We start from the raw sequence: 144,179 nt of genomic DNA, 5'->3' as shown, positions 1-144,179 counted from the left end.
CAGAGTGGATTCAGATGACTAATCTGCTTATTAAACATGCAAAACTGGCTACATTTTGCCTGTAGGGTTGTCACAGTAAGTAATCAAATGAGCAGATCACAACCACAAACGTGTCGACACCTAGCAGGAGACGGTTGAGTTTAATTTAGCCTCACGGAAGCTACAAAACCAGTGATGCAATGTAATCGTGCATATTATTATGCGTTAAATTATTCGGACAACACAACACACGAGCATGCCATTGATTAATTACTTGAAGTCAGCCAGACATGTGGCTGCAAGGGGGCAGAGATTATTTATTCATACAGTTCCAAGCCAAATTGAAATTTCTCATTCAGAGGACTGACATGAAGATTTTGTCTCCACGTCGTAGCGGCCTTTTTCTTTTTACGTGTCGCCCTGGCGAGTGAGGAGGTAGGCTTACGAGTAGTTAGATGCTTTATTTGGCCAGAAAATAAGAGTCGGGTGGCATTTGCAATAAGGGCAGAAACGTATTGAACCACAAGCAGGTGATGCCATATGTTTATGTTAATGACATTTTAGGCTAATACAAGTGTTGTTACTGTTATTAGTTCAACAAAAGAATGACCTGGAAAAGCCACGGTCCTCCTGCAAATAAATAGACAAACTATACATTTCACGTTTGTAAACAAATCTCGAGAATGGAATGTGTTTTTAGCAGCCGAACATACGGGAATAGGATACACAAAAACATATGGAGCTAATTTCGCTAATGAGGCTTCCAGACAAAGTCGACTGAGCGTCCAGACAAAACAAGAATAGACTGTAATTCATCCCCATCCTGTTGTGGTGACGCAAGCGATGAGCACACAGCTGAAGAAAAGGAACACGGCGACTGATCCTCGTCTCTCTCCGTGTCTCATTCCCTCACCCTGTTCTGTTTCTCCTGTGTTCCGTGTCTCCTATGTCTCCTCTGTGTCTCCTATGTCTCCTCTGTGTCTCCTCTCTTGATTGTTTAATTCCCTGCACCTGCCCTCAGCCACTCTTGTCTCGTTACTGTCTGATGTCGTACACCTGTGTTTCCCCCCCTATATATTGTGTCAGTCCTTCCCTTGTCTCCTGTCGGATTGTCGTCTATAGTTCCGTGTCCTTTTCCCGTCGTCCTGTCCGTGTTCCTGGTTCTGCCTGTTGACCCTGCCTGCCCCTTTTGGACCTTGTTTTTTGCGCCTGAGCCTCACCCCGTCACAAGAGCCTGACACACGCAGCACGCCGACGATCTTAAATCAACTTGCGAGACAAATATGACAAAATGACATCTGGTCTTTATGGCCTCTCACTGTTACAGATGAACCAGCTGTGAGTCACTGTGTAATAAAGTGAATTATACCTTTTCCCACTCGGTGACAAAGCATTGTGTGCTCATGCCGGTTTGACAGCGCGTCTTCTTCATACCCAGACGAGGACGCCATGACACACCAGCACAGAGACATGTGTCCATCATCGGGGCTTTACATCGACACCACGCCGTTGGGATGCTGCTCGGGGAGCGCCGCTGCTTATTGTTGGAAGAAGCTCGCAGCTAACTCGCTCAATAGTTGTCTGCTTTCTGGATTTCAGCTATTCAATCTCTTTTGAAAAAGCTGTTGGCAACAATACGCCGGTCCATATTTCAGGGAGTCAATCTGCTGAGCGTCTCTCATTGTAACAGAATGACAAACAGCGCGCACACAGTCGCTTTGGGAATACTCGTTGGTAAACTGGGACAAAGACATTTGAGTAACAATCACACTCCCAGACACAAGGGAAACTGCTCCATGTGCGTGGATTTTGCACTGTATGCAGAGGAGAACTTTGCAGTTGCAGGAGCAGCTGGAGCAGAGTGAGGAGCTACACCCTCAATTGGAACCCCGCTGGACACATTCACAACCTCAACTGGTGTAAATTGAAAAGAACCATAGAGGGAGCACTAACGGAAGAGAAACCTGAGTAGAGATGGGGGAACTATAACGAGCCACTGGGCAATTAAAAAGTCAGCTGCACGGCAGACAGAGGCCAGGAGAAGAGGACGTCTTTGAATTGCTGGGGACTCGAGGCTGATTCGGTCTCTATACAGTCGGGGCTTCTTCAGCACAGATAATGAGCCTCGAATTTGTCACATTTGTCACCACACGCATACGTTTTCCCTTTTGTCATTATAATAACTGTTGAAGCAGACAACCAATTAGGGACATCTTACCGCTGGTTATTTACAGCCCACTTGGCTTAATCCACATGGTTGACCATTCGTGTATACAGTCCTTCTCTCATGCAATATGTTAAGTCACAGGATCTGGATTTTTGCAATTACCGATTGCCTGCTCATTCTGTTTATTATTGATTATAATATGGAAGAATGATATATATAGGTTGAACATTAATAAGAAACGCCAATGTAGCGCTAGGTGTTGTCATGTTGACCTGCAAGCTGAACCTTTGATGATTTTAGTTAGATTTTGTTATTTATTTTCTCTTATGTATGCAAACCCTTCTACCTCAGCTTTTGGGCCACGATTAGACAAAAAGTCCTTGGAGTGTCCCGATAAAATTAACATCTACATTCCATGACAATGGAGCAAAGTCCATGACGATAATGAGATACAATCAAAAGCTCCAGAACGGCTACGAGACGGTGCTTGTGGAGTCACAATTTGTTCTCATCGGCTGTAAACAATGAACTTTGAATCTCAAATGACCTACAATTACATTATTTGACTCCCTAATTAAAGCTTGTGGTATGGAAAGTAAAAGTACATTGCCAGTCCGCTGGGTTAAGGCATACTTTCGCATGCTTCACCTCTTATATTAAAGTATGCAATTACTAACATGCTGACATGAATGTCTCCCTCCAGTGTGGACCTTTCACTTTGTTGCAAAGGAGAACATGTTGCGTCGTCTAATTGCGTGCAGTGCTATTTCAGCAGTGTTCAGAGATAACTAAGTGAGGGCTATTTGCTTTGAATGAGTTATTCTGCAATAACACATCATATGAAAGAGAAATGAAGAACAAAGTCAATGATTTATTGATTGATTATTATTGAATTTCAACGACAGAAAAAGCCTATATAAGTAAAAAGGCTGTAATCTCAGTTTTTTCTCTTTTAGAATACGTTTCTACATTCAAGCCCGTTTGAGCGCCATCATCAAATCACAGTTTACACAAACAAAATAATTTACAGAAATGGAAATTCTCAAGAACGCAAAAGGTATTTTTTTAGATTGAGGTTTGATATTATGAGGCTGATATTTTTAAGCAAGCTCAAACTCTCAGTGAGGTGATTAAACCGCCACCGCCAAGAGTGTGTAGCCATCTGGAAACAGCTAAGAATAGATAATTAGTGCTGGAGGAAAAATGGTATCTTTGCGGCTGCAGCCGAAGAACATGTAGAATATATTTAGCTTCTCTCTGAGGACCAATCAATTGCTCAATACTAGTGAATGAAGAAAGGTTTTACTTTGTGACAGTAATGGATTTCTTCAATTTTGCCTAAAATAAATATGCAGCCGTGTTGTTTTAAAATAAAATCATAACGTGTTAAATTAAATAAAAACTCGGACTCTCCTCGCCAAATAGGGCCTCCAATTAGATATTGATTTATGAGAGGAAGGCACACAAAGTCAATAGGTTGCATTACCCTTCCCTAACAGCACAGTCCAGATGGAAGCACATTGGACTGCAGCATGGGGAGACATTTGAGTGGAAGTCCACAGGTGCCACGGTCTCCAGGAGACTGAGAATTCATGTAATTTCCTTCTCAAAAGAAACTCAAAGCAGTTCTTACTTATAAATAAACCCTTCGGTACGTCATCTGCAAGCCAGAATCCATTCTTGATATCAAATACATTTGGTCCACTGAGACCAGCCGTATGCAATTATGTTAGAAATGAGTCCTGCCAGTCTAATTGCTTTTGAAATTTAGCAGAACAGAGAGAAAAAGAAATAAAAAGATGAACAATTTTGAATGATTCATTTGAATGTACCTTTGTTACATGTGATAATATAATTGGCATTGGAACAATGCAGGTGAATTACTGTATGAAACAAAACAGCTGGAACTAGGAAACTAAATGGGAGGTTTTGACTGGAGCAAATTCTGTTTTACAAAGAGCTACATGAATTGCTGTCAACACGTTATTTAACTTCAAAAAAACCCCGGTGGAAATGAAATCAAAAAATAAAACCCAACATTTACCTCATACGTGCTGAAATGTGTCATTTTTTCTGCAGTGTTTAACCCTTGTGTTGCCTTAGGGTCATTTTGACCCGAATCAGCCTTTGGGTCATTTCACCTCCTGTTACCTTTATATTTACTAACATATTTTACCCTTTGGGTTCAATTTCAATTAAAACCTCCAGAAAATTATTAGAATTAATATTGTTTTCCAAGTTTAAGTGTGAGGCACTTTATGTTTGTTTGTTGACTACCGAAAGAACACCGACATTAAACATTGAATGGGGTCAAATTAATCCTAAAGAGGGGGGAGGGTGTAATATTGATTCGGGTCAAAGGGTAACTAAGAGACACTCGACTAAAGATCTGTGTTTGAAATAGAAAAATAATACCCATCTCTAATGGCACCTGTCAAAAGGCTCATTGTTTACTCATTTGTGGGAACCAAGGTGGAGTAATTGCAGTTATAATGCACATCAATAGTGACAAGCTTTTCACATCAAAAGTATTAAAACTGCAGCTGAAAACTAAAATTGATAAGAATACAACGTTTATTTTTGTATTGGATCAGAAGCCCCCCCCCCCCACCCCCCTGCTCTTCAAAATAAAATATGACAAAAATATGATAAAGTGTGACTGCACTTAAGAAACACACAAAGCCTACTCGCTTTTCTGTTTTCTGTGCAGTTATTATTTATGTAGAAATAAAATAATAAATGAAGGAATCAACAGCTACATATGGCTCAGCTTTAGTCTCTTTGATAAACACGATTTAAAAAAAGACAACCGTTCTTTCAAACCACTAACAGAGGTCTTCTCCTTCAATCTTTTTCCCCCTAGAAAAATTAAAAAGGGAAATCCATCCACTCAACAAATTCACAGTCAGCATAATAAATGCTCCTCAAGTCAGAAGGAACATTAAATTTGCCGCTTCACTTTGATCTCCGAGTGGAAAATGCATTCTTTTGCAAAGTTAGTTTGAAGATATGAACCTATCCGGAGGGCATATTCAGGGGTTTCTCTGAGTTTTATGAGGTCAGGAGCTAAACCTTCCTACATGACAAAACAATGAATCTACTAATTGATCTAGAAGAGATAAAGCGATATTTCTTGATCGCATATAGCATGCATATCTTGCGGATCACTTTGGGAAGTCTGCATTACATTGTGGTCAATTAAAACAGGTACCCATTATCTGGACACATAATACATGAAGCCAAAGCCTGTTCAGGTCCATTGTTGGATAGACATGTTGAACAGTTAACTCTCATCGATGGTTGAGGGCAAATGAGGACAGAGAGGATTCGGAGTGCATATCTTTTTTTCCACAGTGAGTCTTCTGGTGTCGTCACTTAAAAAGCTCTCCAGCGGCCTGCCAACACTTTCTGCCAGAAAACAATCAACTGCTAAAGGGCCGGCCAGTGGTCTAAAAGCCGCGAGAGCCTGACAGGCGTGCAGACACAGCGCCGCACGCCGCACCGATGGACCGACCGAGCTGGTTTGGGCTGCGAGAGGAAGTTATCCAGCTCAACTCCCTCAGTCTCTCTGCGTCCACGCACACAATTAAATGATTACCATTTCATGAGAGCTCCATTGTTTCCTCGGTCAAAAACGATCCAGGGCCAGACAAATAACATTCCCGGGTAAATCCCCGGAAGCCCAACGCTGAGGACGGCACGCGACATGTGGAAACATCCCAAAGCAGAGGGACTGCCCACAACCTGAGACTCCTCATGTTCTGACTGAGGTTATGTTGTAGTTTAGTATCACACAATCAAAATATACATTGTTACAACATTGTACACTACTGAAGGGTATGAGGAAAGCCTTCTTTAGCACATATCTTTATTCATTTTATTTATTTGATGTTTTGTGTTGCTTGCATTTCGATGATAATTTTTGAGAGCAGACCAACATCAAACACATGTATCGGCATTATAATACAGAACTGTGACCAATACGTAAGGTTAAAGTACACTTATTGTCTTGGCAAAAGCACAATAGTAATGTCATATTCAAGCTTAGAGGCCATTTGTTTACTTTTTTTTACTGTTAATTCTATTACATTTGAGAAGAAAAAATGCATTAACTCAAATTTAAAACTAAACTGCGGCTCTGCTTTCTAACCCAAAGTGTTGTTTTTAACCGGATGGTATTTGTGTTTGGGACGAGGTCAGAGGACAAACAGTGAGGAGGGAGCACACGATATGCTTCAAGATTCATTTACACATCTCTGTTGGAGCCAGTGTGCGCCAAAGAAGAATGATTTTGAATGTCATAACTCCACGTGACTAAACAATGCAATTCTGTGGCCTATTTAATTTAATCTGTGACACACGTGTGTGTGTGTGCCAGCCGTGGGCCTGCATCACTGTGTTGCTTGTAGCCTTTGACTGTCTTGCAGGTAACTAGTGGACAGTGGGAAGTGGGGGAGGGCTTGAGTTTCTGAGTTTCATTTCTGCTCTCAAATGTTCTCACAGATTCTTCTCACATCCTCTCACCTGCGTGTGACTTCACAGTCATCCACACCTCCAGTGCTTTTATGCATTCCGGTTTATTTTGGTGCACATCATTTCCTAAAAGCACGAGTTGAGATCTGCAACACGGTATCATAGCTCTCATGACGCAGATCCAGATTAGTTCGCGGTGAAACAAACAGTTCAGGTTTACAGTGACTGCAATTTTAGAATCAATGGTTTTGACACCGTTTACTGTAAAAGGTTAACAAATATAAAAAAGGAAGGGCAAGGAACAGGTGATAAGTGGAACACGTCAACAAACGGGCTCTTTGAATTCATCATTACGCCTGTGTTCGACAGCCAAATCAAACGTTTAAAAAATGAGGGCGTAACACAGTTATTGAACCGACAACATTAATTCAAACGGAGAATCAGCCGGAGATAATCAATACAGTTAGCGGTCTTGCGGGTCGTCACAGATCCGCCAACTCAAAGAAGAAAGTTGAAGGCTCTTCCGGCCGAATCAATCAATGAAGAAGAAGAAAGACGGAGACAGGTCGGTCAAACGAGACGAAGAACAAACAAAAAGTAAATCACAAGGTTCTAGGAGAGATGGGAACTGCAGAGGGATTTCGGTGCTGAGGCGGTGAGCGCACACAGATAGGAGTCCTGGCAGCTGCGCCTCCTGTAGATAGATAGATAGATATATACTTTATTAATCCCCAAGGGGAAATTTGTCGTCACAGTAGCAGCACCAATAAACTAAACACACAAGAATAAAAAATAAAATATAAAAAACAGGGATGAAAGATATAGGAGTATACAAAGTAAAATATAAAATAAAATATGTATGTATATGTATAACATATATGCATACACAATACACAATACTAATGACAAATTAAATATAAAAATATTAAATATAGACAGTGTGCAAAAAGCAAAGTGTGTGTATGTGTGTAGTGTAAATGAAATGTGTGTAGTTATTGCACTATGATCTGGCAAGAGGTGATCTGTTGTAGAGCCTCATAGCCGTCGGCAGGAATGTTCTCCTGTATCTGTCCTTGTGGCAGCGGAGCGTGAGGAGACGTCTGGAGAAAGTCCTCCTCTGTCCCTGTAGGAGGTGGTGGAGAGGGTGGTCCGGGTTGTCCAATATGGACACAAGTTTCTTCAACGTCCTCCTCTCCACCACCTGTTCCAGGTGCTCCAGCTGGCAGCCGATGATGGAGCCAGCCTTCCTAACCAGTTTGTTAAGACGGGTGTGTCACCTCCGATGCTGCTCCCCCAGCAGACAATGGCAAAGTGCAGCACACTGGTGACAACCGACTGGTAGAATAACTCCAGCATCTTGCACACGTTGAATGATCAAGCTTTCTCAGGAAACTCCTCCCTCCCTTCTTGTACACAGCGTTGATGTTGGCCTTCCAGTTCAGTCGGCTGTCGATCCACCATGTCCAGGTCCACTCCCTCCCAGGACACTCAGAGGTGTAGCAGTCGCCTCCCTGAAGTCCACCACCATCTCTCTGGTCTTGGCCACGTTCAGCCGCAGGTGGTTCTCATCGGCCCACTTTACAAAGTCACTCACTGCCTGCCTGTACACCTCCTCCCGTCCATCACCAAGTCACCAGACCGCGAGAGAATCATCAGAGTACTTCGGCAGATGGCATGGCTCCGTGTTGTACTGGAAGTCACTGGTGTACAGGGTGAAGAGGAATTGAGACAGAACAGTTCCCTGTGGGGCTCCAACATCACTGACCACCGTTCCAGACAGCACACGGCCCATTCTGACAAACTGTGGTCTGCCTGTGAGGTAGTCAGTGATCAGGAGATGGTGGACGTCAGACCACGACCACCACCGACCACGCAGCTTCTCAGCAGCACAGCAGCAGTGGCTGGATGGTGTTAAATGCACTGGAGTCACAGTGACACCACGGTTCCATCCAGGTGCGACTGAGCTCATTGCAGCAGGTAGATGATGGCGTCGTCCACTCCCATGAGGCTAAGCAAATTTGCAGAGGGTCCAGCGACGATTTCACCTGCGGCGGAGGTGGCCAAGACCAGCCTCTCCAGCACCTTCATCACATGGGAGGTGAGGGCGACCGGTCGGTAGTCGTTGAGGCCAGATGGTGTTGACTTCTTTGGGACAGGGACCAGGCACGACGTCTTCCACAGCACGGGACTTCCCCAGCCTCAGGCTGGTGAAGAGGTGCTGCAGGACACCAGACAGCTGGGTGGCGCAGGTCTTTAGGACCCTGGGGCTGATGCCATCAGGATCTTCCGCCTTGCGCTGGTGTAGTTCCTCCAGCTGTCTTCTCACCTGGTCAGTCGTCACAGAGAGAGGGGGGAGGGTGGAGGAGCCCATTGATGTTGAGGGCTTGGTGAATGTGCAGCTCAACAGGGGGGACAGAGGGGGAGGTGTTTGGGAGGTGTGATGTGTGGAGGAGACGGGGGAGGGCTGTGAACTAAACCTGTTGAAACAGTTTAGCTCGTTGGCCCTCTCCAGGGAGTAAACGCTGCGTTTGTGGAACGAATGTACTGCACGTGCATCCAATCTGTCAACTGCCTTTCTACGCTTCTGGTACTTTTGAGTGATTTGAATTATTTGCCATTGATTTTGAGATTCCCTGTGATTGATTATGTGATTTTCTTTAGGACACACAATTTCCCTTTTGACACTTTCATTTAATGTTGCTTGGTGATGGGGCCGTGGGGTGAGTCCCACGTTGATCTCAGGAGCCTACATGTTTGTGTGATCAATCTTCCAAGTGTAAAGGATAAATGATTACACCGACGGAATTCCCAAAGTAAACGAGACACATTTTCAACGGGGTTAAAAACCGAGTCGACAGCGACAGCATCCCTGTGAGGCTGTTCTCAGACATGCTGACGCTTGACATATAATATTTACCATCTTAAGTTTGTGATGTTAGCCTGCTGACATCTGCTAATGCGCACGAAATACAACGTCCGGCCACATGACGATTGTACTTTATCTGGTCGCAGACAGTATTGTCATTTTGAATAAGTCGATGAAAAGTCAGTGACCACAATTCGCCATGAGGGGGACAGAACTTATTTAGGATAAACATGAATGTCTGAACATTTATCTATAAACTAACTTCTGGTTCACAGCTGTCAGACAATATCTGCTGCGCCTCCATCTTGCCTCTGGACCTCATCTCCCTCTCCTTACTCCTTCTGCACTCTCAATGACCCGTTTCTTGTTTCTGGCACTGTAAAGTGCGACCAGAAGCAGCCGTTATGTAACACTGGCCTGCCATTGGTAATGGTGATTCTAATTACAGGGCTGTAGGGGAAAGGATCCTCCAAACCTCGCCTGCCCACTCTGTTGTGTTGCCTGTAACGCTCCCCAGCCCGAGTGTGTCTCATATGCAAAGTGTTTTGTATCATGCTAAACACACACACACACACACACACACATCGACAGGCAGTGATTAGTGGGAAACGATTCTGCCACCAGGTGCAAACTGAATAAACACAGTGCTTCCGCATTACTGTTGTTAAAAGGAGACAGGACAGCTCTCAGAGGGAACCGCTCCTCGCCGCGAGCAAAATTATCGAAACATGTTTTTCTCTCATCCGAGCACCGTGGTGACAGCTGCTAATTATAGCGGGTGCCATGCCAACCTTCTTGTTTCTTTGTTTCCGTCTCACCCGCTCTCTTGTGCGACATGTAGGAAGTTAGTTGTGCTTGCTCGTCGCACGTTAATTTCCCAGAGGTAAAGTAAGCGATGTCCTTGCACAAGCTAAATAATCATCGGCTGTTTTGGTTTCTGTTCAACTCGACGAGAAACTCAAAAGTACAGAGCAAGAGAAGTGAACTAATACGTTTTATAATACCCGGAACACGGATAGCACTGGACACAAGCCTTTTTGGGATTAGTATCGGTCACATGAGGTCTCATTCTTTATTGAAGTTAATTCAAGTAACCTTTTGTCAAATTCTGTAGCTCGTACATACCAAGTGTGTGTTTTCAATTCCTACAACACAACTGATCCGAATTGTGGAAATAGGATTTTCTCTTAAAAAAAACAAAGAGGTTCCGTTCCGTTCTCATGCAGCTTCACTTCCTATCGCCGCACTCCACTGCCTTCAGTCCAGTGGAAGAAAAGATACTTCCTCAACAGGACACAAGAGTCTGCATCGCTGCGAAGCAGAGAACTTCCAGCCTCCGTTACTTCCGATTTCCATCTGGAGCGTTAACGTCTCACATAATATACTGACGTCAAAACTTAATTTCATACACTTTTAGTCATCAAATAGCGGAGTAAAGAGTGTAGGGAGAAGTGAGCCATTGAAGTAACTCATAATCATCTAAAGTCAAACCATAGGAATGGGTAAAGAGCTGGTCCTGGTTAAATAGTGGACTTAATAAAACTCTGCGTGTCTTCCCACAACTGCGTTCACTGTGGCTTATGGTAACGCCTGCAAATACCAGTCAAACATGTGACATACGCTAACACTCAACATGTTTGATTTTTTTATTAGGAAGGGAATGCTAATAAAGAGTGTTTATTAGCAGAGGGATTACAAAGGGGTAGAGTTTCAACACAGGCCACTCGGGTGGGATTTATCTAAATCACATCACACCACTTTGTGTGAAGGAAAAGGCTTTCCAGCTCAGCGCTTACAGAATGTAACACGTCTGACCTAAATGAACAGAAGTATTCTTACTGGAAAGTAACACACAGAGGGGTAAATGTTCGCTCTGCAGACGGCAGCTGTTGTCAGATAATGGAAATGCAGCCGCTCACAGCAAGGTGGTTAGGAGAGAGGCAATTTAGAGGCCAACATCTAATACACCTGTGAGATCAAAAAGAAACGGAACACGGGAGAAGCTCAGAGTCACAGAAGGTAAATGAATAATAGCATCGGGCCGTTTTATGAAAAGATAATGTGCAACAAAGAAGACATGGGCTTAATGTTGCACTTTATTTACTTACAGGGAGCAATGGAGAGCAATGGAATGCATATTTTGTATGTTTTGTTGCCTCCTTTAATTTTGAAAAAGAGCATGTGGAATAGGGTTGGGTACCGAAATCCGGTGCCTATATGGCAACGCACATTTCGTTGCTTCCTTTTGGTGCCTGCGCCGATTGAAATTGAAAAAATGTATAACAATGTAACTTCTCTGGTGACTCCGCCCTGTCAGCAGGTTACGACAGCAGCTAGCTAGAAAGGTAAACGGACACAAGTGTATCCGTTGTCTTTCAGTGCGACCATGAGCAGCTTTACAGGGAATATGGCCGAACAGGTTTTTAATGTCGTCATTGTCATCGTCGTTTTGTGCTTTTTTTTATTTTTTAAGTATCGGTTCAGACACCGTTACCGTTTTAAAAGTACCAGTTTAGCACCGGTATCGGGAAGAAAGAAAAAAAACGATATACATCCTAGTGAGGAATATGGTAATAATAAGAACATTTAAAACGTGAAATAAATAATGGAAACATCTGACAGTTTGCCACTCCGTGGAATCAATTGAGAATACAAAAAGAGAGAAAACAAATGAAAGAAAAGACCACGCACACCTGATCTCTCGCTGCTGCTCACCGTCCACCGTCAGGCTAACCTCACACCTCAGTACCTCCATCTTTCTCACAGATATCTCAATCGAGGCGGTGATTGGTTAAAGTGCGGCACTGGGGAGACCACAAATCACCTGCTTTGTCAATGTGTCCGGGAGACAGGAAGCCACAGCGTCCTTAATATATAGGTCATGGTGTGAGTTTCCATATGGGCCCCAGAGAGCCGGAGAGTGGCCCTGGGAACCCAACATCAATCTTTACGATGAGCCGGTTCAGCGGCTCAAAATAAACACAAACTGAACAAAACACCAGTTTGAACTGTGCACCTGCAGACACCTCCTGTACCAAAGGGGGAAGATATAGATTGATTATATATTGAGAAGATTGAATTAAGATGTGTTTATTCCAACGTGGACATTTAGAATATGCTGTTCAAAAATAATGGTGGAGATATTTACAAGCTAGAAACATACAAAAAACCACAAGGCCGTCATGATAAAATATCCCAATACGTGTCCGTCTATGCAGAAGGTTAAACTGAGCAGTCTCATCTGAGGTGGTTGAACAGTGGCCGACATCCTGGCTGCCATGTCTGCTAAATATTTAATGGACTCAAGGTATAGTCTTTCTGGTACACATGCATGCAGAGCGTCTCGGTGCTTTATGACTATTTGCTGGTGTATATCAGTAAAGTAGAGAAAACAGAAGTACGACCGTAGAACCCATGTGTGTTGTTGGCCCATTCATCTTCTTTTTACCAAACAAAGTCACTCTTTTGGAGGTCAGACATTTCAAAAATATGGTTCATAATTGGGTCCAGTTTTCATGGCTTGCACAACACTTCTCTGGCATACAGTCTGGAGTGGAGTCAGGAATTTGGAGACCGTGCCATTTTGGATTTGTTTATTTTCGATTAGTTTATTTTTGACGACGAATGCAACTGCAGTCATTTGTCCTTGATCTTGCCAAATAATCTGCGTGCTTTAAAATGCACAGCCCAAAAGAGCTGGTTTCTGTCTGTCATATGGCATTCCAGCGGAAAGGTGTTAGTACTTCTTATTTTGTGACTCCTCAATCCCGTGAGACAAACTAATAGCATTTATCGATCCCTTTTGGAATTTGATTTTCCACTTTATGCATTGAGAGTGGGCAGCTGGAGAATCGTTCTCTTGCGTGAGGACACGGCGCTGCGTCTGACACACAAAGTATAAAACTGAACGAGATTGAACCGTGGACTCGAGGGAAGTCTCGATGTGACCGTCTGCAGCCTCAAATGCAACACAAGTTTACTCCAACAACAGAAGCATTAATGTCTTCACTCCAGTAGTTCACCGTGTATGGTGGCTATATTTCAATAGTAGATTTGGGCTTTTATAAGATGTGGCTAGTCTTTTAAAGTGTCACACGTCATCTAATAAATGAAAAAAGGACAACAATCGATGTTCTAGTCTCGGAATTTGTCAGTATATCAAATTCACACTGAGAGCAGACATTAGAGGACATGAAACGTCTGTGTGTGTGTGTGTGTGTGTGTGTGTGAGCAAGACTGTGTGATTAAGGGGGCCGTTAAAAGGGAAGGCAAGGGAATTATTTCACAGAGACCCACCTTGGTGACTCAGCTGTTGTTCCTGATGCAAACTTCCCATCATTAACACGTCTCAGGTCTTCACAAGATGTTACAGAGACTGACATCGACTTTTCTCAGGAAATTAATCAATACATTTCCAATCGAGAAGCTTGCACATTGTGTTGAGAGCATGGGTCTTTAAAGAAAGGCCGTTAATGGCCAGCGAGTCATCTTATGTTTACTCCTGACTGATAAAGAGTACACAGGTGGAACTAAATCAAAATACCTTTAGTCTTTATCTCTGCAATACATAATTGTAATTCCATATTGTAGATATCTATACATCGTCTTACTCCAATGCACTTGTTTTCTCAATATATTCTTGTTTCCACACTTCAGCCTTGGTTTCTTGACAGCATTTTGCATGTTGAAAGCTTGAAGTGCTTCACAACACAATTTGTTAGGTACTGGTGCATTCCTGCAATCTAGAAGAAGACTCACCACCATTTGCTTTTCTTTCTACAACAAAGACCACATATCCTCTCCCAAGCGTCACACCAGAGAACGCCTGACCTGCAGCACTCCACATCACTCCCACGGTTAACTCCACCCACGGGGACAGAGTCTGTTATTTCCAACACAGCACCTGCTTATGTTGCAACTTGTGCCACCACGACACGCGCCAGTCGTGGAACAGAGGAGAGCAACACCGGTTCCATCGACGGGGTTACGAAAACAAAATAGTGGACTTAATAAAACTCTGCGTGTCTTCCCACAACTGCGTTCACTGTGGCTTATGGTAACGCCTGCAAATACCAGTCAAACATGTGACATACGCTAACACTCAACGTGTTTGATTTTTTTATTAGGAAGGGAATGCTAATAAAGAGTGTTTATTAGCAGAGGGATTACAAAGGGGTAGAGTTTCAACACAGGCCACTCGGGTGGGATTTATCTAAATCACATCACACCACTTTGTGTGAAGGAAAAGGCTTTCCAGCTCAGCGCTTACAGAATGTAACACGTCTGACCTAAATGAACAGAAGTATTCTTACTGGAAAGTAACACACAGAGGGGTAAATGTTCGCTCTGCAGACGGCAGCTGTTGTCAGATAATGGAAATGCAGCCGCTCACAGCAAGGTGGTTAGGAGAGAGGCAATTTAGAGGCCAACATCTAATACACCTGTGAGATCAAAAAGAAACGGAACACGGGAGAAGCTCAGAGTCACAGAAGGTAAATGAATAATAGCATCGGGCCGTTTTATGAAAAGATAATGTGCAACAAAGAAGACATGGGCTTAATGTTGCACTTTATTTACTTACAGGGAGCAATGGAGAGCAATGGAATGCATATTTTGTATGTTTTGTTGCCTCCTTTAATTTTGAAAAAAGAGCATGTGGAATAGGGTTGGGTACCGAAATCCGGTGCCTATATGGCAACGCACATTTCGTTGCTTCCTTTTGGTGCCTGCGCCGATTGAAATTGAAAAAATGTATAACAATGTAACTTCTCTGGTGACTCCGCCCTGTCAGCAGGTTACGACAGCAGCTAGCTAGAAAGGTAAACGGACACAAGTGTATCCGTTGTCTTTCAGTGCGGCCATGAGAACGGCTTTTACAGGGAATATGGCCGAACAGGTTTTTAATGTCGTCATTGTCATCGTCGTTTTGTGCTTTTTTTTATTTTTTAAGTATCGGTTCAGACACCGTTACCGTTTTAAAAGTACCAGTTTAGCACCGGTATCGGGAAGAAAGAAAAAAAACGATATACATCCCTAGTGAGGAATATGGTAATAATAAGAACATTTAAAACGTGAAATAAATAATGGAAACATCTGACAGTTTGCCACTCCGTGGAATCAATTGAGAATACAAAAAGAGAGAAAACAAATGAAAGAAAAGACCACGCACACCTGATCTCTCGCTGCTGCTCACCGTCCACCGTCAGGCTAACCTCACACCTCAGTACCTCCATCTTTCTCACAGATATCTCAATCGAGGCGGTGATTGGTTAAAGTGCGGCACTGGGGAGACCACAAATCACCTGCTTTGTCAATGTGTCCGGGAGACAGGAAGCCACAGCGTCCTTAATATATAGGTCATGGTGTGAGTTTCCATATGGGCCCCAGAGAGCCGGAGAGTGGCCCTGGGAACCCAACATCAATCTTTACGATGAGCCGGTTCAACGGCGGCTCAAAATAAACACAAACTGAACAAAACACCAGTTTGAACTGTGCACCTGCAGACACCTCCTGTACCAAAGGGGGAAGATATAGATTGATTATATATTGAGAAGATTGAATTAAGATGTGTTTATTCCAACGTGGACATTTAGAATATGCTGTTCAAAAATAATGGTGGAGATATTTACAAGCTAGAAACATACAAAAAACCACAAGGCCGTCATGATAAAATATCCCAATACGTGTCCGTCTATGCAGAAGGTTAAACTGAGCAGTCTCATCTGAGGTGGTTGAACAGTGGCCGACATCCTGGCTGCCATGTCTGCTAAATATTTAATGGACTCAAGGTATAGTCTTTCTGGTACACATGCATGCAGAGCGTCTCGGTGCTTTATGACTATTTGCTGGTGTATATCAGTAAAGTAGAGAAAACAGAAGTACGACCGTAGAACCCATGTGTGTTGTTGGCCCATTCATCTTCTTTTTACCAAACAAAGTCACTCTTTTGGAGGTCAGACATTTCAAAAATATGGTTCATAATTGGGTCCAGTTTTCAAGTGGCTTGCACAACACTTCTCTGGCATACAGTCTGGAGTGGAGTCAGGAATTTGGAGACCGTGCCATTTTGGATTTGTTTATTTTCGATTAGTTTATTTTTGACGACGAATGCAACTGCAGTCATTTGTCCTTGATCTTGCCAAATAATCTGCGTGCTTTAAAAATGCACAGCCCAAAAGAGCTGGTTTCTGTCTGTCATATGGCATTCCAGCGGAAAGGTGTTAGTACTTCTTATTTTGTGACTCCTCAATCCCGTGAGACAAACTAATAGCATTTATCGATCCCTTTTGGAATTTGATTTTCCACTTTATGCATTGAGAGTGGGCAGCTGGAGAATCGTTCTCTTGCGTGAGGACACGGCGCGCGTCTGACACACAAAGTATAAAACTGAACGAGATTGAACCGGTGGACTCGAGGGAAGTCTCGATGTGACCGTCTGCAGCCTCAAATGCAACACAAGTTTACTCCAACAACAGAAGCATTAATGTCTTCACTCCAGTAGTTCACCGTGTATGGTGGCTATATTTCAATAGTAGATTTGGGCTTTTATAAGATGTGGCTAGTCTTTTAAAGTGTCACACGTCATCTAATAAATGAAAAAAGGACAACAATCGATGTTCTAGTCTCGGAATTTGTCAGTATATCAAATTCACACTGAGAGCAGACATTAGAGGACATGAAACGTCTGTGTGTGTGTGTGTGTGTGTGTGTGTGAGCAAGACTGTGTGATTAAGGGGGCCGTTAAAAGGGAAGGCAAGGGAATTATTTCACAGAGACCCACCTTGGTGACTCAGCTGTTGTTCCTGATGCAAACTTCCCATCATTAACACGTCTCAGGTCTTCACAAGATGTTACAGAGACTGACATCGACTTTTCTCAGGAAATTAATCAATACATTTCCAATCGAGAAGCTTGCACATTGTGTTGAGAGCATGGGTCTTTAAAAGAAAGGCCGGCGAATGGCCAGCGAGTCATCTTATGTTTACTCCTGACTGATAAAGAGTACACAGGTGGAACTAAATCAAAATACCTTTAGTCTTTATCTCTGCAATACATAATTGTAATTCCATATTGTAGATATCTATACATCGTCTTACTCCAATGCACTTGTTTTCTCAATATATTCTTGTTTCCACACTTCAGCCTTGGTTTCTTGACAGCATTTTGCATGTTGAAAGCTTGAAGTGCTTCACAACACAATTTGTTAGGTACTGGTGCATTCCTGCAATCTAGAAGAAGACTCACCACCATTTGCTTTTCTTTCTACAACAAAGACCACACATATCCTCTCCCAAGCGTCACACCAGAGAACGCCTGACCTGCAGCACTCCACATCACTCCCACGGTTAACTCCACCCACGGGGGACAGAGTCTGTTATTTCCAACACAGCACCTGCTTATGTTGCAACTTGTGCCACCACGACACGCGCCAGTCGTGGAACAGAGGAGAGCAACACCGGTTCCATCGACGGGGTTACGAAAACAAAAATGGGCAGGTGGGTGCAGACACAGGCGAGAGGGGAGCACTGGCAGCAGGGAGCTGCCCTTCAGCTCGCCATGAAAAACCTTTATTCTGGACTTCAGGTTACCGTGGTAGACAACACATGCAGGTCAGTCGTTGTACGCTCATATCACGAGAAAAGAAAAAGATCCCCCTGATAAACGCAGTTGACAAACAGTTCCACCAACTAAGTCATGTTGAGTAACTCTGCCTGGGTGCCGATGAGGTGGTGATCGAGCCACGGCGCTCCCTGTCCTCTCGCCAGCGTTACTGTGCCGAGGACGACATATGTCCATCGTACTTTTGCCACATTCCATTTTTCACACATTCATTCAAACACATTCGAGCCAAAGCAGCGCTACAGAATGAATGTATGAATGTACGGGCATGCAGCTTTATTTTGGAGAGGGGGGGGGGGGGTGAAAGCTGGGGAGAGGAGCTGGCATACGTTACCTCAGTGAGTGGAGGGAGGAGGACCGGTCAAAGATCATCCTGCCAGCGCCATCTGTCAAGCAGGTCGGGTGAGAGCAAGTGTCCCTCTCCCTCCTTCCGGTGCGCCTCTCTTTTGCTTCAGAACTAAGTCCCGAGCTGCATTAGAGCAGCGAGCGGAACTCCACCAGCAGGCGGGGAGGAGGGGGAATCCTCCGTCAGACTCGAGCCACTTTAAATCCCCCCTGAGACGATGGGAGAATGCACCTTCCTTTTCCTGGGCAATCGCGACTTGCTCCTGCCGCTGCACACAAAACCCTCCCTCTCCGTTTCTGCCTCCTTCTCTGCTCTCCTTCTCGCTCGCCCGCTCAGGCATGCACTCTTATCCACGGCAGCTCAGGCAATCACACACACACACACACACACACACACTCAAACACACACAAGCTGCAAATCCCGCACACAAACGTCTGCTTCTTCAGAGAGTATTTCTGTTACTTCCTGTTTCACAATGAAACGTGTGTTTCTGTGTTCGGTTCCCTGGCGTCCAGATGGTCTGAAAATGTGTCATGATGAGAGGGTGAGATAGAACCTCATTTGGCTCTGAAAAATACTTTCCGCTTAAACTAAAACTGGATTGTATTCATCCTTAAAAAAAAAGACTCACATTCAACCCGGAGCGCTGTGTGCGTGTGTGTGTGTGTGTGTGTGTGTGTGTGTGTGTGTGTGTGTAGGGAGTCAGACAGAACGGACGATGCCTCTGCTGTGATGTAAAATTAGACATAATGAATAAAGTAAAAACCAGTACAATACAGTATCCCAAGCTAATCCCGTTCCCAGTGATCACTTAAATGGGCTTCACTGTACGTCTGTGTGCACGTGCCCTTATGCATGAAGCTACCATACGCACCACTGTCAGCTCTCTAGAGATGTTCTATTTCGAGCCGTGAGTTGTAAGACACAACAGAAGCAAGGCGATATTACGAGAATCTCCCCATAAACCACAACACCCTTCCGACCACCGCCTCCCCGTCTCGGTCCGTTTGTTGGAAATCTCCACGCTTTAAGGGAATCGTATAGCTGGAGGGAGGCAGGGGCCGAGTTGTCTATGGGATGTAAATAATGCAGGTGAGGGCGGGTGGGAGGGGTCCAGCGTCGAGCAGAATGAAACGTAGCCACAACAGCAGGCTTGGGGACTGGGGACTTATTTTTCTTCTCTGAAATGAGCTTTTAAAAAGACACAGACACACATGCGCATTTATGTCCACATGTGCTTGGAATACACACACATATCTGCCCGTGTCCAATGAAATGAAAAGGCCACCAATCAAACATTAAACCATATGCAGATAGCATCCAACTCATTCAGCAAGCGCAGTTGCACTAATGACACAAAAATATAATCCGAGAATTAAAACCAAAAACAATTAATTGTGACTAAAAAGTAAAAGCATGGCTGCTCTAAACTTTAGATTACCTCAGGGTTTAAAAATGCTACATGCAGGGATGAAAGTCACATGCCTGCAAAAAGACCATAATTGGAAAATCCAACAATCCGTACTGACTGGCGATTAGACGTGCAACCGCTGCACCGAACCCACAGGGCAGGAGCAACTTAGTTGCTAAGGAATCTCTCTGAAAGTGCAAACAAAGATGTTTTCCCTCCCACCTTTGTTGTTTATAATAAATTCATGTTATTAAAGTGAGCTGAGTGCAGATTGTTCACACACATATAATCAGAGACGAGGCCAAGGAGCAAAGTGCGATGTTAGTACTTACTGAAATTAATTACACGTTACTGTACATGCTTCATTCAGAGTAACGGCTATATTTATTAATAATTCAGAGTTAGTAAGGTGACCCTTAACATTGGAACCATGGTGACGGGGCACAGGATAATGCACCGCTTCACTTGAATGCCGAGAGCGAAGCGTAAAATGATGGAGAAAGACGCATAACATTGTATTCTTTTTTTATAATTCCACCGTTGAACGTAAAACTGTGTGGCTGTTGCGAGACTGATCAAAAGAGTATTCACAAAACATGTGGATCGTTTACAATCATTAGATTGTATTCTGTAAATCTCTGAACTGAGTAGCCGTGGCCCGATGCCGCCTGCTTACAGCTCCAGAAAACCCCTGACAGCAAATTAGACTGTCGAGATGTTTGGTGAAGGTGGATGGGGCGTCTCGTCTCTTGAAAAAAAAAAATCAATTAGCAGCAGTAACCCAACAATCAATCAATATTTTCCCTCGTCTCTACACTGTCAGACCCAGCGTCTCAATAGTTACACGTTAAATTTTAGTTTTAAGCGTTTGAAGTGTTGTCTCTGATAAATTATCTTTCAGCCGTGAGGTCGGTGTGACCGGTACGTGCCGATCTTTTATTGATGCAGGGCCACAGGTTAGATCGGCCCACTCTGTCCCGACAATAATGAGCCTGCTCTCCCCGTCGAATATATAGTTTTCCAGGGTGACACTCAAGTAGCCTTCTTCTTTAATTTGGAAGGACCTATTTGCGACGGAACCCAGCCATGCTGACCACCATGCAAAATGTCAGTTTGACCCAATGTGAGAAGGCTGCTTCACGATGGAGGTACACAAGCACATGTCTCAATGTCTCAACGTCTCTGCTTGATGAGAGTACAAGAAGACTTCAAAGCTTTAATGCATTTACCCTAAAATATCTATCTACTATTGTGCTTTTCTGACACAAAGTTGAAATCACCCAAATTAGAAATTGCAGTGATGATTAGTGTTAGTGCAGTACATCTGTGAAAAGGTCTCCCTGTGGGGACCCCCCTCCCCCCTCCCCCTCTCTAATCGTTCATTCTCACTCTGCCTTTAGCTTTTCGGAATGTCCTTGCACAGGCCGACATTTTTTAGCTGGCAATCAGGCCCAATGTGTGAAAGATTTCAGTAAAGAAAAAAAGGAGACTTAAGAAAAGAAGAAAAAAAGACTGCTGAGCCACAGAACCCGAGTTAAAGCAAAATGAATACAAACATTAAAAAAGTTCTCTCAGTTGCCACTGACAACTCGACGCACGTTGCTTCCTGGAATTTGCCGTTTTGAGATCTGAAATGAGCCGTGGCCATCCTATGGACCCGTACTGGTTCAAGCCGGTTTCATGGTTCAACAGCAGCCTGATAGGAGACCGACTCAACAGACGTCACGCGTCGGGAACGAAGATGGCCGTTCTGCGTAACACTTGGTCGTGTTATCCCGTGCAGTGCATCACGGTGCCCAAACAGTGTTTGATAATGTGTTGCGTTTTCCCAGCCTATTACGACAGAGTCCACAGCAAGTCCAGTGACGTTGACCAATAGGAGCTCAGAAGGCTCTTCTGTAAAGATGGCATTTGTCACAGCAGTTCATTTTGTTCTTCTTTTTTTATTTTAGACTTATTTCTAAACTCTGCATTTAACGCTAAAAATGGTGTTAACGTGAACAAGTATGAGCAGATGGCTCCTCTTCTGGCTTTCCTACTGTATAATGACACCAGCTCTTTGAGAAAAGGTATTTCATTTTATAATCCACATCTAAAACTTAAGCTAACTTCTCTTTATCCCTATGAACTGCACTGGATGTGGATTCTTCACGCAAGAGCTCCATCTTTTCTCATTTGGCTCTAATTACAAATAAAAAGGCATGAAATAGTCATCGCCAATCAAGCCAGAAGTCATCTCATTTGTACTCCTGTGTTACTTGTTGGTCCACAAGAGACAAAGGCTGATATCATATTATCATTTGATAAGTGCATTGGTCTTCTGGGATGATGGCGTGATGTTTCAAAATTATATTGTAAAAAAAAAGATTCAGAACATGATATCTAAAACTAAATGTTTTTAAAGCAGCAACAATGTTTAACAGTAAAGTCACAATATAAACTCAGTAAAAATAAATAGTTTATGTCATTAAATAATATGAATATAATATTCCTGAGTGAAGGTCATTTGTAATAGTAAGAACACAGACAACCAACAGTATTAGTTTTCTTCCCCATCAGAATAAATTGCATCATGGCAGAGTAAATCAGAAAAAATAATCTAGAGATAGCATACATTAAAACGGATGATGATTTTTTGTTTATATTTTTCGCGGCAACTCAAATACATTGAGTGACGTGCTCGTGCGCAGCAAGACATTGCTTTTCTCGTGGAGTCAGCTGCTCGCGGCGGTGGCGGTGACATTAAATTCTGTACACATAATGTCATTGTAAATGTCATTGTGGCTTGTTTTTATAAGAGCTGTTTATTAAGACTGATAAAAATAAGACCTTAAAATGAATAGTTTGACATTTTGGGAAATACGCCTGTCAGCTTTTGTTTAGTTCGATGAAAAGATCAGTATCATTCTCATCCCGTCTGTTAAATGTGAGGTTTTCTACAGCCAGTTTCCTAAATTAATCAACTGTTTAACATTATACTTAAAGGTTGGATGAAAGTGGTATCTATGTCAGCACATCGGATGCTATGCACACAAGTTGTACTTTAGTAACTCATTCTGTATGTCAAATCCATGATATGATAATGCCAATTGCTTCGTTAATTATTTACACACATATCATAGGATGAATCAAATAACGGAACAAATATCTAGGAAACAAAAGCATTGTTACATTAGAGCTCCAGTGCGATAACCCATCCTGTCTTTAATATGGTAATGTTACATGTGCGAACAGATTCTAAACCAGATCAGTAACCGACTGCAGCGTTAATTGAGTATTACTTTTTGCACCATAATAGCCGGAGAAATGTGAACAAGAAACAAGACAGGTCAATCGGTTCGTCAATATTTCATATGCTTTTGGGGAGTATTGATTTATCCGGAGAAACGTGATTATGACTTGAGAGTGCATCGGACTGATGTTCTCACAGCGCTAAGCTGAAAGGATGGGCTCATTAATTGTGAACATATTTCCCGCCGCCCACTCCACACACACAGCTGCTGAAAACAAGGCTGGAGTTGCAATTTTGGCCAGCTAAACACAATTCCCTTCCTTTCATGTCCTCGAGTCGCCATTAATATTCCAAAACGACGAAGAGGCAGACAGAGAGCATCTCTTCACGCATAGTACAGTTCAAAAAGCTTAACCTTGGGGGCGTATGTGTGTGCCACTCATTATTAAAGATGCTGGGGATTTGTTTGGCATTTCCGTTTCCGATGCGGCTGCAACACCATTTCACTTTTCTGAGGTGATAACCTGAAGGGCACCCGGCTCTCTCCCGGAAAAAACTTTTGTATTTATCTTCAGAACTTTCTGAGGCCGCTCATCTATGCATGAAGGATCTCTTAACAAGTAAGAGTGATACTATTGTGCCACCATGTGGACAGTGATCTACACCACATTGAGTGGTGTGGGAACTAACAGTTAATGGTGAAAATAGAATATAATTGCTCTCAGATTATCAGATGCAGGTGAGGTTTTAATCATTTTAAATGGGATGGTGGTTGATTACTGTGGTTAAAAATATTGCACAGTAATGATGAGTAGCATATTAACCTTTTTTTAAGAATAGATTCAGCATTTAAACCACGTGTGTAGTCAAATTACTGTCGAAGATAACAGGTGTAATTTAACCTGAAAAATAACCATAAAATCGACATAATTAAATGTATAGCAGCATTGCCTAAATGGAGGCAATGAGAAATTAAATGTACGTGAAACTCTGTGTGGGAGGAGGAGGTCTTTGGGATTTTACTGCTTTTATTTCTTTGACATAATGTCTTGTGCTTTGAAATATTGTGTCTACCGAAAGGATTGTTATACAAATATTCCTCCGATGGATAATGAAGACTTGACTGTATTAAAAAACCTGAAGTGAAGATTAGCAGCATGACTAAGTCCACACCGTATACAGCGTACAGTATAACTTTGCATGTTGAAATTTTTTTTATTGTCTTATAAAATAAGTAAATTACAGTGGCCTGAAGGGGAAAAAAAACTACTATATTACTTTGGAGCACATGTGCATCTTTACAACCATTAAATACCTGCTAACAGAGCAGGGTTGTGTATATTCATTTCGGTTACTAATTAGACCTGATCCTAGTTTTTATTGGTCTATAATTAATCTGTTTTTTCCGTTAGAGGAAAGGAAATTAATTTTGGAGGGCTCTATTGAGCCGCAACCCGGGGGACTCGCCCTGTTTTATCTTTGGACTGCACGGGTACGGAGATAGGAAGGTGGAGACTAAATCAATTTCCCTGCGTCGGCTCATTAGCCGGGGCCCTTGGGGCAGCCGGGCTCCGTGGCAGTGATGCCTTTGGAGGAACAAAGCCAAGTCACTTGCAGAGGGCCTCGTGGAGACGGCAAGTGAGAAGCTGCAAAATGCATACACATGGTATTAAGACACACATTAATGACATGAGGCTTTGATGACATAATAACATTTAAAAATAATCATTTGTTTATTGTTTGTCATGAAGGGCATTTGTATAGATCCCCTTTAAATGAATGACAATACAGGAGAAATGCTGTCAATTTGTTTTCCATCACTGCCAAGTTATGCGCAAATAGGGAAGTATATGATTTGTCACAAACTGTTCGTGCATACACCATATGGTGAATGCAAAAACATCATTATCAATTGTTCACATCTTTAAACAATTATCCAACCAGAGACACTAAACAGGGAACGACACAGAGTGAAACAGGACCAATGTATCCCTGACGGCAACACATCCATCCATTCTCACTGACATATGGCAGAACATTAATGTGGGTAAACTTGTGATCCAATAAACAGCTCGGTTGTATAATGTCTCTGGCTGCAGTTTGTTAACAGGCCTGCCACTTCAACACCATCAGAAGGCAGTCAATACGAGCAGGACTACGGCTTTTGTTGTTTGGCTTTTCTGAAGCTAATTACCGTGCAGAGCAGCCGAACCGACTGCAGCCTCAGATACTGAACGCCGGGGAAACTGATCATTTATGGACCAAACTCAGCAAAACAATTATTATCTCACTGAAATGAACTTCTTATAGTCAGACGAGTGAGGGTTCACTGCTGTGGAACTACAGCACACATCAGTTTGAGCGATAGAATAATTCTTAATATTATGATGAGCGCTAGAATTAATACAATTTGAGCAATATTATCCATTTTTGAAAATGGCTGCCAATTGACAGGTTCAAATGTACTTTATATACATTGTGTATATATCTTTTCCACTCCAGCTTTTTTCAAACAGCCTAGTTTAATAAGATCTAGAAAGTGCATTTGAGTATTGGCTGTGCACCGGAGGGACGCAGCATAACCTGATAACTTCTGTATGAATATGAGCAAACAGACTCCTTTGAACACCAAGGACCTGCTTTGGCGCGATCCCAGGCAGCAACATATATATGGCATTGCTCCATCAGGCTTACCAGATGGACTAATTGCTGTAACTGGGAAACTAAATCTCCCATGTCAATATTTCATGGTAGCTATAGTAAAAAGAGCCCAAGGTCAAGGAACCGGCTGCTCACTGAAATGATGAGTTCAAAGGGCATTTTATTATTAGTCCAGAATGTTCTCACTGCAAGTGGAGTTTGGTATAAAATTAAATTAAATCGTTTGCTAAGCTTCCCAGCAGATTTCACCGAGCGGAGACTTGAGGCCCAGCACTGTGGCATGCAAATGAGTACCAGTAAAATGAGAAGCACAGAAGTCTTCCACGATACACACAAACCCAAATATGCTAAGAAAACCGGCATTGCCTGATACACATTTAAGTAAAACATATTAATGAGAATGTAGGCTGGACAACAGCTTTCGTCCCGTTATCTCTATGTTCAACAAAAACCCATTTAATAGTTTCCCTTGCCAAAATAGACCACGGTGGAGGAGCCCGTTTCTTAATCCCAGATTAAAAAAGCACTCCATCGCGCCTTTGATATCAGCCTTGTTTGTGGATTATCAGAGGGAGCTGCTGCACATTATTTCACTGGGGATGGAAAAAAAGAGAAGATCAATTCGTCACAACAGAGGCTTGATCTACCCCATTTATCAGTTACAGCTTTGACACACACACACACACACACACACACACACACACACACACACACACACACATAATTGAAACCACATATCACACACAGGCTAATTAGAAATGTTTCCATATCTCCCTACCGTACATGACATATATGAAAGCATTTGAGAGGGATAGTCAGAGCAACGCCTCAGCCATGAGTCGGGATGGGTATCGTTTGGGTTTTTTCCGATACCGGTACTTTTAAAACGATACCGGTGCCGAAACGGTGCCTGAACCGATACTTTAAAAAAAAGAAGCACAATGAGGACATTAAAAACCTCTTCGGCCATATTCCCTGTAAAAGCCGTTATCATGGAGCACTGACAAAAAACGGATATCAGAGTGTCACGCTCGGAGCTGGCAGCTAGCGCTAGCTACGAGCGAGCTTAAACATGGTTATAATGGCTAAGTTATTATCTGTTGGCCTACTTTTATGAATACAAGACTTGCAATCAACGTTCCGGTACTAATCTGAGTTAAGGCTGCTCTTGTCATCATCGGTCTCCACATTGTCAGGGGGACCGGTGACGGTCTCCCCATCGCGCCCGGCCTGACCGCTGATGTGATCGGCACGAGCTCACGCAGTCACACACGGCGCACGCCTCCGCTTTCAAAGTTAAATATGAGGCTATCGTAACCTGCTGACAGGGTCGAGTCACCAGGGAAGTTCAAAATAATTCTTTTTTTAAAATTTAAATCGGCTCAGGCACCGAAAGGAAGCACCGGAATGTGCGTTGCGTTTCGGTCCGGGTGGCACAGTTTTTCGGTCCCCAACCCTAGCCATGAGGGGCAGACACATTCACAGTTAAATGTTGGTCATTGATCTACAGGACCTGCTGGCAGCTCCATTTCCTCCCAATTACAGTGACGGATATTTCCTACGACACCAACTTTTGTTCAAATGTTAATGGGTAACATTCAGGTTAAATCCACACATTCTCAAAGTTTGCTTTGACTCATGTCAGAATCTATTTCTGGGCCAGGTCTCAGCAGATCTAAGCCCTTTTCCGCCTCACTGTGCAAGTTTAAAAAAGGAGCCATCAAATCCCTGAGAGTGTCGGGCTCCCCTGAGTCTGCCGGATGCAGGATGTGCATCACCTCGCCTCAGCCAGATCCGGTGCCATCAGCACGGGGCCACGCGATACCTGTGAGCGGACTGAGTTTCATGGTAACAAAAGAATGACACGCTCTGAACGAGGCGTGACGAGCTCTGCAAGAGAAGCGCCGACAGCGAAGACGACAGGAAGATTTCCAACTGTGGCGCAATCGTCGCACGCTGTGACACCAGCTCCTTGGATATTTTTGGGAAGAAAATCTATAAAAACAACCTCGCGGCCAGATTGACAGGCCAGGGTTTGATTCCAACACATAATTCTCCATCTCTTCACTTACAGAGGCCAATTAAAACAACCAGAAATGCTACAATCTGGACTAAAATTCCACTTGAACACTTTCACAACAGTTCTTTTATCTCAATACATTGTTGAACGGGGAGAGAGAAAGTCGTCATACGATAAGATATTGTACAGAACCCCCATCAGCTGTTTCATTTGCCCTCTCTTACCACACCTCTGTCATCCAAGTCAGGTAAAGCATGACATCACAGTTGGCAGCAGTGGCTGTTAATCGTGTTGATTGGAAATGAGTAGGCGACAAAGCGAAAACATCCATTCTCATTTATTTGGGGCGATGCTAGCCCAGGAGAAGTGCTATGGGCTGGGTGGACCCGATGAATTCTTTATTAGTGCTTCCCCAAGAGCAATTTAATCAACTGGCAGTAAAATTCCCGCTGACTGGGCCACAGTATGCACTAAAAGAGCAGAAGTTATGGTTTTTCTAAACGAAACCCACGCAAGAAGTCGAATCGGCACAAAATGACATAACACCAGTCTTGTTCGCTGTCACAGTATCATTTGATATTTGAATCCCATCATTTGGTCAATGACAGCAGACATATTTGCAGGCAAAGAGAAAAACATCACTCTGTGATGAATAATGTAATAGATTTATAAATAGCCCACAGCGGAAAACAGAAGCAATGTAGCCCAAAACAATGTCATTGCAGCGGGGACATTTTTAAACTGCTATACTGAAACGGAGAGTGCCAGAGGGGCTGGCACCGCAATTATATGAAAGCTAAATTTATATTCACATGAGACAAGCTTTGGCACCTGACAAGTGACAACTATTCAGCGGAGCTGCCGGTGTCCATCAGCTCACAATTTCACAGGCAATTGATCGTCCATTGTTTTCCAGGAAGGGAGGATGATAAACTTGCAATTTGCTCCATCAAATTGTCCCCCGAATGCCCCAAAATTGCAAGTATGAAGACATTCTTTGGACAGCGTTCAGCAGGCCGACACTGACCGCACTGCTTCTGGCAATCGTCAAAGTGAAGACGCAGACGAAAAAACTCTTTGGATTTCTTTCCCTGGTAACAAGGTTCCTAATGTGTGAATGAAGCAACAGCACGGAAGCAGCTCCAAATGCTAGAAAGTACCCTTGAGATTTGAAGCCCAATGAATTTCCCTTTTGATTTAATCTGATCACAATGCAGTAGACACAGAAGCTGTCCTTACAAGCCACATCATTACACGGATGCCCCTTAGTGCTCTAACACCGTCACTGACCTGTGTAATCTCACTCCGACAAAGTTGGCGTGCATACTTTCTACCAAGAGAATCACAAGATGGATTCATGACATCGGAGGGGCTGATAACAGTTCAACAGAGGGAGGGATGGAGACCTAATCACTGCACCACCGTGGCTGCTAACAGGCCGCTTTCATTTTAGACAAAGCCCTAAATAGATCCCAACTGTCTCAGGTGACAGTTCCCCCAGGCAGGACGTCTCATACCTGTCATGTTGTAGCATCCTGTATTAGTTTCTTAAAACTATAATCCCATTTCCATCTGCCTTTTTCTGGAGGTACAATAAAATAATTACAATAACACACAGCTGACTGTGGCAGACATAGTATATATAATGCACTATTTTGATGTGTAATACACATTAAAGTACACATTTAGTAGATACAATAACAGGAACATTGACTGTGTCTGTTTACAATTGTTTTTTTACACTATACTATGTCAGACGGACCGCGGTCCGGACCCAGATGCCGTTGTCTCTAATAACCACAGATAAAGTCCATAACACACATTTCTTCTTTTAGATGACCAGAATACAATATCTTGGCTCTTTTGATTGACATTGCTTCATGCCCGAATGAATTGAATTTCAAGCTGCAGGACAATTCTGTTAAGTCCATTATTTTAAAAAAGCTTTCCGTTTTAAATCCAGCCTTTATTTTACTTTAAATAAGAGAAGATTATATATTTATTATTATTATAGTATGTTTTATGTATTATTAATCCAGTTATATTTTAAATCTTGAATAATACATATTGTTTAGATGTTATTCACTTGAAGTTTATTTATTTCATTTGACAGTCAGTTGTTGACTATATACAGATGTTAATACAACTGTTATCCACTTTAATACATATGGCACAAAATCATAGAGCACACAACTTTACATTATTGTGATGTTTTTGACTTTTGGATGAGTAAATTCTCTCGAAGTGGATCTCGCTGAATTTTACTTGAATACCCCTGATTTAAATGCTGGCATTTTACATGGCTTTTGTTGTGGTTATGTTCCCAGTGTTAACACTGCACATACCGAAATTACAGAGTAGGTAGGCGTATGACAAAATGACTGGTTTTATCAAAATTACAGTGTACTGCATCACTACCAAAGTTTATGTTTATGTCTCGGCAGCCTTCCATGTTTCTGTTGTAGCTTCTCCAGTAATGCTGCACCGGCATGAAACATAATGTGAAAAAGGAAAAGCATATTGCATAGTGTTAGCGTATAGTTAGACTGCTTGTTAAAAGCCCTCACACAATACCTTTAGCTCACAGGCACAATGGAGGCTGGGACCAGCTCAGCTAAATGGAAAGCAGTTCTCCTCCATGTTATCAATTACACCAGAGTTTCTCCTGCTATGATTTGCAACAATTAGTTTTGCTATTTTTAATTAAAACGCAAAGAAAGGTACTGCATTTGTCAACAGTGATGACAATATCAGCTCATTGGTGCATGGGTAAAAGATACATTTAACGTTCAACATACGTTTCTGCTTTAGTAATGCTATGTTTACAAGGTTTTTTATATAAATAATAATAAAATAAACTCACTTTATACTCTCTCAACGGTTTTGTATACAAGTGTTTCTTTATACGTCTTCAAAGGTTGAAAATGGAAGTTAAACTTGGCTTAACTTATAATTAATGTGTTCCTACATAGCCTACTTGCCTCGCTTGATGCACAACCAACACACCAGAGCCTCATTAGCACTAATTTAAGGAGCAATGGTCATTCTCCTTTCTAGCTCCATGTTGTGCTGCACAGTGACAGATAACCTACCTTTCTGCAAGACAATTCCTCAGGTTTAGGAAACACACACACTTGGTTAACTTATAGGTTTGGAACATATCACGGTCTCTGCTACTCCTGAAAAAATATACTGTATATCTTCTTGGTCTTAACTTTCCAAATGCTTCTACGGTCATTGACTTTGAGCTAAGCTAGCTGCTGAGCTGGGAGAAGAGTTGTTTTATGATCAGACATTTGTTGCTACTTTGTTACCCTTCTTTCTCCATGTTACCCTTCTTTATTCAAAGCCCTGAACAAAGAAAAAGAAGAAGAAAGAGAAAATCTTACTTGTGTCGTCTTCTTTCTCCGCAGGCAGAACTTGTCTTCCCGCGTTGGTGGTGTCCATGCTGGAAGGGCCGCAGGGCGATGCTCCTGAACGACCCGTCCTCGGCGGGCTCCTCCAGCCTGAGCGGAGGGATGAGATGCCCAAAGGCCATGCCCTCTCGTTGCGGGTGCGCGCGCTGCTCACGAGGTACAGCTCACTTGCTGACTGGCAGTCCTCGGAGCTGGAGGAGAAAGGGAGAGGGAGCCACTCTGCAGTTGAAGTACCTCGTGTCCTGACTGAGTGGAGTCTGGGGAACGCGCAGGTGTCCTGGAGAGGGTTGTCAATGTGTATCACGAGTCAGAAACACACTGTTCATAAATATACAGTCTAAATAATGTTTCACCCACTTTGTTTTGTATTGGTGTTGTAATTTCAGACTCGAATGTACATAGATTTAACTGTTCATCATGTTCATTCTTTGAAGCTGCTGGGAAAAGTACAAATGAAGATTGTCTTGAGTATTTGTTTGCCATGGTTGTAATAAGTATTATCCCACGTGTCAAGCATCAGAGATGTGTTAAGTTCACCCTCAGCATTCAGATGATCAAACAACGATTAGTCCTCATACATACACTACCGTTCAAAAGTTTGGGATCACCCAGACAATTTCGTGTCTTCCATGAAAAATCACACTTTTATTTATCAAATGAATATAAAATATAGTCAAGACATTGACAAGGTTAGAAATAATGATTAATATTTGAAATATTAATTTTGTTCTACAAACTTCAAGCTCAAAGGAAGGCCAGTTGTATAGCTTATATCACCAGCATAACTGTTTTCAGCTGTGCTAACATAATTGCATGGGTTTTCTAATCAGACATTAGTCTTCTAAGGTGATTAGCAAACACAATGTACCATTAGAACACTGGAGTGATAGTTGATGTAAAAGGGACTCTATACACCTATGGAGATATTTCATTAGAAACCAGACACTTCCACCTAGAATAGTCATTTACCACATTAACAATGTAGAGAGTGTATTTTTGATTAATTTAATGTTATCTTTATTGAAAAAACAGTGCTTTTCTTTGAAAAATAAAGTCATTTCTAAGTGATCCCAAACTTTTGAACGGTAGTGTATGTCAAAGTAATTGTTGTCCTATAGGTTCTGAAATAAATTCATGAACAAATATATATGCAGATGTAAAGATGACATTTAACCTATAGACTACTTGCTGGAGTAATAGTAGAAACACAAGTTGTACACAGCTCAGAGTCTGAAGGTGAACTCCTCAGCTGAGTGGTTGTCCTCTGCAGAGCATAGAATTATGAATCTCCTTTATCTAATTTAGCCCGCAGTTAATTTTACTTGCTTGCTCCATTAAAAGATATGGTATCATTAATTGCCTCATTTTTCAATTAGATGGACTAATAGCTTTCAGAATTAAGATTCTCGTTTACTAAATTGATATTGATGCGTCTTGCTGTCCGTGTTTAACAAAGAATTAATTATTCGACACTGAGAAACCTGGTTGCTTCACATCTGTATCTCGTGAAGCTAGCCTGCAGACATTTTTTGACAGACCACCTAATATCATTCATAATCCACCGGCAGCTCGTCATAAAACACATCACAATTGTTCTTGTTAAGCAGCACTAAGCTTTGAAGGTCAGATGATCAGCATTTTTAATTAACGCTCACATTTATTGGAGGTGTCAATGGGTGCATTAATCATAAATGGACTTTTCGGACAGAACAGTATCAGGTATTTAGTTACAATTGAGTCTCTACATATGAATCGTCTCTCCACAGTCCATCTATTCGCTTAACTCAAGTTTTTTTAAAGTGGAAAAGCAGTGTCAAAAATAGCATGCTATTAACCTCCCTATCTAACTTCACAGCAGCTCTATAATTAGTGTAGTTGTCAGAGAGGGAACATGCTGCAAATGTGGGTCACAGGGCAATTTTCATTACCCCGAGATAATCAGTCCAGAGACACACAAAGCACTGGTAAAAGCTCCACAGGGCTGTTCAAGCACACTTCATTGCCAACAGTAATGTGCTGAAATGGCTTTTTCCACCGTCCTTATTAAAGCTGATTGTTAATCATAATCGGTGATTATCTCTAAGATGATTGAAACACATGGGTAAAAGTTTATTTTTCATTTTTATAAAAATGGAAAGCAAAAGTACACTTGTTGCTGCTATACTCCTATTCATGCACTCCACCAGAGGGAGCTATAAGGAAAGCCACTCGTTTACAGTACCCACTGGCAATATTACTGTTGTGCTCCTCCATTGAGCCATGGGACAACTGTTCACCGCGGCTACATAAATGAACAACTCCTCTTTAACCGACCACGTTCACGGTTGAATCAGGTTAGAGTTTCCTTGCGGGGATCCAGGATATGAGATCAGGTGATGAGAGATAAGGTTAATGTCCGAGAGAGAGGAAAGAGGCCTCACAAAATGAGATTATGAAAAGGATGACACGAACATATAGCTCAACTCCTGGATAGTCATGTTCCAAAACCTGCTCTCCATTTAATTTGTATGGTCACACATGAGATTTCTGGTGAACTAATCTCAACTGATGATGTATGATGTGGGACTTATGATTTCTCTCGACTCATTTAGAGCCTATCAGCGTCACAGAACCAGAGCTATCCGCCATCAACACCAGGGGGTGCAATTATATAAGTGACTTGAATTATGAAGGTCTTGTGTGGCAATCTCCAAGTATTTACTTTGCAGATTACAGAGGGAGACCAAGAGCAAAATACGATTTGGTATTAATTCGGCTACAACGCTTGCTCAGAGCGGAAAAAATGTCTTATCTGTGCGATGCCACATTCTGTCGCTTTTTCGTTTGGGCCAATTAGAGAGTAACTGTCCGTGTTAATCCATAATTGTGATACATCATGCCATTACATGATTCGCAACACCACACAAAGTGTCCCAAAAAAGCACAATAAATTGTGTACATAGCACGTATATATGATCGAGAAGACTGGAAGTCACTTTCTTGAGTTTTCCGAGGGTCCGAGCTGTAAACAAACAAGGTCGACGTGTGTGTGTGTGTGAAAATGTGTGCGTGGGCATGGCCAGTGAGATGGGTTTATGACAGTGCCAGCACACATGGCTAATCATGTGGAACGATGTGCAAAGAGGCGTAGAACAGAGTCGGGGAGAAATGTGATCTGGCAACAAACGAATGGGGATCTTGCTAAATATGGATGCTGTGTTCTGAAAATATGTAAATTTAGCCGAGCAGTCGTCAACAAACAGATGTCAAAGAACGCCCTGGTAATTGCGCTCTTCCCCGTGGCTCTTCCTCGTGTTTTCTTCCACTCGTTCAACCCACTTTACTCCTTGAAGCAAAAGATAAAGTTGCGCTCCTGTCTCTTTAAACCAGGGTTGACACTGACACTCCATCTTGGCAGTTCAATACATTGTCAACATGAGGAGAACTTTTCAGAGGGAGGAGGTAAATGTCAGTCGATGAGCGGCTGACAGGTCAATAGATATCGCTGACCTTGTTGCAGCCGGCTCGCGTGTCACGTTGAAAAGGCCGGAGATCGAGGGAGACCGTTGAGGAGGGAGGAGAAGCAGGAGCCCCGTGAGCCTGCATCCTCATCCTCGATAAGACCACTGGTCTTACTGGGATTAGTTATATGGCTGTATATGTCTGTAACAGAACATATTGAACGCCCATACCAGTGTTGTTGAATCTTGAAAACATGGATAATAAGTAAGGTAAGAGAACTGGATGGTGCCCCATTCGTTGTAAATTAAAGTGCAAATGCAGGAAACATTCTTCAGGTTTCAGTTTTTCATTTATTTGACAAATAAAAATGTCACCCTGATCCGCTGAAGTTAATCCAGTTCATCCTGAAGGGGACATGAATGATGTGTCATTTCATGGTCATATTTCTAATATTTAGATGATGTCAACCCCATGGTGCAGCTGTCAATGTTGGGATATTCTCAGGATGAAATGAAATATTTGACGTGTGGTGGCACGACCGGAAACAATCAGGTGATCACCAAAGTTACGATAGGATTCATCCTCTGGGGATCCTGAAAGTCCGAACAAAATGTCACGTTGCCTTATGGTTATTATGTGAATATGTATGTACCTTTCAGAGTAAAGAGTATGAAAATAGGCCCTTGTCAACGGGGAGTGACAATAACTATTATATATAATTACATGTATCTCACTTGAGTTAAATATATGATGCTGTTCATGTTCGACATTTACTCTTTTCAGAGAGGCCAATCTCCCAAATCACGATGCCACAAGACCAATTAAGTTGTCATTGAATATTTTATTTGCAAATGAAAGAGTAATAACTCAGAAGTCGTAAAAATATACATTTTTTTACTTGTGATATTTACATGGATTGTTTTGATCAAACGAACGAACCAAAGAAATCGGTATTGTTTTTTTTTATAAAACCAAAGAGAAGCCACGGCAGAAAAAACAGATGAGAGAAAGGAAAACAAAAGTCTCTTACATTTCCCTTGAGTGACTGAGCGTGTCTCCCCCTGACATCGAAACAATGCAGCCAGGAGGAGCAGACAACCACACAGATCCTCGCACAGGCTGGTGATGAGCATAGCACACAACAAAAAAGTGCAAAGTACATGGATGATGAGTTCAAAAAAGAAGAAGAAGACAAAAAGAAAGCTTCATAAAATCATCTGTGAATATATTTACAATTGTAGTTTTTTTATTATTTTTTTGTTTTTTTTAACCGTTTTTTTTTTCTTCCTTATTTTTAGCCGAATACAGTTATGTTACATCAAAGCAAAGCATTCCCGTTCGTCTGCTCAATCTCCTATAGGACATGCAGGTACCTTTGCTTTCTTTTTCTTGAGGATGAGTACAGCCCCTCCATCTCCTCTCTCAAAAGTAACAATACGTCACATTCCACGATACTGACACACAAGGCCAAGCCACACAGTCTGAGCATCGCTCGGCCCTGCTCAATAGCTTCAATCAGAAATAAAACTGCTTAATAGAACATAAAACATCGTGGCTACATGAGATTCACACTCCTATCATATAACGCAGGATAACCATGTAATGATTTCATGTTTACTGCACCTCTGAGTGTTGATAATAAGACAATATATAGTGCGGATGGTTACTGTTTTAAAGAATGATACTGGACACTCTGAGGTGCTTCAAGACTTCGCTCCTCCACGCTCTGCTGAACTGACAAAAGCTCCTTAAACTTCATTTGTTGGAAGGAGCGCACATTTGTCAGGCCACAAAGCTGCGCGCATGAGAGGAGAGATGCTCATAAACTGGGGGAATCTTCCACCTGAGACTTGCCGTTGCCGGAAAGCAAATCAAAAAGCTGGGAAGAATTTAACAGCTGGAAGACTTGAGTCCCATCCTCCACCTCCACCGCTACTTTCATTGGGTGGTGGAAATTCCCTCTACCACCGATGAAAGTAGCGGTGGTGGAGGGAATTTCAATGGCAACAGCCTATACAACCCTGGCATATCATCAATCCTGCTATACCTCTCCTGATTCCCAGTACCACTCTCGCACATTCCCAATGAAGAAAAAGTCCGTAAGCATATGCTATCCAGATAGTTACGATGCATAGCAGAGTTTGTATTTCTGAGTCCATGTGCACGCACATGTGTGTGTGTGTTTGTGTGTGTGTGTGTGTGTGTGTGTGTGTGTGTAGGCGCACATGTCCCCTGGGTGAAGTAGAGTGTCCCCTTTCTGTGCTGCATTCAGTATCCGGTCAGTCATAATACCTCCAGACATTCGATCCATCAAATTGATTCTGAGGGAGCAGAAATAACAAGGGCCGCTGTTTGGGCTTTTGTTTGTGCAAACCGTGTTTGTGTGTGTGTGTGTGTGGCTGTGTGAGTGAGCGCATGCATGCATGTGCAAACTGTGAATGTGCATGAAGCACACACACCTGTGTTTCCGTGCGGACCTGAATGTGCCATGTGTACCTGTTTATGTGTATATATACATATATATATATACATACAACTTTGACCTGTTTTGTATCGTGTGTGTGCGTGTGTGTGTGTGTGTGTGTGTGAGTGCCTTGAGATGCCATCAGTACACCCGGGGCCAAGTTGCATTCTATGTTGAGAGACAGCAAGAGCAAGGAGGGAGCGTACAAGTGGCCTCCAGAGCTGACAATATTATGAATTATGGACGTGCTTCGTCTTGGGACGCCACCCCCACAAGCAGAAACATGACTGCTGCCCGTGAAGCCGAGTTCAATGGACCCAGAAGTCAGTGAATACTAAAATAAACACTGCCAGTCTGCAGTCACATCAATTTGGATAGAGGTTACTTTGCCTGACTGGATCCTTCTCACTCGTTGAATGGCTAACATGAGGATGTGTGGGTGTGGCCCAAGGGCTTATACTGAATTTACATGCACACACCCACACAGGCGCACTCACACACATTCACAAACATGCATACATGCACGCGAGCACGCACACACAGACACACGCGCACACAGTATAGCTTCCCTGCTCAAATATGAACCGCTGTCTCTGGTTGAATATAAAAGGCATTGTTCTCTCATCTTCCCCTTACAGTTTACAGGTCACATGTGAAATCCCGCGTGTGAAAGTCAAACCGCGCGTGCTCTTAAGTCAGATGTTGTTGTTTTTTAATTACTTTTGAGGTTGGATACCTTCCTCGTTTAATTTAGAGTGAAAACTTTGTTTCAGAAGTGAAATAAGATCGAAGCGCCGGCCCAGAAAGAATAGCAACATACATTGCAAGCTAAAATGTTACAGGTGTCTTCAATTGTTTAGTTTAGTAAACACTGCTTATTTTCTTTGACAGTATTTAACTGGCTCACAACATTTTTATTTGATATATCTTATGCAAATGTGGACATTTTAGCCGGATGGTGTACCAGACTAAAGGTCACGGTTCACCAAAGTAATACATATTGGCTGACCAGAAATACTGACAGCAGATTTTATGATAATCTGGCAGCTACTATTCAAGATCAATGCCCAAATGCTGACCCAGTGGTAGTGTCTGAGGAAAGGTTATGGGTTCACCAACAATCTGTATAAACTAAACTCGGGGGGAGGAGTGGGGGGGGGCACAATATCTCATCAGAATCTGGCCACTGGTTGTAAAGAGGTCTTGATTTGGTCCACTTTTACTTTCTGTTACATTTTCAGCAATATTTGTATCACATGAGCACTGGGTTCAAATGTAAAAAAAATAAACGGTCTAATGTCACATTAGAATTAGGGGGCTTCAGTTGTTTGCACTACATTTGTAAAAAAAAAAACACGGTTTAAATTCACCTTTGGGGTTTCCTATCTGACCCGTAAGGGGTATATCTACCCTCAGACGCCCGTATTTATTACATTAAATGACATCATGTGTGTAAATCCATCTGTATGTACAATATAAAACAAGACTGATGACAGAATGCACAGGACAATGTCCCATGGCATGGGATTGCGTTCTCACCATGGCTCATTCACTCTGCTTGGTGCTCCCTTTAGTTCGGCATCTGTTATCGCCAGGGAAAGGTTTGTGAAGTTGAACCTCTCAGCATTTGCTCAAAGCGTGGCGAGGTGAACACGGACTGAACCACTGGTGCGCTGACGATAAGGACAAAGAAAGAAACCAGAAGAGAAGAGGGATTGCAAAGGCACACTATAAAGGCTAATTGCCCCTTTTTTTAAACTTTCAATCAAACTGCACTGGGTCCGTCTGAGAGGGAAGTGGCTGATAGCGCAGCTCGACCAATAACCAAGCAGGACCCGGTGATTCAGCGGGACAGCAATCGAGTGCCGGTCCATTGTGATGGATCCAGGGAGAGTACTGACAATGATACCATACACACCCTATAGCCTACAATTGAAGTCTCCAGAATCATACTCCTCGCTTCCCTGCATTCAGACATATTAATTGTAAAATTGAACGTCACGGTCAATTCTTTGTGCCTTCGCTCGGATATTGATTCGGTACCTTCCAGGGAGCTGAAGAGAATGGCATCCACCATCGTCGTACATCACACATTCATGGTGATATATTTTGGTTTCAGTTCACACATGTAGCAGGTAAACAAAACAATAAAAAAAATTAAAAGCAACAATAATGACCCGTCCTAGGGATTGGTGGCACGTCTTAATATGGATGAATGGACATATAGCTGTCTGTCACCCTTTACAACCGGTTCAGAGAGAAGAAACACATGAGAACAGAAAGAAAAGAAAAGAAAAACAAGTCCAGCTGGTCTAATAGATGCTTATCCCCTATATTTAAAGTACTGACACACTATAGGCCTAATGCATACTATTTAATTATTCAGGAAAGATATTCCATTCCAGAAAAGGACGTCCGTAGAGACGTAGACAGTATGGGGTCGGGGGTATCAATTCCACTGATTGGCTCCACTGTCAATGCTGATTGGTAGAGCAGATGAGCTGTTTGAGAGCCAGCTGAGTCAGTCTCGAGACCGCTGTGGTTTCTCACGGGTTCGTTATGAGAGCGCGGAAGACCGAGAGCACCGAGGCAGATGATGTACACACGACACACGCGCTGTGTCCGTCCACACGCACGGGCACCATCGGCCCGGCCCTCGGGAGGCAAAAAGGGGGTTTGTGGTTTCAGAGCAGGTGCAGCGAGGAGGCAGCGAGTCAGAGGTGCAGGGTGGCATGAATCAAAGAATCACCCCACGCCCACTCTCCTCCTCCCAGAGAGAGAAAGAGAAAATAAAACAGCAGCTGTCTTACGCTCTTGCACTCTCTTCCTCCTTGTTTCCGTCAGGCTTGTATCCATCTTGTATTTGTCGGAAACCATAAAGCTCAACAAGCTGCATGACTCTATCTGTATCTGAGTTTTTGGATCTACTTTATCATCCAGCTTTTACTGTATCTGTCTCTCCCCCCACTGCATGCCTAAACCTTTGATTTGATGAATGAATAAAAGCGCTACTACTGTAGGGGGCTCCTTCCTTCCCCGTGCCTTCGAAAGCCAAGAGACGGAACTCAGAAAAAAAAGCTCTGCCTTTAGCGATGAGACACAAACAGCGTTGCATCGCAGGTCATGTCTTTTTCTTTTCTTTTGATGTTTTACGTAATTCAGAAAGGGGTCAAGCATGTCTTATTTTCCCTTTTTAAGTATGCATTCATTTAAAGTACTTTTTGGACTTAATGTACTGATTCTTTTAATTACATCCTTTTAACTAGTTGCATTTCTTTGTTTATGGAAGAGTCTTAGTCTTTGGGAGGGGGATGGTGGTGGGGGGGGGGGGGCTGGGAGTCTCACATGGCTGCAGGAAGTGGTTGGCTTTCAGTCCTACACAGTCTGAAAGGCCTTGGTCTGGGCAGGGACCATGAGGGTTGGGGGTGTGGGCCCAGACATGTTCCTGGAGTTGTATTTGGGAGTGGCAGGGGGCTCGGGGTTCTTGGGCACCACTGAATTGTAGGCTGGAGGGGACTGGGGGAAGCCTGGAGGCTGTCCATTTTCCTTGAGAGCTGCGACAGCAGGTGGGCGGGGGCGGTGACCACGCTGGGCAGCACTGTTGTGCACCATGGACTGGGTGGAGGAGGCGCCGGAGCGTGAGCTGCCGGATCGGGACGAGGAGAGGGAGTTGGGCTTCACCAGCTTGGCTTTTGGAGCCTCGGCATCCTCCCTGTGGCGAGAAATTACACACAGAAACACACAGCAAACAATGACGACTAAACTCCATTTATTTTGACTGCACTCCTAAAAAGACACAAACACACACACACACACACACACACACACACACACACATAACCATTCCCTCACACGATTCTTAGACTCACATGCGACCAGTATTATATTATAGCCTCTGAGTTTTGTGAAAAACATTTCCATGGAATAATGAAATCTGCTGAAATCACTAGTTCCCCAGATACAATATTTGAATGGAGGAAAATAAAGTTTTTGCTGAGAGCACAATGAAAAATGTCCATTATAATTCTACTTTCATGACACAAGGAGAATAAAAAAAGCTGTACAAAATAAAGAAACAGCACAGAAAAAAACCATCTTATAATTTCCAGCAACATTAATGACCAAACATACAGTAATTTGTTACTTGGATGGTGTTGAAATTACAGCGAATCTTTGCAGTTAATCTAAATTACTGCCATCAAGTCACCAGGGTATCAGCAGGTAATATCATCCCATTGGAATAAGGCTTAAATTCTCTAAAGAAAGTCATCTGTGCACTGTTGGCTGCACTGTGACCTCTCAGACCACCACAGATGGTTTGAATTTCTTTTTTAAAATTTCTAATTCCGAAGCTGTACCCAAGAGAAATGCGACACCAGCCTTGTGGTTCAGCACATTAGTGAAGAGGTTTAGACTCATAACATGGTATAAAAACTGAAAACGCTTCACAACATCTACATTATTTACTTAAAGCTGTCCCTCAACCGTTCTGCATTATGAATTGTTACATCAGTGAATATGCACACTCTGAATTAAAAAAAAAAAACTGTTTCCGGTGCACATGGTCCTCCACTGCAGAGTGAGGAGGGAACTACACACACGTGCCCACACACATGCACACTCAGACACATACACACACACTCACTCACTCACTCACTCTCTCAAGAGGGGTGTGGAAAGAAGGCCACTTTAAAGGTAATCGATGAACACTTGACCTTGTAGTTGTTCTTATTTTTAGACACACACACACACACACACGCAGGCAAGCAGGCAGACGAGCAAACACATTCAAGCAAACAACTTTAACTTTGCCACACACACACACATACACACACACACACACTAAGATTGGTGCTATTGCTCAACAATAAGCTTGCGTTCAGCTGAGCTGCAGCTGAAGGTGTTCCAGAGGCTCTACGCGTATGATACTCGTGTGTGCTGCATATTATATTCTACTGTGTGATTCCCTGCGGTCGTTTGACTTACTTTTCCAATCTTGTGTTTTTCATTACGTTTTAAAGCAATTGCAAAGCCATCAAAGCCACAGTCAGAAAGCGCTGTTGCATAGACCAACATGGATTTACAGTTACAGTACCTATAGGCTTGTAACATATAATACTTTGGTATATCAATTATTAATGACTGACAGTATATCCCTTTTTCCCTCTACAGATTTGTACTCAGACTGAGTTCCAATGCACACTCAGACATAAAGATGTTTTCCTCTCACACTTTAGGGAAATATTTGAGTCTAGTCTGGGGGAATGACCTGCATGAAATGGCCAGAGAAATTTCGACCTAAATGTTTAATTGTAACATTAACTTTTCATGGCTCACCTGCCAACGTTGCATACAAGTATGTATATCATAGGGTCTACTAAGCTTCAGATACTTCTCGTCTCCTGGTGCACCGCCCCCGGCCCCAGTAGCCTATAATTGTATTGTAAGATATCTCTTTTCGGTCTCGTTACACCGCACATGCCTCCTCCGTCTCCCTCACCTGCGATTCCTTGTTTGTGCATGAGATATTGCATCACCTAATACATGGTTGTTGTAAACGTTCCTACTCAGACTGCCAGATAATCAAAGAATGTAACTGACCGTAAACGATTGAGGCGGATGAAGTAACACATATAGAAATACATGTGTGAGGATCTGCACTCTTAATCCCCACATATGCGTTTTAACTCAAACTACTAGTATTTTTAACCTTTTCTTTGCGTACACAATAGCAAAGCAAAGGGAACCAGTCACGTAAGAAAAGAGGATGCTTGAACCTGATTTCATTTGGAGTCTCCTCCTCCTCGTACTTCTTCTTCTCTTTCTTGCGGAAGACGAGCCAGATGATTAATATGACAATCAGGACACCGAGGGATATTCCCACCACTGCACCCGCCACCATTCCGACATCCTTCACATCTGTGAACGGAGAAGAGGAAGTGATGAGTGATGAGAGATGGAGTCACTTACTGTCCCATATTATTCATCTTACACAAATATTTGTGGTCCATTCTCGTTCCCTGGAAATAGCCCGACACTCCCTGCATCGGTACCACAAGCGCACACATTCAATTTAACACCATGGCCATGAAACGGTTTCTGCTGAGCTACAAAATGTGTCACTTTCTCCACACCTGACCCCCAACCGTCCCAGGCCTCTCAGGAAATGTGTTCGTGTGACAGGGAAACCTAACGGTTGGGGCATAGGTGATAACCAGTAGCCACCAGTTTCAGTTAAAGTGAAGTCCCGATAGCGTTAGAGCACTGGAGGGGAGAATGGGGAGGGGTCGGAGTGTGAGGATGGAAAAGGCACGGAGGGGAATACATGTACTTACAGCTGCAGTATTTGAAACAATAACCATCAATCAGTGTGGCAGGTTGGTGCGAGGCGGACGCATTCCGGGTCGACACACACCCTTCTCTCCCCCAAAAAAACTCACGTTGCATCGTGACCTCGACGGTGCAGTTTTCCTCGCCCACGTCATTGCTCGCCGTGCACCTGTAGACTCCTGTGCTGTCCATGGTGAGATTCCTCAGGGTCACAAGCTCCGGGTTCTTGAGATCTGGGAGGAATCCAAAGAAATAACCAATTTGTGTCGGCTGTATATTGTTTGCGCATTCCCGCATGTTTACCCACAACGTCGGTTACATTTGCAGGACTTGAGAGACAGACTGAAATGTATTTCATGTTTTACGGTCGTAGAAAGAGAGATGGCAGGGAGAAGCGCGAGAGAGAGAGAAATGTTGATGGAGTGTTTATTTAAGAACGAGGCCCGGCACACTGAGGAGGACTTGAGGAGAGTAGCAGGCGCGTGTCTGAGAGAGCGATGGAGCCCCACAGCCCCATGGGATATGTAGTCATCCACGCCCAATGACAACCATGTGATATTACCTTTCACCAGACCCATAAATAATGGCTGCTGACGCTGTGTGTTATCGTCCAATGAAAACTAATTAGACTGAACAGGTGTTGTTTGGTGGAGGTCATTAATTTGAGTTTTTTTTTGTCTGGGCACGTGCCGTCACAGATGCCAATTGAACTCTGGAGGGAAAACTGAGACGGAGAGAGGTCGGCACCGCGGGGGTGTTAATGCCGGTTTATAGAATACACAGTAGGGAGAGTTGGCCTGACATTAGCTTTTCTGTTATCAACTGTCTCTGTTGCTATTTAGGGGCAGATATGTCTGGTGATGATCCAAGAAGAATGCCAGAATCCCCACCATGTGAATAAAGTGTGCCTCAGGGCTACAACCGAGCCAATGTTTTTTTTTTTGGATGCAGAATGCAGTGGGAGGTGTCAGAGCAGTTCTGTGTTTTCAACATTTGATTTTCTCCACTTTACACCCAATCCAAGTAAACACTGTGTTACGGACATCTTCAGTGTCGGCTGTGATCCTTGTGTTTAAATCACTCATCCCAACAGAGTACAACCAACAAGAGGCAGGGCTGTTTTCTGTTTGATTTCCTGGAGAAAAGAAAAACTCTGTTGTGTGCATACTGTGGTCTGATGGATGAACTAGCACTGGTTTTCAAGATAATAAAGGCGCGCAAGATCAGTGTTCTAACTGGGACTCTGGTGATCTGGTGAATGAGTTCAGAGAGACACCAGCAGGATGTAGTTCCACTGGGAGGACACGGGTGTCAGTGTTTGCAAATGTATGAACGAGAAGTTGGGAGGAGGCGAAGGGAAGGCAGCAGCGTGCTCAGCAAAAGACTTCCTCGGATGAATGCAGCCTATAAAAATCACTAATATGAACATGAATCTTCGTAGGATTACTCTGCAGAGGGCTTAAATGATGAATCAGCACATCAGTGTAGTGGCAATTATTTCCCTTACCTATCAGTGCCAGGTTTGGCAACTTGCCCAGACTCTTGCCTTTGTCCAGCACTCGCTCCCACTTGTAGTTGATGGGGTCAGAGCCATCGCTGGACTTGCAGCTCAGTTTGACGTCACTGCCCTCCAGGAGTTTGCCATCCATCCAGCATGTCGGCTTGGAGGGTTTGACTGTGAGAACGCACGTGCATCAGAAACATTGTAATGAAACAAGCCAATGTTCCATTATTTGTCACATTGCTACAGATGCACTGATCATTTTGAGTTTCGCATTAAATTTCAACCATCTAGAAGCTTTTTACTATGGTGATGTAACAGAGCAAACAAAGTGAAGAAAAATAAATAGTTCATTTTCACATGTACTGTATCAGTGTAGGTGCATTTTGAAAGAACACAAATAATAATTAAGAAAATACAGCAAATAAATAAAGATACATTTACGTACTATCCATTTAATTTGTGGATCTGTAATAATTTAATTAACCAGGGATACAAGACAAACGATTAATTTTGTAGCACCATCAAAACATTTGTTGCGGAAACTAATGAGACACAAAGGACCTAATTTGGAACAGTTATTGCGATCATAAAATAAAGCTTAAAAGTTAAAATATTCTTTGAGTTTACAATATACATCTTCCATTCATTGTCAATTAGTGAGGGTTATCTATTTAAATAATATATACAAAAATAAATTATTCCACAATTTAAAGTCTCACATTATAATAACAGATACAAATGAAGTGACCCAATAAAAAAAATAAAAAAATGTTAACATACATTGTAAACTTTAATGGCATATGTCTGCCTTTATTGTAGCACTGCAGTCATTTTTCCGCGCTGTTGACACAAGCAGAAAAACAACGGCCCCATAGGGAATGGATCAATGTGACCCCAAAGCTGGCTGTGGACGCTGGTGGTAATATGTTCTCCACAGGTCAAAGGGTTTTTGGTCATTGTCCAGTTGCTGGAGGCACACAACAGCATAGCTGGTGCCTGCTGAGTGAGGCCTTTGCAGCTGCTCTGTTTAGAAACACGCTGAGAGGCACCGCACAGCCAGGAAAGCAGGGAAACAGCACACAGTTTTCTTCCCTCCCTACTGATGTATTTTTAGATCAGTGGTGAGCCATATTTAAACAACTATTGTGTGTTATTGTTATGCTGTCATATTAGAGACGTCGACTTTTCTGGATTTATTGTTGCAGTATAAGTCTGTAATAACTCTTTAATACTAAAATGTAGAACGCTGGGAGTAAACGGTACATACGGCCTGATAGCTTATGTGCCTTTGTCTGTCTAACCCTCTTTTTTCAATCCATCCTCCCGCCCTCATCCCTGTGTGTGTGTGTGTGTGTGTATCTCGCAACTTTGTCAGGGTCAGTTAGACCCAACTGCAGTCGGAGCAGTTGGCGCCACAGACACACACACAAATATAAACACACACACACACACACACATGCACATGCGCACACACACACATGCACACACACACACACACACACACACACAAAAGACAACATGTGCCCCTCAAAAACACTGAGTCTAAACATTTGCACATGCAACCGGACACACTCTGGGACAAGAAGTGCGGAGGCGTTACCGCGTAAACGCAGCCGACTGGAGGACCGCATAAACCCTGGGCGTGCAGCCGTGCACACAAATACACTCCCACACCGGCTCACGCCAAGCCGGCTACCAGCTCGGCTGCCAAGCTATTATCTTAGCGTGGGGAGCCGTGGAAAAATGCAAATGTTTGTCTCTCTCAAAATGGAAAGTGTCAACGCGAAGCTGAGGGCAATTTGTAAAAATCGAGGCACTAACTCCCTGAAATGTCTTCATGGAAGAGAGAGGAGAGTGAGCGCAAGAGGATTAACAGACTGTTCCATTAGAAAACCAATGACCCCGGGTTGAACTAATCTCCCATGATGTTTGAATAAATCTGCTTTTCTGACATTGAGAACGCTCTGGTTCCTATCGCTGGACTTTGTGGCTGGCTTTTGTGCTGCGGCCGCTCCCCTCTTGATGTCTGCTCTTCAGAGTTGTTTAACTATTTGAGACACTCGGGGAGAGACACATATCAGCACTGAGCTAGTTGTAAAGCTAAGCCTAAGCCATTTAGATCCACCTGTGTATTGGGCGGAAGAGGCAAAGAAAAAGCTAAAAAAGGGGACACAATATAGATCCAAAAACAGGCTTTTCTGTAGTTGTAAGGGACACAACTTTGTTTATCAGTGGTTAGATTGATGACTTTTTACAATGTTATTTTGAACAACTAAACTTCATTTCAGAAAGTACCCTCAAACTTAGAGCAGGGTCTGTTTTCTCATAGAGCTCTCAGAGGACTTGTGCCTGTGCTACACAGGCACATAAAGCATTTTTCTTGATGCTCGTCCATGTATATCAGACCCGAACACAATCAATCATGCTCTTCCAGACCCGGTCGCATGTCTCTGGTCTCACCTCATCAACAAAACAATCCAAACGAACCCAAACAGCATGAGCGAAAATCAAATCACAATGTCTGAATCAAATTGAATCATTAGGACAGTCAGCATGACGGAGGAAATGTGCCAGGCTAATGATCCAATGACTAGGTCTTCTCTGTGTATGTGTGTGTGTGTGTGTGTGTGTGTGTATAAATGGGTTTGGGTCTCTTCATAACCTGTGTGTCTATTACAATGTGTCTGACAACACTCACCCAGCACAATGAGGTTGACCTGGCTCCAGTGGTACTTTCCCCCGGTCTTGACTTTACAATAGTATTCCCCGGAGTCGGTCAACAACAGGTCACTGATCAGCAGGGAGGCGTCTCCGCCCAGGTACTCCCCAGCGAAGGACAGGCGGCTGGACTCGCTGCTCGTCGCCTCATTGGTGTACACCTGGCCCCCGAAGAAGGTAATGATCTAGGTACACCAAAGAGAAGAAAATGAGAGAGAAAAATGTGAAACGTTGTTCTGCGTTCACCGTACGAAACTCTCTTGTGTGACAAGCTGCCAGCGCCTCCTTCCGCATTAGTGACGATAAACTAGCATTTAGTTGTTGGTGATGTCAGTATTCATCTAATTAATGCAACCGATCCCCTAAATAATGCTTTCGTATTACTTCACAACACGGTTGATTAATGTACTGTAATGTTTATATGTCCCACCAGTAATACCCTTGATATATTTGACGAGTAGCCTGCCAGCGACATTTAAAATGACATAACTCCAATAATGGTGCACACACGGCTCAAACATATCCACCTCGTCCCTCGCGGGTTGAACCGCGTTGAGAAAATCATGGGTAACGTTGCTAACAATCCCTTTTTAATGAACACTTGGGAAATAATATTTGACACATGAACACGTTTGCTGAAGCCAGTATGCTGCCAGTGTTCCTTCAGCTGATTATCTGTGAGCGCTGTTATCTCCCGATGCTCTTTCTACGAGTTGGAGCTGTCAAATCGACCAAGTACAAATCTATTCTGGTACTGAGATACAAGAATAGTCACAGTGGCACTGATGTGGTGTTAGCGCTGTGGCTAAAATAAAAGGATTGAAAATTAAACAAATGTCTCACATAACCTGCCGTAAAAAAACTACATTGTGTATTTTAACAAGGGAAATAAAAAAGCAAAAATACCTCGAAGAATTATCTCAATGAAAATAGATAAACAATAGGCCATGTGTCATGTCATGTGTCGTGTTTGGTCAGATTTGGATCTTATTGTCGCCTTTTTATTGAACAATGAGGTTATGCAAACCAGTGGAGGTGTTCAGTTGTTTCATTTGTTCTGCTACTTTTCCTTAAAAAATGGTTTTAGTCTGCTGCAAATAAAGAAAAGTTATTCTTTTGTTTTAAAGTGTGATACTGTTATCTTACAATCGGTTTCCAAAGTTATGCAGCGTGGCATAAACCATTAATCTTGAGTGCATTGAGCTGCTTAAGCGCATGTTGCATCAATACGTTAGCATACATTAGCATGTTGGCTTGTGTCATGACCCTTGTGTGTGTGTGTGTATAGGTGTGTGTGTGTGTGTATATTTAGATTCAGATGCATATAATGTCTATAAGTCTTCCATGCAATATGTTTTTCTTTTATGTAGGATTTGCTTATCAGATAACTGTTGCATTTTGTCTGAATCACATCTCAAAAGAAACAACGATCAGATGACGTGCGTCTTTTTTAGAACTTTAAAACAAACTATAAAGTTAGGCAGTAAAAGTTTGGGATTTTTCATTTTCCCTCTCTTGTGTATTTTTTAGCACAAGGTTCATTGATTTGGAAAGACTTGTTCTTCAAAAACAAAATCTGATGATTCGAAGCGTCACTGTAAACATCTAACATCTGTAAAACCTGAACTGGAAAGCTCTCTCTCTCTCTCTCTCTCTCTCTCTCTCTCTCTCTCCCTCTTTCTCTCCATCCACATCCAGAAACACAAACAAACACAGCTGTCACAGTGGCCTACTACTCGGGGCGAGTGAGAGCCTGCAGATGGGGACCGCTAAATGCCGGTGCCACAGTGCATCAGCGCCTACGAAACAAGGGTACCTGCTGTGATCACAGGTGACGACTGGCCATTTACACAAGCGCGCAAGCGCCCCCCCCCACCCCCACACACAGACACACACACACGCACACGTACACACAAACACCCATACACCCACACACACACACACTTTTGAGCAGATGTGGAGAAGAAACACTCTGTGACTGCAAACAGACATTAGTGTGCCACAGCTACAGGGGCACAGGGCGACACGACACTAAACACCTAAACAAAGTGGGGCATATTTTTTTTAAAGCACCTGCCCACGGGCACATTTCAGGTGCCTTCATGAACTAATTTATTACTCACATACAAGTGAGTATAAACCGCACTACACATGTTTGTGTGTTCATGCTCCTAGTTGTGTCTGAGTGTACTCTGAACATATACTTATGACAGTACTAGAGAGATAGGGAAAGTGCCGGTGAGTGTGAGAAATTTATAAAATGGCCACAGGCTGTTGGCATAGTTTGCAATTAAAATGAGGCGGTGTGTTTATTTGATGAAACTTGAAAACAATTTAAGGAGACAGCGTTTCTACATACCCTAGTATTTTTAGAAAAAGTAGAAGAAATATAGAAGAAAAGGAAATACAGAAAAATACATATTCTGCATATTGCTCTGGTTGGAGACACTCTCTACTCTTAACTTCTATTTTATAAAAAAAGTATCAGCTAAGTGGGCCACATTTGTCCTGGGAATGAACTGCCAAAAAAGTTGACCGATGTTCAACACCGTTTACTGGATGGGCAGAAATTTGAGAATTTCAGTAGCTCACTTTCATTCTTTTACTTTTGTATTTAATTTGTCCAGGTCTGTGCCACTGCTGTCGCTATGGTAATATCGGATATTGCGAGTGACTATAGTTCCGGGTCAGCACAGAGGAGATCTGAGTGGCCAGTCTACTAGAAGCATGCAGATGAACATTGTGGCGATGTCTCTCGCCCCTGCGTATCTTTAACACTTGTAGCCTGATTTGTTAACAGAGACTAAATGTTGACTAGATGCTCTTTCTCTCTCAACACGACCCTACAGCAGAACAAAAGTATGATTTATTCATTCCGCCACAGGCGCAGTCTCTTCCCTAATCAAATTCTCAGATGTTTGATTTTAATTAATGGCGCCTTCAATGTTATCATCGTGTGAAATATTCATCGCATTGTGGCAGCCCCCCTCTGAACCATCAGAGCATAAGACACTTGTTTCCCCCTTTCTTTTTTTCCTAGCCCCTCGGTTTCCCCCTCCACACACCCTTCTCCTTTTTTATTTCTCACATTTCTCTTTGCTAACCAACACATCAGCGCACGAGCGAACGACTTCGAAAGAGAAAGGAAATCTCTTTCCCCCCACAGGAAGATTTTACGGTCTGCCGATCATCAAATACCACCCTGGATTTTGGTGAGGAAAAGGCAACGGTTCTAAATGGCTGAAACTACACCAAAGATGTCTCAAGAGGCTGTGAGAAACAACACCAAGTTAAGGCACTTTCAGCAGGGGGATGCTTTACTTCGAACGCAATAATTGCACTGTCATTATGATGAAGTCGAGAATCAGCTGCCGCCTACTGATTTCATGTTTGCTGTTTCTTTCTAGCGTTCAGGCGGACACGCAGCAAAGGAAAACCAACGAAATATCACTTTAAGTTGTGAAATGCAATAACATAAATCATGTGTTTGAAATTCATTGTTTTGTTTGACTTTTCAGCAAACAATGTAAAAGACAGAGAGCATATAACAGATGCTTAATATGCTCAGAGGTACTTCAAAGTCATGATGTGAAGCCTTGAAAATCACTGGGTAAAAACAAGTGGGCCTCTGATAACTTGCAAAGAAAACAGGAGTAGCCTACTTCCGAGTGACACATGCAGCGCAGACTGTCTTTCTTCCAAGAGCTGACGTGTCGGAAACAACAACATTTCCTTGGAGCTTTAGGGAGTGTGAGAGCAGTCTGCGTCTGTGAGGCAGGGTATAAGGAAAGCTCCAGAGAACCTGGAGTCGCCGCTGAAGCAGTTTTAAGGGGAAGAACTGCAGAGACGCAGCTCCATCTGTTAGCTAACTTTAGTTTACGTTAGCGGTTTCTGGCTAGCTTGCGGCATTCCAGTTCTTCCGGTTGCTGAGCTAACAGCGATATGTCGAAGGGAAAGAGATCTAAACATAGTTAGGAATGTTTCTGTGTTATAGGTGTAACATTGTGGTCACATTTGTGAGGAAAAAAAAACTAATTGAAAATCGTGTCCAAGTTGCTGTCACTTTTGTGTCTTTAATGCTGTAGAAAAACATTTAACTTTCTGGACATGATTGTTCCTTTGTGAAAGGTAGTCAAACATGCCACAGTAACTTTTGAGTGAGGGATTGAGTTAATGTGCAACTATGATGGCTTTTGGAAATCAATCAACATGACTCAAAAGGATGAAAGACAGAAGCTAGATTTAAAAAAAGAGGATGTATGCAATTATAGAGAGGCGGAGGAAAAGAATCAGTAGGAGAAGATATATGTCATATAAACTGAATTGAATTGAATTGAATGTTCGGCCAGTAAAACACTTTTTTTACACACAGGCCTGACACAATTCAGGCTGCTTCTGTTGGCAATGCACATTTAAAGAATTTCTTAGTACTTTGCAGTACTTCCAAGGGACTTTCAAGGGACCCCCCTACCTCCCTCAAAAAACAGCAAATAAAAAAGGAATTTTATCTCACCACTTTCTGTTTGGAGTTTGGTTTCTGCAGTAGCCACTCAATGTCGAGAGAGCCGGATGATGGGAACTGGTGGTGGCAGGGTAAGGTGGCATTGTCCCCAACGACCTTCTTCATCTCAGTCTGGGCACCCACTGACAGCAGGCTGAATAGAACTGAGGAGGAGAGAGGTAAGGAGTGTGAAGGAGAGGGAGAGAGGGGAGGGGAGGGAGGGTGTAGAGAGATGTCAGATGGGGACACATGCTCGATCCAAACTTGAGACAAGAGGCAGATGCTTCAGATAGGAAGCAAAACCATGCCGATAGAGGAAATTGAGACGGAACGGCGCAGCAAGAGATATGACCCAGAATCACTATCTGACAGATCCTGAGATACGTCACACCCGGATGCTAAAGAGAGGGGATTCTTTTTACAGGAAATTGAGTTTAGCATAGGAGGTTAGAGAGAAGTATTATAATGATCCTTTTTTGGTAAACACTTTGACAAAGGCAGTCAAAGAACACTTTCCTCTCCACAGCAACAGCTCTGTGAAATTGTGGCCCAGGAAGAAAAGGTACACAACCTCAAACTGATGGGATACAGTTATGGAGTCCCTTTGAATACCCCAAAAAATCCGACCTTGTCCTGGCTACTTTCCTATTATCAAAATGGAATTGAGTTTGGATACATATCCACAAACGGAACATGCAATCTTACGTAACACACTTTCACTCAGTGAAGGTCTTGGGTTGCAATGAAAAGTTGCAATAATTAGGATTGAGTGCACAAGCGAGTGACTCGGGCACCGGGCAGACGGTCAGGGCCTGTGTCTAAGTGGGGGAGCAGCGAGGCTAATGTATTGGAGAATGCGGGACCGACTGCCCTGCGGGCTTGAGTGGAATTAGCCAAAGGCGTCAGAGGGGTTTGCTGGAAGCCAAATCTATGGTTGGTGTTGGTGTTTTTTGTTGTTTTTGTGTGTGTCCAGAGGGGCTGGGGCTCTGCTGAGATATTTGACTCCCTCCACCTGGTAGAAAGACTTTACTATACCGCAGAGCGCCACTGAGCTTACACACTCAAATGTGACAGATATTTTTGGCTCAACATCATATAACTTAACAACAACCGGTCTATAATGTGATTGCCGAACGAGCCAATAGCCCCTGGGGATTCTGAGCGTGTAAATACAGTTACAACTCCTTTTCATTATCAGGCTTCTTAGTAGCACAGAGGTTCAATATTCCCCCTCCCCCCGTCTGCTCAGACTAAATAAACATCATGGTCTGGAACACAAATTTAAAGAAGAAGAGCAACAAAAACTGTACTGTACATTCACAGGTGGTGTGTTTGTGGTAGAGTGATTCTACGCAGAGACACTTTTTAAAAGAATCCCTTTGTGCTCAACAGACACAGCCACATGCTGTCAAATGTTCCACGGGAGGCCAAATGTGCTTCAGCCTTCACTGGGCTCTTGTCCACTTGTTCACTTGTCCACCCTCGCAGGAGCCAACACCCTGTCCCAGAAGTGATCTCTGGGCCAATTAAAATGTCAGCTCTGTGCTGTGAAACCAATGAGTCCGTGCTGACGCAGGACATAGAGGAGTAGCCTCACACAAACCACTTCTTCCACGGGAGTTTCAGTCATACGGACGACACTGTGTGGATTTCCGCAGTTATTCAAGTTTTGTTTAAGCTCCGTCTCTACTTTGTGAGGCTTTCGCTATTAGCCCGAGCTCCTCACTGTCAATCAAGTTTGAGGTTTCCAATTTCCATTCACGATTTGGACAGAAAGAGGTCATTTCATGGTTGAGTGTATGTGTGTCCATTTGGCAGCACGAGAGTGACAGTGCACTTTGCTGAGGTCCTTCTGCTTTGTTGGACCACCTGTTCAGTTCGAGTCATTAGTCAGTAGACAAATAAGTGCCACCTCTCCTCACAGCGGAACTCCAGGACCCTGAAGGTATCCTTTTTTATGCCTTTTTAATGCAGCATTTGCAGGGTCATTCATCATGTGGGCTCCCCACTGATATTAGTTTCTCTCAGAAAAGAGAGAGGTATGCAGTGAAAAGATACCTCAAGAGGGATAATGATTATAGTGTGTGTGTGCACATTTGGTTGGACCTTATGGTGGGAGTTAATGCTTGATGGTTTTATAGAGGTCTGCTGGGAGACTTGTGCCGTGCACTGTCTCCCCTTAACTCCTCAGGCTAACCTCTATAATCAGTGCTCTCACACCCATCAGCAGCCCACTGCTGAACCCAGCACTGGGTAGCCGGCCTGATAAGAGCTGCCTGGCTCTTCTCTCACCTTCCACCTTCCACTTAACTTCCCACCGCTTTAACTGTAGGCTCTGTAAATGGAAGAGTTTGCCTGAAGGATAGATAGGGCCAGGGTGACCGCTGAAAGTGGGGAATGACAATCTTTTTACACACAAAGTACTCGACTTCCCACAGGCTGACGTTAGCTTGACCTTCAAACAACGACTGGGGCCAGTTCGCAAACTTTGTAATTGCTGGTGTCAAAAATGTGCTTCATTGCCATAACAATGACCATTTGAATGTCAGAAATTGTACGTATTGTATTTAACGGTATGTATTTCACAAAAAAGAAGAAAAAAAACAGCAAATGTGCCGTTCCCTATGACAGGAAGTACATTTGGTATTGGTTTGATAGAGTTGCTGCTCCCCACTTGCCCCACTTCCAGTCTCAATGGTCTTGGAGAGGGGCTTTTCGGCTGTGGAGTGGATGAAACAGTGGTCCCAAAATAAGCCCACTTGATTGGCTTTGCATTTGGATTGGCCCATTTACACAGCCCGTTTGCACAGCTGGGACAATTGGACTGCAAGACCCCATCATTTGTGTCAACATTAACTATGAGACAAAACAGAATTCATTGCATGTGGCAGCTATGCACACACAGTAGGAAAAACTGTTTGGTCAGTCAAGTTTGGGTTTGTGACCTTGGTTTTCAATTTATAGTGAGGTGACCTAGAAAGAATAAAACCTGTGAGACGTATTCGCTTAAACCGACATAAACCTCCCAGTCACGGTGCTGTTCATGCGTTCGCGTGTCTTTATGAGATTCCATAAGGACACGGGAAAGGCCATCGAAATAAGCGGCCATCTTCAGGGAAGGATAAATGTGGAGAGGACTTGTGATACGATAGCTTGCCCGTTATTCCAGGCCATGTCCTCCATCCCTCTTTCTCCTCTTTCATTGTGTCTGCTTTGCTCAGCCCTGTTTGGCTTCATGCTTTCATTTCTGGTCGAGGTTCAATCTTTACCCAAAGAAAGAAAGGAAAGAAGCATATCGTAATTAACAAAAGCAAGCAAGTGGAGGCTGAACACCAGAGGTTTAGAGAGAAAGAAAGAGAGAGACAGACACACATAGACACATTTGATAAAGCGAGAGAGTGAGAGGCTGTCGTGAAATATGGAGGAACCCATTTCTATGAAAAAGCCCTAGGGGGAGATGTGCTCCAGTAAATCCGCCTTACAGAGCCCTGCAATCTTGTTATAGTGTGGCCAGTGAGACGGACAGACAGACAAACAAGGCAGGCCTGGATCTTTCACGCTCCCCAAAGTCAAGCCCCATATCCCTTCAGTCAGCACATTGGCCTGGCTGGGTACTTTGCTATGTCCAAAGCGTGTGCCCTCTGGTACTCAAACACAGCAGATCAGAGGAAGGAGGGGAGGGGAGTGAAAGGACAGAGAAAAATGGTTTGAGGGAGGGGTGGCGGGATGGTGGAATGCCTTATTTCGAGCACTTACTGTAAGTCACTGGTGTGGAGGATGGTTCATACCATCACAAAGGTGGTTTTAGACACAGGTTAGCAGATGCACATAAGGGGGAAAAGACTGGAGGTATTGCTGTTTTACTACTCCTGACAATTTCCTATTGTGTGCATTCACGCTGCTTTTCGTATGCAGAATCCGTGTGTGCACACATCTACATTTTATGTGCATGCGTGACAGCTTGTGTGTATGATATATGCTTTATGTGAACACATGCAGCCTATCTACACAGAAGAGATGAGAGGGACTATCTTCTGCCGACAGTAAATATTGCCTCAGCACACGCACACCTTCAAGTCACATTTGAGTATAACGTGTACTCACTGCAGCAGGCAGAGGTAACATTCATATCCCTGCCAATATGTAAAAGGACTGCTTATCTTCTGCCAAATACAGTTTTATCAGGGTCAAGGAACAGGATTAATGGAGAGAGAGAATGAGAGAAAGAGAGAGAGAGCTGTTTGGGATATGACCTCCGTATACATTCTCTTAAATATAGGGCTTTTTGTATGTAACTATCAAAATCCTACAAGGCAACTATGAATACAATTCTTCCATTCTTATTGCTGACATGAAGCTAGTTTTTAGCTGAATAGGGGACATGCTGAGAGGAGCATGGGGCTGATGAGACAACAGTGAAATACTCACAGCTCAGCGTGCCGCCTCAAAAGCGGCGTCCGCTGCCACCAATAGTACAGCAATCCTGACCTGAATCGGCTCTTCAAAATGCCAAACATATATGCCACCAATGAAGCATGGAGATTCACAGATTGCACATGGAGGTTACATCTCGCCCTCTCCTCTTTCCCGATATCTCTGGGGATTTCGGGACAGACTTGCTCAAAGAAGAAAAAAAGAGAGAATATTCTGATGTCTCAAACGACAAGAGGCCGCCTCTGGTTGAGTGCTTGCAAACACAACCCCCGATGCGCAGTCTACGAGACAGTCCTTTACTCATACAGCCACAGCTCGCTTTTTATTTAAGTGGTAAGTCTCTTTAAATGTACCACGTTATTATGCCCTATTAAAACACATATTTTGCATATGGCACACTACACCAGTCTCCTTGTAGTTTCAAGGTCCAACTCATGAATATATTGCTCCTGTGAAAATCAAAGGGGCTGTTTTTTTCCCCCTGACTGGAGGCTGACTCTTTGAAGGGATAAAAAAAACAAAAAACATAATCCTCCACGCCTCACACCCGGCGACCGACGCTCCTTTCTGCTGACACAGAGCTGTTGTTGGTAACACTTTACAAAAGGCTACATAGAGTCATTAACAAGAAACGAGTAATAAACAAATACGCCATTGATTGATGAATGACACCGCCCAGAGATAGGTACCATTCTAGTAAACATTATCATGTAGAGTAATTATGAAGTAATGATACAAACTAAGATCGAGGCACTAACTTTTCTTAGCCGGATTAAAAACAGTAGAGTCACCCTCTTCTATCCATTACGTGTAGCACCACGTAGAGTCATATGGAGCTTGAAAACATCTTAAAGTGAAAGGTTTATGTTTTTCTTCGACGAGGGGCTTCAAATTAGTCTGACTGGAGCAGTAATGGATGGATTTCAGGTAGAAAAGAAGGTACGGAATCATTCCCCCGATAATCCCTTGATTTTGGAGGAAGGGGGAAAGAAGAGGTGGATGGTAAAGGAGAGGGAGGACCAATGGCTACAGGGAAAAGTGAGATGAAATACCACTGTGGTCTGAATAATGTAAGGCCTTGTGGTAAATGTTCACCTTGTGCTGCTCGTATTTCCTTCATTAGCATCCATTTCACGGCCCCGTCCATGCTGTCACGTCGGGGCGGTGGGGTCGGCGCCCCGCTGACAGATCCCCAAAATAGATCCAAAATGAGTTTGGCGACAAACACTTTTAATTCCATCGACGTATTTTGCATTTTTCTTCCAGCAAAATAGGGAAGCAGGGAGGAGATTGGCAGAAAAGATAATTACACCTTTTCCCAAGGGAGGGAGTCAGTGAAACCTGCTCATGCATCTTATCAACGGCGCATCTGGCGGCTCCACCCACACTCAAGGGTGTACCTGTCCAAGATGCTCCAGTTACTCCATAAATCTTCTGGTCCAAAGACCACAGAGCTTCTCGTTAAGGGTTACACTCAAATGTCTTTCTTTCCCATGGCAGACGTTCACCAAGCGCCGCTTGCTTTCACCGACTTTGTACGGAAGTTTACTGAACTGGGTTTGGATTGGTCTCCGAAAACATTCTCCGAAAATAACACACGCTAAAATCAAAAGAGTCGCATTATTGTGAGCAGCTTGACTTCATCCACCGTATGCAGTCTTGATAGTGGAAAGAGTGACAAGCAAGATACTTAAAACTTCTTTCCAGCAACTAGAAAACAGTCATTTCCATTGGCTGTATATTTGTTTTCTTTCTTTTTTTAAATGAACAAAGAATCCATCATTTTGGAATAGAATGGTCCCCGATTAAAATGTGAATTACAGCAATGTATTTTGGAGACTTTAGCCCGACTTGCAGAATAATCTGCAGGAGCTTGTGTGGCGTTAAACCGTTTACAGGGTTACATTTGGCTTACAAAAAACAACACCATTCCAGACATTTTTCCTCCGTTTAATGTGTTCGGACTGAACAAGGTCCAAATGTCAAACGGTCTGTTTTGCACCAGATAACACGCTTAAGTTAAATGGGGCTTGGACAATGACCTCTCCATTTAGCTGCAGAAACAGTTCCTCCCAACTTCTAAGCAGAGCACATTCACTTTGTTTTGCATGGGCATCTCCAAACCTGAGACCAGAGAGGGGAGCGTAAATTCATCACCAAGGTTACCAAAGCTGTGTGTGTGTGTGTGTAAAGGGCACGTACGCCCGGCAGGACGTGCACACGATCTTGAATAAACTTGTTGTCTCGCCACTGAGAAAACACATTTTAATAGGGGACAGATGAGAGTGAATCCTTTGGCATCTTTAGACATGACATCTAAAAAGTGCGTCGTTCTTTTTCTGCTGTTGCCAATAATGTTCACGAGAAAACAACTGCCCGTTTTTTAGAGTGGAGAGTCAGCAATTTGGGCTATCAAAAAGGAAACGACTACAAATACGCCTCGAGAAATTCTATTAGCTTGGACAGAAATCAAATTTGGTCTCCCTCACAGGGAGAACTTTCTTTGCATTTCTGCAAAACAAATGCTCCCGTCCCCCTTTATTCATGAAAGCATCGTCTCGGAGCTGAGCTTATTCCTTGGTCTGTGTGGCGTTACGGTATTTCTGTTGGCAGGGCTTTGTGAATAAGATCTCTCGCTTCGACCCTGCATGCCTGACAGATGGTGCAGAGAGAAACAAGATGAGCTGTATTCATTAAAACAATGTAGACGACAGGTCTGCCTGCTGCTGCTGCTGCTGCTGCTGCTCAACCTAAAGCTTTCCTGTTGGGCATTGGTATGGTTTGATATCATATCTCACTACTGCTGGAGTTTGGACGGATGGGCGAGCTTTGATACAAACAGCCGTGTTGCCCACAGTGCACATATAAACAACCATCTTCTCTTTCCCTCTTTCCTTGGCATCATTCCCCCGGGAGACAAAACGCTCCTCAATTTCCCCAGTTATTTCTGTGGACTAATCTCAATTAGTGGCTGGCATGCGCGTGGACAAACTCCTCTCTCATTGTTGGAGAGCGACTGGACATGGGCACTGACCTCAGCGGATCAATACTTAATACGCTTTTGTGCTGCCAAGTCCATTTTTTGCTGCAATCTGCAATTTTTTTTAATGTCCATTAGTTTGAAAATAGAGCTGACTAGGTGTATGACCACGGGAAGCGGAATGTATCGCCCAGGCTTTCTCTGATGATGGATGCTTCGCAGTAGTGCGAAACCGATGTAAAACTTAACAAATACTATCTATCTCATGCACTATAAAGTACGACACCCATGAATTCTATTAAATGCAAGTCAATACCCCAGTGGTGTTTCAAAGAAGCCTTTCACAAACTTGTGGAAAGACAATAAAAGCGGGCTCTCTGGTTAAGTTTGGCTGCACGTGACGAAGAAATGGGAATGGAAAAACAAGCCCAGAGCTTGAGCTATATTTATTTGGACCACCTCCTCCTCCTCCTCCTCCTCCTCCTCCGCCTCTCTGCACACGCAGATTAAATGTCATTATTGAGGTCACTGCGATTATTTGTTACCGTCTAAAAGTCTGAGTTCACCTGGGGTTAGCCTCTCTAAGCAAAGATGCTAATTTACTGCACTGGGTCCGCACGAGAAAATAAGAGCTGAACACAACAGAGCAGCTCCCGTGTTGTACATTTAACGGGCTAATTGAAAACAGACGGGACGCTAACTCCCTCCCTCCATCCGCCCGGGCTCTAGCGCGCTGCGTCACGGACATATTAGCGCTGCCCCCGGTCCTGTGGTATGCATTTGACATATCACTTTACCCGATCGGTTAAGCAGAGAATAACAAACCAGAGGACGGTATTGCTCCAGCCTGTTCCAGTTCTGGCTGCAGCTGCAAAGGACACAGAGGTAACCTATCCATCCGAGCCCGTGACTAGGACACGTCAATGGCTGCCATTTCCCCAGAGGTGAGCAGATGCCACGTCTGTTTTGGCAGCTGTCCACTGAGAGGTGTTGACGGGTGGGGCGGCGGACAGAGGCAGAGTGGTGGCTGCAAGACGGCCAGGCGGGTCAACAGGGGGATGAGAGGCTTCCAGGAAAGGCCTCACTTAGGCTCATTTAGAAGAGTTAATGGACCAACATACCATCTGTCCTTATGATTAGCTCAGCCAATTAAGGCGGGACACTAACCTTGTTCACCGGCAACACGTACATAAGAAACACCTCGTGGAACATGTGCCTTTAATTGGGCTAAGCTTTTAAGTGGTAGATTGCATACGTATATGTGGAATGCATGTACCTTGACTTCATAAATAATAAAGGAAAGGACATATTGTGGAAAGAACAATGTGTGGATTGAGGTGCTTTGTAAATATTGTATAGACGCTCAATCCATGGAGAAATTCACACAGCCCTTATTCAGGAACTGTGTTTCTTTTAAATGAGCCGTGAGTTTTTTATCAGGTTACTATGAAGATAAACTATAAAATCTCTAGTGGAAGTGCTGATAAACTCACACACAGAGTGAGTGCCCTACTGCAGTGACGCTGTGTGAGGGTGTCATCAGCGCAGATGTGGAGGAACAGAATGCGCTGACCTATCAGAGCAGACTGGGCCTTGTCAGGATGGTAACTTCAAGAGACAGTCACTAAAACGGAGCGTTGCAGACAGGTCAGGTTATGTTGAGGCACACAGAATGAGTAAAAAGGTACATTGGAGCATATTTTATTCTTATATAAACCCAAGATAAAAGGCAACCTGAAAATTAGCATAATTTATCTCCTTAAAGGGCAGTTAAGAAAAGTTTGAATGACTTATAGGTGGTTTTTATCCTTTTTTCCATTTCAGAGGAACACACAAAAAGCATTAGCACTTTTCTTTTTAAGTAACTCAGTAATTTCCTGTCTCTTAACAGTGATACAAAAACACACGCGCACACTCCTCAAAACAAATACGCTTGCCCTTTGTGCAGCTCGGCATCACTTCTTCCCGCCCCCCCGATGTCTAGAAAAGGAATGCCCACGCGGCCACATCCGAGGGCGCAGAGAAGATTGAAACCAGATGTATGGAGCTCGGGTGCAGCCTGCTCGCCAGGCCCATATTTCACTCCCCAAAGCCTGATTAAAACGAGGTGCGGCACTAGCTGGGCCAAGGCAGCTTATTCTGACTCGCAGAAGGACATTTGCTTGCAGTGATACTCTGGGCGAGAAGGAAACGGGGCGAAGGTCACAACTAAAGTCTGTGCAATTTGCTCACACTGTCCCTGTAGAGGTTTCTTCAGTAGGGCGTAGACGATTCCTACATTTATACAGACACAATTAATGTAATGAAATGAGAGTCTGCCTGAAAACAAGGGGGGGATCTGTCACCGTGGATTGTTTTTTGTTGTTGTTCTTTTTTTTGTGGCTGAGGAGGTATAAAGTAGGCCGTTGGCGTGGAAACTGTTAAATGATGTGCCAACGGAAAAGAGGGCAAACTGCGTTAATATTTTTGCATCATACAGTGGTTAAATAAAGAATGTGGTAGGGATCACAGCCAAAACTAAAGCCTTATAATTGTATCGACATTGGATTTTTCCAATCCACGTCTTCGCGATGCCTTTTTTGGATTTTTAGCAGAAGTTGTTTTGGTGCCAAAAACTACTTTTTAGAATTATTTAAAAACGCCCCGTTGTGAATGTATGGAGTTTGTAAGTGTAATAGGCGTCTTGGAGAATTTCACGTGGCCTATGAAGGGTTTCGTGTGTTGTGGCGTGCACATGTCATGAATAAATCCAGAATTCTTAGAGGATTTAAAAATTCTCTGAGGCATACTTTTGAAGTTTGTGTCCACAGACATTACAGTCAGTGTTGAGCAATGTTGCACACTTTCAACAATAATTCACTGGGACTAAGAGGAGAGAAAAAATGCCATGCGTTGTTTCCTCCTATATCGACTCGTTAGAGTGCTCACCCATCGGGTGTGTCTTTACGCTGAAGGTCACGCCACTGACGCTCTTAGAGTGACGTCCACGTCCCCTAAAGCGGAGACGTTTGAAATCGCTGACCCCTTTTTCAGTTCTAAAAAACTCCCGCATCGCATCTTATTCTGGAAGGGCAGAAAAAGGGACGTTTGAATAGGATGACCTTTCTGGAAGAAATTAAAAAAAGAAGAAGCGACAAACGACATCAGCCTCGATTACTAGTGGTTAATTCAACGTCGATGACGAATGACAACTTGCTGTCCACGCTAGCAGCTGTTGTGCAGTTAAATCCCGCATTCTGTAATGCCACGCGAGACGCGAGCCATAAGCCGGCGGACAGAGAGCGAGTCTGGGTGGCGTAGGTGTGTGACTGACTGATTAGCGGCTGCTTTCATCGGCTGTCTGCAGTCGCCTCTCCCCAGATAGCCGGGCGGTGTGGAAGAATAACGCACTGTTTTTCCGAAACTGTCTGCGCCCTCCTTCCTTTCTAGCGCAGCTGGTTGGCCGCGCTCGCCACTTGATGCCAAACACACTCCCCATTATCCCCTTGACGTTTCAGCTATGTTACCGCTGAGCGAGTTGCGGCTCGCCTGCCTGTACACATGAGTAAACTAGAATGGGCACTCGGTAGAGCGCATACCTTCGCATATCACAAGATTGGGCATTGAATTATGAACATGTTGGCATTAGTTGCATGCCAATTGGATAGAAATTGACCGTGCTATGGTAAAAAGAAGATTTTGACCTTTTCATGACCTTGACCTTTGACCCGATCGATCCCACAATCTAATCAAATGGTCCCCGGATAATAACCAATCATCCCACCAAATTTCATGCGATTCGGTTTAATACTTTTTGAGTTATGCGAGTAACACGCATACAAATAAATAAATAAATACACGGCGATCAAAACATAACCTTCCGCATTTTCAATGCGAAGGTAATAAGGCCCGGCTCATTTCATCGGGCCATAATGTTTAATCTACATTTGCTTGGTCAACGAGAGGTTAATCTCATTACCTTTTTGCTAAGTGGCATACCCGGGCATCCTCTGACAAGACGAAGGCTAAACACGAGTTAATTAAGAGAGCAATTAAAAGAAGACAGTAAGTCCCACTCAGTGCGTTTACATGATGGTATAATTCGAATCTTGCTTTAGTCGGACTATGCTATCTTTTGGGGGATCTGCTGTTATCCCAATATACATGGCAGTGAGTAATTCGAATCATTGGCCGAAAGCATGTCATATCCGATACGATAGGCGGCGCTGTTTTCATTACAACTCGTGGTGATACAGCCATTTCCGCTTGACCTCTTCACCACCACCAACAACAACATTTCGAGAAAGATGGCGAACAGAGAGCAAGGCGAAGCTACATCCCTCTACTATTTTCCATGGTGTTAATAGGAGTACAGCGAATGCAAATGGCGCTATTGGCTGAGTTGATAACGGAGAGAAGACGCCGTCGCGAAGGTACACGGAGAATTTAATTTATCGTCTCTTTCGACTTCCGGGTCACGACATGGGAGGGAGGAGGGCGGAGGGATCTCGAGCATGCGCAAAGACGCAAAGTCCAGTTGCGAATCGAATTCAGAGTTACATGCCGCGAGAGTCGAATTATCAACTGGATCGGACCGAGCTATCCAGGGGTGTTAATCGGACCGAAGTCGGACCGCACATAGTCCGACTAAGGTGTTTACATGAAACGGATAATTCGATTTCAGTCCGACTAAGCCAATAATTCGATTGCATGTAACCGCACTCACTGAACAGCGGTAATATGTTTCCTTGACACCAGCGCAGCGATGTTGAGTAATACAGTTCTACGGTAGTTTGTCACTAATAACATTTTCGTTTACGAACAAAGGAGACTAGTTATATTGGAACAATAGAACGGCCACGAGATGAGCTTGATTTGTGGTTGAGCATGTGCTTCCAACTAAGCTTTAACGCTGTTTGGGGTTTACCTGCTGTGAGTGGCCTTATTAAAAGCAAGCTTTACCACAATACACACACACACACATACACCCACACACACTATTAATGAAGTTCATCAACTCGTACAGGTTGTTAAAAATCTGAGATGCAATTAGTTGAGACTGGATTGGACTTTTATGTCAAACTGCATATTGGAATCGACCTTGGGTGTGGCAAGAAAATTGAAATTGAGAAATAATAAGAGTAACAACAACAACAAATATTCTAACAATGTTGTTGTTGTTGCTTTAAAAAAAACACAACATGATGGTAAGATTTATAATCTGTTCTTTTTCCTGTGAAAGGGTTTTTGACAGGGATGTCTATGTGTACAGATTGTAAAGCCCTCTGAGGCAAATTTGTGATATTGGGCAAAGGGACTTACATTTTTTTCCTTCATAGAAGTAAGAGTCACTTGATCTCAGGCTCTACCTATTGAGCGCCCCTTCTTTTCCTCTCCGTGTGTATGATGCTAATTCATGTCCCAGAGTTCCTTCATTTAAATGTGGCCTCACAGCTCATTTTGGGGCAGTCTACAGAATGTGGCAGCTACAGCTATAATCAACATCATGCTCCTTTTAGGCATGAGAACGTATACCCGGGAGGGAGAAATAAATGGATTTATTTTAGGAACCTGAATGTAGAATCTTAGTTTGGGCCAGACGCGCATGCTTTGTCCCTTATGCGTTAGCCCTTGGGCAGTACTTCCTCTCTAATAAAAAAAAAAGAAAAGAACAAGGTGCAGGCGCAAAACAGCGTAGGCAGTGTGTTGTAACCGAGGTGGGAGCAGCCCGGCCCGGCGGTGTGTATGATTTCTTTCTCTCTTAAAGTTATGATTCTCACTTTGCAGCCACTCTGCAGGCTGTGCTGATGCAAGGAGCTTTTGTCTTGAGATTAATGAAAGACGTTTGGCTCTTTGGCATTTTGAATCCCACACAAAGGTTAAAAACAACCCGTGACCAGTGAAAGGTTTATGGGGCGCGCCACTCAGAAGGTTCTGCTCGCTCAGCGAAGCAATTCTTTCATCCTACACTTTCGCTACCGTTTCTTACCGACACGTCAAATAAAGGAAAAAAAACTTTCTTTCCAAGTATCTCCGCTGAAAAAATTATATTTCAGTCAGCAGAATGAAAAAGCCATGAACATGTTTTTTTCTCTCGCCTTTTCCATCAGGTGTGGAGTTTACGTGTCCGTGTGTCGTGTATTCCAGCATGCAGACGCGAATAACAACAATCTGGTGAACCTACGCCTGTGTCGGAAGGTCCGGAGTATCATAACTCCCTGAATCTTCCATGGACTTGCTGGCATTGCTATTATTATCTGATGGAGTGATTTAGGCAGCCAGGTGTAGATTACGGGTGCCATCTGTCTTTCTGGCTAACCTCGGGTATTTAAAAAAACACTCTGATGTATTCTGAAGTCACTTTGATTTTTTTTTCCTTCGTTAAATAAACGTTGGGCAACATGTTTGAACAGGTCTCGGTGACTCTGGGTGGTAACGTTCTTTAAAGCTTCCCGAGATAACCACTAATGCATCGTGGTGGGACTGCGTACAGGTTACTCCAGGTTCTCTCTTATGATGGGGCCATAAAGAGGCAGGTGTGGACGTCAAATATTACCTGACAATAATCCAGATTACTACAGAACCTTCATGCATGATTAAATAAAATGAAAAGAGCAAATCCCTCTAGCTAACCTGAGAGCCTTTGAGGAAGAACGATCGAAAGAAAAGACCCACTGTCTGAGATTCCCTGCTCCAGAGGAAATGTGCCACGCGGCATCCCCTCTCTTCTGTGAATTCCACCGCTTATGGCTCTCAAAACATTCTTCCCCATCCCTTTTGCTCTCACATTGGTATTGGAAGAGGCCGAGAGGGAGAGGTTACTGTCGCCACCGGCTCCTCTGCCCCGCCCCCACCACCGTCATCTCTCCTACATGTCTCTTATCACTCTGGCCTTGCTGTACATCAGTTTTAATAGAGAACACATGCACAAACAGCAAATGCTGTGAAAGCACACTTTTCTTTGCCCCTGCATGGCGCCTGCTCAGCAGAGAGTACGTAATGCCTGTGCCATGCATGGCTGGAGCGATGCCAAGGAGATGACAATGTTCTCCCCTGAGTCCAGAAGAAGAAACTGTTGAGACATCTCAGCTTTCCTCCTCCTCGCCACATGCTGGCCCGGTACATCGCAAACCACTCATTCCAGATGAAGAGCCATCAGGGTTTGAGCAAAAATACCACAGCTGACTTCAAGGTGAAGATGTTAAAACCAAGGCCACAAAGAAGCTTCTCATACCAAGAGAAACGTCAAAGACAGAGAACAGCCAGAGCAGTGAACACATGAATGTGAAAAGCATCATGTTGTAACTGGAAGAAAAGCTATTTGATTGACATTCTGTAAAAATACATTCCTGAAAAGTGAGCGTTTCATGAAGAACTCACTTTTTCAGAGCTTAAGCATATACCATTGGGTATCTGAAGTGGAGGTGTTTGAATAAAGGTATATTGAGACAGTCAGTATTAGAAACAAAATTTTTTTTTAAACATTAAAGCATTGAACATGTTCCAGTAGACAGCCACAATGCAAGTATGATCCTGAACATGAGCGCGCTTTTAAGGCTTGGAGATTGATCTTGAGATGCATTGTAGAAACTCCTGAACCCAAATACTGCATTTGATTATAAAACAAGGAGAGTTATGTCACTGGCACAATTCAATTTTCTCAGAAAGTACTATCTATGAGAAAATATGACTTGATAAAAATTGCCTTCTGCAGTGTAGAGTGATTTGCAACAGACATGTGTTTATTTGTCCCAATGCAGCCAATCAGGGACAATTTATCTCCCCTGGTCCTTAATGGATTAGGCACTAATCTGTTTGCTGAGGGGAAAAAGACAGAGAAAACGGCTTTTCTCTTTCATCCTCCACATATTCATATTTCTATTAGAGTTGGCTCCGAATGATGTGATATGTGATGTGACACTTGTGGCTCCGTTTGAGAAGCCGGGCTATTAGGAGGGAGGGGGGAGAGGATAGAAGAGGAGGTCAGCCGGAGAGACAAGAGGATTTCTCTCCACCTGAGATCTGGCACCACCGCCAGCATACGAGTGTGTGTGTGTGCGCGCGTGTGTGTGTGTGCAGTGTGTGTCTGCGTAATCATATGGTTGCGCGCGTGTGCGCATTAAAGTGGGATCTGCTGGACTCGTAAATGCCGATGTTCATTCGCTGTGTGAGCGGGGCGATCAGGGTGCCGCGTCACATGCTGATCGAGGCGCTCTGCGCGGCCAGAGTGACGGGGAAGAAGACGACTCCTGAGCGCTTTAATGAGCGGGAGGGTTTTGGAGCGAAGTCCAAGGGAGCAAGCGCACATCCAGCGTGGGGCCCCCTTCTCTTCCCATACACTCGCTATCCATACCTAATTAATTGGTGCGCTCACATAAACACCACTTCGATTGTGCATACATAGCAGATTTGTAAACACACGCACACTTGAGTGAGAGGGTGATGCTGCCCGAAGCACCGGCTCCATGGTGTACGACCTTCACGCCCCAGCGTCCTCCGTCCCTGAGATGTCCTTTATTACAGCTAATGCGAAGGGAGGAGGGGCGGGGTTAACATCTGCATGAGCACGAGAGCAAGGATATGACAAGAGAATGGGGGTGGGGGGGGGGGGGCCTCCCCTTCAATCCTCCAGCTACCCTGTACATTAGACTTAGATCATCTCAACCGCTAAAAACACAACGAGAAGATGCCTAATGACATCTGAAGGGCTGCTCGTTGCCGTCGAGCTACCGTCGGCAATTTCTGCACCGCATTCTTCACGAAAGAACGCAATCGATTAAAGATGGTCAGTGAACGTCTGCGCTCTAGTTGGCCGACAGTTGCTGTAATGTCACTGGGTTTGAGCAGGAATTAGTTTTAATGTCACTCTGTCTCCCACACCTGAATGTCACTGGCTTTTAATTGGCCTGCTTGTGAAATGCTGCTGTTACTTGTGGCTGAGAGCTATGGATGGGTGCATGGATTGATGGATGGAAGGGGGTTTAAATATAGTGGCCTTTAAATATACATGGCTTTGTATTCGAGCTAGTTCCAGCTCTGGGACCGAGCTATGGTCCAGTGCACCAGACCCTGCGCCAAATAGTTTAAAGCACTTTAACATGTTCCATTGCAAACGGGCCGTAAACGGACTGTTCCACTGCTGCATTGTTTCATTGGTGCCAGGAAAAAAAGAAAGAAAGTGCTTGGAAGGTAAAAGTTTAGTTTGGCTATGCCAAAAAAAGGTTGCTTGCATTATTATCAGCATCCAATAAAGATCCTTCTGCAGGGCCACTGATGCACTGCAAAGCTTTATATTAAAAGTCCCCCACGCACTTTAGTGGTGCAGTACACATAATAATATATAGGACATAATAGATCCTACTGCTTATTATACACTAGAGTCAAGTCAAAAAATACCAGTCTGCAGAAGCAAATGCACAGTACCCTGGGATGTACCCTGGGAGTAAAAGATTCAGAGGTTAGAGATCACACCAGTCACAGCTGCTTTAAAGTCCATAGCCGATGGGCTCTGGGGACACAAGGAGACTAATCAGACACACACATATACACATTCCCGCTCTTGCCTCCTCTCTCTCATACACACACATTCGCATACATACATAGCCCAACGAAGCTGGAAAGGTCCTCAGTGAAAATACATTCCGCTGAAATAACCTGATGAGACCTTCAGTGTCCAGCATCACATCCATTATGTTTACGAAGAACCGGGGAGGACGGAATTTATCTCGACATGGATTTAAAACATTATTATTATTATTATTATTCTGTCGCTGTTGTTATGTCGCCATTCTCTCCTTTCAATGATGTGGCTCCAAACCCCCATTGTGTGCATACACAAGCACACACAAACAGTCCATAACAACACTGACCATCCCTTACCAAACCTTTTAACCTCTTTCTCCCATTTGACCACAGCGACACTAATGCAGGATGGGTGTCTCCACTAGTGGCCTCACAATGACCTCTTGACCTTAGCGGTGCTTCAAGCACACTGCGGTAAAGGGAGCTCTGAGTTCCTACTGTTAACTCACACGCACGACAGATTTCTTCACCTGAACTGTTCATTTGTATGCTAGGGGTATGCATTCAAATCCCTATTTATAAAGTGAAATACAAGGGAGCAGTGTGCTGGGGCGTTTTGAATGATCTTCAGAGTAAATTGGCCGTAGGTGAAATCCCCATGTGTGTTCATTGGGCTCCATTAGCTCACTGGAAAACCCATGACATACAATAGCCCCGTTGATGACAAGCGGCTAATGATCCCTCTGGCTCAAGCAAACCGTCAAGTTTCCAAAACATCGACTGTATTTCACCCTGAGGAAACTGCAGATCCACTCTCAGTGGTTCGAGTTTTATTGAAATGGAACAGGAATCCCAGGAAAGAGCCAAATGAGAAAGTGTTGCGCAAATGTTACTGGAATGGAAAAAGGAAAAAAAGTATACGAGGTTTCTACTTTCAGGAAATAATATGAGTTGTTTTTGTATCTACCCTAATGTCTCAGAGCAAGCGCTTAGATTCAGATGAGCACACGAAGAAGACGGATAAACACAGGAAGAAAAAGTCACATTGGATATTGAGAGTAATAATACTCCCTCGTGTATGATTCTGGTGCAGACGGCATTCGTTCCGGCAAGATGGAATTTCTCATCTCTCTGTGACTATAGATGGCAATTAAGGTAAGTCTGGGGATAAGAATAGCCTGCCCACCAAGAGGCTCCTTCAAGTTAACACAGCTCATCCCCTCAAACTGCACGGTGAGAATACTGAGCTGCAGGCAAACACACACACACATGCACACACACACACACACTAAAACCCCCCGCCACACTCTTGAGGAAAAGGTTGACCCTCTCCGTCTACGACCAACAGTGCCGACATTCCTCTTTCTGGCTCAGCCTGAGCTTTGTTTGGATTAGCTGAGCCGGAGCTCAGAACCCCTTTCGGTCCCTGTGGCTGCACGGCACACGTCAGCCTGCTGCTAGGCTGCGGTCACACAAAGATACACAAAGACACACAAACGCACATGCACTGACATGACATATACTCTAGGGCAGCGGTCGGGAACCTATGGCTCGCGAGCCATATATGGCTCTTCCGGTGACAATTTTGAGTTGAACAAAAAAAATCTCCGCCCGCCACCCTGTAACTTTTTCTATCGCGCCAGATTACAGCAGAAGTAATTTAAGGTCCTTTTCCTAAAGACGTCTTTGTTCTTTTATTAAACTAAACGTCTGTTATTGATCGTTGATTGTCTCTACACAGCAGCATGTCACTCTGTCTCTAGTGTCGCGTTAATACTTCTCGGCTCGCCGGCGAGTGCGCGCACATTGGTGCGGAGCAAAGAAAAAGTCACCTGCACCCCCCCCCCCCCATAGCATCATGCAGCACCAGAAGTCGCATTAAAAGCAAGACATATTTAATTTATTATACGTTAAAAAATACTATATGGCTCTCAGTGAAATATATTTAGAAATATTTGGCTTTTGTGGCTCTCCCAGTCAAAAAGGTTCCTGACCCCTGCTCTAGGGAGTGCAGGCGTCAAACCCAAAAAACTCCTGCGCGCCCCTCCAGAGTGCACCGCGGTAAGTGAATTAACGCCCATAGATAAACACAAACATGTGCACGCACTGACCAGTCATCTGGCCTTATACAGGCATGGTGGCGACCCATTGCCTTTCATGGCAGCTGACTTCCTGTCATCCTGTCCTCGGGCCCCATGTTCTCTGCAGCCCAACTAGTTCACAGCGGGAGAGGAGGGAGGTGGAGGGAGGGCCGGGGAGAGAGGTAGATGGAGAAGGACAGATACAAAAGCAGGCCTGGTTTGAAAATGGATAGGATGGTGGAGGGGGTGAGAAAGGAGGGGAAACCGGAATGTGACAGGGGAGGGGATGGGGGGGGGGGGGGGGGAGAGATGAAAGAATGGAGGAGCACACGGCAGGAGACACAGGGGATGAAGTGTGCTCTCACAGTGTTTAGGTTTTAGACATTTGGCACCAGCCTCTTCCCCTCACAAAGCCTCTGTTCCCAGACTCCAAAACACCCGAGAGGCTCTCACAAGATCCAAGTCGAGTGGAGATGGCTGGACTGTGACAGCAGTGTGCGCCGTCGGCTTCTCAACAGCTCCACAGTTAATTCACACTCAGTCCCGTCTCTATTAGAAATATGGAGTCATCCGTGTGCAGATGAGTACCGTCGACTGACATGTAACGTGAAATGGGTTGGCACTTGTTTTTTTTGTGTGCAGAGCTAAGTGGATAAGTCACATGGATAATGTAATTTAATAAAGTGGAATTTGACATAAATTGGTTATGGCACAGGGATGAACAGGAGCGGCACGCTGACACAATGTTAGAGTAAATACCTAGAAGCTAATCAAATAACAACAATCCTAACAAGCTCATCCAAAACAGATGAAACATGCGACCGACAAAAACACGCTAAAAGTGGAAATCACAAAAGACGTCAAATTAAGGTACCGAGGCGAATAAAAGAAAATTAAGGATCTTGAAACTTAACTTACCCCTCACCAGGCACAGAATTAAGTTCCTGGCTACTTACATGTGTGTCAAGCATAATACACAGCAAAGCTGCGTAATTAAAAGAATCCTTTTTGTAGTAATTGGGCTTCGATGCTATTTAGTCTGATTCGACTGGTTCAGGAGTGCCGACCTTTTCTTCTGTGGACCATGCAGAGGGATCGTTTTTTTCTTCCATACTAATACCACTGGGTTTCTTATGACAGTTATTATGCATACAATTGTGACTATTATACTGTCCCTTGTGGAAAGGCGTGTATTAAAAGTCTGATTTCTTATTTCCTTGACTTTCTGGTCAACAGCTCTTAGGTCTCCTTAGAGATCATTTTAAAAGAGCAAAGGAAAGAAGAATGAGTATACAGGACTGTCTCAGAAAATTAGAATATTGTGATGAAGTTCTTTATTTTCTGTAATGCAATTAAAAAAACAAAAATGTCATGCATTCTGGATTCATTACAAATCAACTGAAATATTGCAAGCCTTTTATTCTGATTTATTGCTGATTATGGCTTACAGCTTAAGAAAACTCAAATATCCTATCTCTAAATATTAGAATATCATGAAAAAGTATACTAGTAGGGTATTAAACAAATCACTTGAATTGTCTAATTAACTCAAACACCTGCAAGGGTTTCCTGAGCCTTGACAAACACTCAGCTGTTATAATTTTTTTTACTTGGTCTGAGGAAATATTAAAATTTTATGAGATAGGATTTTAGAGTTTTCTTAAGCTGTAAGCCATAATCAGCAATATTAAAAGAATAAAAGGCTTGCAATATTTCAGTTGATTTGTCATGAATCCAGAATGCATGACATTTTTGTTTTTTATTACAGAAAATAAAGAACTTTATCACAATATTCTAATTTTCTGAGACAGTCCTGTATATCACTGATGGAAAAGCCTGTGAGCGGGCACAGAAGTCATCAATAAATACTCACAGCTAATTGCTTTGCATGTGCATTACATGAATCAAGCAGCACACATTTAACTGTTGAATTCCAAACGTGTAGTAAATATAATTTTCATGAAGAGATTCTGCTCATTGCCTCTGGAAGTGTGGGGCAAGGGGCTTGTGGGCTTCCTTCAGTGCCTAATATTCATTTTGAATTAATACCTTAATGACCTGAACAGGAAGCTAAGAAGCTATGAAAGAGTATGCAATCTTATGAATGCAAAAGCTCTTTGTTGGAATAGTGTAAATCAATCATCCATCTAAGGATTAAGGTGATGCTATTATGTAATGTATGGGTATGTTTAAACACAAGTTCACTTCAAAAACTAAAGAGCTTCATACCATGTACAAAGATAAGCAATATTCTAATATTACTTCTCTTTTCTTGTCTCCTGCTCATTTTTAACTGATCTTAGATAGATACTTGTTCCTCATTGACAGCCATGGCTTTTTCTTCTGTGGGTTTTCAAAATCCTACTTCATGAAATTCATTTAAATAGATAGATAGATAGATATATACTTTATTAATCCCCAAGGGGAAATTTGTCGTAACAGTAGCAGCACCAATAAACTAAACACACAAGAATAAAAAATAAAATATAAAATATAAAAAACAGGGATGAAAGATATAGATGTATACAAAGTAAAATATAAAATAAAATATATATGTATATATACAACATATATGCAAACACAATACAAAATACTAATGACAAATAAAATTAAATATAAAAATCTTAAATATAGACAGTGTGCAAAATGCAAAGTGTGTGTATGTGTGTAGTGTAAATGAAAATGAAATGTGTGTGTATGTGTGGAGTGTAAATAAATGGGTCGTATTAAGCTTCAGTCCAAATAAACACCACAGCTGGAGTTTTGTTCTTTCCTGCTCTGTGATGATAAATGTGCAATTATAACCAAATGTGTTTTGTGCTAAATAGAACTGTAATTGTCAGCCTTCTTAAGCTCTAGATGCTTCTATCAGCTCCTAAACTCTGTGTGTGGCACATCTCTGCCTGCCTGCTCCAACAGGAGGTTCGGGTTGACCGAATCGTACGATTCTGGTCTCCAGCGTGACTCGGGGGAGTCATCACCCACTCGTTATAAATGAATGAGTCGGGCCGAGGCTACAGTATATATGCACAGCACGACAGGCACAGTGCATTGGAAGGGGCAGTTACAGACGTTTTTGTTGTTGTTTACCAAGTCCCAGGAAATTTGCAGGCCCAGAATATTGATTTTAAGTTAAACCGTTATGACCTGTCTTACTAGCATCCCAGGAGGAGCAGCTGGGTGGATGTTTATGGCCAATTTTCAAATGACTCCACCGTGTCATTCGGGAGAGAAGGAAAAATAAAACAGGGAGATTCTAAGGAAGGTGGTGGCCGAAGCAATGCAGATGTATGATGTATGACAGGGAGGCCAGTGGGTGTGGGATGACGTGCCATGGGTGGAGGTGAGTCACCGGGTAGTGTCTCAGAGAAAACAGACACACTAACTGCTCTGAAGTCTGTCGTGGAGAACCAATGTTGTTGGGCAAACCATCAAGGAGCCAATGTTAACATTTGCCAATATCTGTCGCTGCCGCTGGCTAATGCACACGACTCAGGTTTACAGAATGGCCATTAAAAAAAGTGTCCCTTTCACTTTTTTTAGCAGGTGCCGGCGGTACACCACCTTCTGGCCCTCCGGGATAAATGAACGCATCGGTTACGCTCCACCGCACGGTGCTCTGCAACCCCCTCCGCTTCCATTGCACCCCCCGACTCAATCCATCACTTCTGCAGTACTGTGGCCTCAGGGCACGGTCTGGGAGCTCTCTCCAAAGGAATGGGTGTGTCAGGGGGGGGGGGGGGGGGTGACACGGAGGGGATGTGAAGGAGACGTGGCAGGACGAAGGTTGCGGTGCGTCGCAGACTTGCATGAGGCCACTCCCACCAAACTCCCTGTGGAACTACATTTTACGGCTTGAAAACGTAGTTTTGTTTTCAAATGTCATCAAGCCTTTCATTGCTTAACCCCCCCCCCCCCCCCCGTGTCCACAATGTCTGCTGCTTCCCCATGAGCTCACCTCTGCCTCTCTTTGACGTCCCCTTTCCTTCGCAGCTGTATTTCATTTCGTGCCTTGTTGTCTCTTTCCCTCTCTGTTTGCTCATTTCTCGCACATTTAGTTGTGTCCAACTCCCCATTGTTTACTTTTGTCCCTCTGATTTTCTTCCCCCATTTACTTTCTGTTCCCCCCTTTTTCCTCCCCGCTGTCCTCTCATTAACACGGCATCTCCCTCTCTCGCTCTCTCTCTCAGCTCTCTCTCTCAGCTCTTTTATCTGTCCTCTGGTTCCCTTGCTCCCTTCCGCTGTCTCATTAGCCGACAGCGACAGCGGTCCTCCTATGAGAGCGCCAGATGAAACCCAGAGAGTGCTGTGACCTTCGCTTCACGGCGGGGCCACTATCAGTGACAAGCCATCAGCTGCGATGCCGTCCAAGGTGCACACACACACGCATGCAAACAAACTCGACACACCGTGTCCTATCATGGTCTGATTGTATGTCAGCAGCCTTCCACCTTCAACCAGCTATTCGCCGAGGCTAAAGAGGTGACACACACAGCAGAACCAAATGACAGCCATCTTGGCTCTCCTTCCCCTTTCTCATTCCCTCACATGATGCATTGCACGGCTGGGAGGAGGGGGTTGTGAGGCCAGGAGCCTCCCTGGGCCAGAGTCCTTGAGACGCATGCACACATACACAAAACACACGGCAAACACACACACACACACACACACACACACACACACACAAGGGACGTGCTGTAAATAACGGCCATCGACCTGTGTTTTAATCAGCTTCAGGGACGCATGGCTGCTCCCTGCGATGCCAACAGGCCGACCTTCATCTATACGGCGGGCGGTCGGGTGGACGAAGCATGGCCGCGCAGACCTGAAAGGTCAGCGATCGAGCCCTCTGCTTGACCCTTTCGGCATGATAGTGACAAGTTTGCAAATCGCTGCTGCATAAAGCCGCGTTGAAATAGCAGCAGGGCCCGAGAGGATGTAACAACCTCGAGAGCAGACGTATTTGAAAGGAGAATGCGGGCCGTGGACGTAGGCCTGCAGTCAATCTATCCGTCTTTGCGCCGCTATCGGTTGAACCTCAAACTACCTGCAATACAGTTGATCCTGCACTTGGAGAGGGAAGAGACAATCAGTATTATGTCGGAGCTTCTGCTGAGATGATTGCAAAGAACCACCGGATGCCAATTCAGCATTACAGTTTTTGCCTATTGCTTACACACGTTTTGCTAAATTTGGCTCATTGTGTCAAAACTCTACACACAAGCAAAGAAGACACCACACAGGGAAATAAACCATTCACATCTATGTCAAATTGAAACTCTGCTATCAAAACCTAACAATCCTTTGTCAAAATGTCACTCTGATGACAAAATGATGCCCACTTGCATCATATGAATACACTTTCAGATCAGCAGCAACACACTAGTCTACTTTATATAAAAAACTGCAGTCTTTTGTTTTCAATGTTTTATTCAGTTCCATAGAGAGCATATTTTCACAACAACCAAAAAAATGAAATACTGAATTCAAAATCATTACATTCGTATATTTTACAGTACAGTACATTTAGTTAAATCAAAAATAAAACAAACAATACACTACTGTAAACACAGAAAACACAATTGTGCAAGTGGGCTTATGGATCCTGCCGTCTGTTGGGGTCTGGCCACAGGATCTCATCAACATCACAAGCAATGTCTTCTCTCGCTAAGCATCGGGAAAATATCCTTGTGTGGCGAATCCATCCCTGGATTGACCTCACCTCCATGTCTCCATGAGCCTGTTCCATTGCCTGCAGAAGAGGCATACGGGCATGTGGTTGGCGGTCATATCGCGCCATCTCCAAACGGAAAATAATTCCTCTATAGGATTTAGAAATGGCGAGTAAGGGGCAAGTACAGAACTTCAAATTGATCATGGTTGGTGAACCAGTTCTGGACCAGAGCAGCCCGATGGAAACTAACATTATCCCAGACAACAACAAACCTGGGCTGCTCTGGTCCATCCTGTACAACTGCATCATGAAGTGCATCTATAAATGTGATGATGTGTTGCGCATTGTAGGGACCCAGTTTGGCATGATGGTGCAGTAGCCCTCGAAGACTCATGGCAGCACACAATGTGATGTTTCCCCCGCGCTGCCCCGGGACGTGCAAAATTGCCCTTTGGCCAATTATATTACGTCCCCGTTGTCTGTTTTTGCTAAGGTTGAATCCAGCCTTGTCAATGTAAATACATTCATGCGGCTGGGCAGCTCCATCCATGTCCAAGATTCTCTGTAACAAAATGTTTTGTAGCTGGCTGATTGGTGTTCAGTTTTGTAAGTAAGTGTTTTCAGGTGTGTGTCTATGTCTTTTCAATTAACCAATGTGTTGTATTTTGAATAGAGGTGTTTTCCCAATGGTACCCTGAGATTTCATTTTTGAACTAAGTGTCTCATGTATGAAATAGTGTGTAGTGTCTAGGAGCAAGTGTGTTGCAGAAAGGAGCAAGTGTGTTACAGAATTGCAACTAAAGTGCAAAGCAGCGCTTTTGTTTAAGGTATGGTTACACTTTGTTTAAGGTATAGTAACAACAACTTCAAGTTATGTTACTTTGGTTTAAGCATGTGTCTATAGTGTTCAAGCAACGGACAAAAACTGTAAGCGGGAGGAGCTGCACTCAAGACAGTGATTGGTAATTGCCTTGATTAGCTCCCCTCTTTCCATCCCCTGAATCAAGACAGGGTTGTTTATTTCATAAGCGCACATTAGAGCAACATCATACCCTTCTAATAAACAGGGTACCTTTGGGTAGAGAGAAAACGCGTTCTCTGACGGTCTCTAATAAAGCGCTTCATCAGTAAAGTAAAAGAATAAGGGGAAGAAACAGCAAGAGAAAAATAGTTTAATGTAATGACATCATGGGAATGTTTAATGAGGTCGGGGCTGACGCCGGAGGGTATAGAAGGAGCTACGGCGACGTTGCACACCAGCTCACTGTGCTGCATCGCCTGTCCCGAGCTTTTCCACATCTGGCAGCACGCTTTGTCCACAAACATCTGGCACCCAACACGTCCCGGCCCATCAGTGACTCAGACAACAGGATTCCTCCGGGCCCCCCTGGCCCCTCATTTAGCAAATCCAAGCAGGATTTCACAAGCTTCTCTCAAGGTAACACCCTCATCTTCATTCTTATCCTCCATGTCAACACACCAGCTGTGTGTCGTCCTGAACTTTTCTCCCCGAACAAAATGGATTCCGCATGAAAGACTTTACTTCGAAAAACCAACTGTGTGAAGAATGACGTCATTATACGCCTGATTGTTTTTATTCCCAACTTAAAAGACGGAGCTGAATTATAACGTGCTCTCGTGGAAGAGGAGATGATTCAACAGCTCCAGTTTAAAAAAACAAAAGGAGGATTTACCCTCACCAACATCGAGCGCTGCTCATTTCCACTTGCCTTGCTGAATTGTTAGCATTATTGTGATTAGCAAATGAGCAGCTATGCAGATGAAGTGGAGCCGTGGTGTCAGAGAACCGAAAACTAACTATGCAGAGCTTGATCTGGTGCACCCCCCCCCCCAGGGCCTCGTGTGGCTTCCTCGCTATCACTGCTTCCATATGTTTCAGAAATTAAATTTCTGCAACCCAACGCAGCATAAAAGATGCTGCTCACAAAACAATAGACAGAGGCGGAAAGAGGGAGACAAAAGAATGAGTTATTACATAAAACGGTGTTTTATTGACCGGGTCGCTGCCGCCCTCTCAATAATAAACGGCACACACCTTGAAGAGACTGCTTGCTTTTCCTCAGAGATGGGCAGGGCTGAAACAATAAACCAAACTCTGTTACCCTCTGTGGCTTGTCTTCAGTGGTCACACTCGGCCAGTCAAAACTGCCTTTCTCTCACTAAATCATCTGATAACCAGCCATGCCTGAGTCGCAGGCTTTGTTGTCCATGTGTATTTGTATGCCGAGCTAATTTTTCCACGACTTGTCGGTGATGCAATCGCTTTTGTAAACGGAGCTGTTGTTAATGGAGCTTTTTTAAATAGTGTCCTAACTGATTAGGACGCATGTGCAGCTGCTAAAATGTACCAGATGTGTCCGTTTCGAGCAGATCGATGTGCTTAACCCTCCTGTCGCCTTCGGGTCAATTTGACCCGATTCAATGTTTAATGTCGGTGTTCTTTCGGGAGTCAACAAACAAACATAAAGTACCTCACACTTAAACTTGGAAAACAATATTAATTCTAATAATTTTCTGGAGATTTTAATAGCTGGGGTCATATTGACCTCAAGGGTAAAATATGTTAGTAAATATAAAGGTAACAGGAGGGTGAAACATTGAATCGGGTCAAATTGACCCGAAGGCAACACAAGGGTTAAACACCCTTTCTTCCTCACAAACCGGTTCCACTCGGCCCTCGCCTGTGACTTGTGTGATCCGAGAGAAAAATGGTTGATGGTGCCCATCCCAGAGTAATGGGGGAGGTGTCTCTCTTACTCATATGGAGCATTGCGCTCCAGCTCCCAGGGTGGGGCAAGAGATAATTTGTAGGGAGAGGCAGAGTCTCACAGACACTGTTGTAGTTGAATACACAGGATCCCAGACAGATGTACTTTAGCTCACACAAAGGAAAAGGGTGAGCAAATGCCATCGCACTAACCACCAAAAGGGGAGAAATCCTCAGGGTCTGGTATATCAGCTGAAAGCACTCCTAAAACACAAAAATGGCATACTTGTCCCTGACTAAAGTACCTGTGATCATTCGTCGGCAGCAGGATCCAATAAAGCACATATTGAACAGTGCCAAAGAGGTCAGCCGGGCTGTTAAACAAGCTAATTAACATAAACTCTAATCGCCCATCGTGTGTAGGGAGACAACGTTTACCACTTTAAAACCGTTAAGGCGCCCTATCATCAGTGGGTCGTACTTCCTCCTTCACCATGCTGGAGCTCAACAATTGCCAGCAAGAACGCCATCTGGCAAATGCCACAGGAACTGGAGTGATAAGGATCGGCTCCCACGCCGGCCACTACGAGCTTTGCTTCATCATCACGAACAGTCATCTGGAAAAAAAACTAAACCAAGAAAAGTGGCAGTGATTCATCCGCCCCCGAGCATACACTTTGTTTTTCTTCTGTAATGAAATTCCCTGTTATAATTAATTTCGGACTCAATCGCAGTGGATGCGGTCATTTCATCAAGGAACTGTAGTTCAGCGAAAGTTCCCTCTTGCCGTGCTTCAGGCTCATCCGTCATCCAGAATCAGAGGCGAGAAAATATTTAGATTTGTGCGCTACGTTTTTCGATTGATTATTCTCTCTGCTCGCTTGTCTAAATGAAACCCCAAAGTCAGCCGGAGTTCAAGAGGTTTGTTTAGCAGAGTTGCTCTGCCAAGTGAACCGGAGCAGCAGAAACCCTGGGTGGTGGTGGTGGTGGTGGGGCTGCAGAGGAGAAAGACGTCCAGTCACAAGGAAAAATGGAAGACTTCAAAGCTCTGCTGATTGCAGTTTCTCTGCCGCCAGAGGCCGGCTGCATAAACAAGCAGAATCTCAAGCGAGCGTGAATGTGGTCCTGGATACGACCTGGAGAACAACAGAGAGGATAATAGAGCTCTTTTAGTTTGTGAGCTTTTCACGATAAGCTTCTGGCCTTCCCCATATGAGTCCAAGGCAAACATACCTCATGCAACTTGATGCATAATACTCACAGTCCACAGGCCAGAGCCTGGAAGCATCACTCATTCCAACTTCATTTGTAGTTTATCATCAGAGATGAAACACGTGAGGTTCGGTTTCTCCCGGTCGTGCCACATTTCCCCCAGCAAAGTTTATCAATTGTGACTTTTTCCTCCATTTTCAGACACATCTTTGTATTGTTTATGGCTTTGAAATAAACACTAATATATTATTATTATTATAGCTATACTGCCAGTGCATTATCAAACTCTATCTGACGTTGAAACGGTTCTCTGTCAAAAGTGAAATGCAGCTCCTCTCAGGCGATCCGCTCCAATTCCTCTGAAAACAAATGTGTCATTCATGCACTTCCTCACCTAACGGCAATCCGTTTTATTCGTAACCATTATTTTTGGAGCGGAGGAGTAAGACGTGGACGCAAAGGGACAAGAACTTTCGAATTCAAATCTTCTCCCTTGAGAAATGGGTTTGAAAAGATCCTGAAAAACAAAACCGCGGCTTCTTTTAAAATGCAGCGTGCTCGTCACGGAGGAATAACTGTTGTCCTTCGTATGGCGTTTGTCCACGGCTTTGGAGAGATCTCATTCTGCCTCGGTCACACCATATTTAGCTAAGGTGTTGGATTGACAGACACACACACACACACACACACAGCTATTAGGTTTGCAGTGCAGTTGCCCCCTGATGATTATAAGCTTGACTTAATCAGTGATGGAGGGGCTCCAGGTGTTTTTAATCGTACATTAGGCCACTTTATTATGACTGACGGAGAGCTTCGCAACAGGACCCGCTAAACACTCTCAAACATGTGCACTTTTTTTTTATGTGTCCCTCATTTCTTCCTTTCAACTCGCTATCTGTTTATTTGTCTGCCCCACATTCGTTCGCTCTCCCTTTCATCCTTTCTTTGTGCTGATCTCTCTCTCTCTCTCTCTCTCTCTCTCAGCGTGAGAGGACGTGTGATTGCGGAGCAGAGGAGCATTGTTGGTTTAAAGGTGGTTTTTCCACGCTAAAGAGTGAATGGGTCTACAGGTATGTTTGTTGTGAGTGTATGTGGGTTCACCCGACTGTCTGTGTGAGTGTGTGAGTTCACAGAGGTTTTTGTTTGTGTGTCTGTGCGCGTTAGCGGCGTGCAGCTAACGGGGAGCTAGCGTCATGGAGGACATGAGCTTCCTCACGCGGGCACACGGCATTAGAGTGGCGCCGAGTTTCCCGTGCTCGGAGGAGGAGGTGGGGCTGGCAGTGGGCGACGTGGTCGGCGACGACTGCGTGAGGTCCGCTGCCCGTATGAACGGAGCGGTGGTGCTGTTCTTAGACAGCGTGACGAAGGTGAACGAGGTGGTGGTGTCGGGGGTGGTCATCAGGGGCATGTATGTGCCGGTGGCGCCGCTGGCCACACCGTCGGTCCGGGTCACCGTGGCCAACGTGCCTCCTTTTATAAAAGAGGAGGTGATTTTAAAGGAGCTGGTGAAGCACGGGAAGGTGGTGTCCCGGCTGAAGAAGATCCCCTCAGGGTGGAAGTCCTCCCGGATGAGGCACGTGTGGTCCCACCGGAGGCATCTCTCTATGATCCTGAACAACAGGGGAGAAGAGCTCCGCCTCCGGGTGTTCATCAGGGTGGCCGAGCACAACTACCCCATCTACATCTCCTCAGGGAACGGGAGGTGCTTCATCTGCGGGCGAGAGGGGCACATAGCCAGGGACTGCCACCGGTGGAGAGCTGCTGAGCAGAACACCAGCAGGGCGGCTCCTCGGGGGCAGAACCAGGGGGGTGCAGAGGGCACGGGGGGTGCACAGCAGGGGGGGGAGGGGGGACAACCAGGGACTGTAGGTACCCAGAGGGGGGAGGAGAGAGAGCAGGCAGGAACTGGGGGCTCCCAGCAGGATGAGGAGAGAGAGCAGGCAGAGATGGGGGGTGCCCAGCAGGGGGGCACTGGTCCAGTCCAGCAAGGTGAGGAGGGAGAGGGGGGGACGGTCACAGGCCAGCAGGGTGAGGGTGAGGAGGTAGAAGAGGAGGAGAGGAGAGAGGAGGGAGGGGCTGGCGCAGACCAGGAGGGTGAGGAGGAGAGGAGAGAAGAGGGTGGGGCTGGGGCTGAGGTGGCCCGACAAGTTGAAGAGGAGGACAAAGGAGAGTCAGAGGAAGAGAGGGGGGCAGGTGCCAGAGAGGTGGTGCTGTCGGACACTCAGTGAGGTGGACATGGAGGGGGAGGAGGAGAGCCTCAGAGTCCCCCGGCTAAAGAGGAAGAGTAGGGAGGAAGGAGAAAACCCACAGGCCAAGAAGGTGACGGCGGGCAGACGGAGGTCGAAGAGGAGAGGGGCGGAGCCAGAGTCCAGCTTGGAGGAGGAATCTACTCTTCCTCACTACAGTGTGGAGGAGTTGAAAGACTTCCTCCGCAAGACGAAGCAGATGTGGCATGTCCAGGTGAAAGAATACTTCTGCCACCTTCCTCACAATGAGGGACGAGAGAGGAGCCTTCACACAGCAGGAGTTCTTCAGGTTGAAGAAGATCCTGTGCGACCTCAGGAAGGTGCTGATGGTGGAGGACGCGGAGAAGAGGGCGAGAGGCGAGGTCGACTGAGGGCAGGACACCTCCTGGCCTCAGGGAGCAGCTTTTGTTTTTTTGTTATAAAAGAACTTGAGCACCATGAACAATTTTCTTTTTCAGGATTGGTGCTGCAGTTAGAGTTTTGTGTTGATTGCAATTTGGTTTATGTGGTGCACAGTTTGAAATAAAGTTTTTTCAAAAATCAAAAAAAATCTCTCTCTCTCTCGGCTCCTCGTTACCTTCGCATTGAAAATGCCGGAAGGTTATGTTTTGATCGCCGTGTATTTATTTATTTATTTATTTGTATGCGTGTTATTCGCAAATCTCAAAAAGTATTGAACCGAATCGCATGAAATTTGGTGGGATGATTGTTTATTATCCGGGGACCAGTTGATTAGATTTTGGGATCGATCGGGTCAAAGGTCAAAGGTCATGAACAGGTCAAAATCTTTCGCAGAACTCAAAAAGTATTGAACCGAATCGCATGAAATTTGGTGGGATCATTGTTTATTATCCGGGGACCAGTTGATTAGATTTTGGGATCGATCGGGTCAAAGGTCAAAGGTCATGAACAGGTCAAAATCTTTCGCAGAACTCAAAAAGTATTAAACCGAATCGCATGAAATTTGGTGGGATGATTGTTTATTATCCGGGACCAGTTGACTAGATTTTGGGATCGATCGGGTCAAAGGTCAAGGTCAAAGGTCATGAACAGGTCAAAATGTTCTTGAATCGCCTGAAATTTGGTGGGATGATTGGTTATTATCCGGGGACCATTTGATTAGATTTTGGGATCAATCGGGTCAAAGGTCAAGGTCAAGGTCATGGAAAGGTCAAACTCTTTTTTTACCATAGCACGATACATTTTTGTCCAATTGGCATGCAACTAATGCCAAAATGTTCATAATTCAATGCCCAATCTTGTGATATGCGAAGGTATGCGCTCTACCGAGTGCCCATTCTAGTTCTCTGTGTTATGACACACTTCACTGTACGCAGCCCCAAACTTCCAGTAGTTTTGTGGTTTCTATACTGCAGGTTCAGGTCGTATCGGGACAGGAAATGTTACGCTTTCATTTCATATAGATCCATATAATGTCCTCCAATCAGCTGGTGTTGCACTGTGCCACAGAATCGCTCTGAATTGTTGCTTGGGCCACTTTGTATTTTGGGCTTTGTGTTGGCACGGAGCAGAAAACGTGCACGCAGCAATGCAGAACTTTTAGCAGCAATGTGTCTTCTTACTTACATCAAACACAGAAGTGTTTTATTAGGCAGCTGTTTGTTGGTTCGTTTTATTTTATCACATTTTGTCTGCACATTTGAACTGCCTGGTTCATTTGTGAGAGGGAGGTTAAGAGCTAAAGCATTTTAACAGTGGCTCATTCAAGACATGTTTAAGCGTGCATTCTAAATATTTGCTCATATTTTTAGTCTGCTAAAGGTTTTAGAGTGTTGTTTGGATAAAACAAGCGATAAAGAAGGATTTTATTCCTTGCCCGTGGACTTTTTTTTACTACAAAAGCAAAGTTTGAAAGGGTTAAATATCACATTCTACACAACCGTCATACTCTGATTGTCCTTCAATCTCTGACTGCATCGTGAAATGCTTTCTCCATCTCATGATCTCATGACAATAAGCTCTCGCGCTACCGGAAATAACTCCCAACCTAAAAAAATAATAACGTACCCACCTTTTCCCTCGACGACTATTAGCTGCTCACGTGCACATGTGATGATAAGGCAGAAGGGAGTGATCGGATGGGACAGGGCGACGCTAATGGTTGGGCTAATGTACTGAAAGGCACACGCGCTAATAAATCTATGAACAAATATTCATGAATGCAGACTTGCGTGACAAACGGATGGCCACACACACATTCATAACGCATTAGCAGGGATGTGCATTAATGTGTGTGAGCCGACATGCAGAGTTACAGTTAAAAAAACCAATCCCACATACAGTATACGTACCCTCACTGACAATTGGACTTCGTTTCTATCACGATATTTTGCATCCGCTGAACTAAAATTCAAAATCAGGACATTTCATAATACAGCCGGATCTGCTGACACAAACAGCTTTGCCTCTGAAACACAGGCACACGTTCACCCCACTTACACACACACTTATTTGCAGTTGTGAAAATCACCACGGTGTAATATCTATGGAGCATCTGTCGCTGCCCGGTGCAGTAGTAAATAACCCATCCCCTTGAAGGGAGGGACCGGCTAATGAAGTCGATCGTATGCCACTGCACTGCGTAACTCACTGAGGCTGGCTGGCCGGCCGCAGCTCACCGGGGCACTGGTCCTCGCTTTGCTACCGCGGCTCGTACTGCAACGGCGCAGATCGATTCATGAATAAGAGACACCGTGCCATTTACATATATTTTTTACCTCCTCTCACTTTCACTCTCGCTCTCCACGAGGCAGAGATAGCTTTGAATGCAGTCATTAGAGAAATCCCGCTGATAGAGCTGGGATGCAGATGATGTCGACAGATAATAGAAGCCTCTCCAGCGTACGGGGGCCCTCCTTTCTTAATGTGTGCCGCGCTATCATCTTGATGTCTTTGTGCCACTACATTGTTCCCCAGTTTGGAAAATGAGGTAAATCGGATTCAGAAAACAAGTGGATTAATTGAATCACCCCTCGGCTTTGACAATGACCTTCGCTTCTGAGGCGTAATACGGATTAGTTGGAAGTGGAAGGACATATGCCATGCAGAAGAAAAAGATTAGAGTTCTCCCGTGACAGAATGATTGAAATATGCTATTCAACATTCCTTCCTGGTGCGAGGCTGTGATAAGAGTCCATGGAGCCATGCGTCATACTACTTGTCTGTGATCTTCAAAAGGAAAGTCCTATTTGTAAGCACGCACAGTAGAATGCCTTCAGTGCAGATAACTCAGAAACAAATCTGCTTTCAGTGTATAGAAATGTACATCAACAAACCACAATACAATCATGGAAACAGGAAGGGAGGGTTCACATTTACATTAGCGCGATTGATTCCAGGCTGGCTTGCATATATTCACCCCCCGAATCTTGTCATTATAGCGAAAATGGCGTAATATTCCTTATGGCCTATGCTACGTTATTGATCCCCTGCACAGGAAGGAAGTTATTCTCAGTGCTGGATGAAAGACAATACAGATACACCACTGACCGGTGGCTCAATAGGACTTCAAAGTTATCGAGGTCATGGAAATTAATAACAGGCTACGACCTGCGTCCTGACTTAGGGACAGGTGAGGTCAGGCGTGAATATGAGGTCGAAGGGCGGGCTGCTACAGGCAAAAGGAGGAAACTAGATCCCCGATAGAGGACGACGGATGGCAATTGATCAGCAGCGTCAGAACAGGCTGATCAATCTAATACCAACCCGGCATGCATGCCGCCCTTTGGAGAAGAGCCGCAGAGGGGACAATGTGCTGACGTGGGTTGAGGGAAGGACATGGCTGTCCATCGCTGCTGCTGCTGTTGTTGTTGTTGTTGTTGTTGTTGGGATCCAAATGTATGCTATTGATGCTATTGTCGACTAGGGAGGTTATCTACACTCAAAAAAACGATTCAAGCCCTTCTTAGAGGTGACACATTTAAATATTGTTTGATACATTTAAATAAATCAATTACAAAACGAAGATATTTATTTTGAATGGGTGTAACACAAAATGTATGAATACTTTCATTTATTAGATTTATTTAGGTTACACTCACAAAAACGATTCAAGCCCTTCTTCGAGGTGACACATTTAAATATAGTTTATACATTTAAATAAATCAATTACAAAAATAGATATTTATATTTAATGGGTGGAACACAAAATGTATGAATTCTTTCATTTATTAGATTTATTTAGGTTAGATGGTGTGCATATCAACTCAAAATAAATGTGTTTCATTGAGGACTACCCTTTGCGCATGCGCCAGCTGAAAATCAGTTGTTTACAAGGTGGAGACACTTTCAGGGCTGTACGGTGGTGTAGTGGCTCGCACCGTCGCCTCAAAGCCAAAGGTCTGTGGGTTCAATTCCCAGTCGGGGTGTTCCTTCTGTGTGGAGTTTGCATATTTTCTTAGTTAGTTTATATTTTGAGTTGGACAAACACAAATTAATTTAATTTAATGAATATCGTTATTTTATTTTAGATGTATTTGATACAAATGAGTTGGACTAACTTAATTACATTGTATTGCACTGATGTGCTAAATTTGAGTTGGAGTTGCATATAATTATTGGATGGAAAACCTGCCAACAATTTAATTGAGTTCATCCAATGAGTCATTTCTTTGAGTGTATGGCGATCTATAAGGATGCTTACTGAGGCAAAGCTGTGCGTGTGCGTCTGCGTGCGCCTCGGCTGGAGAATCAGTAGATGTGTGCGTGTATACAGTGAATGTGTGTGTGTGTGTGTGTGTGTCTTGTGTGTGTTTCTCTTTGTCTCTGTGTGTGAAGTTGCAGGACTGATGAGCAACTGTTTTAGTTGCAGACGCGGGAGGAAAGAGACGAGGAGGGCAAACATGCTGCAGTCCCTCGACCCCCTTTTCTCCCCCTCCGTATATTCCTCTCTGTCTCTCCTTGTCTCCCTCCGCTCTTTCCTTTTATGCCTCTCTCCCATCTCCCTCTTCTTCTCCTCCTTTTGTATCTCTCTCCCCCTCCCCCCCCCCCTTCCTCCGACAACAAGGTGCCGTTTCGGGAGGCATGACATTAAAATGTGTTGACTGCGGTTACATAATGGGAGCTGGTGGTCGAGCTATGTCTGCATGTGTTTATCAGTGCCTTCACAGTCTGCGTCTTTTGTGTGTGTGTGTGTGTTTGTTTGTGTACGACTATGGACTAATGTGATTGTTTAACATAGTTATTATTAGCCTTGTATAAGTTATCCTCAGAGGATCCCGGGCTTTGTGCAGTGCCTACCTGCAATGCAAAGCGTGCACTGCAGCCACACACACAGCATTGATTTGTACATTCATGCGCCACACACACTTCGTCTTTCTCACTCTTGATAAGAGAGAACGTGACACTGCGTGTTACTGGCAAGAAGTATTCAAGTGTCTCGATCGGGCTGCACGATGTCCGAGAGTCACGGTCTGTACTGAGCTTAAGGGAATTCCTTTTCATAAAACTATTGGCTGTTTTTAAAACTGTGTTTTACAAGCAGCATACTCACATAACTATGTGTGTAATAGGATGTGTGCAGTCCAGAGAGAGAGAGAGAGAGGCAGAGAGAGAGTAAAAGAGAGAGAGAGAGACCCAAGCCCAAAGGTCCCATGTCTTGCTTGCAACCTTTTGATTAAAGAGAAGTTAGCGACAACTTTGGCCCAGGCTCCCTTAAGGTGGACTGACCTTTTAAGGTGGATCCAGCTTTTCTCATTTTAGTGAGAAGCTGCTCCTCCGCAGTATCCGCAATAGTTTTGATCTCCGAGATCCCTTCTGGACACCAACCTTCCTTCATCAAGGTGAGCAACATGCATTATTAATACCATGACATGTTAGATCATTGACTTAAGCTTGGATTGGGAGGAGAGCATTATAAAAATGCAATAGTGTCAAGGTGAGTGAGACTATATTAGACCCTGCACACCCAGGAGGAGACACAGCGCTCACCTGCCGTAGTGTTTGGTGCATTGCAACCAAATGCATTACAATTAACAAAAAGGTCTTTTGCTTTAAAAAAAATGATTATTCTTTAAAATGTTCTGTACTGATGCACTCCCTCCCCCCTCTCCCGATATCCCCCATTATTCCTGGATTTGTTATTCCCCAAATTAAAAAAATCACAGAAAGAAAAATAATGCAACGTCAACTGCGTCCAATATTTATGCAGCATTGTGTATATTCTACTGTCCGCCACCTCTTTTTCATTCCCTCTCGTGTTACTAGATTGTTTAGGATGCTCCCACGTCCATCACACCTGGACTACTAGTGTGCCAGTGCTGAGAGTCGGAGGACCCGTGCACACACACAAACACACACACACACACACACACACACACACTGCGCACCGAGTCACGAAGCGTAAACAGATCGACCGGGCCGGGATACTGCAGCTGCTGATGCTGACTCACCACATGCATTACCAGCGAGGGGAGAGACGCAGGACGGCGGCGCAGAGAGAGCGTTCCCGCGGTCTACCTCCCCTTTCCTCCCCCAACTGCTTCCCCTCCACCACCCTTTTCCAAGGTTATCCAGCAGTGGGTGTGGGGAGTAGGCAGGGTCAGAGAAGGTGGACGACCCACCTGAAGCCGCCTCGCGAAACGACCCTGGACAAACAAGGGCCTCTCCGATAGAGCGCAGGCTCTGATTAGCACACTGCCCCGCTGGAGACGCAAAGCTGACGGCGGGGGGGGAAGCAGTCTGAGACGGGCGGAGGGATTGTTACTGCGGGTTGGCTGGAGGAGGTGTGTGTCTGTGGGGGGGCTGACGCGGGGAGCGGATGCATCATTTTTCTCGTCCAAAATGAGCCCAATGTCACCGTGACAGCGCCGCGCTCCTCTGAGGCCACCACGGGCCAGGGGGGGGGTGAGATGATGGATGAGTGGCCAAGCAGCCCCTCCTGTTTCATCACTGCTCACACAAACTCTTATATACACACACACACACTCACATGCACAGTATACTCACACGATGACAATGCAAACCCTGCAATATGTTCACACAAAGGTATCTGGGGATACTCACACATCCAGTATGCACACACTACAAATATGCTCACACAAGGCCATCTGGGGCAATGCAGACACACACACACTCACACAAACATGTGAATACACGCTTTGAGTGATTTATTTGTGTCCACATGAGTTCTAATTAATCACTGAGATATAAACACCCCAGACGCAGATATTTGCAGGGGTTGTCAGTTATATATACAAACACACATGCACACACATACACACTCACAAATAGAGCACAAAGCACTGACTTCATTATGACTGCAGCCAAGGCTAATGCCACAGGATCAATGACAGATTATCTCTCTCTCTCTCTCTCTCTCTCTCTCTCTCTCTCTCTCTCTCTCTCAGCAGTGCGCTGCCACGCGGAGCACCCTGCAGCGTTTATTCCTTCTATGACCGAGCAGCAGCCTGCAGTAAGGCCCTGGGGTCATCCTGATGCTATAATACTCTACCTCAACCAACGTGTCCATCCATCCTCCCCTCCCCCCCGCATATCACCACCATTCAACTGCAACACCAGTTATGAGGGTTAGGGAGATTACTGCACACGCAGAGGCAATTACCTAAAGTGCTGATTACCTGCAGAAAATGTGTAACCAGTAATGCTGCTTGAATAGTTAATTCACGTCGCAGTCCTGGAGAAGCATTCGGCTGAGAAGGGTTCACATTAATCGACAATTCTGCAAGTTGTGAGGAAGTTCCACAATTGAAATGCCACAGTTGTATTGAGCTATGGCAACTCTGAAACATCACAAGCATTCATGATCTGATTACTGCATATTTACAGTAACTGCAACAGATTACAGATGTCATCTTTTTGGAATCAGATTACTGTAATTCCATTACACCTAATCAAATACTCCTACTCGGCCCTGCTGAGCTCACAGAAAGCAGCGATCCCTGACTGTCCTCATGCAGATGAAGGTGCACGCGGCCAGTGAGGGAGAAAGATGTCCGGCCTCTGGTGAGCAAAGGGGTGGAGGGGAGGGGGGAGGAGGGGGAGGCTGAGTAGCTATCCATCAAGACCCTGCGGCGGGAAAGCTGTATGTGCTCCATCCGCTCAGACCCCTCGTCTTCTAAGACGGAGAGGGGATTGGGACGGTCAGAGGAAGGGCTCATAAACATATTCCCTCAGGATGGGGGTAGTGTGTCATGTAAAGTCATCCAACATGGGGCTGGAGAGAAGGAAACAAATGCCAGGCCTCCTAGATTGATGGACAGAGCTCCTGCGCTTGTAGTGTTTTTCTTGCAGCACTATACAAATCGGTATGGCTATGATTACTTGTAGTCAAGCCACGGCTGGGAGTGGATGGCTGCTACAGTCCAAATATTAGGATTAATGACCATGCTGGTCACTCTAGTGAAACATCATTCATACTTCAAATGTGTTCCAGTGGCATTTATAGGCAAACAATGGCAAGACAGAGAACATTAGGGGTCTGCAAACCCCAAGAAAGACCCCCAAAAAGTTGTTATGCTCTACAATCAAATATAAAGCTGTAGATTGTGACAGATGTGATAAATATAGAACAAGTGGGATTACTAGAGCCAAACTACAGTTGAAGAAATACCATAATCCAAATGTAAATTGATGTGGCGTTCAGAAGAGAGCGTGTGCAGTGGTATATGACGGTGTCTCAACACGGGTCAGTGCAGGTTGAAAGCCTGTCGTCCCCACCTTCTGTATGACCCCCACTCATTCCATTAAATCTGTTGCCGAAGGTACATATATGCATGTAGTTGGTCTGGCTAAGAAGAGGACAATGGAGAAGTGAAGTAACTAGGTCGCAAGGAGAGCTCCATGCCTCAACACAATAACTTTCGTTAATAATCCAAATGCGCTGGCGCTGATGCCTTGTGATTTCCCCAAAAAATCTCGCGTGGTTCAGTTAGCAGGCGACAAAACGGTGTTAACTTGCTCGTCGACGGAAATGGCTCCCGAAACACTTGGCGGGGCACGAGGGAGAGTGACGCCGCTGTTGACTTCGCCTCGGACGAACTGCGCCCAGGTCTATCCGTCTTCACGAGAGAGGCCGCGAGCTCGCGCTAAAAGGCCGGTGTCGGCATACATAGGGTGACCAGACGTCCTCTTTCCCCCGGACATGTCCTCTTTTTGAGAGCTAAAAAATGCGTCCGGCGGGGATTCCAAAAACGTCCGGGATTTTGCTTCGCCGGATATTCGTGTTTCTCTGGGTCTTCCACAAACTAGTTCGGCGCCGCCGCTCCCATAACGCGCACTACGCGCTGTGCGTAGGGCACCAAGTCCTGAGGGGGCTCCACAAAATAGGCACACAAAAAAATCCTCATAGTTATAATATTGATAATGCCGATATTATTTCAGTCTAGAAATATTAGGCACCTTTTAGGCATGTATATCACAAAACAGGCAGAACAAGAGATATATTGAATCGCTCACATTTTTCACAAACTCAAATCTGGTCACCCTGTTATATAGTCAACAGAATGTGTTAAATGGGACTCCGGCACATTAGTTCAAATACAATACAAGCATAAAAAGAGCGTCCCGTCGACTTCTTCCTCTGCTGCTGCTGCTATGTGAGCTGGATATTGAATGGGAAAAAAAGTCCTTTCTGTTTTTTGAGACTCTCTCTCAAGTCCGTGTGGAGCCAAAGAATGAAGTCTGGACCGAGCTTAACACCGTGAGTGTGTGATGGTGGTGCTATTCAGCATATTTCGCGGTAAATAAATATGAAACCCGTGGTGTCCAGTGTCAGTCATTCTAACACACGCGGTCCGTTGCCAACTGTGCACTTTTTCCTGGCGCCATTGCCACGATGCATCTTTAGCGTCCTGTAACTGTAAACCGCCAGCTCTGTCATTCTCCACTCCTGCCACTTCAGAGTCATGAGCGTCTCACACCCGAGCAGAGGTAATCTCTCGGTATTGATCCGGTCACATGGCAAAGGCAAATATGTTAAAGTGGACAGCGCAAGCTGCACAAGAGGGCTGACATCTGATGCCTGAGGGAGCCACAGTGTTGCGTGGAGCTTAAGCACACCGTGGCCAGCTCACGCAAGCGATCAGTTCACGACTTTCACGATCAGTTGCGGCAGACACGTACTGTCGCGGAAGCTTCAGAAGACCGCCATTGCGTGACGGTTCGGTACACCTTTCGTCCGCTAATGAGCGGCAGTTCTTTCGTTCCAATGCCGAGTGAGGCGTTCTTATTTTTTTTTCACGCCTTGTGTCAGGAAACACTTTGTGATTCATTACCGGAGAGAAGAGATGGAAGAGGGAGAAAAAAAAGATGAAGAAAAAAAAAAGTATGATGGTTAAGCCTGAGCTTTAAGACAGCCAACGATGTCCCCTAATCCCTTCTGAGCAGCCGTAAACCTTCCGTTATCGCTCGTTAGAATTGTGCATCCCTTAAACACATTAACTTCGGCCCTGATGCTGGGCCTTTTCTCAGCTGCCCGTAGCAGCCAGCCACTAATCGGAGCGGGAGGAAACATGCTAATTGCCGTTATTTAATTGGGTGTTTTTTTGCATGGCGTGTATCAGCACATTTAACTTCATTCGATGTTATCCTGGAAAGCACCTGAAGTGCCATTTTATGATAAACACACACGTTGACGGACACGCGATCATGTATGCGGGCACATGCTTGTACATCCACATCTTTCACTTTCCTCCTGCCACTCATGGGGGATCGGCCTTCTAGCTATCAGCATGCAGGTGAAACAAGAGAGGCGTAACCTTGCTTTTCCTCACAGGTCTTGTGGGACTCGGATCAGAGCTACATCCTCACTCCAGCCACAATGTACACCGCTCTTCAGTAGCCGAACCGCCTCTCAGTCTGTCAACCAGCAAAAGCTCTTTTAGAGGCATGAATAACTCATCACATAAAATAAACATGGTATGTACTCGAGTGAACCAGACGCACAGAGGCTAATACATGAAAAGGGCATCGGGCTGATACACACTCACTGTTGAAATGTAATTCGGATATGTGAAATAATTTGCTTTGGAAGCACTGTGAAGCATTAACAAAGGAGACCATGCAGCATTTCTTCTGAACTGTGTAGCGCACGCAGTTAAAGCAACGGTACACTATTTCATTGCAGCCGTGTTATCCCAAAACGATGTGCAAGCATGTTGTCGGCCCATCACGGCGCGGCAACAGCTAACAACGAAGAGCACGCCCGTCATTTGAGTTCAATGTTTGTCTTCCATTTTCCTTTGCTGTGATCGAGCGCACATGAATCAATAAACGCGGCCCGATGCCGCCTGTGATCCCCGGCGGAGCCGAGGGTCGCGCTGACCGGGGGAGGACCGCAACGACAACAAAGAAGGGGCTTGTTATGCATTCTGACTGCGGCACGCCGAAGATTCTTGGTGTTTGCTGAGACAGCATACGACTGGCCTTGCTCTCTCTGCCCCTCGCTCAGCCAAGGCAGGATACACTTAATTGCCTCATTAGCAAAAAGCGCCAGCAAGGAGTCGGCCTCTTCCACATTGTTCAATGTCAAGAGTCCGACCGCGAGGAAAGGTTAATAGAGTAAACAGCATCTCCCTCTCCTTAATGGAACACTTTTTTGTTTTTTAGTCAGATGGGTCAGTGGCCAAAAGCTTTGTTTCCCTCCACAGTGACAGCGTTATGCATGTCATTTCATTTTATCTGCACACTGTACAATCTAACCTTCATTATTCGTCATTTCAGAGTATAACACAGCTCGCTGTTGCTGCGTGGTAAGTCCCAAAGCCTCGGTCTTCTTTCGAGCGTGGTCCCGTCACGAAAGCAGCGTCATCATGCCAACTTTAATTATTTTAAGAGCCTGAATTTGCAAACTCTGCTATTTCCTCCTCGCTGGCATCGTTGGACCCCAGACAGCAAATCAAGTCAAATGCCAACACTCTTGATTTCCCTCTTGGAGAAAGACACACAGAATTTAAAAAATGATGTCTGCTGCTGAGAAAAAGACGTGGGCTCCAAAAAAAGCCTCTTGTTTAATGACTTTGAGAGACATAAAAGCCGTCTTTCACTCACGACTGCACCATTCACACACTAAAAAGCATCGCCGGCCTCATTCAGAAACCATAATAAGACCATTTCATTCAAAGTGAGACCGTTTGGACAACAACGGCAAACCCTGACAGGCATCTGGAACGCAGTTTGAAGCCCGGGCCCGTCTCTTCACTAGAGATGTGGTGATCTGTAAATCGGGCCTGACAAACTGCCTGATGGGGCCGAGCTAAGCAAGTGTGCGCTGAACAGTAAATGCAGGAGATGACGAAAACAAATGGAGGAAACATGTCGTTACCCTCACTGAATGAGCTGCGAGTTATGATTGGAGAGCTGTTGGCATCATTTCGCGAGTCTCTGAGGTACAGTCCATTACTGCAGTGAGTGTACACAACCACAGGAGCACCAGAGAGAGAGAGAGAGAGTTTGTGTGTGAGTGTTTAGTTGCAGTAACAAGGACAAACACACTCCATGATTTTATGCCCAGACAAAGCTAACCCAGTTATGACAAAGGCTACGTTAGACAATATATACAGCTGCACATCTGCATGGGCAGGAGAGCGTAAAGGCTCCATTTCATCAACAAGTCAAGTCTAACGAGTCGGAAAAATCAAAGGTGGTGGTGCCATCTGTGCCGAACCACTTTGCAGGGGAAGAGGGGTAAGTGAGGGCTGGGGGGGGAGAAGCTTTTTAGCAAATATAAACTGCAGTCTGACCACAGCCCGAGCTCAAGTTTTCCGACCTGAAAGAGGGCTCTGAAATACTGACGGCAGAGCTGGAGAGCAATCAGCGCCATTACGCATCCTAATTTGTGGACAACCCGGCAATTGATCAACGATATTCACTTTCCAATGTTTTCTCTGGGCAATGAAAGACCAAACGGCCCGGCATTGCGGTTGGGTAATTAAACCATTTGTCACGCAACATCCACTGCAAGAGAACGGAACAGGCAAACCAAGACTAGGCCTAAGTTATTGCTTCTACAGTTCCTCGTGACAACGAAGGATTTCATCCTATACATAATGAATCAGCAAAATTGCCCATCTTCTACTGCTTTAGAGATAATTCCAACGTTTTTTTTACTAGCAATAAATAGAATAAGCACATTGAAGTTACTGCGGCATCGTTTCCCCCCCCGACCAAAATGAAATCCTTTTTTTTCTCACACACAGCCGAGATCTAAATTGGACAGATTGCCGAGTGCTGACTTCAGCGATCATGCACTAAGAGTGGGAGAGGATCCTCCAGATGGCGTTGGGGTCTTGTGCAGGTGACCACTTTGTCTTCCGCCACTCTAATCAATGGCACCAAATTCCCCTCCCTTCCAAACACCATCCATCTTTAAGTCTCTCCAGGCTGCTCGGTGACGACCAAAAGCATCTGAAGATAAATGTTTAAAGGGCAGGAGGGGCCTCTGCTGATTAGAGCCACTAACGCTTTAGGGAAAGCCGGCAAGCAAAAGAGGAAATGGAGTGAGACAATGGAGCATGCAAGTTCAAAACACCTAATGGAGTGTCCTGCTTGCTGGGCTGATAAACTGCTTCAAATTGAAAGAAACAGCAGGCGTCTAAATAGAGCGACGTGGAACATTTGCTCCCGTTCATTCAGTCAGCTACCAATTGGGGAAAAAAAAGAGAGAGAGGAAGAAGGGCAACAAAAAAACAAAAACAAATACTTGCCTGGGTTGCCATTATTTGGCGCACCGCAAGTTTCTTTTATTCCTCGCGCAATCAATTCTGGGGATTGTATTACGGCGGAGTGCCACGCAGAGTGGAAGGCAAGTCAATGTTTTGTGCGTCGGCGCCACACTGGAAGGAATGCAATAAATGCACACTTTGCAAATTCTTTCCATCAGCGTTGCGTGCCCCCACGCAGAGGAGGACGCCATGGAGTCGCCAGTCTGGCTCTCTTGCTGACTCTCATCTCAGCAGCGAGAAGTTGTTTGAATGTCCAAGTTGTTGTCCGGACGTGATAATCAATAATCACAGCGGGAGATGAGATGCCGCGCATGTCGGGGGTCTGGCAGGTGCACCCCATGACTAATTAAAGTGCTCAGTAAGACATGTTCAAATATTGACGGTTTACTAGGGTTCCCCATGTCACTCACTGAAAGTGTCCGTTGGAGTAACCGCAGCAAACGGTTCGATCCGTTAAGAGAATGGCTTCTTATCATCTCGACTCGACGTGTATTCAACACGATCAGTCGCGGGTTACCGTGTTGAACGAGCTTCTGAGAGGAGATACACACAGGCATGACCGCTGCTGAATGTCACCCCTGTGCTGCTCGTTGGGTGTCAATGTTTGATCAAGAGTCTGCTCTTTCTTTCCTTTGTGTCATTGATGTAAGCGCTATGCTAAGCTGCTTGAAAGCGGGAAAAGAAAACACCTGAGCAAAGGGGACTTGGGGTTTTCCGAGCTGTTTTTATTTTCCTGCCCAGTTGGAGAGCGCTGCAGAAACAGAGATATACCTGGTTTCAGAGACAGTGATCACACATCAAAAGCATGTTCTGCTTAGAGAAGACAAGCATGCCAGCTTTATTCCGCACTGCCAGTTTCCACTAAGGCAGAACGCACTTGAAAGCACCACGGATGATACCATCGCAGCCCCCTACCCCAGATAGAAAAAAAAGGCAGAAGAAGAAATCAATTTCGATGGTATTTTCGTAAGATGTATGCATTCTCATCACCTTTGCTCTGGACGCTGAGGACCACTCGCCCGGCGACAGATGGAATCCTATTTCCAACTATGTCAATATCTGCTAAGAAATTCATATCAGGACACACCCATCGGAGGGGGGGGGGAATCAATGGGAGACACTTCCATGCTCCAGCTCGCCGACAGCATCGGCGTTTATCTCACCGCTTTGTTCGCTCTTAGATCTCCCCAATGCCGACATAAAACAATCATAGACCTTGATTCAAATAGTTTTGCACACAAGCAGCAAATTGCTTCGCATTTCCTAAGAAAATAGAAAGCTGTAATCGCACATGCACCATTGACTTTCAAACTGCACATACGACAAAAATCCTCCCTTTGTCGGAAATAGCCATGTCTGAAGAGATTACAGGGAACAAGGTGAAAATGCAACGTTTTAGTGTCTAACAGTGACTAACCGAGGTCGTAAAAGACCACTCGTTTAAGTTTTGGCCCGGCGGATCCTAATTTACTTATTTTTAGCATCATTTATACATTTGTTTGGACTCCATGTGAGGCATTTCATGGGCATATTACAAATACATTCTTGAATCCATAATGTATTGCCCAGACTATTATCTGGAGACACAATCATGTTCATGACATGGGTAACTGAATCCATTTCGGCTCAGGTCGGTCAGTGGGCAGTGGGGTCAAGCGATTCAAGAGGTGAAGGGTTATTTTGGAGTATGATTGCTATTGTGATTGCTGTCTTGTAGTTGCTAGATTAAAACAAGCCCTGATGCCTCACGGTGGCAATGTGTTTTCATAATGTGCTGATCAGTTCAAATGTGTTGCCTAATAAAACTAAATGCTGAATTAGATAGGACATGCTAATCAAAGCAAAACAATGCATCTTACAATACCGTGAACAACAGTCACAAATCCTCACGTCGCAACAGCCTGTGGCGTATGCGTTTTACTAAAATGTGTTAAGAAACAATTACTTTGATTTAATTTGACATGCCTGGAATTTATTAAATGACTCAAATTATTAGATGGTTAGATTAGAGGTCCTATTACCCCAAATAAATAGCAAACTAAATAAAATGTGTATTCCTTATGTGATCTTCCTGACAACATTTGAAATTCTGATAATTAGCTTACCTATTGTACACAACAGCTGGCAGTTGTCATATAAGTGTGTATTAGTGCATCTGCACAACGTGTCTCTGCCTATAATTGTTTGTGTAGAGCAGTATGCTAGTGCAGTGTAATGCCCTGTGTGTACTGTGCATGTGGCTCCAGTTAATGTGAATGTGAGCCTCTCCCGAAACATCTGTCAAAGATTAGCAGTAAAGTGAAAGAGGCAGTTCCCGTTCATACATTCCAAAATAATCTGGCAGTCATTTTCCCAGTAAAGGATGAAAAGGGGGAGGGCGCATCGGTCAGAAACTCCACACAAACCCAGCTCTGTCGACGCATGTGTCCCGTGTTTTACAAGATGCGAGCGCCAAGAGGCCCCCGCGCTTGGACAGCTTGGATAGAACGGGCGTGGCAGGAACGCACCGGGAGAACGTCAAAGCGAACGTCGAACAAAGAGGTATTGTTGAGACGGCAGATGCGTTCAAGAAAGCCCTTCGCGTTCGCTCCGCCAGCGCAACCTTTATTTTCCCCCTCGGATGTCTTCGGCTGCTGTTAAAAGAAATCAACCGGCGTGAGCCCTCAAGTAGTGGGAATAAGAGCACTTATAGTACAAAGGAGGTACACTTTCACATACACAACACTGGCCTCCAGCTCACTGCGACGGAACGGAAAGGCCGTCGGACTAAAAGCACTAAAATCAATGAAACGTGAAGAATCCCTCAGGTACAAAGGGAGGACGGTTTGTTATTCAGGGAAGCACGCTGTCATTCAAAGGCTGTACACATCGGGGAGGGTGGGGGAGGGGAGTGCTGAGAAGGCAAATCAGTGTCTGTTAATGATATGGTGATATGGGTCAATTGTTCTGAGGACGGCTTGACCTCCGGGCTCATCTGCAGGCCTCTTCTACCACCCTCGGTGGAGGCGTCGTCTCCCAGAGTGCTCCGTCCTCGCTAAGCCGTTAAAGTATTGCAACTTTTGTTTTGCGCAATAAAATCCTTTCTTGAAGGGAAGGGAAATCTGTTTACACTTTGTTCTGCATGTCGAATCGCTGACACTGTCGGTGGAAGTCGGTTAACTATCTGGAGCGATGCACCGCCAGCTGTTTGCTATTCTTCCCTCAACAGCCACATCTGTAGCTCGTGTAGCTTGAATGCACCATCCACTTCACGCCGATTCCTTTGTACCCAACTATTGCGATGCGTTGTCCCTTTGTGTTGTGTGCCGTAAAGTGTCTGCATCGCGTTTATGAAGCAAAATCCGTTCAATGAATTCGACCAACCAATGATTCATTTAAAGGTCCGCGCTTTTCCAATGTGAGACGAAGGTTACGCCGCTGCAGGGCTACACCCCTAACCGACGAATGCTTTAAATACCGCGCACGTCCGCGTCCCTTAACGCCGATCTGCCAAAACTCATCACACGTTCTCTCTCGAAACGAAAAAAAAAATATATATATTCCAAGCTGTGTTTGTACTTCTAAAGGACGCCGCGCGCTAACATTGAAGAATAACGCGCATCAACGGGAGATCAAAACCAATGTATGGTAACTAGATGTCAAATATCGTAATGTCCCCGAGGTTTTTGCAGGAATGTCAGGAGTGTGCGGCCGGTTGTGTGTGGGAGTGTGATTCAGCCGCCAACTCATCGAGATGTCACTTCATAACCTCTGGCTCAGGAGGCTCCTGTCATCTTCACATTTCAGAGATCCTCTGCCTACCCCGGCAGACATGCTAAATATAGAATGGGCACAGAGTTTCTGTTTGGAGCCACTGCTCTCTTCATCTACATCTAACACGAGCGGGCGTGCCCAGGCACCACCATCTTCTCATTGTCGTTCACGTGTATATCGCGTCAAGACGTTCCCGCGATCGCTCGCATTGCATCGTCTTCGTGGATGCAAGATGAAGACTCAGCCGAGCCGGAGAGCAGAGGTTCGTATCTCACGTAAAGGCTGCTCATTCTTTCCAATTACATTTCTGTCAAGTGACTTCCACGATGTTATTGCTTCTTGGACAGTCATTTTCAAATCCCCTCGCTCAGAATCTATTAATCGTTCCTCAAGGACAGATCGGCGATCCATCACCCGTTGTCCTTTACCTGGATGGATCTACCACGCGGGTTACTCTCTTACAATATTTGACCTTGTTCCGTTTCTTACTTCCTATCGAGCTACGAAGCTCCCTGTGGCAATTAATTGTGCTACTTATCTGTAATGTGAACAGTGGGTATTACATCTCCAGCACATATTAAATTAAGGATGTCTCAGAACTCGCAAGGCCACAGCCAAATAAAAAGGAAATGAGACCCTATTAATGACTATCGATTCTTTTATAATAAAACAGCCACTTCCTCTCTTTACTGTTGATCTTGAACTAATATGAGCTATATAACTTTTGGAAAATGTCCTTCAGTCGAGTGCAGCAGAGCAACCCGGCCGGAAAAAGCTTCAGCTCTTTCGGCTGACTGGCAACTCATTTGTTCTCGGATGAGACACATGACCCCGGTTGCTGTCCTGTACCGGACAGTGACCCTTATGGTATTGTTTTCAGCTGCATTGATCATATCGTCATATCATGTGACACGACCACGACAGGGCACCCAAAAAAAATGCCTCACCATGGCAACAACAAGCCATTTAATACTCCAGGCACGGCCTGATGGCTATTTTAAGAAAAGCGCACCGTTATCATAAATATTAGGGGATATGATACTGCTGGGTGATTTCCGGTGTAATGTGTTCACCGTGATTTCGCTGGCTCAGCTGTGCCAGCTAAGAATCGGTCGTGTTTCGAAAAATTCATCATCATCATCATCATCATCAGTAGGGAACTGCTATTTAGATAATCTACATTTTTAGCTCGAATCACATCATAATCTAACAACCAGTTCGATGGCTGACACCAAAATACATATTGCTTTGCAGAGTCCGCTGCTGAGTCAGCTGTTTGCACAAGATCAGCCCCCCCCCCCCCCCCCTCCCCCGCACCACGGAGCACATACTGTGGATTCACTGGTTGACCAATGTAAAGCTTGACAGGTCAGCTTGTATGCAGGTCCGCATAATATCTCCATCCTTCCATTTTCTTTACCCCTTATCTGATTCAGGGTCACAGGGGGACTGGAGCCTTTCCCAGAATGCATTAGGCAAGGTGCAATGTATTGTCCTGAAGGGTCACTGCAATACATAAGCAACTGAATAATGGGTGCCGGAGACCACAAACTCCGGAGGCATTTCCAAGCCTTCGTTCCAGCACAAGCAAATAATGCTACAAATGAAAGATGACACATAAAAGACTCGATTTAGATTTCTCTCCAGACTGCGACGCCACGAACAACGAGCACGACTTTTGGACTCAAACCAAAGCAGGCGAGCCGCCAGCTCTCGGTTGTATTTCTCCTCATGTGACCACTCTCAACTGCTGTTACTTTAACTCTGGGGTTTCCAAACTTTCTCACACCAAGCACCCTTATTCGAAAACAAAAACTCTGGTTTAACCCCGGCTAAACCCGGCTCATGTCGGGATTTCACTGCAGGTGATGAGAAAACAGAGGGTGAAACCTCTTACTGGAAGTTATCTTTACGCCCCGTCTTTCCGTGCTACAGTAACTTCCAGTAAGTGAAGTCGCAGTGGAATTACACAATCCCTCAATAGCTTGGAACGTGGAATGCCGCTTATTCGTACATTACTGTGATATACTGGAGCTTAGAAAAGCCGTGTTGGAAACAGCACCAGTGGTGCTGATGACATAAATAGACAAACGGAGCTTCATTTATGATCATAACAACGTTTTACCATTAATTTTTTTTTTTTTTCAAACAAATGATCCCAACAAATTCCAATATGAAAAATGATATTCAGGAAACCAGTAATAAACAGCATATATGAAAATATCAACCCTTGTGGAGTCTTTAGTTGTTACTGTACTGGTATGTTCTTTTTTTCTTCTTTTTGTTTTTGTTTTGTCAACATATAGTAAAATGTATTTTGTTCAACTGCAGCATCTCTTTTTTTTATTTTTAAAGAGAAAGTATTGTCAATAGATTTATGTTTAATAGATGTGAATGCTGGTCGCAGATCTAAAGGGAGGGGTCAGGTGAACTTTATCCCCTTTAAGTAGAGCAGCCGTGCAAACCGCGGTTGACTTGTGCGTTATCATTTTCTTTTTCAAAAAATAACGGCGAAATATAAATACCAATTACTTAACATATGGCCAATAGCGCAAGCCTGCACAAAAAATCAAGAGAAATAAATATAATCTGACATCATTCTGGATCGAGGCTGACGTTTGGTTTGCCAGATGTGTCCTTAAGGACGTCCTGAACTACAAATATATATAAAATATATATATATAGAGAGAGATTTCATCAATATCGTTATCAACGTAATAAACGAGCGGCGTCCCGAGTCCGAACATCGTCCGTGACGACCGTGAAGCGAACACGCTGCGCTGCTTTCTGGAACGCATGCGTTGTTCTTCTACGGGAATGAGAAGTCGACTTACCCAGAAACAAAGAGCGGAATATTGCAGACATCACGGCTGGAAATCCCATATGCAACGGAGCTGGAAAACAATGCGCGGCGCTCAGACCGCCTTCACGTGCATTCGGCTGGCCGAAGCGGCAGCATCGGCGAATAGAGGAGCGAAATCAGAGGAAATAAACCTTCACAGAGCACAAGAGTCCAAGGACACACTATATGTTGAACACGGCCGGCATATCTCTCTCTAAGCCTCCCAAGGAGCGGAACAAGAAACGTGGCTCTTCCTCTTCATCGTCAGTTTCAGACTCAGGCGACTTGGCGTCAGATCAAAGTTCCCTGGCTGTCTGGCGCTGGCGTGGGACGTGTTGTCTCCGGGTCCCCTCTGTCTCCTCCTCAGCGGTCTCTCCTCCTTTTCCTCCTCCGCCTGCACACAATGCCAAAGAGGAGGAGGAGGAGGAGGAGGGCGAATAGGTGGATGATGAGGGGATGCTGAAGGATGCATGGAGACCTCTAGAGTCGGAAGTTCTCTTACACAGTCCGAGCATCCTGCAACGAGCACTAAAAGGCTTGTTGAGAGGATGACCTCTTGTTTAGCTGATTTCATTGACATGAATGGAATTATGTTGCCATGAATGTAAAATCTGGTTCTGAGCAAATACATATCCTTTAATAATACAGTGGTTCTCAACCTTTTTTTCAGTAATGTACCCCAGTGCAAACAGATGTAATACACAGCATTTTGCAAGCCGTGTCTGATTTGATATAGAATATATACAATTCAGTTTATGAACTTACACTTATATTTTATTGAATATTTATTAAATAACTATTTTCAAAGTATTTTTTGATGGATGGTAATCTTAAATATATATATTTAATCTCACGTAGCCTATAGAGTGCCTTCACGTAACCCCCATTTAAGAACCACTTCTCTAATAGATAATGTCACAGGGTTTATAGTGAGACTTTTTTATCCTAGATTTGACCATATTATCAAAGGGAAAATGCTATACTAAAGGTATTTTGCAATCTGATCACATGACACTATATTCCATTACTTTACCATGATAGATTCTGTTAACAGCTGCACTGTACCTTTTAGGGCTGACATGATGAATCATTAATCGATGAGTTGACAGAAAAGGAAATGGCAACTATTGTGATGTTGATTGATTAATCGCTGGGATAATAATCCGTACAATATAAATTTTAATTTTTAATTTATTTAACCAGGAAATGCCTCATTGATATTAAAAATCTCCTTTACAAGAGAATGTTTTTTTAAATTTAAAGATGCTGCTGCCTTTCTTTGCCTCGTGTGATTCGAAAGGGAAGTGAAGGATATCCGTATTTGTTGATCCCGTTGGGCTCTGCATTATGTTCGTCTGACATTTAAAGCAAATGATTCATAAATGAATACAGGAAATCCTCTGCAGATTCATTGATAATCAATATAGTTGTTATTCGCGGATCTAGTATGTTTCTGTTTTGCACGCAATTCAACACTAATGGTAATAAAGACGACAGATTAGTCTTGTTATCCGTTTTTCCCCTCCATTTTTTAAAGGACTTTAACAGTCAGGCTAATCTGGAATGATTTCACGTCAGGAAACAAGAAGAAAAAACCCCAGCATGTCCAAAATTCAAAAGCACGACGTATTAAAAAACACAATGTATATTCTCGTCTATTTATATGTTGCAGTCCGTTACGACGCATTGCTTGTGATCAACAGCACGTTAAGGATCTGCTGTGAACACAATGCATGTTGTGTTTGCTCTTTTACCACAAAATGCATCCCGTCACTGGCTTTGGGTGAGACATTTTACAAGTGTTAGGTAAACAAGCAGCGAGGGGGAGTTCTGCTGATGGCTGCTTTCAGACCTTGAGACAAATGAATCCCCCCCTCGTCTGCGGCACAACAATCTACAGAAATAACAAAAGGATTTTTTCACTCGCCAGTGGCCTCTCTCTCTCTCACTCTCCCTCTCTCCCCCTCCAGTGGCCTGCTCTTCAGCACCAGCCCTCCTTTGTTCCTTTCCGTTCCAATAACTAGATAGCTTGAACAAATTTCCCACATGCTCAAGTAGACACACACACGCGCACACACACACACACACACACATACACACAAACACACACACAACCAGCCCCATCTCTCTCGGTTTCCTTGCAGACACGAAGAAACACATGTAAGCAGAGAGCAGCTGATGAAACACAGAGTGGGAGGCGACACGCGTACATTACTCCAGAGCTCGCCGGCGTGATGCCTTCGGTCCTGTGAGTTCGCCTATACTTTGTTCACGATGACACTCGCCTGTGTCTTTTTTCTCTCTCTTTGCTTGTGTTGCTCTGTTTACCTTTTGTATTTCCAGCTGAATATTTTTTAAAAGGGCCCGGTCTCATTGCAACTCATCTTCCGCAGACGTCTGAGTTCTCAGGAGGCGGCTGCAGTGGAGTAAAGCACAAAAGAGAAGGGGAAAAAAACTACCTCGAAACCTGCCGCAAAATCAGCTGTCAAGCTTTGACGGGCGGCTGCTTGTAACAGATGTGTTTGCCCCTGCAATCACCGCGGTCCCCCCTGTAATCAGAGTTCTGATAAAAGCCCTTGATTGAAAACACACCTGATGGCCAACATGTGTTTCATCTCTATTCAATCCCCAAAGCAGGTGCACCATACGGTCTGGATACAGGGAGGCGTACAGTGCATTGCATCGCACTGAGGTTATCATGATTGCCTTTTTAAAAAGTGGACCTCACTCACTCAAGGGACGACAAGCCGATATAAAACACGGGGCAGATCCACAGTTGATGGCGGTGATTCTCCGATGTGTTACTTGTCTCACCAGCAGTGTAGCTAGCGCCATGGGAGGAAAGGCTGTCTGCGTTTGGTGGCTTGGCCTCGGTGCATGATATAGCGTCCCGATGCAGATGGCCTCGCAGATGGTTGATATTCATACCACGCGGGGCCTTGAAAAGTCACCAGTGTGGAAAGTGCTCTTTCTCCCTGATTAGTTTCACATCAACAAGAACACAGCCACCTCCGCAGACCACTTTCTCACCGCACCGAGGACATACGACCAGTTGTAAACACGATTACGATGACATATTAGGGGAAATATAGTGATTTAGAATACATGTAATTCACTGTGCGGATTAAAACGTAATCCTCCGAAGTGCAAGGTCCATGATTTTGAAGAAATCTTCCAGACCCAACACAGCTTGCATTTTAGCGAGGAGCACTCTTGACTTGTGTACTTTTAAGTGGATTTGCAATTTAAATGTGGCCATCGAGACGCTCCTCCGACCTCCGGGCAGAGATGGAGCGCCTCGGTGAGTGTTCCCATCCTCAAGAACAGCTGTATCTCCCTCACCGTGACATCACAGGGACGTGTCCATGTTTTGTTTGACGCACGACACGACACCCTGCGAACACACACCAGCGGGATGCCCGGATTTGGCCTTTATACTCTGACCGCTGACCTTGGAGAATGAGAAACGTGGAGAGTTAAAAGGATTTTTGAGTAACAATATGGATATAAGGGCAGAAAAAGAAGAAAAAACCCCTCTTCTGTTTCGGCCTCTCTATTTTTAGCAACCACTGGGATGCTTCACCCTCGGTGTTTCACGGCTCGCAGATCCTTTATGATTTAATGAGGGAGAAGGCGGCCCTCGGAGATTTATGGTGAGCGTCTCAAGGCGGCATTGGCCACTCGGCTTATTGATCCAAATCTGATGTTTGTTTATGGGTCAGTAAAACTCTTTCCCTCCGGTACCGTGCAAGCCCACCATTGGAACATTTACATTGTCAGCTCATTCTAAAGCCAATAAAACAAATGCACTCCAGGTCAATGTTCATTATTTCAGCCTCCCTTTATACATATATAACCAGTCAGGCACGCGTTGAGCAGCAGAGCCATGTCGTGGAGAGAGCCCACGGAGTCGACTGCACACGGCTTCTTTCCTTCTCCGGTGTCATATGCACATATGCTTTTTACACAGTCCAGTCTGTTTTATTTTATTCAGCGTATTCGCAGAGCGTATAACCTGCACTAAAGGGGCGAAAGAGTCAGACTATTTCCCGTCGTCTCCCGCGAGTTCAAAAAGTGGATGTTCCTCCTCGTTTTATTTATGAGCCTTTCACGGGAAACATGACGCAGCGAAGGATAGAGTTTAAAGAACATGTTATCGTGCTCTGATTAAAGGGCGAGGCAGACGACTGCATCAAATCCAGTGGCCCAGCAGCATGCCCAGATTAATTTAACATCTGTTAGTCTGCGGTGAAGAGGCAGATGAATCAGCTGAATGGCAATGATTGAATGAAGGAATTCATCAACCGAAGCAAGAGTTATGGCTGCATGAACCAAGCACGCATGATGGTGTCCTTTGGAAGAGTGAAATAAGACTGATTGTTGTTTATTTTAGGGCAAAAAAAGCAACGATGTTAAATTGTTGCTTGAGCCGTTTCACGATAAACAGATCCATCACGTTTGAATATCATTTCCACCACATTGTACGCCACATTAGAACTTGTTTTCCTCAATACTGGCAATTTCCACACCAGTGGTTTACGGGAAAATGCTGTATCCTGCCCGTCTCCAGCATAAAAAAAAGAATAAAAGCCAATACATTTTTAATTAGAGGAGGTTTGTTTGGGCTATTTAGACATGGATTTTCATTTGTGTGAGAGCCTGAATGAGCACCACAATACAGAATGCATACCTGTGACCTGAGAGAACAATAATATTATAGTAAATATAAAAGACTCATAATTATTTCATTTCACTAAATATCCAATAAAATCATATAAAAAATGGTCTTGACAAATTAACCTAATTTCCGTAAAACAAACTACTTGTCAGCTAATTGTTGCAATGGTATATAACTAATATTATACAACTAGATATTCTGTGGCTCCCTTTGCTCCTCATAACCACCTTCTGTCTTTCGTATGCTCAATATATGAATGAAAAACGGTAGCGGTTGTATAACTCGACCCCTCCGACCACAGTTAACTGACTTACGTCAAATGAGAGAACAATTGTACGTTCGTTACCGGGACATTCGAGAAGCCTTCACTGAGAGCTTCGGAAACCACACAGAACAAAGCAAATGAACTGATCAGCCTTCGGTTTAAACGCAAATTGAATGCCGTCTTTGTCATTGATCGCTTCACCTCTTCAGGTTCACTGACACAGGATGGAGAGGGCTTGAGACAGTTTTTCGTTGAGAAAACAAACAAGGCCGGCTTGATCGAGGACTAAGCGGAGGTGAGGGGATGGGCGAGCAGCTGAAGTGTTGAAGGTTCTCATTTGATTAGATTTTTAAGATTCCCCTTGCCCCCCCCCCCCCCCCCAAACCTGCTCTAGGACTACTACTTCTACTGCCGCCCTCTCCCTGATGAAGTGGTCTCCACACTGGTCACTGGGGAAATGAGCAGTGGCGGGCCGTCAGGGCCAGCAAGGCCTTCTCTGCTGGCCTAAGCATCATCAGAATATATATTTGTTTCTAAATATATTTTCCCACAAATATGTATTCAATTATTTCCCAGAGTAAGAGTTATTCTCTTAATTTCATAGCGCTCCTCTTGGTTGCGCTGCTGCCAGCCCCAGGTTGAGATTTGGAGGGCTGGTCTTTATCTTAGATCTTTTAGCCAATCATATTCAGCCATCGTGTGTTGCCAGGGGGCTAACATCTGCCCTTAGGCCTTCAGAATCAACATTGCGGGCGCTGGTAGTTTAAAGTGAATGGGAATGAACATTTTGTGTCAACCAATCAGCTTTAGAGTTGGCTCCTGTAGGCCTTCTAGCTGGCCCCGGAACCGGCACAGGAGCAGCGAGCAGGCGTAGTGCTGCACGTCTTTTGATTTGATTACCAATATTGAGAGGCGGGGCCTATGGGCAGGTACTCAGAACTAGGAAACTGAATTTGATAAACGAAATAATTCGCATACTACTAAGCTGTTTGTTCAACCCACAATGGCGGAAGGAGGAGAAGATATCGATTTGGTCGAGGATATAATTATAAGGCCATTCTCAACGAACTTTAAGACCGACGCTGACGCTACAAAGCCCGTCACAGGCGGGGAAGGGGTTCGTTCGCCACTTTCAAAGTTCCAACTACGAGCGCTACCAACGGCTCACAGGCTCCGAGAAGCTCGGCACACTGGACTGCTGGGAATGCCTGTTGCAAGTGATCGATTTGGTGTTTGGAGCCACACTGGCTTTGCAAACTTGAGTTGTCTAACCAAGGCAGCAACGAGACACCAAAGGTACGGCTCGGCGCTTACAAGCATCGGTGCTTTGAAAACTTTTGTGGACACGGAGCGGATCTACAGATCAACGAACAAGCGGCAACGGAGTTGCACAACGAAAAGGTGAAGAACAAGAAGGACATATTGAAAAGACTCATTAATTGTGTCATGTGTTTGGGTAAACAGGAACTTTCATCTTCATCATCACGGTGAAACTGCTCTGGTGACAATGCACTGTTTAGTGAACACACTGTAAAAAAAAGTTGGACTTAAAGCTCAAAGTTTGTGGACCAGAAATGGATAGAAGAAGAATATTAATATAACTCTGTTGCACTCGAGTATGTTCTTGCCTATTAGTTGAACTGTACTGTATTGTACTCTTCCCCTGCAATTCTCTGAAGAGAAATGTCAATTTCAAGGTGACGTAACGCGTCTCTGTCTACCTGTATCGTGTCTAGAGCCATGGCGTCATAATGATGGTAATAATGGAGAGAGTCTCGGCCTTTCCTTCCTCTGCAGCTGACTGGGCTCACCTGAGAACCAACACCACATCGCATAGTGAAGGAAGAAAAGCACAAGAGAGACTGTACAGAGAATAATACCGAATTACCACACCAGACAGGATCTCTGCATGTCCTTTCATCCGCTGACCTGAGAGAGCCCCTCACCTCCGCTATCCGCTGTGTGGTTCAGTCAGCACACAATTCGCAGAGAGGAACGCCGCCCACGTCCTCAGACAGGCCCCAGAGATCATCGGGTGCCCCTCCCTCCTGCAAGAACTGTACAGCGCACAGCCTCTAAGAAGGCAGTCAAGATCCTCAAGGATCCATCTCACCGGCACACTAACACTTTTGTACCCCGCCAGAAGATCATCGGGTGCCCCTCCCCTCCCTAACAGAACCAACAGGAGCAAGTTCAAGTTTTCACAAGCGCAGCTATTCACTAAACGCTAAGTTTCTAGAGAGTCAAATGTATCATCCCCTGCTCAATGAGGAATCTATGTAAAAAATAAAACTTAGGTTTACACATATGTATCCATATATTAATTCTGATTTTTGCTTTTAAGTTTTTATATTGTCTTATATTGTCTTTATATATGTCTATACAAATACTTGGGATTAATGTCAATTTGTCGTTGTTCCTTTGCACAATGACAAATAAAGATCATTCATTCATTCATTCATTCATTCATTCATTCATTCATTCATTCATTCATAAGAGGTGGATTAATTCGGGTGGGACTGTGTAGGACCTCACTGAAGGCCCAGGCCCCAGGCCCACGGCACGCCACTGGAAATGAGTCATGTGAGCCACATGGTCTTAAATCATCGAGCGCTTTGCATCATACCGTATGTCAGGTGTGGGTGTAGCTGGGGGGTCATCCATCTTCCACAAACGTCACTTCATCACTTGAGGAAATGACCGAGATGTTGATATACACTTTGACCAGAGGTCATATTTAAGAGCCATACCCCCATCTCACATTGTATGGCGATACCGCTGAGGAACCAACTATTTCAGTGATGGCAGCTAAAGCTGCATTCAACGGACACGGAAGCACAATTCTGCACAGAAATACATCACTTGAGGGTTGAAGGTCAACCGGGAGAACTGATACTGTGTTAAAAAGGGGAAGGCTCATTGGGGGCTTTTGAATACATCTGTTTCCATTAGTCTGTTCAATGACTGATGGATACTTCTCTATCCCTCTTACACCCTCCCGGCTATAGCGCAGACTGCAAGCTCTAATGTCCATTGTGTAAAGGATTAGTTGTACCAAAAGCTTCTTCGCTTTCACAAGTGCCAAAAGGAACTAACTTCAATTTCTAGTCATGAAGTGATGAGATACGGAGAGAGGCTCGGTGGTCCTGAGGGAAACTAATTGCAGAGGAAGGGGTAATTATTCCCCGGTCAAGGTATTTAAATCATTTATGGTAGTAAAGACAGTACAGAAATATATGTATCTTTTTACACTCAATTATCCTTAAAGTTGCTAGTTGCTATTATAAAAAATGATGGTAAAAATACATCACGTGACTACTTACAGACACAGATAGCAACTAGCTGGTGAACACTGTAGAGCACTAAGCAGCTAAAGATACAGATATTTACATCCAGAGTTGGTGGAGACCAAAACAGAGCAACAAGTAGAGTGAATGTTGGACTCATATTCATCTGTAACTAAGTCGTGGATGAGAAATGGATGAGATTGAAAGTTTAGATAAGATTAGATTAGATATTCCTTTATTAGTCCCACAGTGGGGACATTTCAGGATCACAGCAGCGGGTGCACATTAGAGCATTAATAAAAAAATAAAAATACAACACAAAACACAATAACAATACTAAAATACTAAATATACAGAGGAAACAAAATATATACACAAGGCAGTGACCAAAGTGATTTTTTGAAGGTGAGTCTATATTTTCAACACAAACATGTCTGATTAATGAGACACAGATTTGAATGAAATATGTGACCTATGCACGCTATTGTTCCCTAATTGGTCAGCAATCGAGAAGTGACCGGCTCACTTACGCTTTTGTTCTGTTGTTCTTGTTTTCTTATTTCTACAGCATGACATTAGGGGAACTCTTGTCTGACAAAGACATGGCAAAAACCAATGTTGAGAATAAAAATAAAAAAGGGACACATAGAGCCTAAGGATAAAATGAGCCGTGCGATTTTTCTTTTCTTTCTTTTAACTAGGCACGGAAAAAAAAGATGTAGGATTATGTCGTTATGCTTTGTGGGGCTGTCTAAATAAACCCAGAATCGAAGGGGAAAAAAACCTTTTCTGAATGTAAAAAAAACTGATATTGGTCACAGATAATTCCATGCTCTGAGCTGGCATCTAAAGCCCAAGACATTTTCCAGAGCAACTCGCGGCTGAGGCGTGACTGATGCAGTGACCAGTGAAGCAAGATGATTTCTTTGACAAGCCTTACCAAGAAAGAATGACAAGAAATGAAAAGTTCAGCAGAAAGCAATGATCACCTTATTGGCCAAATGTGGACCATGTGACACGCACGCACACACATACACACACATACACACACACACATACCTGACTGTTCAGGGTTACCTTTACAGGTGATTATGGAGCTCCAGTCCATCATGCCTGGGTTACTTAATATCCGTGATGAATAAATATCTCAGTTAAAAGACATATATCCATCCTCTCTGCAGTGAATGTCTCAGCACAGTGATTCAATACTTTTAAAGGAAAACCAAAGGTTGCCAGCACACACACTCCTTCACACACTCAACCCCCTTTGTCTGAGCTCATCGTGGGCTACAAAGCATTCTCAGCAGGAAGCTGCTAATCATGCTGGGGGGGGGATTTTAGGACCATCTGCAGGCGACCACGATTAACACACTTACACAAATCAATGGATCGATCGGCCCATTCCTAAGCCGTCCGCACTGGTGCTCGGTTGCGCCTGATTGCTTGTCTTCAGCTCTTGCAGGCAACAGTTGACTTAGCACACACACGTGCACATAAAAAAGGAAGATGTGTGGTTGAAGGGAATTACATGAATACATCAAACGAAAAAGGCTTTTTTTGATGGAAGGGGTCGAGGAGTTCTCTTTGCAGTCATCATTCCTGATGCTGTCAGCGAACAGTTTGACTGATTGACATTGCGCCAACTTGTTTAAAATCGCTGCTGATGGATGGAGCATTACCTTAACAAATTAACAAATACAGAGCAGGCGACTATATGGGTAAAAAAAAAGTCATTTCTGGTTATCACTGTTTCCATCCATCACCTTTAAGTCTCCATCTCTGTCCTCACCTTTCAGGCTGTGTACAGATTTCATTCATCACTAAAGTAGTAAACAACATCTTAATAGATTACGTATTTATCTATGCGGTGAAAGCTGTTAGCACCAACATTCTGCTTTTAAATCTAGCCTAGCCATTTGGGGTAAATCACATAACTTCAGTTTAAGGTCTTGGAGGTGCAACTCTGATGTCTATCTTGATTGTCTTTCTCATGGGCAAGTTTATTCATGGTCTTCCTAATTTGTCCCGATGGTATCTCGCCACCCAATCACAGCTCGGATAGGACCAGTCACGACGAGAGCAGTCCCAGATAAGACTAACATTAGCTGGAGAAAAGAAGCTTTATTAACCTCTAGTCTTCGGGGGAGGCTCGCTTGCGTATGAGGAGAAAAGCTCTGCCCCGCACGTGTGGTTTCCAATATCCCAAGGTAATGAATATGATAATGAAGGTTTGGTCTGTCTCATATGTCAATCATGTTTGAATCAAGGTAAACCTGCACCCACTTTGGAAAATATCACGCTTGAGTTGATGCAAACAGCTCCAGAGACGTGGACAGAAGAAACACAATCAGGTGCAGCTACTAGTCCCAGAGTATTCTGGGATGCCTGGCAGCTACTGTTGTGAGAGATATAAACAGAATGAATGAGCAGTAAGTAATGTGGTGGAGCAGGAGAAGAGAGTGATTAGCTACAATGTGTTGCTAAATATGCTTTTTTAGTTTTGGTTTTGCTTTAACGCATAACTGAGTAATGCTATGTAGCCAGACTATGATTACTGTTTCCAATTCAAACCTGCATTAAATTAATCAAACATTGCTTATAACATGACAAAAAGCAGTGTATTTTTAGATATTTTTGTAGCTATTGTTAAGTTGTAATAGTTTATTTTGATAACATCTGCAGAGGTCTTATGTTTTAAATTAATACATATAGAAAGATATTATAATAGAAAATATTAGGGAGAATATTGATATTGTTATTAATGTATTATGAAGCATAGGGGTAATGTTTACTCTATGCAAATGTAAATGGCAAGAATTAATGTATATTGCATGAGAGTGACTGTTAGTATTATAGATTGACGAGGCCGGTTGAATTCCGTGAAGTGACTTAAAATAACGAGACTTTTATTGTGAAAGTGACTTTAATGCGGACAATAACAAGACAGGACTCTTATTGTGAAAATACTTTAGCGACGGGACCGGAAGTGCCGTTTTGACCGGGGCCAGTGAGGAGTATGAAACTCCGTGGTTTAGAGAGATCGTTCTTCTTCTACAGGTATTCCCCGAGACCGCAAGGCTGAGGGCCCGGAGGAGCCGGGGGCCGAGGAGGAGCGCCTTGAATGTTTGTTCTACACTTCCTGCCATTAAATGTTGATAACTTAATTCACGCCCATCCGGAAGCCTGTTTTCCATCATCTGCGAAGTGCCCAGTTTCAGAATACTCTACACTATGCAACTATGCAAGACTGGTCTGAGATGTTGTTTAAGATGCTCGGACTCTCCACCTTGGTTTGCATTGTAACAGCTGTAAAAATCAAGCTAATTCCATTCCATTAAATTCCTCTGCGAAACAGCAATAAAGCTCACAGAGGGTGCATGTTTAAAACTTTGATAGGTTAATGAACAGACATTACCCGCCTTGTTTTGGGGTGTAATAAATGGATTGGCAGGTGAGGGCTAAAGGGTATGGTGCAATTAAAATATGAGAACTAATTAAAAAAAAGGAGGCTCTTGGCTGTCAATACACTGAAAATGAATCAAGGGTTTACGGGTGGACTTTACCACATCGTCAAGTTCAGCCCTAGTGGTAGAAGTGATTCGCTTATTTTTTATTTAGGACATAACAAATCTGACAATGCTTCATAGGAAAACAAATTAGCATTGTATAATGTCCATTAGCATTTAGAATTTGAAACACAGCCCATTTTGGTGGCATTGTCTTTGGATTTCAGAGTTTTCACAAGCTCGTTGACAGACTGATGCAACTTTACGCACACCGAATAAATGCTCTAGGACAGAGATTGAACATATCCACATTTTCAAGCGGCAATTTATCTGAATAGCTGTCGAAGAAAGCAACTTGGAATACATCATTCGGACTGATACATAAATCTGTTTGACAAAGTAATGTTTTCTTTTGAAAACCTCATTTTCACTGAATATTATAAACAAACACTGAACATTCTAATCACATTCTGAACATTCTAATCACATTCTGAACATTCTGAACACACACTGAACATTCTGAACACACACTGAACATTCTAAACACACAGTGGATATTCTAATCACATTCTGAACATTCTAAATACACTCTGAACATTTTTAACACATTCTGAACATTCTAAACACACACTGAAGATTCTAAACACACTCTGAGCATTATAAACACACTGAACATTCTAAACACACTCTGAACATTCTAAACACCTTCTGAACATTCTAAACACATTCTGAACATTCTACACACTCTGAACATTCTCTGAACATTCTAAATACACACATTGGACATTCGAAACACACGGTGAACATTCTAAAAACACACTGAACATTGTTGTAAACCGATCCCGCACCCCCCCCCCCCCCCCACACACACACACACACAAGTTCACCAAATTGCAAATGGGAGCGGATTGCATCTCGCTTCAGCCCTGAAGACTGGAGGCAACTGTGTGTGTGCTTGAAACGGCTGTTTACTTACCATTGGAACACACCCTGTGTGACACATTCTCACACATAATGAGCTTGGACATCGAACTGGGTTTTTATAAGAAACAAATTACAACCTAGCATGCAGCTGTCACTTCGCTTTAGTCAGGAGGGCCACCCACTAAATATCACCAGGCTCATTACTGAGCCCAGCGTTATGGCTGCTGCACATGGAAATAGAAATCCATTTTAAAAGGCATTTGTAATATAAGGACGCATTGTGATGCACGACAGGAGAATCCTGGTATGCATTCAGCTTGCACCCCAGGATGTGTATGTTTTGATTTGGTAGCTGATTCTGAACCATTGTACACACTTAGTAATATATTACACTCGTATAGGAGATGGCAGGCGTAATGCGATTCTCTTTTTGGTTTTACTGAATGCACACTCACAAGATAAGGTTAAATAAGGTTGTTTTTTCCCAAACACAACATGCCCTGTGGGGATAGTTGCCATTTATGCACGACTGCACTGGTCTGCACCACGTTAGGGTCAACTGCTTATGTGCTGTGGGTGGATACCAGTGCTGTATTTAATCCTTCTAACACAAGCCTTCATTAAATAAGTTAAACAAGGACCTGAAGTAAATTAAAGCAAAATGCTTTCCAGGCCCGCTCCGGTGGACTGTTCACCGCAATCCACTTTGATCGTGCTCCAACACTGCGAGTACTTGCCGCCGCTTGGCTGCAATCACAAGTTGCGGATTCTGACTCACATAACGCTGACTGATTTGTGGCCCCACAAAATGAATTTGTTGGTCCGAGGCCAGTTGTGCAGCCTCTCTGTCTTCTATGCTGTCACTTCCTCTCTCGTTTTCCATCGACAGTCTTTCATAACCTTCATCCTCTCTTCCTCTGCTCTCTCCGAGGACGTTCACTGCCACGGTGTGTGTGATGGCCGAGGTCGACCATACAAGCCTTTCCAGCCTTCATAAAATCTCTGGTTATATATCATGGAATATCCAGAAATGCATTTTTTAACCCTTTGATTCCAACGCTAAAATGAAAGAAAAGCTGCAGGTTATTTCCAAGACGCTGTGAGATTCATCCCCCCCGCCCTATGACAACTATACTTTGATCATGGCTTTCAAAATGGAAAAAATAAAATGAAGTGATGGTGTCTGCACATATCCCACATGCGGTAGCCTTGACAACAGCGTGAACTTCAGCGATGAACAGGCGTGGCGGAATGACCTTTGCGCTGCCGTCAAAATACAGATAAGAAAAAGCCATATGGCTGCCATAATCATACCTGTCACATTCAGAAATAGCTTTGTGGAAGCATAGGAGTTCAATCATTTTCTCTTTTTTTTCAGTTTCAGATGAATGGGTGGAATATGGGAGCGGTTTCCCGCTGTTCCGCTTCTCTCTTGGTCTTGATTGACAGCTCACAAATTGGACATTTTTAAAGGATGATACAATCACAGTCATATCACTCTCATGTATGTGTCTCTCTTTAAAAGGGCCCCAGAAACAATATCATCAAGCCACTAAAGAGATTATCTTATCTAATGATTTAAAAAAAAAAAAAAAAATTTTAAAGTTTAATAACACTGTTTGAGGCAAGCAGATGGAAGGAGGGAAAGGGGAGGTTTTTTCTATTGTTTCTGTTTCTTCTCTTTAGACAGGATGGACAGGGATAGCCACGTGACTCGAAGAGAACAAAAATGAATGGAAATTGTGCAATGTCAGGAGGGAGAGAAGGAAATGATAGTCAAACAAAATTGAGAAGCCAAATGTTTGAGGAGAGAGTGAGAAAGCACATGTGAGAGGAAGAGAGAGAGAGAGAGATGGAGAGAGGGAGAGCTGCCTCTGCTCTCAGCTTGTGGTGCTTGCACAGGGGAAGAGGAGGAGTTCTCTTGCCTGCATTAGCACTGCAATGTCAGTGAGGACTCCCGTATATCACTGTATGAATGGCTTTCTTGCATAGCTCCAGCAAGAAACTATTTTAAAGCCTGGCTATGCAGTTCATTAATTTGCCTCTGGCTGAGTCAAATTAAAAGATGCCAGATACGTTTATCTAAAAATAGAACCTGTGCCGTGGCCTTACACTACGTCTTACTGTAGTTTTTTTTTCTTCTTTCTTCATCTCCCTGGCCAACTTCCGTGTATATTTGTCTGCGGCGGACATGCGGGAGATAAAAAGAGGAGAGAAGAGCGTGACACCTCGCGATTTATCAGCACATGGAGTTGAACGAGGAGGGCAATGCACAGATGCCCGGCCAGGACATGGTACTATTTGCAAAGAAGCATATACTGTGTGCTGAAATATTTAAAAAATTAAAAAGAGGGAGAAGAAGAAGAAGAGGAAGGGAAAACAGGGATCAAGGACAAGCACCAGCTGTTAAAAATAGGTGCCCTCTCTGGCATTTTTCTATACCTTCCAGCAGTTCCTCCTAAAAATAGCAAACACACACACACACCCACACACACATAGCTCAGGGCCATTGCAAACAGAGCGGGAGGGTTAGGCAGACCAGCATGCCTGCAGGATAGATGCGCTAGGTTATGGTCGTGCTTTTGGAAGACAAGCTTCCTCCTCGGGACATACTGCTCACCTCACCCCGTGCCTTAGCCCAGTTTAATGAGCTCCAACAGACAGAAATGAAGTGCGTGGAGAGGAATCGGAAAAAAGAAAAATATGGCACAGTGATATATTGGCTGGCCTGTCCGCAGCAAATAAAAATCATTTCCAGACATGCTATAAAACACGGAGGAGAATTCACCTTGAGCCTGGTTGAATACCAAAGTCCCGGCCGAGTGAAGAGCACACACAGAGGATGCTCGGGTCCCCTGAGTGCGTCCAATGCAATGACTCTAATTACATGCATTTCAAGGTACCACTTTAACAGCTACGTCATGGTCAAGTAGACAAGGCCTTGAGGGAATAGTCCCACAAATGATGGATGCTTCCCTCCACAATGGTGTCCTACTAAATAGGTCTTTTAAATTCATTAAATACTTTCCTTACTTTGGATTAGCTCATGCAGGCCAGAACCATTATACTTGCAGATCACTCTGGCACGGCGCAGGCTGAAACTCGCTCTCCAAGATTTTACATATCTGGCCACTGCGGCGGAATATCCTGTCACTCGCTGTTTGTGATTGGTGAATACACAATGTGTGTGTTTTCCCCTGGCAGGCCAAACAAGCAAGAGGGAAAACATCAGAACATTGAACGAGACATAAGAGTTGTGCTTTGAAGGAGGACATTTTGTCTCCCTTTTTTTTAAACTCCCTGGCCAAACCTAGAGGATGCCCCTTGAGCTGAGAGTGCCTTTTGTGTGATTCAGCAAACAAATTACAAAAAATGTGAGGCTGAAAAAAAGAAAAGAAAGGGTGGCGAGACCTCCTGTGCACATGAAGAATGGAGGAGCTCAGTGAAACGGCATGGTCTCCTGCACCACTTTAAGGGGAGGGGTGATGGATGGTGGGGTGGGGAGGGGGGTGGAGGGGGGCGTCGTTCGAGCACGGCAGATGAAATTCAGGACGCGTTGGTTATGTAAAAGGCGGTATACTGTTTCAAAATAAACCATCTGAAGGTGTAAATTGGATGCGCAGTGTAACAGAGGCGAGCTGTTGTTCACAACATGCGGGAGTCACACTTTTTCACGAGCAGTGCCTCCAAGTAAATGTCTGAGGCGTCACTTGAAACGAGATGGCGTACATCTAAAGAACATAAATAATAAGCGAGTGTCTGTTTCCGTGAGCGAGTGTGAACCAAACAGCATACTGAGGGGTACTTGTCCTTGTGGCGTACTGCAGTGCTAATACAAATAAACTAATACTGGTCCCACATAAATGTTCTGGGCTTTATTAGTTGTACAATTACAGAAACACAGCTCTCTCCGAATGAAGTTAAACTTCTGTTACTAGTTATTATGATTTCTGTCACAAAATGCAAAAAACAGTAAAGACGTCATCAGATTATCAAACACATTTTTTGGACGCCGAGCATTATTGCAGCCTTATAACCTGGTGTACTTCCTCTTTTGTGAAAACGGAGACGGAGGACAAATTGATTGTTTATTTCATATCTGTGTGTTTTCGCACACAAATGCAGACCCAATTAAATTTTCTCTCGCCTAAAATATCTATGGTAATTCCTCCACAAAGACTGAACCGAGGCTTTATAAATCCCAAATGGTCGTGTCATAATCCAGTAAATTGTGGAGCCTAATTGGATTTCGGGAAGGCCCAGAATAGTAGCAGAATATTAAATACGAGCTCTGTCAAATTCTCTAATGGAAAAGGGGTCAAGTGGAAAAAGCGTTGACGACACGCAGCCTATAGAAAGTAATTTTTTTACGCATATCATTTACTCCTATGCCAAAATGTGGTCAGTCACCAGAGCCAAACGCTAATGACGAAGTTAAACTCCGGAACAAATATGAGAAGTAAGCTTTCCACATCCAAATATAGACACTGAAGATTGTAAAGCAGAAACTAGAAACTAATTAAAGCCCGTCTGTGTGACGCACAGCGCCATGCGGGTATCCAAGTCAACCGCTTACCCTTCAATATGCCGAAAGAGAGGGTGTTCAGACAGCTCCTTCTGTCTCATTTCACATCACAATGGAAGTGACCAAAGCCAGTCGCAGCAACCCACTTCTGTCCTCGTGAAGTAAAGAGAGAGGGAGAAAGAAAAAGGAAAAAAGCTGCAATCGGTCCAACAAAGTACACCGAATGTCCGGGCTGTGCATTAAGTGAAGGCGAATCAATTTATTGTGGGTCAGACGCTGCCTGAAAAGGGCTGGGGTTTACAAATTGGGGTTTACCTTGAGTCGTGACCCTAAAATTGGCCTCAAAATAAACTGCCTGGAAGACCAGAAACCAAAAGCGGAATATCCGAGGTGGAAATCTAATTTCATTCACATTTCAGTCACTCCTGGATACCGGCAGCATTACTTATTGATAACATTTTGAAATGAGAAAAATGCACGAAATGGGAAGAAACGTGGATTATTGTTTGTTCATCATGTCTTTGCTCTCTGATTCATAAGGCGACTTATGAAAATGATTTCCACACGGGATGAAAGAGTACAATCAAAGACCATTTTATACTATAATTGAGGTGTCTGAAAAGTCTCCTCGAGGGTGCTGTCGTAATAGTCTCGGACCATGTGTGGATACAGTAGACTATCTTGATTTGTTGAGCTTCTAGCTTGACATTTCCTCCCATTAGGTTTTACCACCAAGCTGTTTCCGTGACATCTGAGTTACTGGGGGTACTCTCTCTTAATTAGAGCCTGAATCTAGTCAGCAGCCACTGCCTTCTACTCCTTATGCATATTTCAAAAAAATATATAGCCTCCTAAACAGGCTGCTTTACATTTTGGCATGATGTATCAGGGCTCTCAAGTGTCACGCATTGAGCGTGACAGTCACGCATTTCGGTCTTAAGTCACGCACTCCCGCCAGGCCGCCACACATCGTATTTCTCACGCTGAAAAAAACTCTCGGCTGTTTAATGTTTTAATGTGCCGCAGCGCGCAAACATGAGCTGGCCGCGCTGCCCTCACCGTGGAGGAATCAAGCGCTCCCCTGGAGTTCTGCTGTGAGCCAATCAAAAAAAAGAAATGGGCTAGGCCTACACAATGGCCAATCAGAAAAAAAACGTATCTGTTGTATCTGGGTAAGATTTAATCCAGCAACCAATGAAAATAAAGCATCCTGGAATTGCACGCGACTGATATCAGAAAGTTTCGTTCTGGGGGGGGGTGTCTTCAAAACTTGAGAGCCCTGATGTATTATTTTTAATTTTAAGTAGACTAGGCCTCTTGGCACTGCTTCAAAGGGGGGTGGGCGAGCTGAGGTGGGTCTGGCAGGCAGAGGTTGTTTACAGGTGATTAAAAGGGAACACAACCAGCTGAAATATGGGCTAAGATGACGCTTGTGAACTACATGTTTTATATTCTTACTCTGACAGACCTCAAACAATTCAAAGCCAGCTGGCAATTCCAATGTTACGCTATCTTGGGTGACGAAATATAAAAGCAGTGTGAACAGTTTCCAGGCAGCATGTCGGCCAAGCCTACTGTGTTTTCCATGCAGTTGAAAAGTGGCTGGCACTTTGAGTCTTTTCTAACACTAATACAGTCAAGTCAAGTCTTTTATTGTCAGATACACAGAATGACACAGGGTCAGACTGGGCACTGAAATTCTTAGGACAAGGCACCAAACAACAACTATCATAGCCGAACATAATATAACATGACATACACACTGTACAAGAACTCTGAACATAATACTAACATATAATACACATAATAACTAAACTAGATAGATAGATAGATAGATATATACTTTATTAATCCCCAAGGGGAAATTTGTCGAGTCAGTAGCAGCAACACACAAGAATTAAAAAAAAAAAAAAAAAAAAAAAAAGGAGCCTTGATCTTGTTGGTGAACTGAATGTTCGGCATCTCTTTCTGTGGTATCTCTGCGTCAGGAGGTGTGTCTGAAGAAAGATGTACCTCCCTGTTGGGGTGGGGTGCGAGGTGGGGAAGGTTGTCCACCCTGGACCAGTGTGTCCATCAGTCCTCCCTCCACCACCCTGTTCCAGTGCTTCTTCTCCACCCCGAGCTCCAGCTGTTCCCTTCCTCAGCTGGCCAACAGCGCGTGAGGTCACGGCTGCTGTTCAGTAAGGCCACTGAGCCCAGCAGTGCCACTGCATGACCCTGACTGGCCACAACACTGCAGCATCTTGCTGCCAGCTTCTTGTGCAGCTTGCTGAGGACGCTGGTCGACGAATCCCACTTCTTCCTTTCAAAGGAGTCGGCTCATCCCCTTCCTTCCAGTTCAGTCGGTTGCCCTCCAGCATGGGCCTCCTCCACCCCTCTTCACCATGTACACGTCCACTCCCAGGACACTCAGAGGTGACACTCCACTCCTCAGTGTGGAGCTGCACCACTCTTCCACACCTGGCCTTCTCTCTGGTCGGCAGCTGGTTATCAGCTCCTCGTGCCACTGCCCCACCCTGCTCTCTGTACTCCCTCTCCATCCTCCACCACTCCTCCTCCACAGAATCACCCAGCAGTTCTGCGCAGAACTGCCAGTGTACCGTGTTGTACCACTGGTGACTGGTGTGAAGAGGAAGGAGAGAGAACAGTTGTGGGGGCTCAATGTTCCCACACACCACTGACACACACAGACACACCCTCCAGACAGCACTCTGCCCACTGACAAACTGTGGTGTGCCTGTGAGAGGTCAGTGATCCAGGAGGAGATGGTGGCAGCCATCGCCACTCTCACCAGCAGCAGTGGGCTGTGGCTGGAATGAAACACTGGAAGAAAAGAAGAAGTGACTCTCACAGAGACCGTGGTTCCATCCAGGTGCGCGAGCTTCGGGCAGCAGGTAGATGAATGATGCGCCCACTCACTCCCACATGAGGGCTGGTAAGCAAATTGAGGGTCCATGATGATTTCACCCGGAGGCGGCGGGCCCAAGCCAAGCCTCCACACCTTCATCACATGAGGGGGGGAGGCCCGGTCGGGTAGTTGAGAGGCCAGATGGTGCTGACTTCTTTCTAAACTACAGACAAATGGGAGTAGCAGGTAGTGAAAGCAGGTATTGCAATAGAAAGTGTAAGTGTAAGTACAAGGCTGAAAGTGACAGTGTATGTAAAGTGACGAGTGTAAAGTGTCGAGTGCAAAAGTGTCGATCGTGTGTCAGTGTCCATTGAGCAGCCTGATGGCTCTCGGGAAGAAACTGTTCTCCAGTCTCTGTGTGCGAGACCGGATACTACGGTACCGCCTTCCAGAAGGCAGCGGGGTGAACAGGCTGAAGGCTGGATGATGGCAGTCCTTTAGGATCCTGCCAGTCTTCCTGAGGCATCGTGTGGTCTGTGTCCTGCAGGGCTGGGAGCTCCCTACCGATGATGAACTCCGCAGTCCTGACCACACGACGTAGGGCCTTGCGGTCCTTGGCTGTGCAGCTCCCATACCACACTGGGATGCACCCAGTCAGGATGCTTTCTATTGTGCATCTGTAGAAATTGGTGAGGATGACTGAATCCATGCCAAACTTCTTCAGTCTCCTCAGGAAGAAGAGGCGCTCGGGCGCTTTGACCACCTTGTCTGTGTGAGCAGACCAGGTGAGGTCGTTGCTGATGTTGACCCCGAGGAACCTGAAGCAGCTGACCATTTCCACTGCAGAACCGTTGATATGCAGGGGTGCGTGCTCCTCCACCTGCCGTCTCCTAAAGTCCACAATCATCTCCTTTGTCTTGCTGATGTTGAGAGAGAGGCTATTATCCTGACACCATGTAGTCAGGGTAGCAACCTCCTCTCTGTAGGCTGACTCATCATTGCCAGTGATGAGGCCCACAATGGTTGTGTCATCAGCAAACTTGACAATGAGGTTGGAGCTGTGCGTAGCTACACAGCACTGCTCTTAACAACAAAGCTAACAACAAAGCTACCAAAGCCTGTCCTCGGCCAAACCCTGCAGGCGCCCCATCCTCAGCCTGTCGAGAGGCGAGCGTTGAATCCGCTGGTCTCCGGCACCTGAACGAATCGCTGAGAAAGCGGCGCTCGCTGAGAAGAGCAATATCTCCAACATGCAGTACCACCGATGACGCACTGAGCCAAGTTTGAGATTTCAGTATACGGGTCACGCGCCCATACTGGGAGCTGTCGGCACGGTACACTCCAGTGTGTATAAACGCTTTGTGAGGGAGCGAGGCAAAAGGCAAACAACTGCCGAATACACGATTAGAGCAGTTTGTCACGATGTGAAAGTATTTCATGTACTGCCATTTTAAAAGATTTTTCATTTCATGATTAGTAATGGATTGCTAAATATATGAGAGATACAAGGCAACATGTTAAAATATGAGCATTTGCTAAAATACGAGTCCAGCATGCAGGCCATGAGAACAAAACCAAACTGATGACTGATGGTCATGCTCTCTGGCTTTTGGGAATAGGTCAAATGATCAAATATAGATATGATTAAATTGAGTTTACTTGTTGTACGCTGTGGATAAAAGATACATTTATGCTATGCTATGTTTGAATACATGTATTATTTAGCTCATTGCAGAATTGTAACCGTACAGAAGAGGGTTGAATACTTCGGGCCGACTCGCCCGCACAATGGAGAAGTACTGACGGTTTCGAAAGAACGCTCCCGTTCCCACTTCCGCTTTTTACGCTTAAGCCGCTCATGACAGGAAGTGGACTCATGATCGCCGCTCTCGAACAGGCGTACTGTTCTAAACCAGCAAAAGAACAAATGACCCACGAAGAAGGAATCATGGACGTGAGCCAGTGTGGGTGGAGATACCCAGTGCTCCAACCAGGCCGCTCTGTTTTAAACTTAGCTCCGCCTGCAGCTTTGACTTTAACCAATAGGCTCCCTTCAGGAGAACCTATGAAACCCGCTGCGCACTATTGATTCAGCGCCTTTTTTTCCTTAGTTTCGTCTGCTCCCCACGAGCCGACGTAAATTAGGCCCCTGCACGTTTAACTGCCGGACAACCTTTCAGTTACTGAATAAACTCTATTGCTTGAATTGAGCTTAACGCCTCGAACTCAGTCTGTTTTAGGATATTTCTCGCTCAACAACACTAATAAGATATGTAACCTCGGGTACGATTATGTGCATGTGAACGCCAACAGACAGTAAAAGGTCATATTCTGATAATAAATTCAAGCATGAAATAGGCTGATATCTGAAATGCCAAACCTCATGCTGTTTATATACGTCATGGCTGTTCTCCGAACGGTTCATAGTGACAATACATACCATTTGTACCATTTGGCAGAAAGAGTGGCCACAGTTCGATCCCCGGCTCATCCGTCCAGTCATATATTATCTTTGGTTATGAATCCCAAATTGCCCCAAACATTTCTGCTATTGTGAGTCTGTGTGAATGAGCGTTTAGATAAGGTCCTGACAAGCAGGTGGCGACTGCAGTCTTAGCAGTCGTTACCATGTGCACAGAGTTTTGACTAGCTGGGAGACCACAGAGGTGCTCTCTGAAAATTGAAAGTCCATTTACCAACGACCGTCTTCGGAATATGACTTTGACTCGCAGGTTATAACTTGTATGCATTGACTACGGGGGATTGCAACTGCTCACCGGAACAACTTTCTGACCTGAGCCCAGAATGCTGTGGGACCTCTGTCACTGCTCCACCATCTATTTTCACTCTTTACCTCACTTTTCTCCCTCCCTCTCTTCCCCGACACTGTTCAACCTATCAAACTGTACCAACCCCTCCGTGTTCACTTTCCACTCCGCTGAGCCCATGTCATCATTCCTACATATCTTGCCAGGTAGAATTGACCTCCTTTTTTTCCTTCCTGTTGTTCAACTGCTAAAAATAAAGCTCCCCTTTGCGGCGCTGCCATGAGGCTCAAGTCTGCCGCTCGGCGGGGCTTAACACTTCCCTCCCAGACTCCACTGTCAAGAGTCACAAGCAAAGTTCAAGATTCAAGATTCAAGATTCAAGATGTTTTATTTGTCACATACACACACAGGGTGTGCAGTGAAATGAAAGTGGCAATGCTCAGCAGTAATGTGCACACACTATTTACAAATAAAAAACACAATATTTACAGGTGTGTGTGTGTGTGTGTGTGTGTGTAAGAGGGCAGTTGTGTGGGGTCCTGGTGAGGTCGGAGTTCACAATCCTGATGGAAAGAAACTCCGTCTCAGTCTCTCTGTTCTTGCAGCGTGACTACGGAGGCGCCTGCCTGACCGCAGCAGCTGAAACAGTCTGTTGTCTGAATGTTCGAGTGCGGCCTGACAATTATGGTCTTAAGTTCAGGGTTGATCTCATTAGTGTACTTAATAGTGACAGTAGTTTAAAATGATAACCCTTGTGTAGGCTACATCAGACAGAGACTTTAAAGCTGCACCATAGGTTCGAATTACTTCATTACATTTGTATTATACTATTTTAGTTGAAAGGGATTTATTGATTAACAGAGGGAAACAAACAATTCAGTTAATGAGCCAAATTTTGTTTTGGACTATGCTGTGTTGTTTATTCTGTACATAATTAGTATTATTATCTTTATTTAAAAGGGACCATGTACAGTTAAAACGTAAATGTCCCCATTTGATGCACTGTACAAGATTGTAGCAACAGCTAATGTGCATCTGTAGTCCCTTGACAGACCATAACAAACGTAAAACAATAAGCAACAGGATAAGACACACTACAACAGTATATGTGGGAAGAAGAACACAAAATACACACAATGCAAAGCTACAGTACAGCACATTAAAAGTAAGTAATGCATACTTTTAAAACTAAGTAATAAAACACATTAAAAGTAAAAATATGTTTCACTTCTGTCCATCCTGAGAGGCGGATTCCTCCTCAGTTGTTATTTTATTTTATTTTTATTTTCATTATCGAGGTCAAAAGACGGAAGATTGTTTGGGTTTTGGGATATCGGGCTAAATAAATAAAATGTAATTTAAAATATATTAGCCTCATAGCACACTAGAAAAAAGGGTTTATCCAGCTTCGTTCACTATGTCAATTTCACTCTTAATATAACCTTCCTTTATATTATTAATTCATATTTCATGCTGAAAGGTTAACATGCATGTCTTATAATAACACAATTGCAATATTAGTCGCAACTAAGTGGAGCAACGTCACAGCCTTTGATCCCGAGACAATGTGGGCTACTTTTGTCTTGAGTCTACATCCCCTCAACTCTTGCAGGTCACACTTTGCTACAATATATAATAATGTATGAATAAATTGTTCAGTCATTCTCCCTCAGCGACAGTCTTTGTTAGCTCTTGTGGAAAAGTAGTTCATAAGATCCATAAAATTGTGGCTGTGAGTTAAAACTCTGCAGGCCATGTTCCAGTGTCCCTTTTAATCCGTAGTACATGTACTGTAAATGAATCGGACGTTTTTTTACACTACGACAGCAACTTTGAACTCCTGAAGACTTTTTCTCTGTGACTACTTATTCTGTGTGCTACTGAGTGGAATAGAACCGAGATCCATTCACTATTGAAAGCTTTGAAAATAACAAACGGAATAGAGAGCAAACGCATATTTGTTTTGCTTGGAATATAAATCGGAATCCATATGGACATGAATTCATGTTTCTGTCTGTGAACTCGGGATCCACTACTCAATAGAAGACATTTGCACAAGCAGAGGACACCGAGATTGCCTCCACAATTCAAGCCCAAAAGCCCTTCTGCTGATCATCATGGAACATGAATGAACAGCACAAGTTTGAGTGACTGCTTTGCAGCTTGGCGTTATTGTTTAATGGGGTTTGAGGCAGGAACTCAAAGAGGGAGACAATGCTGTGTTTGGGGCCGTTTTAATAATGAATCGATGCACTAAGTTGTAGGCCAAATGGGTTCTCCTTGCACAGTCTTGTCATGTTTCAGCTGTGACTACTGAACGGAAAGAAAGTGCTGAATGGTACAGCAGCATGCCTGGATTATTCAGGTGATTTCAACAAGGTCATTGTGCTTCGTGCTTCGTCAGTGGAAATATGACTTTGGGAGGAATATTTGATGAACTGTCCCCATGATGGCACGTTGCTGACATTAGAAGAAAACGATTTTTAAAAAGCTCTGTCGCACTTTGTCTTCTCAGCTCATTTCCTATTATCTATTTAAAACACAGATTCAAGATTCAGGATCCAAGATACTTTATTGTCATCTGCACAGTTAACAGACACTTACATTACATCACATCTAGCAGACGCTTTATCCAAAGCGACTTACAAAAAGTGCATTCAACCTAGAGTACAAACTAAGAACAACAAGAATACAGAAAGTAACATTTCTTCAACATAGTCAAACTACAAAAGTACCATAATAAGAGCCATTTAAGTGCCACTGAAGTGCTAATCTGTGTTTTAATCCAGATGTAGTCGGAAAAGATATGTTTTTACTAGGGCTGTCAATCGATTAAAAAAAATTAACTAATTAATCGCACATTTTGAAATTGCGATTAATTTGGGAGGTCCTTTGTGATTTACTGAGTGTTCATTGGTTGTTTTTTTCCCGAAATGTTGACAGACAAACGGATTGACCAATCACGTTGAAGGTTTCGTGTGACGAGTTCTTTCCGCGCCGCGTCCCCCGACACGTCGGCCCTCCGTTCCTCTGTGTATCAGAGGGGGAGACGGGAGGAAGGAGAGCAGGAGGAAACCCGACTGATTCATCCACGAGTTAAACTTATTTCTGCTCCTTATTTTCGCGGAGAAATAATTGTTTTAAAAACGGAAACAGTGTCAAACCGTACTGCCGCGGTTTGACACTCAGAGGAGTGTAAAAACTTCAACGAACACCGGAAGCAAGTCGAAGTGTCCTTGAGCAAGGCACTGAACCCCCAGTTGCTTCCCGGGCGCATCACTGCAGCCCACTGCTCCTTAATAACTAAGGATGGGTTAAATGCAGAGAACTAATTTCCCCTTGTGGATTAATAAAGTATATAAAAAATTTTTAAAAAAAGTTGCGTTAATTGCGTTAAAATATTTTAGTGCATTAACGCGGCCAAATTAATCGCATAGATTAACGCGTTAACGCTGACAGCCCTAGTTTTTACATTACATGTCATTTATCAGACGCTTTTATTCAAAGACGCTTTTATCCAAAGCGACCTACAATAAGTTATTGTAAAAAGTTAATAATTTACTGTACAATGAACGTTTTACTTTGCTAGGTCCTCCTTCCACACATAATTACATTAACTTAAACCTAAGGTAAAATTATGAAAACCTTTTAAAATACAAAGAAAGGTGCTAAATGCTAAATGCACATAAATTAAGAACAGTATTGAACCATCAGTTTTACACTGAGTGTATAAAGTGCACTATGTGTTGTTGCAAATATTGCAAGTACTGCAAGTATGGTAATGGAGGTTCTCAGTTCAGTTATGTATGTGTGTGTGTGTGTGTGTGTGTGTGTGTGTGTGTGTGTGTGTGTGTGTGTGTGCATGTAGAAAGGGGGGGGGGGAGCAAGGGACATGAATTTTACTGTCATAAGGACATTTGTATTCCACTTTGTTTGTTTGTGAGCATAACATATTTGTTCTATATGTCCGTACAATAGCATTGATTGCAGCCCTGTGTAAGAGTTTCTGTGCAAGATCAGCGGCCATTGTTAACGCTCGTCTTCGTACCTTTGAAACGTTACATTCTCTACATTCTCGGGACGTCTGTAATTTCATTCCGACTGAGGAGCAACGCTTTGATTTGTGGTTGAAAATCTATTCCGACCAAATGTCACACGTACCAGTGCAGGCGGCTGCTCGCCTTGATCATGGTGAAGTTCACCTGTGAGCGAGCAGGAAGCAGATCCTCCTGTCTCCACAGATGGGACTGGACAGATGGAGATTTTAACAGGGCGGCTGATGTCCTCGGGCCTTCTGGCATGGAAGTCTTGTGGATGGAAAAGTAGGTAACTGTCTGACATCATAGTAGGTGATTGACGAGTCAGAATACTGCCAGCTCCGCTTCCACCCCACTTTGTCACACAAAAAAAGTATGACAAAAAAATACTCATTTTATGAATTGTTGAACTATTTATTCCTGTATTTAATATCCAAATTGGTATTGGTTTATTTCAACATCCATCACAGTAGAATATCAACAATTTAATAGCGTTGCCATCAGTGTTGGGAGTAACGCGTTACTGTAATTCCACTACTTTTAGCGGTAACGAGCATGTAACGAAGTATTTTTTTAACTCAACTAACGCAGTTACAATTACTGAAATGTAAATGAGTTCGTTACTCGCGTTACTCTCTTTTGTGAAAAATTAACACTTGCAGACAAGAAGACAAGCTATGCCTACTTTAGCTGCTTCTGATCTGACATCGCAGGACCTTGGTGGCGCAATGATGTAACGTCTCGGACGTTATGGACTGATGACACGGAGACGGGACAACGTTATTAATCCTCACTTTATTGGGCATCCACCAACACAGTGTGTTTACATGATGCGGATTTACATGTTACAGACAGCGTGCTCCTCTCAGCTCAGCAGCTCGAACGTCAACAACAATGGTTCCCGTCAACCAACCTTCACTCCCGTTTTCCGGCAGGTTAACCCCGCCTCCCCTCTACTCTGCCAATCACAGTCACGCCCCCTCGACCAGCAAGCACGGTGCCACACTGTGATTGACAGCCACTTCACAGGGTCGCTACAATAAACACCAATCGAATCAATCAATGAGCATTAAACCACATCATGGCCGACAGTGCGGATAGAATGAGCTTTCTCTCCTGGAAGTATGGACATTACTTTTCGCTCGTCGAAATTAAAGACAAAAATGTAGTGGTGAGTTGTAAATTATGTGCAGGTGCAAAGACCCTATCCACATCTAAGAGACAGTTATTTTGTATAAAGTTAAGTATTAAAAGGGACTTTTGTACTACTGCTTGATTTGAAGGCCTGTTGCCCTGTTGATTGCAATAAATAGGTCTACAAAATATGTTTATTGTGTTTGACTGTTCAGTACTGTTCATTATATTAAAAAAGCAGACATAAAAGTAACTTAAAAGTTACTTTCCCTAGTAACTAATTACTTTTGATATACAGTAACTAGTAAAGTAATTAAATTACTTTTAAAAGAAGTAACTAGTAACTGTAACTAATTACTAATTTTCAGTAACTTGCCCAACACTGGTTGCCATACTATTTGCTGCATTGCAGTCCTCAAAAGATGTAGCGTTTTGGGCGTCAACATTTCAACTGGCCCGACATTGAAGCTTGTTGCACGATACTTGTTAACAAGCTAAACCTGGAAGCTTGCTCAGCATAACTATGTAAATGATCAAAGCATCGAGCGAAGACTGACTGAAAGTACATCTTAAACTGATAAAACCTGAGACAAGTGAATCTGAGATGGCCTAAAATCTCAGATTTCTCCCGCCTTTTGGAACTTATTGGTGGTAATGTACAGACAGACATTCAGACATTCCCATTTAGACGTTTTACATTTAGGCAGCGGTACGTTAGGGGTCTCGACTCGGGACTCTTTCACATCTCACATTGCTTCTGACTGAGTCACCGCGGGGGTCACACAGGTTATGTTCCAGGAACTGAATCGCTACGTCCACTCTGGTGCCTCAGATGTAAAGGAGAACAAAAACAAAGTATTATTGGAATATCTGCAAACAATAGCTTTATAGTTGACATTCATTCAACCCTTATTTTTAACGGTGAAAGAATACGGTTAACTTGACTTCAACAGCCAGCTTTGACTTTGGCTGCCTGATCCTAGAGGGCCATGATGTTGAGTGCTTTAAACCCAAAGGAGCATACCTCCTCATCTCGACCCCTCTTATCGCTCAAGAGCTGATTACCTTCATTATCTTCTTCTTTTTTTTATGGGATAGAACTCACCAAGAGGTTTCCTAACCTCTTAATGACCGTACAAGAGCCAAATCGATTCCCTTAAATCGATTCCTTTAAAATGAAATGGTGCTCTGTTTTGGCGGGAAAATCTTTTTTCATTCTGCACCAGCAACTGATATGTAAAGCTTTATAGATCAATAAACCAAGAGGACATACGTTTAACAAAACATTGCAGTGACATTGTTATTAGCAGTATAACAGACTATGTATTGATTTCTTCCAGATATTCTCGCCAGCTATGCTATATCCCATGTATGTGTGGACGCAGAAATACAATAACGCAGCATTGATTGTTTTGTTTTTTTCCGATTTAAAAGCACAAAGGAAGAGGAATCCATTGCCCTGCGTAATCTGCTTTATATATTATTTTTACATTTGCACTTCTTCATGTCTTTCTTTTTTATATATATCTAAAGAGTATTTTTTATTAACTCATTTCTGTGGCGAACCGGGACACCAAAGCTGCTTTGAAGAAATCCACAAACATTTTTATTCTTGTATGTATTATTACATTTTAAAGACAATTATACAAATGTAATGACCAATGAATCACAGCAGTTAATTGCTGCTTTCTAATACCCATGGGGGGGAATCCCCCACCCCCCCCTCCCCCCCTGTATGCTGCAGGTGTAGTTATTGTAATTAGCCCGCTCAAAAGAAACTGGAGGGAAAAGGCTGCACTCTTACCAGTGGGAGGGGAGGGGAAGGGGGGGGGAGGGGGTAATATTGAGTGAGAGGACAGGAGAGAGGAACTGGCTTCCAAATGTGGAAAGAGGGATTCGTTCAGACGAAGAAAAAGTGCCACAATTGAAAGAAGCCCTCCCTCAACGACAACCCAAAGTGTTATGGCTCACTACATTCCCACCCCTCTGTTTACTCAGAATTACCAAAGGATGATTTTCTCTGGCCCCACTTTTTGGACCACGGTGCAAAGTGGGAGGCCACATTGTGACCTCTAACAGAAGGTCGTCTCATTTAGCTGCATATCAGAGGCAGTGGGTTTATCTTGAAGACCTAGACGAGTACTTTAATTACATCTCAGGAAGGTAAATATGTGTTGTTGTGACTGTGTAAGGAGCTTGGAAGCACTTTAATATCCCAGCTCTTTTAATCCCCATATTCACTTAATATTCAGATGCTGTTGGTAGTTCTGTTCAAGCTCATTTCTCAATATCTAGTTTATACAAATCCTGCTAACCAAGGTGTTCGATAAGCTAAATCTGAGAGGTAAGAGAAAGAATGACGTGTGTATTCTCAAGTGATTATTCTTTTTCAAAATAATTCTCTCTTGGTAAATATTGGATAGTTTCAACTCTTTAGTTGTCTAAATTGCCTTCAAAAGAATCCATTGTACTAAAAGAAATCAACACATGTCCACACTGAAAACCATAATCTGTGATGACAGGCTCACAAGTAGATATGACACCATTACTAATGTAATATGTTGAAGGGACCTTGATCATTCATTACCTTGATTATTCATTTTTAAAATGGATAATACAATGTTAAACATTTCTTAAAGCAACAGTTTTTGTGAAATAAGCTCATTTGCTTTCTTGTCATTAAAGTAAAATGGAAAGATCAATACCACCATCATATAACAGTCAGCAATTGTAACTCAATAATATACATTTTTATTTATGTATAAGATACTTTTTTCCTTCTTCTTTGAGCACGGACACATGCTCAATATATAGAAGGATACATCCACAGCTGTGTATGCATGTCATCATGCAAGGATACAACCACATTGAGTGGGCATGCTGTTGCCTCTGGAGCCCCACTCAATAGATGTAAGAAGGTCACCTTGGCTTGGATGCCGTCACCTCTCCGCCGACCTGCCCGCCTCTCTTTCCAGTGAAGCAGCGTTCCGTCGAGTATGACTGATTACGTGAGAGCGCGGCGCCTTTATCAGATGACATACTCATACAACCTCTTTGAGAGCCTCACACGAGCTGCCACTTCAACCCGCTCCGTCCCCATTGATAGACAATTACCGGAGTCTGAAGCGGAATTTATCTCTGGGTTTGCCTCCACAAGACAATCATTTGCAAACTCAATTGAGTGAAACAAAAGGTTAATAGGTGTGTGGGAGGCAGAGAACATAAATAGTTAGCAAAGCAACTTCTCGTGCGAGAGAGGGTTAACTACATTTTCTCTTACGACTTAATGCGCGTCTCCCCGGCGCTAATCTGTATCAATACATCAGAAAGCCAGATGGCAGCGAGTAATTGGGGGAATAGAATAACTGACAGGCGGAAGAGGTCTTAAAACAGATAGAGAGATGGGGGCCGAGGCACACAATTCAATTATACTACGTAAAGAATTAACACCCTATGAAACAACAACAAATAAATACAGTATGTGGTACATTTGTACAAAGATATCATCATTATATATAGAATATAAAATATGAAGTATTATCTTAATTCATTATTTAAATTAAATCAGTATATATATAGATACTGTATATATATATATTAATGAACCATAATGAAAAAATTGCATGATCATGTATGGGATTTTATTTATTATGTCCTGATATTATTATTTATTACCATATGTTAATATAGCGCTTTTCTAGATACTCATACGCTTGATGTTCAAAGTTAATCCTAAATTGAATGTATTACATAATACAATTGATACTGCAACTATTTTGGATTTTCCAGTTTTCAAAAGAGGATATGATTGTTTTTTTGGACATATTTGTGAAAAACTGTGTCACAGCATCTATCTGGGCTGCATTGGATTTCCCACGGCAGCGCTTGACTGACATTTTGGGAACCAGCGATGCCAGGAGACGTCCTGTCAACTCCTGTGATGATAGTGTGTGTGCCGAGTGGCCATAACTCCCGAATAATGTTTTGAGTCCTGTCAGTCAGTTGTCAGGTGACAGCTAGTTTCAGAAAGAAAAGAAACAACGTTTACATTTTTATCAAAGCTGGATCACTTTCACATTTGTCGCCCAAGGCCTCAGGTTGAAAAACAAAACAAAACAAAATAGAATCTCTACTTAAAACATACATTTTTATCAAATGTCATAAGCACATTGTCCCAAATCCGCTGAGTATTTTCTGTCTTGAACACAGCACACAGCGCTCCTCCCCGACTCCCCGCCTGCATGTTCAGCTGCAAGTGACACGAGAGCTCAACTGAACTGAGGAACAAGCAAACTGTTTGAGGAAGTGATTCCGTCGAGTTTGTTCACCCAAAAGACGCGTTCCTCAACGAAAACACAAATGTGGTGTTGCGATTCAAGTTTTTCCCCGCTATTAAATCACTCCCGTTTATTTATTTTTGTATCACTTGCAGACACCCAGGCAGTCACAGATTGGCATACGGAGAATCCCAGATGGAACTGACAGCAACATACAAACGACACAGCATTGCGGAGCAGACCGAGCCGCGCCACAGTGCGGAAAGAGCATGAGGCTCCGCCTGCTGTCACGACGCGAAGACTTCCGGCGTGTGGGACGCGTGCTCTGCGCCGTCCACTCGGTCAGCATTTCACCACCGTCTTTTTCTAAAAGAAAATACATGACTGTGTGTTTAGGCTCGGCTGCAGAGCGGGTGGAGCAGCGGGGGTGTGGTTCAGGGAACGGTGTTTCGGGACCAGGTCTCATTGGTGGTGCATTGTTAATCAGCCCCAGCTGGGGCTAATCTGTGTGTGTGTGTAAATCCCCATAAAAGAGCAGTAGGGACTGAGGAGATGCAGAGGCACAGTCTGCATTCTCAATAAAAGATATTACCAAATATTGTTCTTGTTTGCTTATCCTTTAGTGCTTGGGGCGGGAGACCGACCTGTGACAGCCACACACCTGTAACGTTAACATTTAAAGTACATTCACAAGCACAAACAAGAGCCTGCGTGCCTCTTCCCCCTGGGATGGGGGCAATCCCTGGACATCTGCTCGCGAGACACCCTAAGAGGTCGGCCCGTGGAGAAGAAAGCGAGGCCGTTTATTTTGGCCACGTGCCGCCTTCCCTTGAGACCATGACGAGCGACGGAAGCAGAGCGACAGCCGGTCGGGGCTGATGGCAAGTGAAAGCAACGACAGAGAACGTAGAGACACGGGAGGCATGGCAACTCTCGTGGTAACATATCCCAAAAAGGAGGGGAAAAAATGAAATCTTGCCTTGTTGATGTATGAATGGGGGAAAGGGACCGGTTGAACGACACGAAAGTATACGAACCGTGACTTTGTCTACATCACACAGAAGAAAAAATGCAGGCGCACAGAAAGAGGCTGAGGGAAGACAGAGAGGTGCTCTTTGTATACGCCACGGTCCAGACCGGAGGGCCGGAAGTTTTCTGTTTACACTTCCAGAAAGCCATGGTTCCCCTCAGTGTAAACTATGATATTTAGTCCTGAATATATGTTACACTGAGTGAGTTTCTACGAAAAGAGTCACAAAACAAGACGGGGGGGGGGTTTGCTTGACGGTGGTTTGAGGGCAATGGGATGACGTGCAATTAGATTAATTTCAATTTTACATGAAGAATAATGACATTCTCTCAGCTGAATAATCTGTTTCATTAGTCAGATTGCAACAACAGCACGGACACACATTTATCGAGTCAATTTGACCTTTTCAGTGGATGACATTAGTCATTGTTTTTAATCATGATAATCAGTAAACTGGAGCAAATCACATTTTTGTATTAATCTTTGCAACCTTGCCATTAACCTTGTCTAAATCTCTCAGCAGTCTATTAACAGGGATTTACCATTCGCCCGAACTTGCACGCAATTTGCTGTTTACTCGATGCTGTTAGCCAAGTTACACATTTACCATGGAGCCTCGCCAACTGTTTGAGGCTACGGCCTTGTGAACACACCACTCATCTCACGTTCACGAAGAGGAGGGTAAAGAGACTTTTATAATAAATCAAAAATAATATATATATATATATTCCTGTCTTGTTGTTTGGAGTATTACCTCTTGTCGCAAAGAAACGTGTCCTTCGATTCCGATGAAGAGCAACCTGTGTGATGTCACACGTTAGAAGTCAAATCATATTTAGATGTTTCAATTTACTGCAGATCTCCGGATTTATCATGTCGATCCTGGTTTTGTTCTTACAGCTTCAGCTAAACATTGTCAATGTTTTTGATCACATCTGCATCCGATATATATGCGACATGATGCATCCTCCTTCCCCTGTCTGTTCCATCTCATTCCCCAGTTGGAGAGAAATGACCAGCCGATGTTCTGAAGCCAGCCAGACGCGGTCTAGTGGATGGACTTCGGTGTAACGAGTGACGACTTATGACACGAGCATCAGCGATAATTACGAGCAATATGTGGCAGCTCGATATACAGTATACCACAAATAGAAGTGAAATGAATATATAGAGGCTCAGGCAGATAGCAGAACGAGTATAATAACACCTTCTACATATGAAGTAGTGCACCATAATGAAGCATACAATCTGGGAACTTCAATATTATATCTTGCTGTATATTTTTTGTAATGGAAAGATAGTAATTGGAGTCAGTGGCCTTTTCTTTTCTTTCTCTCTGCGGGTCAAACCACTATAAACCACTAAAATATCATCGTCAGTTAGTTTATTATTTAGTTTACTTTGTTTCATTTTGTATTTTATTGTAAAAAGCCATATTTCATGCACAGGTTAAAATGGACTAAAGAGGCACGCATCATTCTGACATATTACATTACATGTCATTTAGCAGACGCTTTTATCCAAAGCGACTTACAATAAGTGCATTTCAAACTAGAGTACAAACTAAGAACAACAAGAATACAGGAAGTAACATTTCCTCAACATAGTCGAACTACAAAAGTACCATAAGTAAGTGCTATTTAAGTGCCACTGAAGTGCAAATCTGTGTTTTAATCCAGATATAGTCGGAAAAGGTGTGTTTTCAGTCTCCGACGGAAGATGTAGAGACTTTCTGCTGTCCTGATGTCAGTGGGGAGCCCGTTCCACCACTGAGGAGCCAGGACAGCAAACAGTCTGGATTTCGAGTGATTAGCTCGAGGTGCAGGAGTCACAAGTCGATTGGCTGTTGCCGAGCGGAGCGAACGTGCCGGGGTGTACGGTGTGACCATATCCCGGATGTAGACTGGGCCCGATCCGTTCAGAGCACGGTACGCCAGAACCAGTGTTTTGAAGCGGATGCGAGCAGCCACCGTAACCAGTGAAGAGAGCGGAGGAGCGGAGTGGTGTGGGTGAATTTCGGGAGACTGAAGACCAGTCGAGCTGCTGCATTCTGGATGAGCTGCAGAGGTCGGATGGCCTTAGCAGGTAGACCAGCCAGGAGGGAGTTGCAGTAGTCGAGGCGTGAAATGACCAGAGCCTGGATCAGAACCTGCGCCGCCTTCTGAGTAAGAAGAGGCCGTATTCTCCTGATGTTGTGCAGCATGTACCTACAGGAACGCATTGTCGCAGTGATGTTGGCCGTCAGGAGAGTTGACTGTCAGTGTCACCCGAGGTTCCTGGCAGTCAGGGTAGGGGCCAACACAGAGCTGTTGAAGGTGGTAGTCAGGTCATGGGTGGGGAGCCTTTCCTGGAAGGAATAGTAGCTCGGTCTTGTCAGGGTTGATTTTCAGATGGTGAGCAGACATCCACTGAGAGATGTCAGTCAGACAGGCAGAGATTCGCGCCGCCACCTGTGTTTCGGACGGTGGAAACGAGAAGATCAGTTGGGTGTCATCGGCATAGCTATGGTAGGAGAAGCCATGCGAACGAATGACAGAGCCGAGAGAATTTGTGTACAGAGAGAAGAGGAGTGAACCCAGAACGGAGCCTTGAGGAGCCCCAGTAGTGAGAGGACAAGGATCAGACACAGATCCTCTCCAAGTTACCCGGTAGGTGCGGTCTTTAAGGTAGGAAGAGAAAAGAGCGAGTGCAGTGCCTGAGATCCCCAGGTCCTGAAGAGAAGAGATAAGGATCTGGTGGTTCACGGTGTCAAATGCTGCAGAAAGGTCGAGAAGGATAAGGACAGAGGAGAGAGAGGCTGCTCTAGCAGTGTGAAGCTGCTCAGAGACAGCCAGGAGGGCAGTCTCTGTCGAGTGGCCGGCCTTGAATCCAGACTGGTGAGGGTCAAGAAGGTTGTTACTGTGGAGATAGGACACTTGGCTCAAGATAGCTCGCTCCATAGTTTTGGAGAGAAAAGGAATAAGAGAGACCGGTCTGTAGTTGCTGACTTCAGACGGGTCGAGTGTGTGTTTCTTCAGGAGAGGGTTGACTCTCGCCTCCTTCAGAGAGTTGGGGAAACAACCAGTTGAGAGTGAGCTGTTAATAAGATGGGTGAGAAAGGACAGAAGATCAGGAGCAATAGCCTGGAGAATGGGAGACGGGACGGGGTCAAGGGCGCAGGTGGTCGGTCGAGCGGAGGTCACCAAGCTAAGAACTTGATTGGGAGACAGGGGGGTGAAAGAGGAAAGAGAGGGGGATGAAGAAGTTAGTGTTGGTGAGGTGATAGAAGATGGATTTGTAAAGGAGGAGCGTATGTCGTCTATCTTGTTTGTAAAGTAGTCGACAAAGTGGCTCGGCAAAAGGGTGGAAGGAGGAGGGGGACAGGGGGGATCAAGGAGGTTGGAAAAGATAGAGAAGAGTTTTTTGGGGTTAGAGAAGGAAGACTGAATTTTGGTCAGGTAGAACGAGCTTTTGGCTGCAGAGATAGAGGAAAAGAATGATGAGAGGAGAGATTGATAGAAGAGCAGGTCTTCCGCTTGATTCGATTTGCGCCATTTTCTTTCCGTCGCTCGCAGGGTGGCTCTCTTGGCGCGCACCGAGTCCGACAACCACGGAGCCGGAGAGGATTTCCGAACCGGTCGTGTCTTAAAAGGACAAAGAGAATCAAGAGATGAAGACAGGGAAGAGAGGAGAGTGTCTGCGGCAGAGTTAGGCTGCATGAGTGAGAAGCAGTCAGTTGAGCGGAGAGCAGATAGGACAGAGGAGGCCAGAGAGGAGGGGCAGAGGGTGCAAATGTTGCGGCGTACAGGTGCAGAGTCTGTAGATATGGGTGGGTTGTCAGTACCATAGAGCGAGAGAGAGTAAGAGATGAAGAAGTGGTCAGAGACATGGAGAGGAGTTACAGTGAGGTTAGAGGTAGAGCAGTTTCTTGTGAAAATGTAGTCAAGGTGGTTGCCGGCTTTGTGAGTTGGAGGGGAGGGACTGAGTGAGAGGTTAAAGGAAGACAGTAAGAGTAAGAGATCACATGACTTCTCTGTCTGGATGTTGAAGTCACCCAGAAGGATGAGCGGGGGCCGTGTTCCATGAGTTCGATAGGAGGACGTCTAGCTCTTCCAAGAAATCTCCCAAAGAACCAGGGGGACGGTAGAGAATAACAATGTGAAGTTGAACCGGATGAGTAACGGTCACAGCATGAAACTCAAAAGTCAGTGGGATAAAGAGTGGAAGCGGGTAGGGAGCGAAACACCATGTGGGTGAGATGAGTAAACCTGCACCTCCACCCCGACCAGAGGGTCTGGGTGTGTGGCTGAAGGAGAAGGCAGAGGAGAGAGCAGCCGGGGTAGACGTGTTGTCTGCTGTGATCCAGGTCTCAGTGAGAGCCAGGAAGTCAAGCGACTGCTCCACAGCAAAGCCAGAGATGAAGTCAGCCTTGCGGTTGGCTGACTGACAGTTCCAGAGGCCTCCTGTGACCAGGTGCTGGGTGTGAGTAGAACGGGTAGGAAGGATAACAGAGGAGGGTGTCCGGTACATGAATGAGCAGGTCCTATAGTAACTACAGTAGAGATACGTACAGGTATGGAAAAGACACACATATTCACAAAATGGGGAAAAGACTCATCCACCCTCAAGAAGACTCCAACGGAAGACTCCTATGTCTTTGTCCTCCCGAGTCTTGACTCCAACGGAAGACTCCTATGTCTTTGTCCTCCGAGTCTTGACTCCAACGGAAGACTCCTATGTCTTTGTCCTCAGTCTTGACTCCAACGGAAGACTCCTATGTCTTTGTCCTCCGAGTCTTGACTCCAACGGAAGACTCCTGTCTTTGTCCTCCGAGTCTCGACTCTGTCCCGAGTCTTGACTCCAAGGAAGACTCCTATGTCTCTGTCCTCAGTCTCGACTTCAACGGAAGACTCCTATGTCTTTGTCCTCCGAGTCTTGACTCCAACGGAAGACTCCTATGTCTTTGTCCTCCGAGTCTTCGCTAGCCAGCTGGTTATGAGCTAAACCCCATCGGTTATGAGCCCAAGTTAGTGCCAATTACCTCCAGCGCGTTGACACCGCCCCTTGGCTTTTGGTATTCAAATGACACTCAATAGAAACCAGGTGATGATCGCTCGTCCAATCAGTGAAGATTCAGGTGTCGGAACACAGGACACACCTCTCTACCAAAACAACTCCTTAAAACAGGACAAACTAACAATCTAGCAGCTTTAAACGACAAATACAACAGTAACTTTAGCAGATAAAACTAGTTTAAAGAAGATACTTAGCAGGATCCAAGTAGTCAGTAGTCTCGCCTCACAGGTAGAAAATGCACACTGCAGACTTGGCCCGGAGATCTTTTAAAGACACTCAGCCAGCCGTTGACACCGCCCTTGGCTTTTGGTATTCAAATGACACTCAATAGAAACCAGGTGATGATCGCTCGTCCAATCAGTGAAGATTCAGGTGTCGGAACACAGGACACACCTCTCTACCAAAACAACTCCTTAAAACAGGACAAACTAACAATCTAGCAGCTTTAAACGACAAATACAACAGTAACTTTAGCAGATAAAACTAGTTTAAAGAAGATACTTAGCAGGATCCAAGTAGTCAGTAGTCTCGCCTCACAGGTAGAAAATGCACACAGTACACCAACAGCTCCTGGGTGAAAGTCCTGTGTTTGTCCTTAGTGGACTTTCAATAACGGTTGCTGGCTGTACGTCACTTGCTCCGACCAGATGCAAAAAACCTCCACATTCAGAAGAAATGTGTAGTTTGCATAAAACATAAAACCCCAGCATAGTTTTCCCTGGAAACTGGGCTCAAAGTTTAGTCATCTGTAACTTGATTTCAACCTAAATCCACGTCATATTTTCCTGATCCAACATGCCACTTGGATCTGCTGTGTGTGTGTGCGGTCGGGAGGTAATGCATTATTCAACTCATGTCTAAGTGAAGGGGCTTCAGGTGAGAACAGAAGTTTGCAGCAAGTCGTGAGGCAGCAGATGAGATTGCTGATACTGGCAGAACATCACGGGGCCTGTTGGGTGAGCGAGCGCCGGCATAAATAAATGAAAAAAATGTTGGCTAAGTGCCCACAGAGGGAGCTAGCATCACACGGCCGGGTCAGCTTTGACTACCTGCCTAGGTACAGTGAGTAGGCTGCTATTTTTTTCTTTTCTGAAACATGTGCCAGGAAATCATTAATGAGTCACGCTGACCCTGGGGAATATGAAAAGGAAGTCCGACACAAATACCACCCCCCCCCCACACCCCTACCCCCCACCTTTCACACGTCTTTTTCAATGAGGGCTGTAAATGAGCCGGTTGTACCTCATGATGCTCAACGAGCGAAGCCACACATGCGGTGCAGATCCCCCCTCAAGATGGAAGTGAACATCAGAATTGGAGCTGAAGCTCACGTTTGATCGCACACTGCGACACTACATGCCTCTCTGATAGGACTCCTGCCCTTTTATATTTAGTGGGAGGCATGAGTGGGGATAAGTGGAAGATCAACGATTTCCCCCCACAGATAGTTTCCATTTAGCTCAGCAAAAACACAGTTAGAGAGCCCAATCCCACCACTGTGCAACCCATTTGCACTATTTATTCAGGGCAGATGGGGACCCCTCGCCGCCTTTTAGCACCCACACGAGTAAGAAAATGATGTACTTGTTATGAACAACCGCCATTATGGGACATCCTTTATTAAATGGCACTTCAGACAGTTGGCCTTGTCGCCCGGGAATCAAATGGTCTCACTAATAAACAAGAGCGATTTGGTATTTTAAAGAGCAGACAAGCAGGTTTGCATGCTGCATGCGTTTCACATAACCTTCAGCTCGATACTTGACAGAGGTCAAAAACAGCAGTCTGATTTCCCAAAAAAGACGATCTGCCCCTAGAAAAAGTGACAGAAACGAAGAGGGGGTTTACCCTATTTCAGTTTTGTGATAAGGTCAGATCCTTTCCGACTGATTACTTCTCACAAAGTTCCCTGTTATACACTTTTTGACAGTCTCATGTATATCAAAGTCCTTCTTTCATTGGATCCCTGCGTTCTTACCAAGCCTCTCACAGCCAGCCTCTAAAGGGGAGACTGAAGGAGTGTTGGAGACAAGGTGTCCAGGCTTTGTAGGATCTTGTCAGGTCTGGGGATTGGGAGATGTATAGTCTACACCTGTCAACAGAGGTGTCATCCGTCATCGGCTTGCAGGAAATACAATATGATTGGCGCATGGCCTAATATTGGGTGGTTTTCCCGTTGTGGGTGCTGTTTGGAGAGAATGTCCAGGCGGTTACTAATGACCCTTTTCTGCCAGCAGCTCTGCCTTGGGAGAAATGAAGAATGGTTTGGTCAGGAAAGAATTGCAGGAAGTTGAGAATATAAGAAAAGTGAAAAGAAGTGTGGAGTTGCCCTACCCTGCAGCAGTCAGTATCCTCCATCTTCACACTTCTGGGAAAGGCTGTCACTTACCCGATTTTTCTCTCTGATTGTCCGACCATGAATTATAAATGGCAGCGCCAATTCCCTTAAGCCTAGGCACAGGCGTATATTTTGTAAAGGTCCATCTTTTTCTCTGATTCTTACGTAGTCAAGTGGTGGTGGCGAAAAATATGTTTAGCAAGAAAAA

General features: G+C 44.1%; 1 protein-coding gene across 1 annotated transcript; it reads right to left on the bottom strand.

The window, feature by feature from the left end:
- Positions 1–35,452: 35,452 nt before the first annotated feature.
- Positions 35,453–103,621, bottom strand: clmpb (CXADR like membrane protein b). Its single transcript, XM_056441370.1, has 7 exons — positions 103,292–103,621; positions 52,161–52,312; positions 47,628–47,832; positions 44,933–45,100; positions 43,536–43,658; positions 42,873–43,014; positions 35,453–40,807 (listed from the first exon to the last, which is right to left on the bottom strand). The coding sequence occupies exons 1-7, from the start codon at positions 103,338–103,340 to the stop codon at positions 40,471–40,473; spliced, it is 1,176 nt and encodes a 391-aa protein (XP_056297345.1). The 5' UTR covers positions 103,341–103,621; the 3' UTR covers positions 35,453–40,470.
- Positions 103,622–144,179: the final 40,558 nt, after the last annotated feature.

This window comes from Pseudoliparis swirei, chromosome 20 (assembly GCF_029220125.1).
Source record: "Pseudoliparis swirei isolate HS2019 ecotype Mariana Trench chromosome 20, NWPU_hadal_v1, whole genome shotgun sequence".
In the NCBI taxonomy this organism is placed as follows: Eukaryota; Metazoa; Chordata; class Actinopteri; order Perciformes; family Liparidae; genus Pseudoliparis; species Pseudoliparis swirei.
This window is presented reverse-complemented; position numbering and strand designations above follow the sequence as displayed.

Coding starts and splice junctions, on each gene's coding strand:
- clmpb (XM_056441370.1), bottom strand. CDS start 103,340: ATGGGATTTCCAGCCGTGATGTCTGCAATATTCCGCTCTTTGTTTCTG. Junction 52,313..103,291: donor ATTCCGCTCTTTGTTTCTGG/GTAAGTCGACTT, acceptor TCTCCTCCTCAG/TTCTATTCAGCCTGCTGTCA. Junction 45,101..47,627: donor GGTCAACCTCATTGTGCTGG/GTGAGTGTTGTC, acceptor GCGTTCTCACAG/TCAAACCCTCCAAGCCGACA.